At 44.8% G+C, this 144,179-nt stretch overlaps 1 protein-coding gene across 1 annotated transcript; it reads right to left on the reverse strand.

The window, feature by feature from the left end:
* Positions 1-27,825: 27,825 nt before the first annotated feature.
* Positions 27,826-108,648, reverse strand: LOC134966180 (3-beta-hydroxysteroid sulfotransferase-like). Its single transcript, XM_063942737.1, has 7 exons — positions 108,541-108,648; positions 78,160-78,312; positions 55,546-55,754; positions 53,670-53,796; positions 38,995-39,089; positions 31,823-32,003; positions 27,826-28,193 (listed from the first exon to the last, which is right to left on the reverse strand). Exons 2-7 carry the CDS (start codon positions 78,299-78,301, stop codon positions 28,090-28,092), a joined length of 858 nt encoding a protein of 285 aa, XP_063798807.1. The 5' UTR covers positions 78,302-78,312; positions 108,541-108,648; the 3' UTR covers positions 27,826-28,089.
* Between the last annotated feature and the right edge of the window lie 35,531 nt (positions 108,649-144,179).

Genomic DNA, 144,179 nt, shown 5'->3' on the forward strand with positions numbered 1-144,179 from the left:
TGGTCAGTGTGTTCACCCTCTCCCCCACACCTGTACAGGAACAGGCAGAGGCTGGGCAGTAACAGCAGCCTCTCTGCCTCACTGCAGCACAGCACACTGCAGCATGTGCTGTGCTGCCAACATGAGAGCTTATGCTGCCACCCCCTAAGGAGGGAGTGCAGTGCAGGCCCAGGTAATTAGTACCCCGCTACCCCCCCCCCCCCCCTCAGCATCACTGACGACATCCTACGGAGCCGCTGCTGCTAGAGTAACGGAGCCTGCGAGAAACCGGAGGCGGAGAAGGGAGAGGAGGAGCAGCGCCCGAGACGGGACCTTCTGCAGGTACTGGGGCCGCACTGTGGAGGGAATGAGGGCTGTACCTGGCGTAGGGGGTTATTCAGAGATGATAGCAGATTGCTGCATATGCAGCCAGATCTGCAGTCATCCCTGCACATGCTGAGGGCCGCCCAGCACAGGGCAAAGCCGCCGAGCATGTGTAAGGCTGCCTCCCGATGCATCCGCAATTAGATTGCGAACACATCTGATCTAAGGTTGTGTTGGCTGGCTGCGCTGTCAGGCGGTCAGCAGACATTATTTTTTTCAGAACGTCTGTGTGTGACATCATGCAACCGCCCCAAAAATGGTCCCGGCCTGCCCCCGTTTTTCCGGCACCACCCTGCCTTAACCCCGCTACATTGTCACCTGTAAATCACATTGTGGTCGCATCCATCGGAGAAGCGACCACAATGTGTATGGCCTCACGCCCACTTTGCATGCGCAGTTTGCTGCCACCGGCAAACTGCGCTGCAGGCCTCTATTGCGGCGGGGTCTGAATGACCCCCATAATGTGTATAATGGGCTGTACCCGGCATAATGTGTATAATGGGCTCTACCTGTATAACGTGTAGAAGGGGCTCTACCTGGCATAACATGTATAGGGTGCTCTACTGTGGCGTAACGTGTATAAGAGGCTTTTACTCTGGCATAACTTGTATAAGCGGCTCTCCTGTGTGGCGTAACGTGTATAAGGGTGCTACTGTGTGGTGTAATGTGACTAACGGACACTACTATACAGGGTAATGTGAATTGGTACTATTCTTTGGCCCTTTATTTTTTTCGCGCGCCTTCGGCGCGCACTGTCCCTGTTTTCTGCATGGCGGGTACCAAAGAAAACTTTCAGCCTGAGCTCCTCAAGGTCTAGAACTGGCCCTGTCATCAATTTTAAACTATCTTTTTCTGTTCAAATGCAAGATGCCACCAATTCAATACAGAGGAGGTGGCGCTGAAAAACATACCTTTGCTCAGGGCACCATAGCACCTAGCTACACCTCTGATAAGGGGCACTACTGTGGGCATTGTGTATAAGGAATAGTACTGTGTGCTGTAACGTGTATAAGGGGCACTACTGTGTGACGTAATGTGAATAAGGGGCACTATTTTGTGGCGTAATTTAAATCAGGGGCCCTACGTTTGGGGTAATGCGAATAAGATTGTAATACTGTGTGGCATAATTTGAATTGTGGGTACCATTGTGGTCACTCCCCTTCCTTGTGTGAGCAGTGCACACCACTTTTTGGAGTGCGGGCTGTTCCTTTTTATGGATGGGAAGGCGCAAATTTATAATTTGCAGGGGGACGCCAAACACTCTAGCACCGACCCTGCCTGTGGGCGGCATATCCTTTAAAAACAGCCTGCTACCACAGGGTGCTGTGTCCTCCTATCTTCGTTCATTGTGTCCTAACGTGGCTATGGTCCCGGGATGTCCCAGCCTGGCCACACCTCCTCCCAGTAATGCGTCTGTGAAGGAGAGACAGACGGCAGCGGCTAGGACACAATGAAGATAGGAGGACACAGCACCTTGCGGTAGCAGGCTGTTTTTAAAATGAGATGCCGCCCGCGTGGATCTGCAGGTAAGTGCTCATCCGCCCCATGGGGGCGCCAAAATATTTTTTTTCTACGCCCCCCCCCAACCTAAAAACATTCCAGCGCCCCTGAGTACAGGTGAGGGGGCGCCAAAACATACCCTTGCTCCGGGCACCACGGCACCTAGCTACACCTCTGCTTGTCCACAATACATTACATCCTCCTGCTTTGTTGGCTCACTTGTGCCTTATTTATTATGTTCCATATTCACATGTTTATAAAATGTGCAGCTCCTGAACTCTTTGTACCCACAATGCCTATATCACATCAAATGTTATCTGTTTAAAACTCCCAAAACTGCAGAGTTTTTGGCGTGAAATGTGGGATGTAGTATCATGTCTTGATATGGTCTTTGCTGGCCGAGGACTCTGTAGTAGAGATGAGCGGGTTCGGTTTCTCTGAATCCGAACCCGCCAGAACTTCATGTTTTTTTTCACGGGTCCGAGCGACTCGGATCTTCCCGCCTTGCTCGGTTAACCCGAGCGCGCCCGAACGTCATCATGACGCTGTCGGATTCTCGCGAGGCTCGGATTCTATCGCGAGACTCGGATTCTATATAAGGAGCCGCGCGTCGCCGCCATTTTCACACGTGCATTGAGATTGATAGGGAGAGGACGTGGCTGGCGTCCTCTCCATTTAGATTATAAGAGACTGAGAGAGATTTACTGGAGCTGACTAGGAGGAGTACTGTTACTGTAGAAGTGTAGAGACTGAGTGGAGAGAGTTTACTAGTGAGGACAGTGCAGTTTACTTTATAATCCGTTCTCTGCCTGAAAAAAGCGATACACAGCACACAGTGACTCAGTCACATACCATATCTGTGTGCACTGCTCAGGCTCAGGCCAGTGTGCTGCATCATCTATTATCTATATATAATATTATATATATCTGTCTGACTGCTCAGCTCACACAGCTTATAATTGTGGGGGAGACTGGGGAGCACTACTGCAGTGCCAGTTATAGGTTATAGCAGGAGCCAGGAGTACATAATATATTATATAGTGAGTGACCACCAGACACACAGTGCAGTTTATTTAATATATCCGTTCTCTGCCTGAAAAAAGCGATACACACAGTGACTCAGTCAGTCACATACCATATCTGTGTGCACTGCTCAGGCTCAGGCCAGTGTGCTGCATCATCTATATATATTATATATCTGTCTGACTGCTCAGCTCACACAGCTTATAATTGTGGGGGAGACTGGGGAGCACTACTGCAGTGCCAGTTATAGGTTATAGCAGGAGCAAGGAGTACATAATATTATATTAAAATTAAACAGTGCACACTTTTGCTGCAGGAGTGCCACTGCCAGTGTGACTAGTGACCAGTGACCTGACCACCAGTATATATAATATTAGTAGTATACTATCTCTTTATCAACCAGTCTATATTAGCAGCAGACACAGTACAGTGCGGTAGTTCACGGCTGTGGCTACCTCTGTGTCGGCACTCGGCAGCCCGTCCATAATTGTATATACCACCTAACCGTGGTTTTTTTTTCTTTCTTTATACATACATACTAGTTACGAGTATACTATCTCTTTATCAACCAGTCTATATTAGCAGCAGACACAGTACAGTGCGGTAGTTCACGGCTGTGGCTACCTCTGTGTCGGCACTCGGCAGCCCGTCCATAATTGTATATACCACCTAACCGTGGTTTTTTTTTCTTTCTTTATACATACATACTAGTTACGAGTATACTATCTCTTTATCAACCAGTCTATATATTAGCAGCAGACACAGTACAGTGCGGTAGTTCACGGCTGTGGCTACCTCTGTGTCGGCACTCGGCAGCCCGTCCATAATTGTATATACCACCTAACCGTGGTTTTTTTTTCTTTCTTTATACATACATACTAGTTACGAGTATACTATCTCTTTATCAACCAGTCTATATTAGCAGCAGACACAGTACAGTGCGGTAGTTCACGGCTGTGGCTACCTCTGTGTCGGCACTCGGCAGCCCGTCCATAATTGTATATACCACCTAACCGTGGTTTTTTTTTCTTTCTTTATACATACATACTAGTTACGAGTATACTATCTCTTTATCAACCAGTCTATATATTAGCAGCAGACACAGTACAGTGCGGTAGTTCACGGCTGTGGCTACCTCTGTGTCGGCACTCGGCAGCCCGTCCATAATTGTATATACCACCTAACCGTGGTTTTTTTTTCTTTCTTTATACATACATACTAGTTACGAGTATACTATCTCTTTATCAACCAGTCTATATATTAGCAGCAGACACAGTACAGTGCGGTAGTTCACGGCTGTGGCTACCTCTGTGTCGGCACTCGGCAGCCCGTCCATAATTGTATATACCACCTAACCGTGGTTTTTTTTTCTTTCTTTATACATACATACTAGTTACGAGTATACTATCTCTTTATCAACCAGTCTATATATTAGCAGCAGACACAGTACAGTGCGGTAGTTCACGGCTGTGGCTACCTCTGTGTCGGCACTCGGCAGCCCGTCCATAATTGTATATACCACCTAACCGTGGTTTTTTTTTCTTTCTTTATACATACATACTAGTTACGAGTATACTATCTCTTTATCAACCAGTCTATATATTAGCAGCAGACACAGTACAGTGCGGTAGTTCACGGCTGTGGCTACCTCTGTGTCGGCACTCGGCAGCCCGTCCATAATTGTATATACCACCTAACCGTGGTTTTTTTTTCTTTCTTTATACATACATACTAGTTACGAGTATACTATCTCTTTATCAACCAGTCTATATATTAGCAGCAGACACAGTACAGTGCGGTAGTTCACGGCTGTGGCTACCTCTGTGTCGGCACTCGGCAGCCCGTCCATAATTGTATACTAGTATCCAATCCATCCATCTCCATTGTTTACCTGAGGTGCCTTTTAGTTGTGCCTATTAAAATATGGAGAACAAAAATGTTGAGGTTCCAAAATTAGGGAAAGATCAAGATCCACTTCCACCTCGTGCTGAAGCTGCTGCCACTAGTCATGGCCGAGACGATGAAATGCCAGCAACGTCGTCTGCCAAGGCCGATGCCCAATGTCATAGTACAGAGCATGTCAAATCCAAAACACCAAATATCAGTAAAAAAAGGACTCCAAAACCTAAAATAAAATTGTCGGAGGAGAAGCGTGAACTTGCCAATATGCCATTTACCACACGGAGTGGCAAGGAACGGCTGAGGCCCTAGCCTATGTTCATGGCTAGTGGTTCAGCTTCACATGAGGATGGAAGCACTCAGCCTCTCGCTAGAAAAATGAAAAGACTCAAGCTGGCAAAAGCAGCACAGCAAAGAACTGTGCATTCTTCGAAATCCCAAATCCACAAGGAGAGTCCAATTGTGTCGGTTGCGATGCCTGACCTTCCCAACACTGGACGTGAAGAGCATGCGCCTTCCACCATTTGCACGCCCCCTGCAAGTGCTGGAAGGAGCACCCGCAGTCCAGTTCCTGATAGTCAGATTGAAGATGTCAGTGTTGAAGTACACCAGGATGAGGAGGATATGGGTGTTGCTGGCGCTGGGGAGGAAATTGACCAGGAGGATTCTGATGGTGAGGTGGTTTGTTTAAGTCAGGCACCCGGGGAGACACCTGTTGTCCGTGGGAGGAATATGGCCGTTGACATGCCAGGTGAAAATACCAAAAAAATCAGCTCTTCGGTGTGGAGGTATTTCACCAGAAATGCGGACAACAGGTGTCAAGCCGTGTGTTCCCTTTGTAAAGCTGTAATAAGTAGGGGTAAGGACGTTAACCACCTCGGAACATCCTCCCTTATACGTCACCTGCAGCGCATTCATAATAAGTCAGTGACAAGTTCAAAAACTTTGGGTGACAGCGGAAGCAGTCCACTGACCAGTAAATCCCTTCCTCTTGTAACCAAGCTCACGCAAACCACCCCACCAACTCCCTCAGTGTCAATTTCCTCCTTCCCCAGGAATGCCAATAGTCCTGCAGGCCATGTCACTGGCAATTCTGACGAGTCCTCTCCTGCCTGGGATTCCTCCGATGCATCCTTGCGTGTAACGCCTACTGCTGCTGGCGCTGCTGTTGTTGCCGCTGGGAGTCGATGGTCATCCCAGAGGGGAAGTCGTAAGCCCACTTGTACTACTTCCAGTAAGCAATTGACTGTTCAACAGTCCTTTGCGAGGAAGATGAAATATCACAGCAGTCATCCTACTGCAAAGCGGATAACTGAGTCCTTGACAACTATGTTGGTGTTAGACGTGCGTCCGGTATCCGCCGTTAGTTCACAGGGAACTAGACAATTTATTGAGGCAGTGTGCCCCCGTTACCAAATACCATCTAGGTTCCACTTCTCTAGGCAGGCGATACCGAGAATGTACACGGACGTCAGAAAAAGACTCACCAGTGTCCTAAAAAATGCAGTTGTACCCAATGTCCACTTAACCACGGACATGTGGACAAGTGGAGCAGGGCAGGGTCAGGACTATATGACTGTGACAGCCCACTGGGTAGATGTATGGACTTCCGCCGCAAGAACAGCAGCGGCGGCACCAGTAGCAGCATCTCGCAAACGCCAACTCTTTCCTAGGCAGGCTACGCTTTGTATCACCGCTTTCCAGAATACGCACACAGCTGAAAACCTCTTACGGCAACTGAGGAAGATCATCGCGGAATGGCTTACCCCAATTGGACTCTCCTGTGGATTTGTGGCATCGGACAACGCCAGCAATATTGTGTGTGCATTAAATATGGGCAAATTCCAGCACGTCCCATGTTTTGCACATACCTTGAATTTGGTGGTGCAGAATTTTTTAAAAAACGACAGGGGCGTGCAAGAGATGCTGTCGGTGGCCAGAAAAATTGCGGGACACTTTCGGCGTACAGGCACCACGTACAGAAGACTGGAGCACCACCAAAAACTACTGAACCTGCCCTGCCATCATCTGAAGCAAGAAGTGGTAACGAGGTGGAATTCAACCCTCTATATGCTTCAGAGGTTGGAGGAGCAGCAAAAGGCCATTCAAGCCTATACAATTGAGCACGATATAGGAGGTGGAATGCACCTGTCTCAAGTGCAGTGGAGAATGATTTCAACGTTGTGCAAGGTTCTGATGCCCTTTGAACTTGCCACACGTGAAGTCAGTTCAGACACTGCCAGCCTGAGTCAGGTCATTCCCCTCATCAGGCTTTTGCAGAAGAAGCTGGAGGCATTGAAGAAGGAGCTAAAAGGGAGCGATTCCGCTAGGCATGTGGGACTTGTGGATGCAGCCCTTAATTCGCTTAACAAGGATTCACGGGTGGTCAATCTGTTGAAATCAGAGCACTACATTTTGGCCACCGTGCTCGATCCTAGATTTAAAGCCTACCTTGGATCTCTCTTTCCGGCAGACACAGGTCTGCTGGGGTTGAAAGACCTGCTGGTGACAAAATTGTCAAGTCAAGCGGAACGCGACCTGTCAACATCTCCTCCTTCACATTCTCCCGCAACTGGGGGTGCGAGGAAAAGGCTCAGAATTCCGAGCCCACCCGCTGGCGGTGATGCAGGGCAGTCTGGAGCGACTGCTGATGCTGACATCTGGTCCGGACTGAAGGACCTGACAACGATTACGGACATGTCGTCTACTGTCACTGCATATGATTCTCTCAACATTGATAGAATGGTGGAGGATTATATGAGTGACCGCATCCAAGTAGGCACGTCACACAGTCCGTACTTATACTGGCAGGAAAAAGAGGCAATTTGGAGGCCCTTGCACAAACTGGCTTTATTCTACCTAAGTTGCCCTCCCACAAGTGTGTACTCCGAAAGAGTGTTTAGTGCCGCCGCTCACCTTGTCAGCAATCGGCGTACGAGGTTACATCCAGAAAATGTGGAGAAGATGATGTTCATTAAAATGAATTATAATCAATTCCTCCGCGGAGACATTGACCAGCAGCAATTGCCTCCACAAAGTACACAGGGAGCTGAGATGGTGGATTCCAGTGGGGACGAATTGATAATCTGTGAGGAGGGGGATGTACACGGTGATATATCGGAGGGTGAAGATGAGGTGGACATCTTGCCTCTGTAGAGCCAGTTTGTGCAAGGAGAGATTAATTGCTTCTTTTTTGGGGGGGGTCCAAACCAACCCGTCATATCAGTCACAGTCGTGTGGCAGACCCTGTCACTGAAATGATGGGTTGGTTAAAGTGTGCATGTCCTGTTTTGTTTATACAACATAAGGGTGGGTGGGAGGGCCCAAGGACAATTCCATCTTGCACCTCTTTTTTCTTTTCTTTTTCTTTGCATCATGTGCTGATTGGGGAGGGTTTTTTGGAAGGGACATCCTGCGTGACACTGCAGTGCCACTCCTAGATGGGCCCGGTGTTTGTGTCGGCCACTAGGGTCGCTAATCTTACTCACACAGCTACCTCATTGCGCCTCTTTTTTTCTTTGCGTCATGTGCTGTTTGGGGAGGGTTTTTTGGAAGGGACATCCTGCGTGACACTGCAGTGCCACTCCTAGATGGGCCCGGTGTTTGTGTCGGCCACTAGGGTCGCTAATCTTACTCACACAGCTACCTCATTGCGCCTCTTTTTTTCTTTGCGTCATGTGCTGTTTGGGGAGGGTTTTTTGGAAGGGACATCCTGCGTGACACTGCAGTGCCACTCCTAGATGGGCCCGGTGTTTGTGTCGGCCACTAGGGTCGCTAATCTTACTCACACAGCTACCTCATTGCGCCTCTTTTTTTCTTTGCGTCATGTGCTGTTTGGGGAGGGTTTTTTGGAAGGGACATCCTGCGTGACACTGCAGTGCCACTCCTAGATGGGCCCGGTGTTTGTGTCGGCCACTAGGGTCGCTTATCTTACTCACACAGCGACCTCGGTGCAAATTTTAGGACTAAAAATAATATTGTGAGGTGTGAGGTATTCAGAATAGACTGAAAATGAGTGTAAATTATGGTTTTTGAGGTTAATAATACTTTGGGATCAAAATGACCCCCAAATTCTATGATTTAAGCTGTTTTTTAGTGTTTTTTGAAAAAAACACCCGAATCCAAAACACACCCGAATCCGACAAAAAAAATTCGGTGAGGTTTTGCCAAAACGCGTTCGAACCCAAAACACGGCCGCGGAACCGAACCCAAAACCAAAACACAAAACCCGAAAAATTTCAGGCGCTCATCTCTACTCTGTAGTTGTAATAGTGTACTCCAACCAGAGATGCTACATAATATTGGATTTGCTGGCTCAGCAATGCTGCAATTAACAAACTACGGTGGTCATTCCGAGTTGTCGCTCGCTAGCAGTTTTTAGCAGCTGTGCAAACGCTATGCCGCCTCCCACTAGGAGTGTATTTTAGTTTAGCAGAAGTGCGAACGAAAGGATCGCAGAGCGGCGGCAAAAGTTTTTTATGTGCAGTTTTAGAGTAGCTCAATACCTACTCAGCGCTTGCGATCACTTCAGACTGTTCAGTTCCTGTTTTGATGTCACAAACACGCCCTGCGTTCGCCCAGCCACGCCTGCATTTTTCCTGGCACGTCTGCCTTTTTTCGAACACTCCCTGAAAATGGTCAGTTGAGACCCAGAAACGCCCACTTCATGTCAATCACTCTGCGGCCAGCAGTGCGACTGAAAAGCTTCGCTAGACCTTGTGTGAAACTACATCGTTCATTGTAATAGTACATTGCGCGTGCGCATTGCGCCGCATACGCATGCGCAGAAGTGCCGTTTTTTTGCCTCATCACTGCACAGCGAATGAATGCAGCTAGCGATCAACTCGGATTGACCACCTACATCTGTTGTTTTATCTTTCTAACTTTCATTGTGATTTCAGATTATTCTGTCACAGTACCTGTGATTTGGTCTTGATCCTAATCGTATTCTTTCAATTCTGAGATACTGGAATCTTGATCCTGCAATCTTCATATACTGGCATTCTTCTTCCAGTGTTTTATCCTGTGTTCCTTGCACCCTCCTACAGCATGATATCCTGAGTTTCTGGAACTCTACTATTTGTGTGCTCCTGGCATGTGGCTATGTAAGTGCAATCTAATGCATCCTACACACTGGGTGATGTTGCAGGGCGATATGAACGTTCTCGTTCATTAATGAATGAGAAATCGTTCATATCGCTCAGTGTGTATGCACCAACGATGAACGATGCGCGTTCCCACGGTTGTTCATTGTTGGTTTTCCGTTGTTTTGCAATGCAAGCCAATTTGGACGATATCGATATCGATCATCATACAAATTGCTGTCGTCAAGCAGTGTGTAGGGCGCATAAGTTGTTGGGGACCTACTCTTCTTTTTGTAGCCTGAGTCCTGACACTTGGCTACTTCTAGAAACATAGAATTTGATGGCAGATAAGAACCACTTGGCCCATCTAGTCTGCCCCTTTTTGTTACCATATTTTTACCTCAAATCTTATTAGATCCTTATTTCTTTGTAAGAATATCTCATGTTTATTCCATGCATGCTTAAATTGCTCCATTGTCTTAGCCTCTACCACCTCTGATTGGAGGTTATTCCACTTGTCCACTACCCTTGCTGTGAACTAAATTTTCCTCAAATTTCCCCCGAACCTACCTCTCTCCAGTTTCAGTGCATGTCCTTGTGTTCTAATACATCTCTTCATCTGAAGAATGTTTCCCTCCTGGACTTTGTTAAAACCCTTGATATATTTGAAAGTTTCTATCATGTCCACCCTTTCCCTTTTCTGCTCCAAACTATACATACTGAGATTTAGATTTAGTCTTTCTGGGTATGTTTTGTGATGTAGACCATGCACCATTTAAGTTGCCCTTTTTGTGCAGTCTCTAATGTATTCATATCCTTTCTGAAGATATGGCCTCCAGAATTTAACACAGTATTCTAGATGAGGCTGTACCAATGACGGCCTTTATTCCTGATAACCTGCCAGCAGTGTGTTATCCCCAGTATCTGACATCCTGCTACTAGTGTACTATTGTGAGTTCCTGTCACCCTGCTACCCATGTGCTATCCTGTATTTATGGCACTCTGCTACCCTTGTGCAATCCTACATTTCTGATATACAGTACTGTATGTCTTCATCCTAAAACCTGGATTACTGTCAATTCATGTATATTTTACAGTGTAACAAATAATTCTTGGACAGATTTCTGACATAATTCCTGACATCTTTGAAAAAGAGAATTGATTGCTGCTAGCCTGTGCTTTTAAATTTCCCAGGAGACCATGAACACGGTGGCCCTGGCCAGAATAGGCTGGTGTCTCTATGTTGGTGGCACAAAAAAGCCTTATATCACTCTATTCTTATCTTTTTGGTATCACTCCAGTCAGAAGAGGCTGGGTTTTCTTTTTATAAAATTTGGTTATAATTATAAACCATAACTTTATGAAACTATATTTTTTCCCTTATTTTTTATTTATTTATCTTAGGAAGTCCAAATGGAAACAAAAGAAAAAGAAAAACCAATAAACTGCAACACTAGAACTATGGTGGTCATTCCGAGTTGTTCGCTCGCAAGCTGCTTTTAGCAGCTTTGCACACGCTAAGCCGCCGCCTACTGGGAGTGAATCTTAGCTTATCAAAATTGCGAACGAAAGATTAGCAAAATTGCGAAAAGACACTTCTTAGCAGTTTCTGAGTAGCTTCAAACTTACTCGGCATCTGCGATCAGTTCAGTGCTTGTCGTTCCTGGTTTGACGTCATAAACACACCCAGCGTTCGCCCAGACACTCCTCCGTTTCTCCAGCCACTCCCGCGTTTTTCCCAGAAACGGCTGCGTTTTTTCACACACACCCATAAAACGGCCTGTTTCCGCCCAGAAACACCCACTTCCTGTCAATCACACTACGATCACCAGAACGAAGAAAAAACCTTGTAATGCCGTGAGTAAAATACCTAACTGCATAGCAAATTTACTTGGTGTAGTCGCAGTGCGAACATTGCGCATGCGCAGTTAGCGGAAAATCGCTGCGATGCGAAGAAAAATACAGAGCGAACAACTCGGAATGACCCCCTATGCACTATGCAATGCAACATGTTAAATAGGGGCTATACCCACAATTGTCTTTATATATATATGTTTGAAAATGTTAATGCAATGCATATTATACTTGTTCCACATTGAGTGTCAATTGTGCCATTCAATGACTCCCAATGTTGCAATTTAACTCAGCCTAGAAGGCTGTGAAGTGCTCCATCACCTAATTTTTTTACATATGCCACGCCCATGGAGGGAATACAGCTTTGCTAAGCAACATAGGTGTGGATCTAAATATGGTAAGAGACTCCAATGGGGGCATTCCTATCTTGTGGGGACAGGTGACAGTAAGCACAGGCATTTCCAGCCATTCAGGGCTCCTATTGCTGATGCATGACAGAGCATTGCATATCCCTGAGGAAGTCTAATTAACAAAACGCATTGGCTGAACCTTCTTGATTTGGATATTGGTCTGAAAGATCTTGAGGTGCAAACCTTATGCTGAAGCTCCCATCATTTGGATGAAACAGAAGAGGTAGACTATTCTGTCCACCTAAGACTTTACCAGATAAGATCACTAATTCGTTTTTTTAACAGATCATATTATTTTAAATGTATTCCTGGAATTGTAATAATATAATTTTCCAAAATGTCTTATTTATTTTCTTAAAGCAGTGTTTCCCAAACTGTCTGCTGAACACTTAAAGGGGTGCTGGCAAGCAGTGGCGTAAGTTTGTCCCAGTTGCCCGGAGGCAAGAAAAATATTGGTGCCCCCCCCCATATATATCATCCGTAAGCCAATAAGATGCCATTTTGAGATCCGAGTAAAACCGAACCCGCTCATCTCTAATTCTAACTATATGTAGCTACTACAGAACCCGTTGCAACTAGGCAGATCTATGTAGTGTTCCAACCACACACTACGTAGATCTGCTCAGTCACTCACAATGCTGATTATTTCTCTGACAATTAATTTGCAAGTGCCATATCCAGGATTAGAACCCACAAGCTTTTACACTGGAAGCATGCACCTTACTGGTGGAGATATCTGCTCTTGTATAGGAAGTAGGAGAATTCTAACTATATGAAGTTACTTGTAATTGTCAGAGAAATAATTTCATATAGTTAGAATTCTCATATTTCCTTTATAGGAGCAAATAGCTTCATCAGTAAGGTGTCTGCTTCCAGGGTATCTATAATAAAGAGGGTGTGATTTATAAGGTGCAGTGACTAGTGGGGAAGTCGGCTACGGAAGAGGTACCGGCTGCTGTCAACTTAATTGATTAATGTCGCTGAACACACGGAAAAGGAGGAGAGGTGCCCCCCTTCAAAGCAGGAGCCCGGCGGCAGGTGACTCCGTTGCCTCCCAGAGTTCTGCCTCTGCTGGCAAGTTATTAGGCTGGCCACGTGCTGCTTTAGCCACAGCTACAGCGAGTGGCCATTTACACAGAGCAGGCACTTACTTTTCTGGATCTGCCCCCTCCATTCTCCTCCTCCTCAGCATGCTGCTTCCTCCAATCCTTCATAGACAGACAGTCTCACTGGCAGGAGGTGCTGGTTGTCTATACATATTGTTGTGCTGATCCTACATAGGAAGGTCAATCCCGGGCTATTTTTTCAATCCCGGGATTGAAAAATGCTCAATCCCGGGATTCCCAGGATCTCAGGATTGCAGAAGGGAAAGGTGTACTGAGCAAGGAGAGTGGATATGGAGGGCAGTAAGGAAGGGTGTAGGGAACAGCAAGGGAGAGTGGGTGTAGGGAGGAGTGAGCAAGGGATGGTGGGTGTACGGAGCAGAGAGAAAGGGTGGGTGTAGGGAGCAGGTAGAATGTGTGGAGCAGCGAGGGAGAGTAGGGAGCAGGGAACAGGGGGAATGGTGCATGTAAGGAGCAAGGAGGAATGGTGCAGGGAACAGTGAGGGAGGGCGGGAGTAGAGAGCAATGATGGTGGGTGAATGTAGAGACTCAGGAGTGTGCTGCATACTTAATATTAGGTGGGCAGCCATGGACACACTGACAGCATCAGCGGCATTTGAAATGTAGCGCTGGCCCCTTCCCTGATTGGCTGCCAGTCCGCCAACTCTGATTGGCCTACATTTGAAATGGCGCCAGCGCTGTCAGTGTGTCAGTGGCCGTCTAAACTTTAAATACCCCGCTGCCACCCTGGCCACACGCTGCCCAGCAAAACTGCGTATGCGCAACCTAATCCCATGAAGGTGACAGGACCTGCAGGTTGCTCGGTGGTCCGCTGCCTCAGTAATTGCTCTGTAAGTCTGTTCTGGGACCCCAGGACCATACGCAGACAACTGGTAGGCGGTAAGAAGCCAGTAAAGTGGGTTCTGCTGCAACAGGATCACACTATCTTATCTGCACACTTACAATTGTTTGCTATGAAGGATCCCACACCATTACATTAATCAGAGTCAATCCATTATCAGTGTGGCATCCATTTTTCACTGTGCCCTGCCAGAAGTTGGGCCAGAGTTCACTAGACTCTTATTCTTCATTGTGAGTATCTCAGGGCTTTACTTGTTTCATCTCCTGGAGGACAATTCAGTCTCAAATTGTATGGAGTACTCCAGCTGAACCTTTACCATTCACATGTCTTTATTACCATTTAACTCAGCAAGTACACGGTGACTTCAAGTATTCACTATATTAGAGATCCCACACATGCAGAGTGTTCCTTTCACTCAAACATTGTTTTTGCTTTTTTTAACAAGTCATATGTGCTGCATTCACAACCTAACTCATTTTGCTGGTGTTACTATACATTACTGATTAGTGTGATATGTTACAACCAGCAGCGTAGGGGACCTGTGTGAAGTCTCCGTGTGTGGGCGCCCTCCGCTCCGTCCCGTAGCCAGCAGTGATGTAAGCGCTCTGAGTGCTAGAGACTCTGGCACAGTGCCAGAGTCTACAGCGCATGCACAGGTCTCCGGAAAAAAATGGTGTAGCGGCCATTTTTTTGGAGACATGCGCATGCGCTGTACTGTGCCAGAGTCTCTAGCGCTCAGAGCATTAACAGCGATGCCAGCTACAGGACGGAGAGGAGGGGCCCACACACGGACACCGATGGACACCAGAAAGGTAAGTATAGAAGAAATGGGTGCAGTGTGTGGTGTGGGCCACTGCAACCATTATAGATATGCCACTGGTTACAATGGCACCTCAGTGCTAAGAGAATTTACACCTTGTCGTAGTGGTGCCGCAAAAAAATTCTGAGACTATAAGGGTGCCATGAACCGAGAAAGTTTAGGAACCACTAACTTAAAGATAACTTTTAAAAATATAAAACCAACTAAATAAAGTTTGTCATTAAAACAATGACAATTTTCATATGTCATCTGTTCTGCATTTCAGCGACTATTCAACATTCCACCCATAAGGTTGCAGGGAAATATAAAGTGTTGCTCCCTCCTTGCCATTCCTCCAGCCTTTTACTGTCAAGGTACTGTAGCTTCTTCAGTTAATCACTTTGGAGGAGATTTATCAAAGCTTGCAGAGAGGTAAAGTACTAAGAAATCAGCTTATAACTACTGGCTTACAGGCTGAGTTTGAAAAATGACAGGAGATGATTGGTTAGTGCTTTATCTCTCCCTATTTTATCACCCTCCAAGTTTTGATAAATCTTTCCCTTTGTGGGAAAAATGCCAAATAATTTACTTTGAATGCAAAAGTGGGTTTTTATTTGTCAGTGCTCCCCTGAATTCTTCTGAGAAATGTTGTCCTCAATTTGAAACCCTCAATTTCAAACTGGCTTAATATACCCCATAGCCACCATTTTGGGTTAAAACTGCCTAATTAAGAGTAACCTCTAGCTAAATGATTCATGTGGTTTTATACATTGGCAAGTCATCAACATGTATGACATATATTATGCATTTTTTAACCTAGTTTAACAACCTTACCACTTTCAAAATGTATACATAAAAATGAGGGAAAAGACAACTTGTATAAGCGCTACTGATAATAAAATAATACGAAATTATACATTCCTCATATGTCCTTGAAATCTTATTTCTTATAACCTTTTCTTCACTCGAGAAGGGTTCTCATTGGTAAGTAGTTAGATTCGATGAACATGTGGGAGAAAATAAATAAATAAATCAGGCAATGTGTAGTATCTTCAACAATTCAAAGACAGACTTCATCCAGCCCATGGGATCCCCCAGTGGTAGTATAGAAATATATCTAGATGATCAACCGCGTACCCCAACTCAAACGAAAAACTCATAGATTATGTACATAAAGGTTTCTTTTAAAATCCCATATACAGTAGATATCACCAAAATGTATGAGATGAGTACCCCACTCACTTATAGCAAGGAGGTGTGAAAGCTCATAAAGGTATCTTTATCTGTGAATTGTATAGTTGATAAGCATACTACACTCACGCAGGAAATGGTGATGATAATCCTATCTGGGTTTCTTTTGTTCCACCGTTTTCAGACACACCCTTTCAGATAATCCAAACAGGAAAAATATCCAAAATACAACAGGTGGTACAGTATATGCCAGTTGGGGTGAATCAACATCCAAGTGTCAAAGTCAGAAAAATATCACGATGCACACTGCCATATTTGCACCTCACACAGGTCTGCGCTGCGCATGCGTGCGCTCTCCCGTGCGTGCGCATACTCGCTGTTGCGGGCACCCGCGGGCGCGCGGTATGTGCATTTACGGTAGAGTTCATGTGTTCGTAGCGTGCGACTCAATCGTTACATATTTCCACTATATAATGTATTTTGTAGATCATGGTCCCTTTGATAGAATCTGAAAGTTTGGTTAATGTAGAATGTTCATGAGCAGAGAAGTCCCCCTTTGTTTGATACGAAGGGTCAGACAGGAGTAATACAGTGGTGTTTAGTATCCATCGGAAGAGTATTTAATTAGCAATATTCCGGTGTTGGTTTGAAGCGGATTAATCGCTCGTGCGAATAGTTATGGACATAAGAAGTTTATGTCCATTTACTATTATTTGCACTTACTTATCCATGCGGCGGGAAACCTAGTTTCCCACCCACCTGAGCAGTTGGAAATCGTCACAGCCCACCTGTATGAATCAACCTATGACCTTTTGTTATAATGTGAGGAGGAATTCCTGTGTCCAATGAACAATGAGATTGTAGGGACTATTGAATTGTATTGTGTGTGGGGCATAAATAGACAAGCCGAACACATCCAACTCACTCTTCAACGGTTATCATTGCTGAAAATCGGGAGCTGGATGTCCAGAGGTGCATGCGATCGTTTCCTTTGTGCGTAAGTTTTCTCCGCAATCATATTGTCTTTCTTGTTATTATGGGCCATATATTTCTCTCTCTCTCTTCTCTTTCTCTCATTTTCTCTTAAACGTAATAGTATTGTGTTGTATTTCATGTGTAGTTACCTGGTTAGTTAGTCTATGTTATATTGTAGTGTATGACTTGTATTGTATTAATTCTTTTGCAAGTATAACATTCATAATATATATATTAGGCGTTGGACCCTAAGCACGGTATCTGTGTATTTCTTATAGTGTTAAGTATTCTCAGAGCGTCGGTGACGCTCGAACAGCTTTTAAGTTAATAAGGTTACACTGTGTTGCATCTACACCCTATCTCTACACTAAGGTTTTACAGCATATTACATTGTTTATGGTTTAGATATAAAGGTTTAACATTGTGAGCGTCAGCGCCGCTGGTGATCTCCTCGTGGTCCCGAGCGTCCGCTACGCTATAGCGAATCATTACGTTAGTCGGCAGCCAATAGCGTGCCTGCCTGTGATCTCTCGGCCGTGAGCGAACGTGACGCTTGAGCGTCTCGACCACGGCTAAGCGATCGTTAAGCAACGAGCGTACCCTTACGGTACTCCATTCGTAAATAGCGTACAGTGTTCTTAGACCTCATAAAGGGTTTTATATAAGATAAATATTTAGCTTTATCAATTGGCGGCTCGTCCTGTACTTCACATATCTCTGCTAGGTAATTTCAGCAGACATTATCCAGCAGCAAAGGGCGGGAGGTCATATTCCTCGTAGTGCTGTTTGGATAAGCGTCTGCTTCGCTTAGTAAAGGGTGCTGAAGGAATCCGGAACCGGAGGTAAGAACAACACGCTAGTGTCTTTTAAAACTGTTTATTTCTGTCTTGCGTATACACGCACATATCTGCATTTCTTTTTCATTCGTGTATTTTCATATATCACTCTCCTGTTTGCCATTTTATAATTGATAAAACGTGCTAAGAGAGATTTGTCGCTATTTCATAGTTAAAGTGTAAAACCCACACGCAACTCTACCTAAGGTATAAGGAGAGATTGGTGTGTTGCACGGTAGACGATCGAGGATCATCTACATTGATAAAACGTGTTAGTTGTGTTACGGTGGACATTGCTTTGTGTACACGTGTCTCTAACAAAGGGCTGAGACTCGCGTACGCAAAGGCCGACGCACGCAGCGTAAATTACGCAACGGAGCGTCCGGGTACGCCCACATAACTCAAATCACACGATAGTGTTATTGCAACAGGCGGAAAGGTGGCAACGTGGTAAGTAGCGCAAGTCTATTTTAGTGTCCGAAATTTAGAAAAACAGATCCTTCTCCAAATTCACAACACATCTGGTCTAAAGAAAATTTTTGCGCAGAAATAAGAAATAGAAACAAAAGTATACATGTGGTGAGTGAGTGTTTTGTTTATATAAGTTTATACAATTTTCCAGGTTGAACCACAAGAAGTCGAGTTCTCGCAGAGGTACATACATGTAAGTGACGTGCATGGTGGCTAGGGAGGCATCTCTGGTTAAACATAAAATTTGAGCAGTAGAGTATAGTAGACCAGGAGGTCATACTACAGACCGGGAGGTCCAGGTACAGCAGACTAAGAAGTCTGCCATAAATAAGAGAAAAGGGCACAACCCAGGGGGTTGGTGCAAAACCCATATAGGCCAATAAAGCTCTGGCTGAAGGAATTCGCAGCCGAAATTTTCGATTCCACTGGTCGCTCAGCACATAAGATTAGTTGCTTATGTGCTGAACGATTGTACCGCACGTAATTGTGTACATTAGTTAATCTGACCAGTACCATTTGTGTACGATCCCGGTCATAAAACTATTTGTACACTCTGATGTGATTTGTGTAATTTTTTATTTTCTGAAGGGAAGTTCGCTGGTCACTCAGGAATTGTCCAACAACCAATAGTTACTGGAAAGAGTAAGTGTTCTGCGGATATCCCTCGCATGTTCCAGTAAATAGAGGTTCATAGGGGCCCTGGGTCGAGTACGCCAGCACTAAGGCAGTGTGTGGGTCGTATTGGTCGGCGTGGGCGAGTGAGTGGGGTACTCGGTAAACCGCCACCGTCAGCCTATCGTGAACATTTTGGTTTTTGTAAGGGTTCGCTGAAGACCCTGATTGAAGGTCAGAGGTGGTGAAAGCAACGCCTGCAAGTTATGGGGGCCAATTGTTCAGGAAGGGGGCGATCAACCTCGGTTCGGGTTGATTCAGTAAACCGACCAGTCGGGTCGGCAAGGTACGTAATGTGTGAAAAATATGGTTCACATACAGAGGTTTTATGTGATGAATGGGAGAGAATGACAGTGCATGACGGGGAGAAATTCCCAAGAGTAGGTAGCTTTAGCCCAGAAGTGTTGCAAAATTTAAGGAGGAGGATATGTCTCATTAAATCAACAAAGAGACGAATCCAACATTATGATTATTTGCAGTTATGGCAACAGGAGGGTGAAATACAGAGAGGATTGGCTCTGGCGGCGGGATCTAATCCTATCAAGAAATTGATAGCGACGGCCCCGCCGCCACCATACATATCAGGAGAGAAATTGGTTGCGGAGAATGACGCATTAGGGTGTAACAAACAAACACTTAGCAACTGTGTAAATGTTAATAAGTTAACCAATGCAAGTATTAACCCGTGCAAGTTGTACCCTGTTTTGAACTTTCCCCAGGAGTGTGATCAAGAGGACGAATCGGCAACAATATCGGCGCTCTCTCTAGCAGCCACCATAGCAGAGACAACAGTAGGCACGGCTCCACCCACGAGATTAGTAACAAAAGCCCCTAGCGGAGGGATAGGTGAGGTCGTATCTACAGGTTGCCTTATTGACAGATGGGAAGGACCATACCAAGTCTTATTGACTAGCACTACAGCATTGAAAGTTGCCGAGAGAGAGACTTGGGTTCATTCGTCCCATTGTAAGAAGGTTGCTGATCCAGAGAGGTCCCGTGATAAGGAACAGACGGTAGAGGAAGTTGTATCACTGGAGTGTCTGTTCCAGGAGGACTGAGGCGGCACCTGAGCATCGAGAATCACAAGATCAAAAGCAGTTGTCGATTCCCTGTCCCCTTTTATTGTTTTTCTCCACTTCCCATTCCCCCTCCCTCAAATTATTTTTCCCCCTTCTCATTCTTCTTCGTTTCCTCCTGTAAGATGGACTTGCCCCGAGAGACTGTGATCCGGATTTTCCTGTTGACCATGATGTTGACCAGAGCAGTCTGTTCCGGCGAGAGTACCATGGAGGTCGAGAGAGGTTCTGGAATGGGTTCTGATGACAGAGATGGAGGCGTAGTTTTCCGAGAACAACATAATCAACAAGCAAAGGCGAGTATCAGAAAACGATCCGATAGCATTGACCATAGAAGGAATTGTGAAGGATTGTTAGCTGAAGAAAACTGTATCTGTAGGCTCTGTGACAACGTAGTCGAGGATGGGTGCATTAAGAAATGCCAATCCAGTTTTAATATCCACATGGACCGGCATCCATTGAGTGACTATCACTCCTTAGTGGGTAGTGTGTTAAATCAAACAGATTGTTGGGTATGCTCTCAAGTACCTCAAGGTCATAGCAAATCAGGACTAGTACCATTTCCTTTAACGATAGGGGAGGTACTTGAGCTAAGTGGTGGGAGGCCGGTGGACAGGAGGTTTAATATCTCCAGTCCTCCTAGTTTGAAGCTCCACCAATATCATGTGGATAGATCCCTCATATGTTTTAACATTTCCAATCCCCGAAAGCCGGGAAATTGGGAAGTGTCATGGAGTAACCAAACCATGACCTTTTCATATAGAGCAGATAGAATGCCGACAGATACAGAGATTATACGCCACATAGCCAGTAGAGGAAAATCTTTCCGATATAGGTATACCCTAGGAAATAGGATTACCAGAGTTGGAGAGGTATCACCAGGATACTGTGCACATATCGTACAAGCTGATACGTGTACTAGACAGATGGGAGAATTAGGATTAGGAGATTTCACATGGAAGATGTGTAATATGGTCATGTCCTACTCCGTCCCATATGTTCTCCCCGATGATGCATATTTCATATGCGGGAGGAAGGCGTATAAGTGGCTTGCCCCAAACTCGGAAGGATTGTGTTATATTGGAAAAGTATTGCCTGAAGTAATGACTGTATCACATGCCAAAATGAAAGATATACACCGTGTTGCCCAAGCTCCTTATACTCACACCCATTACGAGCACGTAGTTAAACGGCACCTGATAGAAAGAACAGAGCATCCGGCCTCTGACATGATTCATGAATCCACCGGGATTCAGTTTCTAATCGCGTTAGACATCACTCGCACTGCCAGAGGAGTGCTGAATTATAAATACATATCTGCGCTCGCAAATTTGTTAGACAATATCACAGAAATGTATGATGACACGTTTAGGTATACTGGAAGAGAACTTCAAGCTTATAAAACAGAACTAGTTCAGCATAGAATGATTCTCAATTATCTCACGGCAGTGACAGGTGGATATTGTGTCACACTGGCAACGCAGTACGGCGTGAAATGTTGCACATATATTACAAATAGTACCGAGGACCCGGTCGAGGTCATAGACCAAAAGATGGACGATATTCTCCAATTGAAGTGGGAATTTCGCAGGAGACACAATCTCACCCTTGCTGCTGTGAGTAATGAGCTGACTGGTTGGGTGTCATGGTTGAACCCGCGTAATTGGTTCTCCGGTTTAGGAGAATGGGCTCAAGGAGTCATAATGGATGTAGGGAAGTTTCTCCTATGTATCTTAGGTGTTATCATAGCGATTGGCTTGATATTTAGATGCGGTCAGGCTTTAACGAAGTGCAAACGAAGTACTAGGGTGATGAGTTTAAGGAGTGAGGAAATTGTAATCCCAATGGATTTGATTTATGACCCAAATGTAGAAACAATGATGTGATGAAAATGCGATTTCTACGGTCCGTTTCTTTCACCTGTTTTTCCGTTTTCTCCAAGGTAAAAAGACCCACTTGGACGAGGAATTTGATGATCCTGTATACAGACAACTGATGGATTAAAGAAGAAGTTTTGACAACCTTATACATAGATATTTGATGAACTATGCCATAGATCCCCAGTTTCCCTAGAAATTTTAAAATTACGCTAGCCCAACACTTTTGTAAATCTATGGACATTGACAAAGCTTTTGCTCGCACCTTATGGGCAAAAGCACAAAGAAGACTGCAACCAACAGACACCGAACAAGACTTCAACCGACAAATGTTCATTTACCTGACATAGAATACCACTGCATTTACCGTAATTATGTCTTTTCTTCATCTCTACAACCTTCAGGTAATTACACACATAGTATAGGGAATACAGGCACAGATATCAGCAATCACATATTCCCCCATTCATGTATCATCAACTAAAATGTGCTCCCCATTTTGTTACAACCACAGCCGAAAAGAGCTCGGTAAAGTTTGACAGCCCATCCACAGACCCGTACCACGGGATAAGAAGGAATTCAAATGTATACTTCGCAATACCTCGAAGCTTGATTTAAAACACGTACGGCACGATGATACATGACCCCCAAGCACGGATTCATACACACATGCTTCTGCTATCTCACTAGGTCATACCCTTTTCCTACCTTCTCCTCTCCTCCCCTACCCAACCATGTAAATGTATTAACCCCGGACATATATTTTTCTCTTTTTGAAATGTTTTAGGAAGTGGCAGTTATTGTGGACTGCCAAAGGGTGGACTGTCAAAGTCAGAAAAATATCACGATGCACACTGCCATATTTGCACCTCACACAGGTCTGCGCTGCGCATGCGTGCGCTCTCCCGTGCGTGCGCATACTCGCTGTTGCGGGCACCCGCGGGCGCGCGGTATGTGCATTTACGGTAGAGTTCATGTGTTCGTAGCGTGCGACTCAATCGTTACATATTTCCACTATATAATGTATTTTGTAGATCATTGTCCCTTTGATAGAATCTGAAAGTTTGGTTAATGTAGAATGTTCATGAGCAGAGAAGTCCCCCTTTGTTTGATACGAAGGGTCAGACAGGAGTAATACAGTGGTGTTTAGTATCCATCGGAAGAGTATTTAATTAGCAATATTCCGGTGTTGGTTTGAAGCGGATTAATCGCTCGTGCGAATAGTTATGGACATAAGAAGTTTATGTCCATTTATTATTATTTGCACTTACTTATCCAATGCGGCGGGAAACCTAGTTTCCCACCCACCTGAGCAGTTGGAAATCGTCACAGCCCACCTGTATGAATCAACCTATGACCTTTTGTTATAATGCGAGGAGGAATTCCTGTGTCCAATGAACAATGAGATTGTAGGGACTATTGAATTGTATTGTGTGTGGGGCATAAATAGACAAGCCGAACACATCCAACTCACTCTTCAACGGTTATCATTGCTGAAAATCGGGAGCTGGATGTCCAGAGGCGCATGCGATCGTTTCCTTTGTGCGTAAGTTTTCTCCGCAATCATATTGTCTTTCTTGTTATTATGGGCCATATCTTTCTCTCTCTCTCTTCTCTTTCTCTCATTTTCTCTTAAACGTAATAGTATTGTGTTGTATTTCATGTGTAGTTACCTGGTTAGTTAGTCTATGTTATATTGTAGTGTATGACTTGTATTGTATTAATTCTTTTGCAAGTATAACATTCATAATATATATATTAGGCGTTGGACCCTAAGCACGGTATCTGTGTATTTCTTATAGTGTTAAGTATTCTCAGAGCGTCGGTGACGCTCGAACAGCTTTTAAGTTAATAAGGTTACACTGTGTTGCATCTACACCCTATCTCTACACTAAGGTTTTACAGCATATTACATTGTTTATGGTTTAGATATAAAGGTTTAACATTGTGAGCGTCAGCGCCGCTGGTGATCTCCTCGTGGTCCCGAGCGTCCGCTACGCTATAGCGAATCATTACGTTAGTCGGCAGCCAATAGCGTGCCTGCCTGTGATCTCTCGGCCGTGAGCGAACGTGACGCTTGAGCGTCTCGACCACGGCTAAGCGATCGTTACGCAACGAGCGTACCCTTACGGTATTCGTAAATAGCGTACAGTGTTCTTAGACCTCATAAAGGGTTTTATATAAGATAAATATTTAGCTTTATCACAAGAAAAAATACATACAAGATAAAAAAAATTCAATAAAAAACACCAGGAAAAACAAGGCAAAGAGCAGAAAATTCACTATGTGTGGAGGAGTCCGGACCCCCAAAACAGGCAAAATTCTGGGGTTTTACCTTAAGTTCCTGGTGATAGAGTAAAAAAATGGTGTCACAGTGTCCAGTTCTGTCAACGCGTTTCAGCTCAAGTTTGGAGCTTTTGTCAAGACATCTTACAGCCTTACTGCTTTACCAAGTTCTTCTATCCATCACAGCCAGATAAAAATGATGGGTGCTTCTTGAATTTATGGTCACATGACAATAAAAGTGTACAGCTGCCTAAATACAGGGGGTGGGTCAACTTACCTAATGGCTCATTTTACCCCACTATTCCCTATATAAACTATATAACTTGTGTGTTTTGATAAGTAGGGAGATCCCTAATGCAGAATATGCCAAAGGATACAAGCCACGCTATCTTGAAGACTTGATCATGTCTCCCTTACACTCCTGCCACCCCCCACCCCCTCCCTGCCCACACACCTCACGGTTCCCTTGGGAATTAATACAATATAATATAATCATATTTCAGATCTATTTGTGTTAAAAACATAGTAATATCTTTAGTGAGATTACTTCCATATCTCCTCTATGTTTCAGAAGAAAGTTATGATGCATCTTTAGGAGCCATTATTGTGCTGTTTTTGAACATATTGGAAATAAAATAGTTGAAAACCACACTACCATACAGACTTCTTTCAGTGATGTCACCAAAGAAAGAAGTTTGAGTGAGGAATAAAGCTTAAAAAGTAATTAAATGATTGAAAGAGAATGTTGCGTTTTTTTGAGGCCTCCTAGGGGAATGACTACTTACAGAAGTGTCATTTTTCTATTTCTGTGTTTTCTATTTTTCTTTTTTTTTCTTTTACTGATTTAGCTTAAAATTTCTGTATGTCAATTTGTTATTGTCAGACTGTGGTTTTTTTATGATAGTAAATAAAAATATAGTTTTGTCTTTGTGTTCTTAACAAATTAAATTTCAGGGATGGTTTTTATAAAACAACATTTATGCAAGGAATTGTTTAGCTTACAGTATCTCTGATTAAATTATGTTGTGATTGCAGGTTTGGGTCAGTCTGGAAGAAACCAAATGCATCTTAACACTGTCAGCTCTTGAACTATAACTTTGTGGTGACAATACTTGGTGTTTAATAGTGCATATGAGGTACATTTTTAGAAGGTGTTTTTTTTTTGTTTCTATTAAGCCTTTTAAATCCACATGCATGCCCAGACAGCCAGTGTTGCTAGCTATCTGTCTGTTATCTGTTTCGGTGGTCTTCTGTTTGCCGGCGGCTGGGCTCCCAACGACCAGCATACCGGCGCCGGAATCCCGACCGCCGGCATACCGACATCTTTTTCCCCTCTTGGGGGTCCACGACCCCCCTGGAGGGAGGATAGATAGCGTGGTGCGCGTAGCACGCCACCGTGCCCGTTGCGTGGCGAGTGCAGCGAGCCTGCAAGGGGCTCATCTGCGCTCGCCCAGCTGTCGGTATGCCGGCAGTCAGGATTCCGGCGCCAGTATGCTGGTCGCCGGGAGCCCGGCCGCCGGCATACACTACTACACCCATCTGTCTCTGGATGCCTAGAATGTTCCCATTTGATAAATATATCTGTTTTCACAAAATCATTAAAATCCTATGAAAGACTTTGCCTGGCTAGTTCCTATGAGCTACTGTAGGTGTCTACATCTTAAGGAACCCCTATGGTTGTTTTTGTTACAATTATTCTAGATTCATCAGACCTACTAATAAAGTATCTCATTAAGCAGCTTGTATTCTGTGTACTACTTTCCTAAGTATTGCAAGCTGCGAATGAGTAATGATCCTCTTTGTTTGCTTTTGTTACACTAATTTACTAAACTTTTTAAGCATGCCATTATTTTCTAGTTGCAACTTTACTCCAGATGATATAATAATATTGCATCAAAGATGTTACGTTTCATGGATTTTCAAGGATTTTCTACTTTTCTTAGCATATACTATTCTTGCATATTATATCTAACTTTACTTATAACAAAAAGGTATTTGGGTTAATTATGGAAGTCATATTAAGAGATCAATTGCAAACAAATAATTAACAGACTCTTGTATCCTAGTAATGTACAGTATGGACTGCATGATTAATTCTCTCCCCTGAAGAAGCCTAGAGAGGGAAATACAGGTGGCAGCTGATAAGGTCAGGGTCAGGTTATTTTTATCAGTAGGACGGCATTATGCTACCTTCTCATAGCATAATGCCGTGAATCTTGGCACTATGGAGAGGGGGTGGGACCAAAATGACACAATTACCATAAAATCATTTCATCCTGCTCCTGCCCCCTCCCCATGAACCCTCAATTTACAGTATTATTCTCCCTATCCTGCCCTCTTACTAGGATATGATGCGGGAGGACCACCCACTCTTCCCCAAGCCTCCCCAGTGGTGCCTAAACCTAACCCCCCCTTCACTGCAGCGTATCCCTAACCCTCCCTTACCCACAGACTAAGCCTAACCCACCCCCCACAGCCTAAACCTAACCTTCCCCTCACAGCCTAACCCTAACCTAACACCCTCCGTGGGTAAAATCTAGGAGACCCCAGCATACTTACATCCGGAATGTTGGCGGTCGGGATTCCAGCGTCGGCATTTCAAGTGATGTTGGAGTTCCGGCACCAGTATTTTGGCCACGTGTCAGGATTCCGGCATCGGGATTTTGAGCGCCAGCATCCTGACCGCATCCACTGTAAATATACAGTACATGTAGAAATAGTTTTGGAAATGGTGTAATAATTATACTATGGGGTCTATTCATCATCACTAAAATGTCACAATTTCTACACTCCGCAGGAGATGTAGAAATTGTGACATTCATTAAACTCTGCAAATTTTTTTTTTATCGGATTTTGATCAGGAAACTGATACTCAAGTGGGCCTTCGAGTAGTTCCTTTCCCTTTCCCTTTTCCTTTTCCTTTTCTTTCCTTTCCTTCCTCATCCTGCAATCCTTTATTTAATAATGTATGAACATTGGATTGGTAGAACCTTCCACATGTATGTTCTTTTTCCCATAGAGATTAAGGGAACTATGTTCTAGTGCTGATCTATAGCTTGTTTTAGTGTATCATATCTTGAACATTCCATGTCTTCCTTTTGTAGTGATTTTTTAGTCATTGTTCTGTACCAGGTCTATAGAACTAGGTTGCTGTTACGTTGCACCTCTGTGAAGTTATCTTGTACATTGTCTTTTATCCTTTGAGTCCAATTTTCATTAAAAAAATGACTATCACCTTTTTTTCTCATGAGGGGGCAGAATATAAGACCAGGGGTGGCAGTTAAAAAGTTTACAAAACCTTAAAAAATATATGGGTCTATTTACTAAGCAGTGGATAGAGATCAAGCACCAGCCAATCAGCTCCTAAATGCCATGTTATAGGCTGTGTTTGAAAAATGACAGGAGCTTAATAGCTGGTACTTTATCTCTCTCCACTTTATCTCTCGCCAAGGTTTAGTAAATATACCCCGTGAAACCATAGTCACTTCTATCTTTTTTGTTTAATAAACAATTTTACTATCACTGTATACAGAAGAATACCAAAAACTATTTTTTACTTTATTTTCATAATGATGGGGTATAAAAATGTAAGATGGAATATACTGTACAAGATAATTGTAATATTACTTCTCAGTATGCAAGATGTAAACAGAAACAAAAAAATCATAACAATATGCCATTCTATTGTAAAATACACTTTACATAATAGATTGTAAACAAGCAGTTGTAATACAGTAGTTTCCCCAATCGTTTTGTAATTTTATAATGTTCCAACATGGAGAAGCTTCTTATGAATTGCAGATTTTCTTCAGATTTGTAGAAAGGGAAGGTTGATGTCTTTCATACCTGAAAGCTCTTCAAACTCTTTCTCCTGAGCAGGAGTAAAATATTGCTTGTGATCTCCAGAGATGCCTACAGGTAGAAAAGGTCTTTGAGTGAATGTGTAAGCATTTGCAAAGTTCATATTGTATAATAGATATAGATGATGTTATATTCTTTACAGTTCTACATGTACTGCAGATGACTACCATTATTTCCAATGAAGAAAATACTTGAACTAGGAACAATTTGTGTTGTGGTTTGTTTTCTAGAAATGAATTCTAAAGTGTATGCAAATAAGCTTTGTAGTTATACAAGAATAAGGTTGTATCTAAGGTTCTACTTAGAATAATGTACAGTGTATAAAGTGTCAGACTGGTGCATGAAGAGTCCACCGGGGGAATGCAGCAGTAGGGGCCCATGCTTAAGGGGTGTCACTAGCCACCACAGAGGCGTGGCCAGCTATTAGATAAAAAAGGGGCAGACTAGATGGGCCAAGTGGTTCTTATCTGCCGTCAAATTCTATGTTTCTATGTTTAGATAGGACATAGCCTGCAGATATCATGAATGCTACAATGCCTGGGCCCATATATATATATATATATATATATATATATATATATATATATATGTTAACCCAACCTCTAGATTTGATTGGCAGGAGGGAGGATCTTGGTTGTTGTTTCTATAGAAACAAACCAAACACCCATGTTCATCCATGTTCCTGCTCTACCAGGGAATAGGGTAACATTGTATTATACAAGTGCACAGTCTGGAACCTGATATTAGAGGAGGGGTTGAGGCCCACAGGTAGGTTTTTACTCTGTACCCCTATAGGCCAGTCTGACCCTGAGTGTATACTTTACAGGTGTGAACATTTCCCTGTCCAGTTTGCATTGCATACTTTATGTTACAGATTCATTATCTAACATTAGTGGAAGTCCCCATAAGTTGATGTAAAATTAATCATTTATTGGAAATCCAGTCAAAGGTGGGAATTCAATTGTGGGCGAAGGGGATGAATTGCTGTTGCTGCAGCCTTTAAACACCGGCAATGGCAGCATGATTTGCACCCTTTCGCCCAGCCCAACTTGCACCCTTGTGCTTAAAAGTGCTTACTACATTACGAGATAGAGAACAAATTTGAGTGAGATCTCACCACCGTAAAGTACGGCGGGTGTTGTGGGAATTTAGCCTGGTGAACAAGTTGCCAGCAATTGAATTCCCTCATAACTTCTATAGCTGCAGGGGATGCAGCAGTGATAAATCCAGACCCCCATAAGGTACTGTAACTCCTGCCATCTATCACCACTATTGGTTATAGAATAGATGCAATATCTTAATGCCTGAGCTTGTAGTCTTTGAAACCAACATTCATACTGTATGGTGAATTATGCCTTTTCCATTACATGATGTCACATGCTAAGAAGAGTCAAGTCATAGTCCTTCTATTTCTATACATTTTGAATACTCCACAGTGGAAGGAAACCACTTTAATCTTCTAAAAAGCCTTCTGATTGATAGATTTCCGCTCTTAATGTACATACTGTATGATGCCAATAGCAAAGTATATAGAACTACTATTATTTATAGTTGTTAACTAGTCATAAAGCATTACTTCAGCAGGTACATTATAATCAACTCAACTTAATACAGAATACAGGTTGAACACGATGGGCATTTTGCCTCTATTCAACCTCAATTACTATGTTACAGTACTTGCAGCACCCCAATGAGTAATAATGTGTTAGCTAGAAAGACACAACACTATATATATATATCTATCTATCTATCTATCTATCTATCTATCTATCTATCTATCTATCTATCTATCTATCGGTGAGACTAGACAGCAATGGGGGCACATGTATAGAGAACAACTCACTTAATGGACATTAGTAACATACAAATTGAATTGAATCAAAAATAGGATGAACAATCATCACATATACTATATAAAACTTCTTTATGAATAAAAACAACAATTGAAGTCATAAATATCAAACAATAACATTCATATACGATGTCTTAGTATTTAAATTAATTCCTCTCTTAAGTAATGCACACTCCAACAAGCCTGTTAAAAAGAGTAATCACTGGATAACTTTATATAGCTGAAAGTCAGTAACTTGGAGCTGTCAGTTGTGTAATACAGGTTGAGTATCACATATCCATATATTCCGAAATACGGAATATTCCGAAATACGGAATTTTTTGAGTGAGAGTGAGATAGTGAAACTTTGTTTTCTGACGGCTCAATGTACACAAACTTTGTTTAATACACAGAGTTATTAAAAATATAGTATTAAATGACCTTCAGGCTGTGTGTGTAAGGTGTATATGAAACATAAATAAATTGTGTGAATGTACACACACTTTGTTTAATGCACAAAGTTATAAAAAATATTGGCTAAAATGACCTTCAGGCTGTGTGTATAAGGTGTATATGTAACATAAATGCATTCTGTGCTTAGATTTACGTCCCATCACCATGATATCTCAGTATGGTATGCAATTATTCCAAAATACGGAAAAATCCGATATCCAAAATACCTCTGGTCCCAAGCATTTTGGATAAGGGAGACTCAACCTGTATCAAGGTTTTTTTCACCACTTCCTTAAGAGGCACTCTTTGGTTGGCAAACTGTAACTGATTATAATTAGTGCGGATGCATGTCAGTCTTTTGAGTAAGCAAAGTACATGCAGGGGGGAGCACAGATCAACTTCCAATGTAGCAATACTGCACTGTGCTCAACCCTGCTATTTACCTTCACTCTCAATGTGCACACGCTGAATAGGTGCCGGAGGACAGAGGGTGAATACTCCCCATATCTGGCAATTTGAGCTACCGCTATGATCAACCTCACTGCTCCCACTAGTCTCTTATCAAGGCAAGCAGCATATGGGGAAGATTCATATATTTGTTTACCTCAGCTGTGATCCAGAATTAGATGAGCATGGCAGCCTCTTGAATCCCTATGAGGCAGACACATCTGGCCTGTCCATTTGAAGCTGAAATCAGCAAACACAGCAAGGTGGACTATTGCTGCAGTGGAGTCCCAGCTGTTTTCAGGGACATGCCTACACCCTAACCCCGTTACTTCCCAGGAACACCCACTAACATTCACACACCGTACATCCGATTCAGTGCTGTGTCTTTGCGCCATTCGCCCAGAGTTCTGTGCAAAATATTACCCCTCATTATTTTTATTCATTTGCTAAATACAAACTATGTGAGCTTCTCCTGCATTCTGAAGTGGGTGAAAACCCTATCCTAATCCTAACCCTAACCCACTCCTCCAGCAGCCTAACCCTAACCTCCCTCTCCCACAACCTAACCATCTCCTCCTACAGCCTAACCCTGAACACCCTACCAACCCCCCGAACCTAACCTCCCCCTCCCCCTCGCTACAGTCGAACCCTAACCCTCCCCTTAGTGCCTACCACTGATACTAACCCCTGTACTTACCTTCGGGATCTATCAGGATCCCACTGTCAGTATTGCGACGGTTGAGATCCCGAATGCCAGCATCCTATGCATTATTAGTTAGCTGCCATGAAAATATACATCCCACCTTACCAATAATACCAATGCCAAGAAGAAGGTTCTGTTTTCATGATAAGGTTTTATAATTTTCCTTCAGCCACATCTAATACCAAAATTGCTAAACATTTTTGGAGCATTTGTCATGCACATAATGATCATGATCCTGTACTCTACCTTTTCTGTGAAAGGAACCAAAACTCTTGTTGAAGATAAAGTCAGGGACCATAGAGTAGTTGGACTTGTCATTTGACTTCATAACTTGAAAAGAGGAATTTTCTACGACAGAATTTATGGCAGCATCATCCAAGTCTTTTCCAAGGAACTTACAGAGTTTTATGATGTTACTTTTTGGATCCTAGTGGAACAAGCAAATGTATTTTAGTTGACCATTTTTTTAAGACAATGCAAATATTCTTTGAATTGGACCTAAGTATAAAGTTATACATCTAGCATCTATGATGTTAACAAAGGAAGGAAGCATAACTGTCCACAATAAAAGTGACAATGTGAAGAAATATAATAATCAATCAGTTATACAGATGTGTCCTTCAATGATATTACTACTGTATATAATATGTGACTAGTGTATTTTATTTTACCTTGCTAGTAATCACTGTTTATATAAGAAATCAGGATTTTTAGAATTTGCTAATATAGTTTTACCTAAAGTTTATCTAAACAATATGTATCAAATATTTATAATGTTGTGCAGTAAAGAGATACTTTATAAAGTGCTAAATTTGTTTTATGTTCCTCTTCCTTTTTGTCTGGACAGCAGTCAACACAAAATATATATTAAATACAATGTATAATTTCTCTGACGTCCTAGTGGATGCTGGGAACTCCGTAAGGACCATGGGGAATAGACGGGCTCCGCAGGAGACTGGGCACTCTAAAAGAAAGATTAGGTACTATCTGGTGTGCACTGGCTCCTCCCTCTATGCCCCTCCTCCAGACCTCAGTTAGAATCTGTGCCCGGCCAGAGCTGGGTGCTCCTAGTGGGCTCTCCTGAGCTTGCTAGAAAGAAAGTATTTGTTAGGTTTTTTATTTTCAGTGAGATCTGCTGGCAACAGACTCACTGCTACGTGGGACTGAGGGGAGAGAAGCAAACCTACCTGCGTGCAGCTAGCTTGTGCTTCTTAGGCTACTGGACACCATTAGCTCCAGAGGGTTCGAACACAGGGCCTGACCTCGATCGTCCGTTCCCGGAGCCGCGCCGCCGTCCCCCTTGCAGAGCCAGAAGACAGAAGAAGGAGATGAAATCGGCGGCAGAAGACTCCGGTCTTCATTAAGGTAGCGCACAGCACTGCAGCTGTGCGCCATTGCTCCCACTGCACACCACACACTCCGGTCACTGTAGGGTGCAGGGCGCTGGGGGGGGGGGGGGGGGGCGCCCTGGGCAGCAATAAGAATACCTTTTGGCACATTATGCACATAATACAGTCTGGAAAACTGTATATGTGCAAAACCCCCCACCATTAAGATATACAAAACGCGGGAGAAGCCCGCCGCTGAGGGGGCGGGGCCTTCTTCCTCAGCACACCAGCGCCATTTTCTCTTCACAGCTCCGCTGGAAGGACGCTCCCCAGGCTCTCCCCTGCAGTATCCTGTACAAGAAGGGTAAAAAAGAGAGGGGGGGGCACATAAATTTAGGCGCAAATAAGATAATACGCAGCTATTGGGAAAAATCACTCATTATAGTGTAAATCCCTGTGTTATATAGCGCTGTGGTGTGTGCTGGCATACTCTCTCTCTGTCTCCCCAAAGGACTTTGTGGGGTCCTGTCCTCAGTCAGAGCATTCCCTGTGTGTGTGTGGTGTGTCGGTACGGCTGTGTCGACATGTTTGATAAGGAGGGTTACGTGGAGGCGGAGCAAGGGCAGATAAGTGTGGTGTCGCCCCCGACGGGGCCGACACCGGATTGGATGGATATGTGGAAGGTCTTAACCGACAGTGTCAACTCCTTACATAAAAGGTTCGATGACGCAGCAGCCTTGGGACAGCAGGGATCTCAGCCCGCACCTGCCCAGGCGTCTCAGAGGCCATCAGGGGCTCATAAACGCCCGCTAGCTCAGATGGTAGACACAGATGTCGACACTGAGTCTGACTCCAGTGTAGATGAGGATGAGACAAATGCACAGTCTACAAAAGCCATCCGATGCATGATTACTGCAATGAAAAATGTATTGCACATTTCTGATATTAACCCGGTTACTACCAAGAAGGGTATTATGTTTGGGGAGAAAAAGCAGCCAGTGACTTTTCCCCCATCTGATGAATTAAATGAAATGTGTGAGGAAGCGTGGAGTTCCCCCGATAAGAAACTAGTGATTTCTAAGAGGTTACTTATGGCGTACCCTTTCCCGCCAACGGACAGGTTACGTTGGGAAACATCCCCTAGGGTGGACAAGGCGCTCACATGCTTATCAAAAAAGGTGGCACTGCCGTCTCAGGATACGGCCGCCTTAAAGGAGCCTGCGGATAGAAAGCAGGAAGCTATCCTGAAGTCTGTGTATACACACTCAGGTACTATACTGAGACCTGCTATTGCTTCAGCATGGATGTGTAGTGCTGCAGCCGCATGGTCTGATACCCTGTCAGACAACATTGATTCCCTCGACAGGGATGCTATTTTGCTAACCATAAAACATATAAAAGACGTCGTCTTATATATGCGGGATGCACAGAGGGACATTTGCCTGCTGGCATCTAGAATTAATGCAATGTCCATTTCTGCCAGGAGAGTATTATGGACTCGGCAGTGGACAGGTGATGCTGATTCTAAAAGACACATGGAGGTTTTACCTTATAAGGGTGAGGAATTGTTTGGGGACGGTCTCTCGGACCTCGTATCCACGGCAACAGCCGGGAAGTCAACTTTTTTACCTCAGGTTCCCTCACAGCCTAAGAAAGCACCGTATTATCATGTACAGTCCTTTCGGCCTCAGAAAGGCAAGCGGGTCAGAGGCGCATCCTTTCTGCCCAGAGGCAGGGGTAGAGGAAAGAAGCTGCACCAGGCAGCCAGTTCCCAGGAACAAAATTCCTCCCCCGCTTCCTCTAAGTCCACCGCATGATGCTGGGGCTCCACAGGCGGAACCGGGTGCGGTGGGGGCGCGTCTCCGAAACTTCAGCAACCAGTGGGTTCGCTCACAAGTGGATTTCTGGGCTGTACAAATTGTATCTCAGGGATACAAGCTGGAGTTCGAGGCGACTCCCCCTCGCCGTTACCTCAAATCAGCCTTGCCAGCTGCTCCCAGGGAAAGGGAGGTAGTACTGGCGGCAATTCACAAGCTGTACCTCCAGCAGGTGATAATCAAGATTCCCCTCCTTCAACAGGGACGGGGTTACTATTCCACAATGTTTGTGGTACCGAAACCAGACGGTTCGGTGAGACCCATTCTGAATTTAAAATCCTTGAACACTTATATAAGGAAGTTCAAGTTCAAAATGGAATCGCTCAGGGCGGTTATTGCAAGCCTGGAAGAGGGGGATTTTATGGTGTCGCTGGACATCAAGGATTCTTACTTGCATGTCCCCGTTTACCCACCTCACCAGGAGTACCTCAGGTTTGTGGTACAGGATTGTCATTACCAATTCCAGACGTTGCCGTTTGGTCTGTCCACGGCACGGAGAGTATTTACCAAGGTAATGGCCGAAATGATGATACTCCTTCGGAAGAAGGGAGTTATAATTATCCCGTACTTGGACGATCTCCTTATAAAGGCGAGGTCCAGAGAGCAGTTGTTAGTCAGCGTAGCACTCTCTCTGGAAGTGTTGCAACAGCACGGCTGGATTCTGAATATCCCAAAGTCGCAGCTGATTCCTGCGACGCGTCTGCTCTTCCTGGGCATGATTCTGGACACAGAACAGAAGAAGGTATTTCTCCCGGTGGAGAAGGCCCAGGAATTGTCATCTCTGGTCAGGGACCTCCTGAAACCAAAGCAGGTGTCGGTGCATCACTGCACGCGAGTCCTGGGAAAGATGGTGGCTTCTTACGAAGCAATTCCCTTCGGCAGGTTCTATGCAAGGATCTTTCAGTGGGATCTGTTAGACAAATGGTCCGGATCGCATCTTCAGATGCATCGGTTGATCACCCTCTCCCCAAGGGCCAGGGTGTCTCTGCTGTGGTGCTGCAGAGTGCTCATCTTCTCAAGGGCCGCAGATTCGGCATACAGGACTGGGTCCTGGTGACCACAGATGCAAGCCTCCGAGGATGGGGGGCAGTCACTCAGGGAAGGAACTTCCAAGGACAGTGGTCAAGTCAGGAGACTTCACTACACATAAATATACTGGAACTAAGGGCCATTTACAACGCCCTGAGGCAAGCAGAGCCCCTGCTTCAAAACCAACCAGTGCTGATTCAATCAGACAACATCACGGCGGTCGCCCATGTAAACCGCCAGGGCGGCACAAGAAGCAGGATGGCGATGGCAGAAGCCACAAGGATTCTTCGATGGGCGGAGAATCACGTGCTAGCACTGTCAGCAGTGTTCATTCCGGGAGTGGACAACTGGGAAGCATATTTCCTCAGCAGGCATGACCTCCACCCGGGAGAGTGGGGACTTCATCCAGAAGTCTTCACGCAGATTGTAAACCGTTGGGAACGGCCACAGGTGGACATGATGGCGTCCCGCCTCAACAAAAAGCTAAAAAAAATATTGCGCCAGGTCAAGGGACCCTCAGGCGATAGCTGTGGACGCACTAGTGACACCGTAGGAGTACCAGTCGGTTTATGTGTTCCCTCCTCTTCCTCTCATACCCAAGGTACTGAGGATAGTAAGAAAGAGAGGAGTAAGAACTATACTCATCGTTCCGGATTGGCCAAGAAGAACTTGGTACCCAGAACTACAAGAAATGATCTCAGAGGACCCATGGCCTCTGCCTCTCAGACAGGACCTATTACAGCAGGGGCCCTGTCTCTTCCAAGACTTACCACGGCTGCGTTTGATGGCATGGCAGTTGAACGCCGGATCCTAGCGGAAAAGGGCATTCCGGATGAAGTTATTCCTACGCTGATAAAGGCTAGGAAAGACGTGACAGCAAAACATTATCACCGTATATGGCGAAAATATGTTGCTTGGTGTGAGGCCAGGAAGGCCCCTACAGAGGAATTCCAGCTGGGTCGATTCCTGCACTTCCTACAGTCAGGAGTGACTATGGGCCTAAAATTAGGATCCATAAAGGTCCAGATTTCGGCCCTATCTATTTTCTTTCAAAAAGAACTGGCTTCACTGCCTGAAGTTCAGACATTTGTTAAGGGAGTGCTGCATATTCAGCCCCCTTTTGTGCCTCCAGTGGCACCTTGGGATCTTAACGTTGTGTTGGATTTCCTGAAATCCCACTGGTTTGAACCATTTAAGACCGTGGAACTAAAGTATCTCACGTGGAAAGTGGTCATGCTGTTGGCCTTGGCTTCAGCTAGGCGTGTGTCAGAATTGGCGGCTTTGTCATGTAAAAGCCCGTATCTGATCTTCCATATGGACAGGGCAGAATTGAGGACTCGTCCCCAATTTCTCCCAAAGGTGGTATCAGCGTTTCATGTGAACCAACCTATTGTGGTGCCTGTGGCTACTCGGGACTTGGAGGCTTCCAAGTTGCTGGACGTAGTCAGGGCTTTGAAAATCTATGTAGCCAGGACGGCTGGAGTCAGGAAAACTGACTCGCTGTTTATCCTGCATGCACCCAACAAATCTGGGTGCTCCGGCTTCAAAGCAAACTATTGCGCGCTGGATCTGTAACACGATTCAGCAAGCTCATTCTGCGGCAGGGTTGCCGCATCCAAAATCGGTAAAAGCCCATTCCACAAGGAAGGTGGGCTCTTCTTGGGCGGCTGCCCGAAGGGTCTCGGCTTTACAGCTTTGCCGAGCTGCTACTTGGTCGGGTTCAAACACATTTGCTAAGTTCTACAAGTTTGATACCCTGGCTGAGGAGGACCTTGCCTTTGCTCATTCGGTGCTGCAGAGTCATCCGCACTCTCCCACCAGTTTGGGAGCTTTGGTATAATCCCCATGGTCCTTACGGAGTTCCCAGCATCCACTAGGACGTCAGAGAAAATAAGAATTTACTCACCGGTAATTCTATTTCTGGTAGTCCGTAGTGGATGCTGGGCGCCCGTCCCAAGTGCGGACTCTCTGCAATACATGTATATAGTTATTGCTTAACTAAAGGGTTATTGTTATGAGCCATCTGTTACTGAGGCTCAGTTGTTGTTCATACTGTTAACTGGGTATGGTTATCACAAGTTGTACAGTGTGATTGGTGTGGCTGGTATGAGTCTTACCCTGGATTCCAAATCCTTTCCTTGTTGTGTCAGCTCTTCCGGGCACAGTTTCCTTAACTGAGGTCTGGAGGAGGGGCATAGAGGGAGGAGCCAGTGCACACCAGATAGTACCTAATCTTTCTTTTAGAGTGCCCAGTCTCCTGCGGAGCCCGTCTATTCCCCATGGTCCTTACGGAGTTCCCAGCATCCACTACGGACTACGAGAAATAGAATTACCGGTGAGTAAATTCTTATTTAAACCTATTTATAATGATTGAAAACTTCTGATAGAAATTAATGAAAAAACATTAATAGAAGTATTGGGAAGTGATTGCAAGTCAGCAATAAAGCTTTGAAAGGGTTATGGTGGGTCCTCTAATGTGATCCTTAAGATAGACCCACTAAAGGGGATCTAGTCAAGATGCTGGCTGTCAGAATACCTATGCCAAAATGCCAACACTATTCAGAATGCCAACACCGACACCCTAAATAGGCTCTTCCTCCCGGCACCGGAATCCCGATAGCCAAGATGCCGAGCGACAAGCCAGCGGGACTCAGGTCAGGTAAGCCGTGGGGTTGGGGGGTGGGGTTTAGGCTGAAGAGGAGAGTTAGGTTTAGGATGTAGCCTTGGTGGGTTAGGTTTAGGGTGCAGGGAGGTGGATTTAGTGTTAAACACCCCCAGGGAGAGTTAGGCTGCAGAAGGGGGCGGAGGGTTAGGTATAGACTGTGGAGAGGGGTGTTAGGTTTAGGCACCACTTATTGATGGTTAGGGTTAAGCAGCAGCGGGGGGGGGGGGGAGGCTATGGGAAGGGGACGGGTTAGGGGGCCAGTGGGGAAGGTAAGTATATTTACCTTCCCCTGTTGGGATTACAATCTTCAGGATGCCGCAGTCTGTATTCTGACCACCGGCTCCTAACCGTCTGCAAATCAAGCCCAACCCATCTAAAGTTTTGAAGGCTATATAACCACGATTTAATACATATTGGCTACGGGGGAATAAAAATAACTAACAACTTTACACATTAGTTAAAAAAAATAGCAGATCAATATAAATTATACAACACTAAACTCATATGTAAACTGCGTACCTTTAACATTTCATCATATGAAAAGAGAAGAAAGTTTGGATTGTCCTTCATAGTTAGCCAGCCTTTAACATGTTCAGACCATCGACCAAAAATGACTAATAAAAACATAAATATATATCAAATTAAACAAAACCATATGCCCTTAGTCAGTTGGTTCCTAAAGTGTTTGTCTTTAAATTTGGGCTTTTGTGTGGAAGAGCAGCAGTCTGTGCTGTATCCTATGCTGCATAAACTCAAGACACTAGGACCCAGAGTCTGCAGGGTAGTGTGACCTCTGATCTGATGTGCTACTGCACATGCGCAGACTGCAGCCAGCATCTTTACTGTGTAAGGGTGTCACAGTACATATGTACAGTACTTAGCTCCTGAGGTGATACCTGCTTACCCTGTGTTTGATACCACTTCTGTTAACCCCCTCCATTACCACTGTGTTCCTGCATTACCCTGTACCTGCTGTTTACCGATTAAACCAACATCCTGGTTAAAGACTCTCTGGTTTGCCTAACAGTCACTGTCACATCTGCTGTTCCCCTCCCACCATCCCAATAGGCTATATATCAATATTTTGCATGCCAGTGTCAGTTTAGCTCACTGGGTAACAAGGAAAATCCCCTTACCCTACTCCTCTGTTCTCTTTTGAACCTAGACACACGTGCATGAGTCACAAAATGGATGGGGAGGAACATGGTGATTGGAAAGAAAAGATACTGAAATATATAGGGGGTCATTCCAAGTTGATCGTAGCTGTGCTCAATTTAGCACAGTTACGATCATCTTCCCTGACATGCGGGGGAGGCCCAGCACAGGGCTTGTCCGCCCCGCATGTCAGTGCCACCCCCCCCCCACAAATACAAAAACAGCGCACAGCCGCGATGCTTTTGTATTTGTGGAGTAACTCCCGGCCAGCGCAGCTCCTGCGGCTGGCCGGGAGTTGATAGTCGCTGCCACTGGCCGCAGCAGCTGCGTGAGACATCACGCAGCAGCCGCCGCCCACCCCCCCAACGGTCCGGCCACGCCTGCATTGGCCGGACTGTGCCCCTAAACGGCAGCTTAACGCCGTCCAGCCCCCTCCCGTCCTGCGACCGCCTCTGCCTGTCAATCAGGCAGAGGCGATCGCTACTGAACAATGGACTTCGGCCGTCCGGCATGCGCCGGCACATTGCGGCGCATGCGCAATTCCAACCTGATCGCTGCGATAAACTGCAGCGAGTGATCAGGTCGGAATGACCCCCATAGAGAGCACTCTAAGGGGTAAATTTACAAAGTGGTGGATTGCAACAGCCACTGCTCTATGGTGTGTTTAAACAGCAATATATTCATAGCAAATCACGCTACTACTTAGTAAATTTACTCTTTAGCATGCTTGGGGAGATTTTTGTTTAATGTACCGTATGCAGTGTCAAATGCAGGATTTTTAGAGGGGGGGGGGGGGGGGGGGGTTCAAAATTCAGTCCACAATCTCCCAGTCTGCAGAACATTGGAGCAAGTGCAAGAGTCAGGGGGAGCGGTAGAAGAACCTAGTAATGACCATATACATTAATGTGACCATTGGTCTTTTTATTCACTGGACACTGTAAAGAATACACTATTATTATTTAACATTACAGATGGTCTATTTTATAGGCTGTATCAAACATATTTAAATAATATAAATATGATAAGTGGTTAGGAAAAGGTTAAACATACAATAATAAATAAATAAATAAATACATAAATAAATAAATACACATAACAGAACCAGTACTGCACTTTCTTAACACACATTCTCCCACCTCATGGTAAGGCTCCATTCTCTTCTTCCTGGTAGCTTCTCTCTGGTTCAGGGCACTGATTTAGGACTCAGATACACACACACACACACACACACACACACACACACACACACACACACACACACACACACACACACACACACCAAACTTGGTAGAAGAAGCTGCTATCAATGGGCATTTGCAGCATCTCAGCTCTGACCCTTAAACAGCATGATGTGGTGGCAGTTCTAGTAATCGTATTATATATCATTGCTATTATTGTCATAATTTGAGCCACTTGCCAAGGAGAGGGGGGTTTCCAGGCAATCTCCCCACGTTAGCTTTTGGTATGATGGAACATTGACAGGAAATAGAAAAGCAATACTGTACATGGACTTTTCATGACCATTCTTCCAAGTCGGTACAAGTCTGTCTTTCCCGGCTCTAAATTTGACCTGGAAATCACATGATATGTCTTAATAGTTATCCTATAAGCAGTTAGAGATTCCTATTCCTGTAGTAAGTACAGTCTTGTTTCCTTATTGAATGTTGACCTTAAATTATTATTTATCCTAGTTAATAAACCAAAGTTATCACTTCTCTTGTACATCCAGAACAGGTAAGTTTCATACCCAATAGACAGGCTTCTGATAATACCAAATGAGCAATTGATCTTATACATCTGTCAAATATATGCAAGTTTCCAGCTCTAATGATGGCTTTAGATCAGGAAAAAGCTTTTCACAGATTTGGTTTGTCTTACTTGGGGCAAATGAAATGGGGGTCCATTACTGGGCGGTGTTGGTGCTCTGTATTTAAAGTCGACAGATGTAATTCTTGCCAATGTTTTCCTTATTTGCAATTTATAAAGGTACAAGACAAGGTTGGCCTCTGAATCCGCTCATTATGTGGATGATATGATTTTTGTCCACAGGAAGTACGACTTTGTCTAAGAATTTCTAACTATGTGGTACATTTACTAAGCAGTGATAAGAGCGGAGAAGTGAGCCAGTAGAGATATTTCCCCATCAACCAATCAGCAGCTCTGTATCATTTTATAGTATGCAAATTATCGATGTTACGTCAGTTCTGATTGGTTGCCATGGGCAACTTCTCCACTGGCTCAGTTCTCCACTCTTATCACTGCTTAGTAAATGTACCCCTATGAACTGAAAGTCACTACCTGAAATACTGGATCTTTACCTCCCTGACAACATTTTAAACAAAATGTAAAATTTTGTTGCAACTTTTCTTGACAACCCCAAAAATTTAAATATTTGCGAATCTGACTAATACAACCAATCACACACCACTAATTTCCCACCCTTTCCAAAAAAAATGTGACCGGCTAGAAAGCCTTGCATACAATATTTTATAAAGACTTTACCACAATAGCAGATTAGTTGCCTCTAACTTCCTCAAATATTACAGCGCTGCCAATTTAACTAAACGTGTTTTATTACACGCTTCACCTTTATTACACAGTTCACCTTTGAACATTTAGTAGCGACCTTCACATACCTATACCTTATACAGGTTGAGTATCCCTTATCCAAAATGCTTGGGACCAGAGGTATTTTGGATATCAGATTTTTCCGTATTTTGGAATAATTGCATACCATAATGAGATATCATGGTGATGGGACCTAAATCTAAGCACAGAATGCATTTATGTTTCATATACACTTTATTCACATGGCCTGAAGGTCATTTTAGCCAATATTTTTTATAACTTTGTGCATTAAACAAAGTGTGTCTACATTCACACAATTCATTTATGTTTCATATACACCTTATACACACAGCCTGAAGGTCATTTAATACAATATTTTTAATAACTTTGTGTATTAAACAAAGTTTGTGTACATTGGGGCAGATGTATTAACCTGGAGAAGGCATCAGGAAGTGATAAACCAGTGATATGTGCAAGGTGATAAAGGCACCAGCCAATCAGCTCCAATATGTAAATTAACAGTTAGGATCTGATTGGCTGCTGCCTTTATCACCTTGCACATATCACTGGTTTATCACTTCCTTATGCCTTCTCCAGGTTAATACATGTGCCCCATTGAGCCATCAAAAAACAAAGGTTTCACTATCTCACTCTCACTCAAAAAAGTCCGTATTTCGGAATATTTGGATATGGGATACTCAACCTGTATTACTTCACTATCACTATCCTAGAGTGTGATGCCCTGGGGGTGTCCTTTGCTGGATCATGTTTTGGGGTTCCCTGCGTCCCGGATGTTGGCCCCATAGTGTTAGGGACCTGCTCGACAAGAGGTGACCTGGACGATTGGTGGGCAGGGCGATATCATTGGCCAATGATATACTAACAACCTCTTATGATAGATTATATTTTATTATATTGAAATGTAATGATCGCATAGTGCATCTACACCCCCTTTGTCTGTGTATACTACTTTATTCTCAGCAGCACAGTACCTTTCATTACTGGAGGGTGTGCAATTAAGAGCCATTTCCCCTACTATGTGTATGTGTAGAAATACACACCTGAGGTTTGAGAATGCCTCTATCTAGATTGGCACCCCTCCCCCCACCACCCTCTATGTTTTTAAGCAGGGAACCAGCATAGACTGCACTGTGACACAGGCATAATTCTAAGTAAGTCCTATTTATTTATATATAGTGTCAGAGAATTTGGGGTTGGCATTTGGCCGTGGGGCCCCCCAGGCTGTTCAGGCTGGGCTGTCTCAGGGCATCACCATTTAAATACACAGTCAATTTTATAACACTTAGTAGCAAACTTCACACACCTGTACCTTATATTACTTCACTATCACTATCCTTTAGTGTGATGCCATGGTGGGGGGGTCCTTTGCTGGATCATGTTTTGGGGTTCCCTGCATTCTGGATGTTGGCCCCATAGTGTTAGGGACCTGCTCGACAAGAGGTGACCTGGACGATTGGTGGGCCGGCCGATATCATTGGCCAACGATATACTAACACTAGAGATGAGCGGGTTCGGTTCCTCGGAATCCGAACCCGCCCGAACTTCATGTTTTTTTTCACGGGTCCGAGCGACTCGGATCTTCCCGCCTTGCTCGGTTAACCCGAGCGCGCCCGAACGTCATCATGACGCTGTCGGATTCTCGCGAGGCTCGGATTCTATCGCGAGACTCGGATTCTATATAAGGAGCCGCGCGTCGCCGCCATTTTCACTCGTGCATTGAGATTGATAGGGAGAGGACGTGTCTGGCGTCCTCTCCATTAGAATAGAGATAGATTAGATAGAGAGAGAGAGATTGTGCAGAGTCGCAGACAGAGTTAGTTTACCACAGTCAGTGACCAGTGCAGTTGCTAGTTAACTTTTATTTAATATAATATATCCGTTCACTTCTCTCTGCTATATCCGTTCTCTGCCTGAAAAAAAAAACGATACACAGCACAGTCAGTCACACAGTGTGACTCAGTCTGTGTGCACTCAGCTCAGCCCAGTGTGCTGCACAGTCATCAATGTATAAATTAAAAGCTTATAATTAATTGTGGGGGAGACTGGGGAGCACTGCAGGTTGTTAGCAGGAGCCAGGAGTACAATTATATTAATTAACAGTGCACACTTTTGCTGCAGGAGTGGTGACCAGTGCCTGACCACCAGTATAGTATTGTTGTATACTACTAATATCTCTTTAAATATCAACCAGTCTATATTAGCAGCAGACACAGTACAGTGCGGTAGTTCACGGCTGTGGCTACCTCTGTGTCGGCACACGGCAGGCAGTCCGTCCGACCAGAATTGTATTATTTATTATTATATACCTACCACCTAACCGTGGTTTTTTTTTCATTCTTTATACCGTCATAGTGTCATCCTAATTGTTACGAGTATACTACTATCTCTTTATCAACCAGTGTACAGTGCGGTAGTTCACGGCTGTGGCTACCTCTGTGTCGGCACACGGCAGGCAGTCCGTCCGACCAGAATTGTATTATTTATTATTATATACCTACCACCTAACCGTGGTTTTTTTTTTCATTCTTTATACCGTCATAGTGTCATCCTAATTGTTACGAGTATACTACTATCTCTTTATCAACCAGTGTACAGTGCGGTAGTTCACGGCTGTGGCTACCTCTGTGTCGGCACACGGCAGGCAGTCCGTCCGACCAGAATTGTATTATTTATTATTATATACCTACCACCTAACCGTGGTTTTTTTTTTCATTCTTTATACCGTCATAGTGTCATCCTAATTGTTACGAGTATACTACTATCTCTTTATCAACCAGTGTACAGTGCGGTAGTTCACGGCTGTGGCTACCTCTGTGTCGGCACACGGCAGGCAGTCCGTCCGACCAGAATTGTATTATTTATTATTATATACCTACCACCTAACCGTGGTTTTTTTTTCATTCTTTATACCGTCATAGTGTCATCCTAATTGTTACGAGTATACTACTATCTCTTTATCAACCAGTGTACAGTGCGGTAGTTCACGGCTGTGGCTACCTCTGTGTCGGCACACGGCAGGCAGTCCGTCCGACCAGAATTGTATTATTTATTATTATATACCTACCACCTAACCGTGGTTTTTTTTTCATTCTTTATACCGTCATAGTGTCATCCTAATTGTTACGAGTATACTACTATCTCTTTATCAACCAGTGTACAGTGCGGTAGTTCACGGCTGTGGCTACCTCTGTGTCGGCACACGGCAGGCAGTCCGTCCGACCAGAATTGTATTATTTATTATTATATACCTACCACCTAACCGTGGTTTTTTTTTCATTCTTTATACCGTCATAGTGTCATCCTAATTGTTACGAGTATACTACTATCTCTTTATCAACCAGTGTACAGTGCGGTAGTTCACGGCTGTGGCTACCTCTGTGTCGGCACACGGCAGGCAGTCCGTCCGACCAGAATTGTATTATTTATTATTATATACCTACCACCTAACCGTGGTTTTTTTTTTCATTCTTTATACCGTCATAGTGTCATCCTAATTGTTACGAGTATACTACTATCTCTTTATCAACCAGTGTACAGTGCGGTAGTTCACGGCTGTGGCTACCTCTGTGTCGGCACACGGCAGGCAGTCCGTCCGACCAGAATTGTATTATTTATTATTATATACCTACCACCTAACCGTGGTTTTTTTTTCCATTCTTTATACCGTCATAGTGTCATCCTAATTGTTACGAGTATACTACTATCTCTTTATCAACCAGTGTACAGTGCGGTAGTTCACGGCTGTGGCTACCTCTGTGTCGGCACACGGCAGGCAGTCCGTCCGACCAGAATTGTATTATTTATTATTATATACCTACCACCTAACCGTGGTTTTTTTTTTCATTCTTTATACCGTCATAGTGTCATCCTAATTGTTACGAGTATACTACTATCTCTTTATCAACCAGTGTACAGTGCGGTAGTTCACGGCTGTGGCTACCTCTGTGTCGGCAGTCGGCAGGCAGTCCGTCCATCCATAATTGTATTATTATTATAATATATACCACCTAACCGTGGTTTTTTTTTCATTCTTTATACCGTCGTCATAGTGTCATACTAGTTGTTACGAGTATACTACTATCTCTTTATCAACCAGTGTACAGTGCGGTAGTTCACGGCTGTGGCTACCTCTGTGTCGGCAGTCGGCAGGCAGTCCGTCCATCCATAATTGTATTATTATTATAATATATACCACCTAACCGTGGTTTTTTTTTCATTCTTTATACCGTCGTCATAGTGTCATACTAGTTGTTACGAGTATACTACTATCTCTTTATCAACCAGTGTACAGTGCGGTAGTTCACGGCTGTGGCTACCTCTGTGTCGGCAGTCGGCAGGCAGTCCGTCCATCCATAATTGTATTATTATTATAATATATACCACCTAACCGTGGTTTTTTTTCCATTCTTTATACCGTCGTCATAGTGTCATACTAGTTGTTACGAGTATACTACTATCTCTTTATCAACCAGTGTACAGTGCGGTAGTTCACGGCTGTGGCTACCTCTGTGTCGGCAGTCGGCAGGCAGTCCGTCCATCCATAATTGTATTATTATTATAATATATACCACCTAACCGTGGTTTTTTTATACCACCTAACCGTGGCAGTCCGTCCATAATTGTATACTAGTATCCAATCCATCCATCTCCATTGTTTACCTGAGGTGCCTTTTAGTTCTGCCTATAAAATATGGAGAACAAAAAAGTTGAGGTTCCAAAATTAGGGAAAGATCAAGATCCACTTCCACCTCGTGCTGAAGCTGCTGCCACTAGTCATGGCCGAGACGATGAAATGCCAGCAACGTCGTCTGCCAAGGCCGATGCCCAATGTCATAGTACAGAGCATGTCAAATCCAAAACACCAAATATCAGAAAAAAAAGGACTCCAAAACCTAAAATAAAATTGTCGGAGGAGAAGCGTAAACTTGCCAATATGCCATTTACCACACGGAGTGGCAAGGAACGGCTGAGGCCCTGGCCTATGTTCATGGCTAGTGGTTCAGCTTCACATGAGGATGGAAGCACTCAGCCTCTCGCTAGAAAACTGAAAAGACTCAAGCTGGCAAAAGCACCGCAAAGAACTGTGCGTTCTTTGAAATCCCAAATCCACAAGGAGAGTCCAATTGTGTCGTTTGCGATGCCTGACCTTCCCAACACTGGACGTGAAGAGCATGCGCCTTCCACTATTTGCATGCCCCCTGCAAGTGCTGGAAGGAGCACCCGCAGTCCAGTTCCTGATAGTCAGATTGAAGATGTCAGTGTTGAAGTACACCAGGATGAGGAGGATATGGGTGTTGCTGGCGCTGGGGAGGAAATTGACCAGGAGGATTCTGATGGTGAGGTGGTTTGTTTAAGTCAGGCACCCGGGGAGACACCTGTTGTCCGTGGGAGGAATATGGCCGTTGACATGCCAGGTGAAAATACCAAAAAAATCAGCTCTTCGGTGTGGAGGTATTTCACCAGAAATGCGGACAACAGGTGTCAAGCCGTGTGTTCCCTTTGTCAAGCTGTAATAAGTAGGGGTAAGGACGTTAACCACCTCGGAACATCCTCCCTTATACGTCACCTGCAGCGCATTCATAATAAGTCAGTGACAAGTTCAAAAACTTTGGGTGACAGCGGAAGCAGTCCACTGACCAGTAAATCCCTTCCTCTTGTAACCAAGCTCACGCAAACCACCCCACCAACTCCCTCAGTGTCAATTTCCTCCTTCCCCAGGAATGCCAATAGTCCTGCAGGCCATGTCACTGGCAAGTCTGACGAGTCCTTTCCTGCCTGGGATTCCTCCGATGCATCCTTGCGTGTAACGCCTACTGCTGCTGGCGCTGCTGTTGTTGCCGCTGGGAGTCGATGGTCATCCCAGAGGGGAAGTCGTAAGCCCACTTGTACTACTTCCAGTAAGCAATTGACTGTTCAACAGTCCTTTGCGAGGAAGATGAAATATCACAGCAGTCATCCTACTGCAAAGCGGATAACTGAGTCCTTGACAACTATGTTGGTGTTAGACGTGCGTCCGGTATCCGCCGTTAGTTCACAGGGAACTAGACAATTTATTGAGGCAGTGTGCCCCCGTTACCAAATACCATCTAGGTTCCACTTCTCTAGGCAGGCGATACCGAGAATGTACACGGACGTCAGAAAAAGACTCACCAGTCTCCTAAAAAATGCAGTTGTACCCAATGTCCACTTAACCACGGACATGTGGACAAGTGGAGCAGGGCAGGGTCAGGACTATATGACTGTGACAGCCCACTGGGTAGATGTATGGACTCCCGCCGCAAGAACAGCAGCGGCGGCACCAGTAGCAGCATCTCGCAAACGCCAACTCTTTCCTAGGCAGGCTACGCTTTGTATCACCGCTTTCCAGAATACGCACACAGCTGAAAACCTCTTACGGCAACTGAGGAAGATCATCGCGGAATGGCTTACCCCAATTGGACTCTCCTGTGGATTTGTGGCATCGGACAACGCCAGCAATATTGTGTGTGCATTAAATATGGGCAAATTCCAGCACGTCCCATGTTTTGCACATACCTTGAATTTGGTGGTGCAGAATTTTTTAAAAAACGACAGGGGCGTGCAAGAGATGCTGTCGGTGGCCAGAAAAATTGCGGGACACTTTCGGCGTACAGGCACCACGTACAGAAGACTGGAGCACCACCAAAAACTACTGAACCTGCCCTGCCATCATCTGAAGCAAGAAGTGGTAACGAGGTGGAATTCAACCCTCTATATGCTTCAGAGGTTGGAGGAGCAGCAAAAGGCCATTCAAGCCTATACAATTGAGCACGATATAGGAGATGGAATGCACCTGTCTCAAGTGCAGTGGAGAATGATTTCAACGTTGTGCAAGGTTCTGATGCCCTTTGAACTTGCCACACGTGAAGTCAGTTCAGACACTGCCAGCCTGAGTCAGGTCATTCCCCTCATCAGGCTTTTGCAGAAGAAGCTGGAGGCATTGAAGAAGGAGCTAACACGGAGCGATTCCGCTAGGCATGTGGGACTTGTGGATGCAGCCCTTAATTCGCTTAACAAGGATTCACGGGTGGTCAATCTGTTGAAATCAGAGCACTACATTTTGGCCACCGTGCTCGATCCTAGATTTAAAGCCTACCTTGGATCTCTCTTTCCGGCAGACACAGGTCTGCTGGGGTTGAAAGACCTGCTGGTGACAAAATTGTCAAGTCAAGCGGAACGCGACCTGTCAACATCTCCTCCTTCACATTCTCCCGCAACTGGGGGTGCGAGGAAAAGGCTCAGAATTCCGAGCCCACCCGCTGGCGGTGATGCAGGGCAGTCTGGAGCGACTGCTGATGCTGACATCTGGTCCGGACTGAAGGACCTGACAACGATTACGGACATGTCGTCTACTGTCACTGCATATGATTCTCTCAACATTGATAGAATGGTGGAGGATTATATGAGTGACCGCATCCAAGTAGGCACGTCACACAGTCCGTACTTATACTGGCAGGAAAAAGAGGCAATTTGGAGGCCCTTGCACAAACTGGCTTTATTCTACCTAAGTTGCCCTCCCACAAGTGTGTACTCCGAAAGAGTGTTTAGTGCCGCCGCTCACCTTGTCAGCAATCGGCGTACGAGGTTACATCCAGAAAATGTGGAGAAGATGATGTTCATTAAAATGAATTATAATCAATTCCTCCGCGGAGACATTGACCAGCAGCAATTGCCTCCACAAAGTACACAGGGAGCTGAGATGGTGGATTCCAGTGGGGACGAATTGATAATCTGTGAGGAGGGGGATGTACACGGTGATATATCGGAGGGTGAAGATGAGGTGGACATCTTGCCTCTGTAGAGCCAGTTTGTGCAAGGAGAGATTAATTGCTTCTTTTTTGGGGGGGGTCCAAACCAACCCGTCATATCAGTCACAGTCGTGTGGCAGACCCTGTCACTGAAATGATGGGTTGGTTAAAGTGTGCATGTCCTGTTTTGTTTATACAACATAAGGGTGGGTGGGAGGGCCCAAGGATAATTCCATCTTGCACCTCTTTTTTCTTTTCTTTTTCTTTGCATCATGTGCTGATTGGGGAGGGTTTTTTGGAAGGGACATCCTGCGTGACACTGCAGTGCCACTCCTAGATGGGCCCGGTGTTTGTGTCGGCCACTAGGGTCGCTAATCTTACTCACACAGTCAGCTACCTCATTGCGCCTCTTTTTTTCTTTGCGTCATGTGCTGTTTGGGGAGGGTTTTTTGGAAGGGACATCCTGCGTGACACTGCAGTGCCACTCCTAGATGGGCCCGGTGTTTGTGTCGGCCACTAGGGTCGCTAATCTTACTCACACAGTCAGCTACCTCATTGCGCCTCTTTTTTTCTTTGCGTCATGTGCTGTTTGGGGAGGGTTTTTTGGAAGGGACATCCTGCGTGACACTGCAGTGCCACTCCTAGATGTGCCCGGTGTTTGTGTCGGCCACTAGGGTCGCTAATCTTACTCACACAGTCAGCTACCTCATTGCGCCTCTTTTTTTCTTTGCGTCATGTGCTGTTTGGGGAGGGTTTTTTGGAAGGGCCATCCTGCGTGACACTGCAGTGCCACTCCTAGATGGGCCCGGTGTTTGTGTCGGCCACTAGGGTCGCTTATCTTACTCACACAGCGACCTCGGTGCAAATTTTAGGACTAAAAATAATATTGTGAGGTGTGATGTGTTCAGAATAGGCTGAAAATGAGTGTAAATTATGTTTTTTGAGGTTAATAATACTTTGGGATCAAAATTACCCCCAAATTCTATGATTTAAGCTGTTTTTTAGGGTTTTTTGAAAAAAACACCCGAATCCAAAACACACCCGAATCCGACAAAAAAAATTCGGTGAGGTTTTGCCAAAACGCGGTCGAACCCAAAACACGGCCGCGGAACCGAACCCAAAACCAAAACACAAAACCCGAAAAATTTCCGGCGCTCATCTCTACTAACAACCTCTTATGATAGATTATATTTTATTATATTGAAATGTAATGATCGCATAGTGCATCTACACCCCCTTTGTCTGTGTACACTTCACCTCAGACAAGAATCTGGGAAGATATACAGAAAAGACCAATGCACTACCCTATACTCATCCTTAACTTTCTTTTGGTCAAAATCTCAGCACATAATCAGCTTAAATAATTTGCTTCCACACTTGCCAATACTTTATATTAGAGATGAGTGGATTGGTTTTGACTCGGTTCTTTTTTCTTACTTATTGCAAGTTCGGATCTGAAAATGTCATTTTATTGGCTATCCAAAACAAGTGAGAGACGGAAAGCCAATGAGATGATGTTTTCAGATCTGAATATAACTGAGTCAAAACCGAACCACTCATCTCTACTTTATATGACTAATGCTTGCAACTTTCTCAGACTTGGAATCTACTAAAGAGCTCTCAGTCTTCCAAGATTAAACAGAACAGAAGTATATGGTCAACACCAAGCCTGGAAAAGTAATCTCCACATCAGTGATATACTTCAAACAATAAACCCTTAAATAATAACTGTACATATATATATATATATATATATATATATATATCTTTATTTGAGGAAATAGTTTACCCAACTCTCCCTAAGAATTCCTGAGGAGCAGCTGCTCCAGGGGTGTTTCTACAGAGGAGAGGGCCCGTGTGCACCTCCGTGTACGCCCCCTCCTCTGAACGGCGCAGTAGATTCTGGCAATGTGCTGGAGTCTACTGCGCATGCGCAGGTCTCCGAAAACATGGCGCCCGCCTTGTTCCGGAGACCAATTTGGTTACAGCGCATGCGCGGTGGTCATTTTGGTGGCAATTTCCACCGCGGACGCTGCACCCGCCGCTAGACTCTGGTTAGGTAAGTATTTAAATGGGTGCAATGTGTGCGGTGTGGGCCCCCCCTGGACCCAGGGGCCCGTGAGCACCGCACACATTGAACCCATTATAGAAATGCCAATGAGCTTCTCCCGTATTGTACAGGGATCGCAAACCTCATTCTCAATACTAGTCCCAACCCAAAGACTTTATTTTATACTACTACTACTACTACTATCACAGTATATGACTAAAGAAAACATCTAACAACCCAGTTGCACACCTTCAGCTGCAAGTGACCTGCAACCCGGAGGGGATCCGGTCTCTAAGTCGACAGTAACTAGGTTGACACTATCTAGGTCGATCACTATTGGTCGACAGGGTTTCTAGGTGGACAGGGTTTCTAGGTCGACAGGTCAAAAGGTCAACATGAGTTTTTCACGATTTTTTATATTTTTTTAACCTTTTCATACTTAACGATCCACGTGGACTACGACTGAAACGGTAATCTGTCCCGAGCGAAGCGAGGCACCTTGCCCAAAGCATGGCGAGCAAAGCGAGCCATGCGAGGGGACACGGTGCACTAATTGGGGTTCCCGGTCACTTTACGAAGAAAACGACACAAAAAAACATTAAAAACTCATGTCGACCTTTTGACCCGTCGACCTATACCCTGTCAACCTAAAGACCATGTCGAACCTAGAGACCCTGTCGACTTAGTTACTGCCAACCAATAGTGGTCGACCTAGACACTGTCGATCTAGTTACTATCTACCTTCCATACCACACACACACCCGGACAGGTCCATGAACTAAGTGGAGAAAAGGGGGAAAAAAGCTAAAGGCAGAGAAAATCTCTGAACATACCGCTTTTCAGTATGTAATAGCAGGCTACAGTATCGGTGCTGCACCTGGGTCACTAGCACTGCTATAGGTACCTATGGCAGTGCTACGTGTCCAAGGTTTTACTAGTGGAGAGGTCATTTACTATAGGTTGTCTTCTCCAGTGCTGGTTTCACCACCTGTGCTTCTATTCACTGTAGAAGCAGGAAGTAAATAAAGGAAAATATTTCCACACTATTGTACCATATGGTATCTTGAGTGGAGTGTAAATGGGTAGGACTGCCCCTGTAAGCTGTCCTACTTAGTGCATACAAAATTGAAAACAAAATGGCATAATTTATGTATTTTTTGAATAGTATATTAAATTGCCAATCAAATGAGGGCTTATAACCAATCAATGGAAATAATAAAATTAAGAAGGGGCAACTATTACTGTTGTGCGTAGGGGCGCCATGACTCCTAAATCCGTCCCTGCCAAGGGGGTGATTTAATGTTCTCTTTCCTCAGTAGGTCTGTTATTAATAACAATTGTGGTAGTAACCTCCTGCTTTGCAGCAGTTTTACTCTACGGTAAATGCCTGGATAGTACATGAACCCATGAATCGCCGCTCGGCTCTAGAAAAACGTACCAAAACTTACAGTATTTGCAGTCAACACTGCATCAGCCCCACAGTGCTTTGCTTTTGGAGCAAAACAATCCATACAGTAGAAGTGCTGAACGTGGCTTGCAGTTACACAGTTATGATATATGTGTTTCTAAGAATTGGTGTATAACTTTTGCCTATAAATCATGTACACGTACATGTCTTGACCTGCAATACTCACTGTCTTTACTATGAAACAAAGACACAAACTCCTGGAAGTCTTCTCTGCAATCCATGAACTGAGCGACCAAGGAGAAGTGATAGAGAGACACACAAATATCTTTAGGATTTCGCACTGTGTAAATCACCTGAAGGAACAAGATGAGAAAATAATCTTAATTTATTAAATTAGTATAAAAGCAAGAAAAGCCACTTTTGAATTGCATACATGTACTGTACCCACCACCTACATACTTAAAGGTATGCCTATTAAATGTGACATTGTCATTGGTTGTACATGGAATATTTTCTTTAATTCAGGAATACTGTAAATACTACATCTAAACCTGGCAATGTTATAGTATATTTTGCTTGTTCAGCGATAGAGATATCCTTCTATGAGGCAAAGTGAGAGTTTAAGCACATATTGCACAGTTATAGAGGTAGCAGAGACTAGGTAGTCAACGTCTATTCTGGCCACACGTCTGCTCCATCTATTCCCATCCTACTGTACATAACTCTCTGGAAGTAACTATGCTGAAGCTGTATGCAGGAGGGTTCACAATGTGACACCAAACACTAGAAGTACTGAGTGCAGACACAATATTAGCAACAAATTGACAGACAGAATTGCCTGGTATATCAGTCACCACACTAATACAATACATGCAAAAGAAACAGGTACTTTGTGTGACATTATAGTATCTACGTTAAGCTGGTTGCCTACCATCTACTCATTTTCCGGTGGCCAATAATTTCATTGAGGACTGACCTGACAATTCCTGGTGACATGCCACTTCAAGGGGGCTGTGCGTATTTCAATTTGTGACACAGGTTAGCCCTTGACTGATCTACCTATAACTCCATCCTGCTTCCTGCCACTGCTGGAGTATAGTTATCATCAGGACCCTTGTTTGGTCCTTCATAGATATAGGAATTGTATTACTGTGATACTCTATTTCTGTATACACAGTGCACCTGTAAACACATTATTGCAAACAATTTATATTGCGGGATCACCAGTATCATTACCAGAAGCTATTTGCACTTGGACCAAACCTCTCATATACTGTACTCAATTGCAATCTGACTAAACAAAACAGATTTGGGAGTCTCACTATTTAAACATATTAATGAAGCTTTCCTCTACCAAAGGAAAGTAATTTTATCTCTCTATCAAAATAATTCAGTCATTTGTCATAGTGAGTCATAGTCATTTTCAGCACAATTCCTTATCTAATATATTGTATTTTCTCAGACATTGCTGATACACACTATTTATTTAGTCATCTATTGTATGTTAAACTATCTATGCTTGTCTATGCCATATATACCATTGTGTTACTCTACACTGGTATTCAAGCTTTTGTTCACTGGGATGCTCTCTGAATTGTATGACTGTTACTGTAAGGCTCTTTATATTATATAGTGGTTAGAATGATATGTGGGTGTAATGGATATGACCTCTGTAATGTACTACAGACAATAAGATGTTATCTCTATTATAAGGCTGTCACTAGGATGTTGTCTGGATTGTTTGGTTGCCTCTTGATTGATCTTTGTATTGTGTAGTGGTCACTAGGATGCTTTCTGTATTGTATGGTTTTCACTATAATTTAGGCTATAATTTACATTTGAATGCTCACTGTATTTTATATTGGTTACTGTGATGCACTCTGCATTGTATATAATTCTTTAGAATGCTCTCTGTATTGTATAATCTACTAGAATGTTTTGTGTTGCACGTATGTTAAGTATGGTCATGAAAAATTAATTGCTATATGAAATAATCATGTTTGGATGGTGAAATTTTATTGCATTTGCCTAAAACTCCTTTTCCTGTATAGTAGATGATATTACCATTGAATGTTATTCTTTTCCACTTGATTATTACAAACCTTAGCTTTTGTTTTGTAGAATGACTGTGGAAACAATTGTATAGGGAGGTGAGTTGTAATAAGTCGAGGAGATTGTAGGTTTTCAACTTGAGCTTTGGATTTACGCTGCTCGAGCCAGGGTACACGATCCCAGCTATACTGTGTTTTGATTGGTGTAGGGTCTCCATTGCTATAAATGAGGCTTAAGATGTCTTGTAACCATGTAGTGCCTGCAATTACAATAGACATTTTAAAAAACACTCATAACTGCACGTTAAACAGAAGAAGAAATGTATTTTTAAAAAACAGGGATAAATATAGATTTTAATTGATTTGCTGTTTTTATTTTGTTTTCATTCTCTGTTTGTTACCCAAATGTCCACGTTTTTCTATTGTATCCTACTTGATGTACTCTAAATTTACTTTTTCAGACAAGACAGTGTACAATTACATTAAATAATATTTATTTATATATTCACAGTGAACAAGTGCAAAGTTTTGAAATGATGCTGGTGCCTTGTATAAAATAAAATGTTTTAGAGCTTATCTGAATCTCATTGAAGAAGTTTTCACTCTTTGGTCAGTACGGGGTGTCTTCTCATGAAAGTATGCCCAATGTCCCACTGCAATTCTTTCCCTCTCACAATCAGATGCTACACCTCCCTATAAAACTTCAAATAGGCTCTCAATAGTGTTTTGTCTTGCTTTGTTCATGCTGTTTCTGCTTAAATAATAATAATAATAATAATAATAATAATAATAATAATAATAAAATAGCAAATACTGCTTAAAAACAACTATTCTTTTTATTAAATTAAAAACATGTAAATACACTTTTCTGAACAAATACTGGTACAAATGTTCTTCAATATTAATCCGGTTATTCCGCCTGTAATTCAAGAGAAACATGAATAAGGCAAACCCTGACCATGTAGCATTTGCAGCTTGCAATTAGGGAACCTTAACCATTTTTGAGTATGATTCCCCTTTTTAGTAATAAAAAGAATATACTTTTTAAGCAGCATTATGCTATTTTAAGTAGTGATGAGCGGGTTCGGTTTCTCGGAATCCGAACCCGCCGAACTTCAGCTTTTTTTACACGGGGCCGAGCAGGCTCGGATCCTCCCGCCTTGCTCGGTTAACCCGAGCGCGCCCGAACGTCATCATCCCGCTGTCGGATTCTCGCGAGGCTCGGATTCTATCGCGAGACTCGGATTCTATATAAGGAGCCGCGCGTCGCCGCCATTTTCACACGTGCATTGAGATTGATAGGGAGAGGACGTGGCTGGCGTCCTCTCCGTTTATAGAGAAGAGAGTAGAGAGTTAGAGACACTATTTACTAATTTTGGGGAGCATATTAGGACTGGAGTACTACTACTTGCTGATAGTGTGACCAGTGACCATTGACCACCAGTTTAATTAATCCGTTCTCTGCCTGAAAAAAAACGATACACAGTGTGACACAGTCACATACCATATCTGTGCTCAGCCTCAGTGTGCTGCATCATCATATGTAATACTGTATATCTGACTGTGCTGAGTGCTCACTGCTCACACAGCTTAATTGTGGGGGAGACTGGGGAGCAGTTATAGCAGGAGTACATAAATAATATATTTTAAGTACAGTGCACACTTTTGCTGCCAGAGTGCCACACTGCCAGTGTGACTGACCAGTGACCACACTGACCACCAGTATATTGTGATTGTCTGCTTAGGACGGAGTACTACTTGCTGATAGTGTGACCAGTGACCAGTGACCACCACCAGTTTAATTAATCCGTTCTCTGCCTGAAAAAAAACGATACACAGTGTGACACAGTCACATACCATATCTGTGCTCAGCCCAGTGTGCTGCATCATATGTAATACTGTATATCATTATCTGACTGTGCTGAGTGCTCACTGCTCACACAGCTTAATTGTGGGGGAGACTGGGGAGCAGTTATAGCAGGAGTACATATTTTAAGTACAGTGCACACTTTTGCTGCCAGAGTGCCACTGCCAGTGTGACTGACCAGTGACCACTGACCACCAGTATATTGTGATTGTCTGCTGACCACCAGTATATTGTGATTGTCTGCCTGAAAAAGTTAAACACTCGTCGTGTGGTGTTTTTATAAACGCATTCTGCAGACAGTGTCCAGCAGGTCCGTCATTACATAATATATACCTGTCCGGCTGCAGTACTAGTGTGATATATATATATTTTAATTTTATCTCATTATCATCCAGTCTATATTAGCAGCAGACACAGTACGGTAGTCCATGGCTGTAGCTACCTCTGTGTCGGCAGTCGCTCGTCCATCCATAATTGTATACCACCTACCCGTGGTTTTTTTTTTTTCTATCTTCTTGATACTAGTAGCTTACTTTAGGAGTCTGCAGTGCTGACAGACAGTGTCCAGCAGGTCTGTCATTACATAATATATACCTGTCCGGCTGCAGTACTAGTGTGATATATATATATATTTTAATTTTATCTCATTATCATCCAGTCTATATTAGCAGCAGACACAGTACGGTAGTCCACGGCTGTAGCTACCTCTGTGTCAGCAGTCGCTCGTCCATCCATAATTGTATACCACCTACCCGTGGTTTTTTTTTTTCTATCTTCTTGATACTAGTAGCTTACTTTAGGAGTCTGCAGTGCTGACAGACAGTGTCCAGCAGGTCCGTCATTACATAATATATACCTGTCCGGCTGCAGTACTAGTGTGATATATATATATATTTTAATTTTATCTCATTATCATCCAGTCTATATTAGCAGCAGACACAGTACGGTAGTCCACGGCTGTAGCTACCTCTGTGTCGGCAGTCGCTCGTCCATCCATAATTGTATACCACCTACCCGTGGTTTTTTTTTTTTCTATCTTCTTGATACTAGTAGCTTACTTTAGGAGTCTGCAGTGCTGACAGACAGTGTCCAGCAGGTCCGTCATTACATAATATATACCTGTCCGGCTGCAGTACTAGTGTGATATATATATATATTTTAATTTTATCTCATTATCATCCAGTCTATATTAGCAGCAGACACAGTACGGTAGTCCACGGCTGTAGCTACCTCTGTGTCGGCAGTCGCTCGTCCATCCATAATTGTATACCACCTACCCGTGTTTTTTTTTTTCTATCTTCTTGATACTAGTAGCTTACTTTAGGAGTCTGCAGTGCTGACAGACAGTGTCCAGCAGGTCCGTCATTACATAATATATACCTGTCAGGCTGCAGTACTAGTGTGATATATATATATTTTAATTTTATCTCATTATCATCCAGTCTATATTAGCAGCAGACACAGTACGGTAGTCCACGGCTGTAGCTACCTCTGTGTCGGCAGTCGCTCGTCATCCATAAGTATACTAGTATCCATCCATCTCCATTGTTTACCTGAGGTGCCTTTTAGTTGTGCCTATTAAAATATGGAGAACAAAAATGTTGAGGTTCCAAAAATAGGGAAAGATCAAGATCCACTTCTACCTCGTGCTGAAGCTGCTGCCACTAGTCATGGCCGAGACGATGAAATTCCATCAACGTCGTCTGCCAAGGCCGATGCCCAATGTCATAGTACAGAGCATGTAAAATCCAAAACACCAAATATCAGTAAAAAAAGGACTCAAAAATCTAAAATAAAATGGTCGGAGGAGAAGCGTAAACTTGCCAATATGCCATTTACCACACGGAGTGGCAAGGAACGGCTGAGGCCCTGGCCTATGTTCATGGCTAGTGGTTCAGCTTCACATGAGGATGGAAGCACTCAGCCTCTCGCTAGAAAAATGAAAAGACTCAAGCTGGCAAAAGCACAGCAAAGAACTGTGCGTTCTTCGAAATCCCAAATCCACAAGAAGAGTCCAATTGTGTCGCTTGCGATGCCTGACCTTCCCAACACTGGACGTGAAGAGCATGCGCCTTCCACCATTTGCACGCCCCCTGCAAGTGCTGGAAGGAGCACCCGCAGTCCAGTTCCTGATAGTCAGATTGAAGATGTCAGTGTTGAAGTACACCAGGATGAGGAGGATATGGGTGTTGCTGGCGCTGGGGAGGAAATTGACAAGGAGGATTCTGATGGTGAGGTGGTTTGTTTAAGTCAGGCACCCGGGGAGACACCTGTTGTCCGTGGGAGGAATATGGCCATTGACATGCCTGGTGAAAATACCAAAAAAATCAGCTCTTCGGTGTGGAAGTATTTCAACAGAAATGCGGACAACATTTGTCAAGCCGTGTGTGTTGCCTTTGTCAAGCTGTAATAAGTAGGGGTAAGGACGTTAACCACCTCGGAACATCCTCCCTTATACGTCACCTGCAGCGCATTCATAATAAGTCAGTGACAAGTTCAAAAACTTTGGGCGACAGCGGAAGCAGTCCACTGACCAGTAAATCCCTTCCTCTTGTAACCAGGCTCACGCAAACCACCCCACCAACTCCCTCAGTGTCAATTTCCTCCTTCCCCAGGAATGCCAATAGTCCTGCAGGCCATGTCACTGGCAATTCTGACGAGTCCTCTCCTGCCTGGGATTCCTCCGATGCATCCTTGCGTGTAACGCCTACTGCTGCTTGCGCTGCTGTTGTTGCTGCTGGGAGTCGATGGTCATCCCAGAGGGGAAGTTGTAAGACCACTTTTACTACTTCCACCAAGCAATTGACTGTCCAACAGTCCTTTGCGAGGAAGATGAAATATCACAGCAGTCATCCTGCTGCAAAGCGGATAACTGAGGCCTTGGCATCCTGGGTGGTGAGAAACGTGGTTCCGGTATCCATCATTACTGCAGAGCCAACTAGAGACTTGTTGGAGGTACTGTGTCCCCGGTACCAAATACCATCTAGGTTCCATTTCTCTAGGCAGGCGATGCCGAAAATGTACACAGACCTCAGAAAAAGAGTCACCAGTGTCCTAAAAAATGCAGCTGTACCCAATGTCCACTTAACCACGGACATGTGGACAAGTGGAGCAGGGCAGGGTCAGGACTATATGACTGTGACAGCCCACTGGGTAGATGTATGGACTCCCGCTGCAAGAACAGCAGCGGCGGCACCAGTAGCAGCATCTCGCAAACGCCAACTCTTTCCTAGGCAGGCTACGCTTTGTATCACCGGTTTCCAGAATACGCACACAGCTGAAAACCTCTTACGGCAACTGAGGAAGATCATCGCGGAATGGCTTACCCCAATTGGACTCTCCTGTGGATTTGTGGCATCGGACAACGCCAGCAATATTGTGTGTGCATTAAATCTGGGCAAATTCCAGTACGTCCCATGTTTTGCACATACATTGAATTTGGTGGCGTACAGGCACCACGTACAGAAGACTGGAGCAACACCAAAAACGCCTGAACCTGCCCTGCCATCATCTGAAGCAAGAAGTGGTAACGAGGTGGAATTCAACCCTCTATATGCTTCAGAGGTTGGAGGAGCAGCAAAAGGCCATTCAAGCCTATACAACTGAGCACGATATAGGAGGTGGAATGCACCTGTCTCAAGCGCAGTGGAGAATGATTTCAACGTTGTGCAAGGTTCTGCAACCTTTTGAACTTGCCACACGTGAAGTCAGTTCAGACACTGCCAGCCTGAGTCAGGTCATTCCCCTCATCAGGCTTTTGCAGAAGAAGCTGGAGACATTGAAGGAGGAGCTAACACAGAGCGATTCCGCTAGGCATGTGGGACTTGTGGATGGAGCCCTTAATTCGCTTAACAAGGATTCACGGGTGGTCAATCTGTTGAAATCAGAGCACTACATTTTGGCCCGCTGGCGGTGATGCAGGGCAGTCTGGAGCGACTGCTGATGTTGACATCTGGTCCGGACTGAAGGACCTGCCAACGATTACGGACATGTCGTCTACTGGCACTGCATATGATTCTCTCCCCATTGAAAGAATGGTGGAGGATTATATGAGTGACCGCATCCAAGTAGGCACGTCAGACAGTCCGTACTTATACTGGCAGGAAAAAGAGGCAATTTGGAGGCCCTTGCACAAACTGGCTTTATTCTACCTAAGTTGCCCTCCCACAAGTGTGTACTCCGAAAGAGTGTTTAGTGCCGCCGCTCACCTTGTCAGCAATCGGCGTACGAGGTTACTTCCAGAAAATGTGGAGAAGATGATGTTCATTAAAATGAATTATAATCAATTCCTCCGTGGAGACATTGACCAGCAGCAATTGCCTCCACAAAGTACACAGGGAGCTGAGATGGTGGATTCCAGTGGGGACGAATTGATAATCTGTGAGGAGGGGGATGTACACGGTGATATATCGGAGGATGATGATGAGGTGGACATCTTGCCTCTGTAGAGCCAGTTTGTGCAAGGAGAGATTAATTGCTTCTTTTTTGGTGGGGGTCCAACTGTCCAAACCAACCCGTCATTTCAGTCACAGTCGTGTGGCAGACCCTGTCACTGAAATGATGGATTGGTTAAAGTGTGCATGTCCTGTTTATACAACATAAGGGTGGGTGGGAGGGCCCAAGGACAATTCCATCTTGCACCTCTTTTTTCTTTAATTTTTCTTTGCGTCATGTGCTGTTTGGGGAGTATTTTTTTGAAGGGCCATCCTGCGTGACACTGCAGTGCCACTCCTAGATGGGCCAGGTGTTTGTGTCGGCCACTAGGGTCGCTTATCTTACTCACACAGCTACCTCATTGCGCCTCTTTTTTTTCTTCTTTGCATCATGTGCTGTTTGGGGAGTGTTTTTTGAAGGGCCATCCTGCGTGACACTGCAGTGCCACTCCTAGATGGGCCAGGTGTTTGTGTCGGCCACTAGGGTCGCTTAGCTTACTCACACAGCTACCTCATTGCACCTCTTTTTTTCTTTGCGTCATGTGCTGTTTGGGGAGTAGTTTTTTGAAGGGCCAGCCTGCGTGACACTGCAGTGCCACTCCTAGATGGGCCAGGTGTTTGTGTCGGCCACTAGGGTCGCTTATCTTACTCACACAGCTACCTCATTGCGCCTCTTTTTTTCTTTGCGTCATGTGCTGTTTGGGGGGTGTTTTTTGGAAGGGCCATCCTGCGTGACACTGGTGTTTGTGTCGGCCACTTGGGTCGTTGAGCTTAGTCACACAGCTACCTCATTGCGCCTCTTTTTTTCTTTGCATCATGTGCTGTTTGGGGAGTGTTTTTTGGAAGGGCCATCCTGCGTGACACTGCAGTGCCACTCCTAGATGGGCCAGGTGTTTGTGTCGGCCACTTGGGTCGCTGAGCTTAGTCACACAGCTACCTCATTGCGCCTCTTTTTTTCTTTGCGTCATGTGCTGTTTGGGGAGTGTTTTTTGAAAGGGCCATCCTGCGTGACACTGCAGTGCCACTCCTAGATGGGCCAGGTGTTTGTGTCGGCCACTTGGGTCGTTGAGCTTAGTCACACAGCTACCTCATTGCGCCTCTTTTTTTCTTTGCGTCATGTGCTGTTTGGGGAGTGTTTTTTGGAAGGGCCATCCTGCGTGACACTGCAGTGCCACTCCTAGATGGGCCAGGTGTTTGTGTCGGCCACTTGGGTCGTTGAGCTTAGTCACACAGCTACCTCATTGCGCCTCTTTTTTTCTTTGCGTCATGTGCTGTTTGGGGAGTGTTTTTTGGAAGGGCCATCCTGCGTCACACTGCAGTGCCACTCCTAGATGGGCCAGGTGTTTGTGTCGGCCACTTGGGTCGTTGAGCTTAGTCACACAGCTACCTCATTGCGCCTCTTTTTTTCTTTGCGTCATGTGCTGTTTGGGTAGTGTTTTTTGGAAGGGCCATCCTGCGTGACACTGCAGTGCCACTCCTAGATGGGCCAGGTGTTTGTGTCGGCCACTTGGGTCGCTTAGCTTAGTCATCCAGCGACCTCGGTGCAAATTTTAGGACTAAAAATAATATTGTGAGGTATGAGGTGTTCAGAATAGACTGAAAATGAGTGGAAATTATGGTTTTTGAGGTTAATAATACTTTGGGATCAAAATGACCCCCAAATTCTATGATTTAAGCTGTTTTTTAGGGTTTTTTGAAAAAAACACCCGAATCCGAAACACACCCGAATCCGACAAAAAAAATTCGGTGAGGTTTTGCCAAAACGCGTTCGAACCCAAAACACGGCCGCGGAACCGAACCCAAAACCAAAACACAAAACCCGAAAAATTTCATGTGCACATCCCTAATTTTAAGTTGTATATCATGTTTGGAGATCACCTGAAGACACTTTAAAGATACCAGAAAGTGAAAAAAATAATTATATTATATATATATATATATATATATATATATATATATTACTCTTCTATAGCATAGGCTCTGTAATGCTAGTATAAAGATGTCAGTGTCACACGTACTGTGTCACCGACTAACTAAAATGAATAGCGGCACCTTTCTCCTAATTCTGCCACATAATACTATCTAATTTATCTAATTTAACTTGTAACAGCCTCCCTGCACCACCACAGACCAGACAGCACACAGCAGTGTGTGCCAGCTGGAGCACAATACCGCTGCTGGCAGGAAAGGGAAGGGGGGAAGCAGGGATTGGCAGCGGACCCAGGTATTTAGTACCCACTCCACCCCCTCTCGGTGGCTGTGTGTGTGGCATACCCTCCCCCTCCTCTCAGGCGGTGTGGGGACCGATTCTGATTCTTCTGCTGGTGGCGGAGGCTGGAAAAGGGGAGACGACAGCTTCACAGCTGGGTCAGAGTTGGTCCGGCCGGATGGCCCCCTAAAACTGGGGGCCTGGGGGTACTTACCCCCTGGGGCACCCCCTTAATCTGGTTCTGATTCCATTAAATAATGTATTTTATGGATGGCCAGCAGGATATTGGTATATAAAAGACTTCGAGGCATCACATAGGCCAGCCCTCTGATGAAATTCTCTGATGAAATATGTAGGGGAGTGGCATGGGGACGCAACTGGTTTCCACCGGACTGTGCCCCACAAGCTGCTGACGTTGACTTGGGGCTTTGTTTTGGTGGTTTCCTTCCAGCACGTGCTGATGTCCAGATCATTCAGCAGACGGTAAAGCCGTATTTTCCAATGGCTATTACATTGTATCAAGTGGTATTCTAGCCCACTTGGAGGAAACTTTGGGTACGAGTATTACCTGTATAACTCGATAGGAGTAAAAAGTATTAATCTGGTGATGAATAAATTTATCTACACTATAAACGCCCTATCTGCCTTTTCTTTATATAGAAAGAGAGAGAGAGAGAGAGAGAGAGACAGAGAGAGCCAGAGGGCACTGAGGCTTCAGATACAGTTGTCCACATAGAAGTCCATCAGGACTTGATTTTAGCAATTTGCTGGACGGTACTTCACATCAAAGTATATACTGTTCACCTTTTAATTAAGGACACGATTTTCCAGTTGCAAGCTCTCAGAGTGGGTCCTACAATCTTATGTGTTTTGTCTCCAAGAGACTTCTTCAGGGGTTATGATAATAGATACATATTACAGATGTATCCACTAACATTATGGCTGTGATACGTTCACATTGCAACACACAAGTTGCAGCATATCGTGGCATACGCTATGCATACGCTCCCACAATGCATTCACTTCAGTGGTAGCCAGCATGCCCCACTGAAGTCTATATGCAGCAAAGCTGTAGCAGAACACATCTGTACATGTCTCAAAAGTTACAAGGATTATTTTACAGAAATATAAACATACACAAATATTAATATATAATAGTATAAAGGCATCTGAACAGTGTAAATCACAATTTCATATCTCTAGACTAGTACATATTTATGCACTTGTTACCTATCAAATGTCATGCACAAGATGGTTTCAGAATGGATCGAACCATTAGTACTCTTAATATGTTCAAGGAGAGGCCATAGAAATAGCTTATCTAGACTTTAGTAAAGTTTTAGACATTGTCCCATATCGCAGGCTGTTAAATAAACTTGAAAGTATGGGATTGAATACTAGATGGTTGAATGGATAAGATCTTGATGGCAGGATAGAAAACAGAGTTGTAGTAAATGTAGTAAATGCATTCACAGATGGGAAATGTAACCATTGGAGTACCCCATGGATCTGTACTTGGACCATTTTGATGAACATCATCTTTTCCACAATTTGGTGAAGTAACTGCCTATGCTGATCGCTGACAAGGTTCCCGAATGCACTAAAATCTCTTTCTAGGTACACACTGGAGGGTGAGCAACTTAAGTAAAGCACAGCCAGTTTGTGCAAGGGCCTCCAAACTGCCTTTTTTTCCTGCCAGTAGTAAAATGGATTGTCTGACATGCCTATTTGGATGCTATCACTAAAATAATCATCATCCAATCCAGAACAGATGTCAAAAGTTTTTGCTGACTGATCTACATCACCACCAGTGAGTCTCTTAGGAAAATTGCGTTTTTTCTTGCAGCCAAAGTTGCCAGGAAAAGAAGGAGGAGATGATGCCATGTCATGTCCGCTTGAGCTGACAATTTGTTCACCAACAGCTCTTTGCATCTCTTCAGATTTGTGTCCATTGGAAAGAATGACACAACGTACGACATAAACCTAGGATCAAGTATGGTCACCAAAATATAGTGATCTGATTTCAATAGATTGACCACCCTTGGGTCCTGGCGAAGCAAATGATGGTCTTGATATACAAGTCCAACATGCTTAGCGGAATAACTTTGTTTAAGCTCATCTTTCAATTTCTCTAGCTGCCTGTCCAAGAGTCTAATAAGGAGAATTACCTGACTCCAGATGACAGTGCCTGAACTAATTTCACATGTGGCAACTTTAAAGTGTTTGAGATCCTTGCACAACATGGAAAGTTTTATCCACTGCACTTGAGTAAGGTGCATTACCCCTCCTTTTCCTATGTCATAAGTAGTTGTGTTGCCTTGGATGGCCTTTTATTGCTCCTCCATCTTCTGAAGCATAAAAAGGTTAAATTTCACCTAGTTACTGTTACGCACACCAGTGCTAACAGGAGTATACCGGTGTATCAACAGAGAGGGAAGCGAAGCAAACGAACTCACAGACAGTATAACATAACATACACAGGAGGTGATGGAATAACTAATAAACACAAAGTGAACGGAGAAGCCCAAAGGCTCAGGAATTGGGTGTCTCCCTAGTGTCAGGAATGCTCAGATGGAATAGAGCGGACAATGAAGCGATGTGTAGTGATTTCACATGTGGAGCACCTGAAATGATGTTGCTAAGAGCAACAGAAAAAACCCCAAAGGGTTACCAACGGGTGTGGGAATAAACTCCTTGGTCAGAGATAGAAATATAGACACAAGGAGAGTATCCACAATCCTAACCCCCACTTGCAGGGCACAGGTTCAGCTTACTGCCACTAAACTGACACCTGGACGCCCTGCACAGTGAGGGAGGATTAAGCAAGCAGGTCTGAGAGTACAGCCGCAAACCTGCTGGGTTCACAGAATAGCAAAAGAACCCCAGCAGGTCAAAAACTGACTCCAGTCTTACTGCTAGGTCCGGATTGGCAGAATGAAGTACCGAATCCCAAGGCCTATTCGCAGTAAGCAACAAGTAAATACAAAGTCACACAGTACTAGCTAACTCTCTGGAACTGACTAACAAACAAAGATTCAGCAGCATTTGCCTAGCCTGAGAGGATGGTTTATATAGCAGGTGCTGTCCATGCCCCACTCAGACCTCACAGACTGTGAGCACAAAACCAGCGCCGGATTCCCTGACGTGCACAGAGCCTGTAACCACTACACAGTAAAAACCCGGACCGGAGTATCAGCTGCGCTCAGGTTACTTCGCTAACACTTGCCTCCCGGTTGCCATGGCGACGTGGCAGCACACAGCAGGAGATCCTAACAGTACCCCCCCTCTGACGAGGGGTCAAAGAACCCCTACCACCGGGTTTATCGGGGAACTGCGAGAAGAAAGAGTGCATCAGTCTGGGGGTATGAAGATCACAACTGCGCACCCACGACCGCTCCTCCGGGCCATACCCCTTCCTGTGCACCAAAAATGACAGCCGACCCCGAACCATCTTGGAGTCAAGAACCCTTTCAACCACAAACTCCCTCTGACCCCGTATCAGAAGAGGAGAAGGTCTTCCACTGGAAGAAGGATTACTAACCGCCAGTTTTAAAAGGGAACAATGAAATGTTTTATTGATACCCAATGAACGGGGCAGATCTAACTGAAATGCCACCGGATTGATAACCCTGGTGATCTTATAAGGGCCGATGAACCGGGGGCCTAACTTATGAGATGGCTGTCTCAACTTCAAATTCTTGGTGGACAACCAGACGAAGTCTCCTAATTTGAAGCTGCAGGGTCTTCTCCGCTTATCAAAAACCCTTTTGGTCACTAATGACACAGACACAAGGGCTTTCTTCACTTTCCTCCAAATACCCCTAAGGACCGAAACAACAGAGGAACCACCAGGCGTGGAATCCAGGGGGTCAAAAGAATTGGCCTTAGGATGATGCCCATACACACAAAGGAAGGGAGAGATCCCTGCAGCAGAGTGAGCCGCGTTGTTATAGGCAAACTTCGCCATGGACAGATGAGCGACCCAGTCAGTATGACACTTGGAGACATAACACCTAAAGAACTGCTCCAAGGACTGGTTCACCCTCTCAGTCTGCCCATTAGACTGTGGATGGTAGCCTGACGACAAGCTCACAGAAATCTGGAGATCAGAACAAAATGCCCTCCAGAATTTGGCCACAAACTGGGATCCACGGTCAGAGACCACATCAAGTGGCAACCCGTGGAGGCGCACAACATGCTGCATAAATAACTCAGACAGGCGTCTGGCCGATGGAAACCCAACCAGTGGAACGAAATGCGCCATCTTCGAAAACCTGTCAACGACAACCCAAATGGCTGTCATCCCCGAGGATTTGGGCATGTCCACCACAAAATCCATGGAAATGTAGGTCCATGGCTTAGACGGAATAGAGAGTGGATGTAATGGGCCGACAGGAACCCCTCTAGGAGTTTTATTTCGGGCACAAACGTCACATGCCCGAACCCACTGATCCACATCCCTAGCCACCGAGGGCCACCACACTGCCCTAGACAGCAACTCCCGAGTTCTGGCAATACCCGGATGCCCTGCCGACCTCTTGGCATGGAATTCCAGGAACACTTGCTGTCTTAACCTAGGAGGCACAAACAAGAGACCTACCGGAAGGTCTGGAGGAGCCTGCTCCTGTGCTCTAAGGACTAATGACAAGAGGTCCTGGGTAATGCCCACTTTAATACATGATGGGGACACAATGGGCAATGGCTCCTCGGTGGTCGCTTGAACTGGAGCAAAACTCTGCGAGAGCGCATCAGCCTTGATGTTTTTTGACCCAGGGCGATATGTTATCAAAAAATTAAAGCGAGCAAAAAACAAAGCCCATCGTGCCTGCCTGGCATTGAGCCGCTTCGCTGACTCTAAATATGCCAGATTCTTATGGTCGGTGAGAATTGAGACCACAAACTTAGCCCCCTCAAGCCAGTGTCTCCACTCCCCGAGTGCATCCTTTATAGCCAACAATTCCCGGTTACCCACATCATAATTCATCTCGGCAGACAAAAATTTATGGGAAAAGTAAGCACAGGGATGAAGGCGATTATCAGACACCCCCATCTGAGAGAGCACTGCCCCAATACCTATCTCAGAGGCATCCACTTCTACCACAAAAGGACGCTCTGGATCTGGGTGTCGCAGCACCTTGGCCGAGACAAATGCCCTTTTGAGACGGGCAAAGGCCGCTTTGGCCTCACAAGACCAGTGAGCAACATCCGCCCCTTTCTTAGTGAGTGCCACCAAGGGGGCCACTATAGACGAAAATCCAGCGATAAACCGTCTATAAAAATTTGCAAAGCCCAGAAAACGCTGAAGCGCCTTCAAACTAGTGGGCTGCACCCAATCCAGGACTGCCTGTACCTTAGAACCCTCCATTTGGAAACCTTCTGAGGAAATAATATACCCTAGAAATGCGATTTGCTGGACTTCAAACTCGCACTTCTCCAGCTTCGCCCCAAGCTGGTGGTCTCTGAGTTTCTGGAGGACTAAGCGTACATGCTTCCGATGTTCCTCCAGGGAATGAGAGAAGATTAGGATGTCATCTAGATAAACAACTAAGAATCTATCCAAATATTCCCTGAGCACATCGTTCATGAATTCCTGGAAGACTGCCGGGGCATTAGAGAGCCCAAAAGGCATCACCAAATATTCATAATGCCCTGAGTGGGTATTAAAGGCAGTCTTCCATTCATCTACCTCTCTTATTCGGATTAGATTGTAAGCACCGCGTAGGTCAATCTTAGAAAAAATGGTGGCAGTACGAAGCTGGTCAAACAAAACCGAAATGAGAGGCAGTGGGTACGAGTTTTTAATCGTGATACGGTTCAATTCCCTGAAGTCGATGCAGGGTCGCAACGAACCGTCCTTTTTACCCACGAAAAAGAACCCCGACCCAACTGGGGACTGTGAGGGTCTGATAAATCCCTTAGCCAAGTTCTCCTGAATGTACTCTGCCATAGCCTGAGTCTCAGGACGTGACAGGGAGTACAACCTGCTCTTGGGAAGCTTAGCATCCGGCAACAAATCAATGGCAAAGTCATTGGGGCGATGGGGAGGCAGTACCTCCGCAACTTTTTTGGAGAACACATCCGCAAAATCTGCATAACATCCTGGCAATCCTGGCAAACTTAGCTGCGAGAGCCTGACTGGAAGGCTCAAGCAACTCCTGAAACAATCAGTACCCCAACTAAGAATCTCCCCAGAGACCCAGTTAAATTGAGGGTTATGGGCCCTTAACCAGGGAAACCTCAAAACCAATGGGGCAAAAGAACAGACAGTCACATAAAAAGACAATTTTTCAGAGTGTGTGGCTCCAATAAACAAAGGAATTTGGCTGGTGCAGGAGGTAATTTTACCCTGGGACAATGGTTCCCCGTTTAACCCACAGATCTCAATCTCTGATGCCAAAGATACTGAGGGAACAGAGTGTTCCAGGGCGAATTGACGGTCCATGAAAACCCCATCGGCCCCACTGTCAACAAATGCCTCAGTCTTGACAGTTTGACCGAGGATCTCCAAAGTCACCGGAATGAGAGAAGTCTTTTTGGGAAATTCTGACTTCTGGCCTTACAGGATATTTCCCATCACCCTCAGGCCCTGAAGTTTTCCGGTTTTTCTGGGCATGATACTACAACATGACCTTTATTCCCACAGTACAAACACAAACCCTGCTGTCTCCTCTGCGTCTTCTCACGCGAGGAGAGGCGGGTAGCCCCAAACTGCATAGGCTCCTCGGAATATTCCTCAGAGTCTGAGGTTCCCTTGGGAAAAAAGGAAACTGCGGTCTCCCTTTCAAGCCTACGCTCTCTCAGCCGTCTATCCACCCGGATGGATAACTGCATGAGCTGATCTAAGCTATCAGGCGAGGGATATTGTACCAGTTGGTCCTTTATCTGGTCAGAAAGGCCCCTTCGGTACTGGTTTCTCAGGGCTGGGTCATTCCACTGGGTATCATGAGCCAACCTCCGAAACTCCGTACTATAAACCTCAGCTGGCCGTCGCCCTTGCTTAAGAACCGTAATCTGAGCCTCGGCTGAAGCCATCTTGTCAGGGTCATCATACAAAATGCCCAGTGCCGTAAAAAAAGCATCAACACTTTTAAGCGATGGACAGTCAGGCTGTAACCCATATGCCCAGACCTGTGGGTCTCCTTGTAGCAAGGAAATCACCATGCCCACCCGCTGAATCTCTGACCCAGAAGACTGGGGCCTTAGCCTGAAATATAGCTTAAAGCTCTCCTTGAAACAAAAGAACTGCGAGCGATCTCCAGAAAAACGATCCGGGAGATTTATTTTCGGCTCCTTAACCCCTGAACTTGCCGCTGCTGCTGCGGGAGCTCCGCTAGCGGCCTGCGGGGTGTTCATTTTAATGGACATCTCATTAAATTGTCGAGTCAGGACCTGCACCTGATCGACCACCTGTTGCAAAGTATTTTGAGGGGTATGCTCCATATTCCCACAAAATTTCAACAGGAGTAGGGCTGCTGAATATGTTACGCACACCAGTGCTAACAGGAGTATACCGGTGTATAAACAGAGAGGGAAGCGAAACAAACGAACTCACAGACAGTATAACATAACATACACAGGAGGTGATGGAATAACTAATAAACACAAAGTGAACGGAGAAGCCCAAAGGCTCAGGAATTGGGTGTCTCCCTAGTGTCAGGAATGCTCAGATGGAATAGAGCGGACAATGAAGCGATGTGTCGTGATTTCACATGTGGAGCACCTGAAATGATGTTGCTAAGAGCAACAGAAAAAACCCCAAAGGGTTACCAACGGGTGTGGGAATAAACTCCTTGGTCAGAGATAGAAATATAGACACAAGGAGAGTATCCACAATCCTAACCCCCACTTGCAGGGCACAGGTTCAGCTTACTGCTACTAAACTGACACCTGGACGCCCTGCACAGTGAGGGAGGATTAAGCAAGCAGGTCTGAGAGTACAGCCGCAAACCTGCTGGGTTCACAGAATAGCAAAAGAACCCCAGCAGGTCAAACAACTGACTCCAGTCTTACTGCTAGGTCCGGATTGGCAGAATGAAGTACCGAATCCCAAGGCCTATTCGCAGTAAGCAACAAGTAAATACAAAGTCACACAGTACTAGCTAACTCTCTGGAACTGACTAACAAACAAAGATTCAGCAGCATTTGCCTAGCCTGAGAGGATGGTTTATAAAGCAGGTGCTGTCCACGCCCCACTCAGACCTCACAGACTGTGAGCACAAAACCAGCGCCGGATTCCCTGACGTGCACAGAGCCTGTAACCACTACACAGTAAAAACCCGGACCGGAGTATCAGCTGCGCTCAGGTTACTTCGCTAACACTTGCCTCCCGGTTGCCATGGCGACGTGGCAGCACAGAGCAGGAGATCCTAACAGTTAATACCTCTTGCTTTAGCTGATGGCAGGTCAAATTAAACAGTACTTGCAGGTGCTGCAAACTTTGACATGCACTTGCTGAATGACAAAATGTCCTGAAATTTTTCAAGCTGGAAATAGGGTAGAAATAATTCCACAAATAGGAAGTGGCGTATTTGTCTTTTTCCCCGACATGACAATGGGCTTCTTCATATCATTGACAACAACTGTTTTCACTGTTGCCTGATTTACACAAACATCCTCAGCATCAACATCCTCATCATCATCATTATCATTATCATCATCATCATCATCATCAAATCCTCATCATCCTTATTAGCGCCAGCTACACAAATATACTCCTCATCCTGGTGCAATGCCACAGTAGCATCCTCAATTTTTATATCAGCATGTTGGCTTGTGCTACTCATCCCCACATTTGCAGAGGGCACACAAATGGTGGAAGGAGGATCTTCTTCGAGTACAGTATTGGAAAGGTTAGGCTCACATATGGCACCTGTAGGCATGTCTGGATTCTCTTCAGGGATTTGTGATGTTTCTGAGCAGACAGTTGGTCCTGTGTCCTAACAAGTTTATTTATTTTTTGACACCTCCTCCACAGGGAGAAAAGCTACTGAGCAGGAGGAATATGAGTAAAACTGATGGTCAGTGAGGCATGTGTAGCAGGATAGGTCAAAAAAACTAATTTGCGTGATCAAAATCCCAAAAGTGCACAAAAGTTGATGGGTCCATAACAGTAACTTGTGTGCAAAATTTCAGCTTGGTCAGATAATTTTTACTGTCCCCAGTGGGCGCTTGAAGTTTTTCAAATTTGACAAAAATTAGGATATTTTGTAATGAAAAATAAATAAATATATATATATATATATATATATATATATATATATATATATATTAAAAGCGCTGTCACTCACCACGGAGAATTTATCAGTATATATAAATGCAGATTAAAATAACAATTTTAAAACATTTATTACATGCACTAATACATATATGAGTACACACAGCCATTGTTAACACTTTTTACACAAAATATATAAAAAAATTAATAAACATAAAAATAAAATAGAAATATATTAAAAACAATTGTCTTGTGTGTTTAATCTTTCACAGCTTCTAAAGATATTACCAATAAAACTGATTAGAATTCTAATCTATTTTATAGCTATTTCTAAACCACCTCTAGCAGCAAGAACATTGCTTGTATCAAAATAGTTACTGATATGGATTCTATCCAAATAGCAGCAGAAGTTATTAAGTATAGTCTCCGTTTTTAAACAAATTGTTACCTCATGAGAAAACAGCAACAAAAGCTTCTTCACTTGTGAATTACAAGCAGTTTGTATCAAGTTGTTATTCATAGCCTGTTTTGGTGTATATATAATTAGTTGATCTTTATCCACTGTTTAATCGCTTTCAGTGTATACATTTTTTTTCTATATCAGATAATGTTGCAGGCATCCATCCTGTCAAGACTTAATTCCAGTTTATGCAGAATTATTAGATATAAAGTAGTATTATAGACACATAGTAATTTATACTAATCAGTCCCATTAATTGGCAAAATAACACAGTCACATATAGTGGGATAGCTCCCAAAAGTGGCATTCCATCCACTGATATAAATAATATGTGCTCACAAACATATGAGTTTGGTCCAGGTAAATCTCATCATACTTTCCATAGTTGTTTTTAATAGTGATTAACCTTTCCCAATCGAGTTTTTCTCCTTCAGAGAGCTTCCCCGATTCTCCCCCGATCTGTGCAGTAGGCTTAACGCATTTCTCCACCTGGTTATATCAGCAGCTTCCTCAGAATAATTTTGTAATCAGGTGAAGGCATGGTTTTGGGGCACATATTTTGACAATAAAGTTGTTGTAAGGTGAAAATGCTTCAGTTGAACTTAGGTAGATACAAACCCTCAGAGGATAAGTTTAAGAGGGTGTCCATCTTTCCCCCCTTAAAAAGGTCAAAATATTGCAATTTTCCATGAAATGCCATCTTTGCCGTGTGTGCTCCTGAGATCCACTGGCACTATTTTCAGGTATTCTACAGTAGCTCATGAAAATTTAATTTTTAAAGGAAAAGACCTAGTTTGATACTTTCTGAACCCTTTTTTACTGCCACATAACATTACGTTGCCAGATACAGTATCTTCTGTATCTAAGGGTTGGGGATAGAATCCAGGTGGCCGGGATCTCAGAGGTCTGAATACTGACACTGGGATCCCAGCCGACACAATGCTGGCTGCGGAGTGAGTGCTAGATAGCCCCTTTCGTGCATGCTGCGCTCACCACGGCTCGGTTGCTTTCTGCGCTCGTCACAGGTTCTATTCCCACTCTATGGGTGACGTGGACACCCATGAGTTGGACTAGGCCTGGCGCAGCTGTCGGCATTCTCATCAGTTGGAATCCGGCATTGGTATTCTGACTGCCGGATCCAGACAGCTGGCATATTAACTACATCCCGTATCTAAGTATCTATCTTGTTGCATAGTTAAACTGTCAAATGTGTGCAACTCACTTCCCTCTATCCAGATAAGCAACTCAGAACTAAGTGATTCAGACACCGGCGAAGATGATTTTAAGCCATCAAAGCTTAAAAAGATACTTATCACAAATGCGCATTAGTCTTCCAAACACTGCTCTCGTTAGTGAACGATATGGTACAGCATGTCAAGTAGGGAAACTGCTGCCACATCTACTGCAGTTTCACCAGATTTAGGTCTCATCGCTCCCAATGACACTTCATCAGTAATTTATCACTCCAAAGTGAAGAGAGAGAGGTCAAAACTGACTGACACAACCAAGGATGTGGGGAATCTGGAGGGAATGTATTTTGACGGCCACGAGGCCTACAACTTTTCTGCACTATTGGAATTTCAAACTAGCAATCACATTTTTTTCGACCCACCCTAATGTGTAGAAAAAGCGGGTGAGCAGGGGGTATCTCAGAACAAAGCTAGTGGGCATCTCAGTATCTATCAAGTGTGCAATATTTGTGTGAGCTGTGCAGAGTGATCATTTATATGAGGGGAAGGTGTTGGTGTAATGTGTGGGAAGTCAAAGGAATGATTACAAAAATGTTTTTTTGTTTTTTTGTTTTTTTGTTTTTTTTTTGCATTTTTCGACAATTTAACATTTGGAAACCTCAGTTTTATAAATCCAGCATAAGCTCGAGGGCAATGTTGGAGCCTACAAAGTCTTCTTTATCATACATCATTGTATTTGTAGTGCAGCCTTGGTAGCCTTCCTTGAGAAGTTAAGAAGGTAAGAGAGGCAGGGAAAAGGACATTATTGGGAGTGCCAGGCTGCATATTTTCTTAGTGTGCAATAAAACCTTGCACCAGGATTCAGAGAACATATTTAGAATTTTTCCAAATGAGGGCATGTCTATTAAGATTTATTCAGCGGGGTACAACTCTGTAGTGTTTGCTATTGTAGCACTACAAGCACTACAAGTGCCATTTTGCACTTACACAACTGTGCACAACAGCAAATAGTATTTTAACATTCTTACCCTAGTACAGTACCTACCATAAAGGGGTACCAGGAGAGGACCATTCCTATTCAATATTGGGCCGAGCTTCTCTATATATAGGTCGTAATCATTTCTTTGGCTTCCCTATAAGATGTGGCTCCCGATGCTAAATAGCACTGGTCTGGTACTGATGTGGAAGTCTAGGCATCCCTGCCTCCACCATAATACATATTATGTCCTGTCCTTTTGTTCAACTCCACCAAAACGTACTCTTCATCTTCCCTCACTGGACAATGAACAAAATGCTAAAAGTGTCAAGGCACGTCATCACTTTTTAAAGAGATATATATCATTATAGTACCCCAAGTTCACAAAATATGCCACACTGTAGCACCCTCAGTTCACAATATTTACCACAATGTAGTACCCCCAGTCAATATGATATGCCACACTGTGGTGCCCTCAGTTCACCTTCTATATTACTCTGTAGGGCCACCATATGCTACCAGTATTTCCCCATTGACATTATGCCATACTGTAGTACCCTCAGTTCACATTATATGCAACACTGTGCAGCCACTGACATTGTATGCCACACTGTAGTGCCCCCAGTTTACAATGTACACCACAATGTGCCCCCAGTTGATATTATATTCACCCCAGTTCCCATATATCTCACACTGTGTCCCCTGAGAAACCTAGCAGCAATTTAATAAGTCTTTTTAAAGCGGACAACCCTATAAAGTAAAGATAAGTTACTGTGAGGTTTCAGATGTTGTAAAACTAGAAGCTCTAGCACTGAAAGCCCCCAATAGCTCTAAAGCCACATTTTAAGAGGACTCATGACTTTTCAGATGGTGCTCCTATATTATTAGCCTAGTTACTATACCGACAGATGCAACACCATTGTATATTTATGATATATACTGTATGATATGTAAATGAGGTCACCCCCACACACAAATATACACACACATATTAGACACAGATACATAGAATAAGCAGCATTTTATTAGCTTTAATTGCATTCAACCATAAAATATTTTTTCCCTGTATAACCTTGTAAGCTCAGCAACAGTTGGGTCCCTGGGAGAAAGAAAGCATTGTAAAGATTCCACTCAACCATACTTGCCTACCTTTTATGTCTCCTCTCCGGGAGAAGCACAGAGAGGAGACGCAGCAAGATACTTTGGTGGTGGGGGCGGACTGTAATGTCATTAGGCCCCACCCCTAAAATGAGGAAATGTCTGCAATTCGCAGGTCTCTGGGTAGGGGACGGGGCTAAATGGTGCAATTTGCATCTTTAGCCCATCCTCTTCACACTGCTGCCACAATTTGAGGGATTTTATCCCATCCTGCCTACTTCACTAGCAAGCGGGCAAGATGCAGGAGAGTCATCTACCCTTCCGGGGCTGGCGGGACTACCCCAAAAATCATAAGGTTCCCGCAGCTTCTGGTTAGGGTAGGCAAGTATGCTCTCAACCCAACCAGACAGAGGCTTGACATGCATTTCCAGCAGAGCAGCCATCTTTAAAGCATCATATCTACAATACAGATTTACTTGGTTCTTAATTTATCACAAGTTCAGATTTATCTAGATTTATCTCATAGGCTATCCAAAACAGGTGAGAGCCGATAGCCAATAAGATGCTCTTTTGAGATCTGAGTAAATCTGAACCTGCACATTTCTAATGGCAATTTCAAACTTCAGATTGTAAAACATGTAAATCATGTATGATTATGATTATAGTTTATCTGACATTTTCAAAACTGCATATAAAATAGAGAACTTGAACATCGACAAAACTGCACTTTAGTACATATTGGACCCTATTCAGGTTGGATCGCAACTCGCGATCCAACTGGAAAAAAATATACGATGATGATGTGGGCGCATGCATTTTACTGCATTTACTGCGCCGCACAGTAAATGCAAACGCCTCTGCCTCCTGCCGGTGCGGAAGTGGGGCGGCAACGCTCCATTTCCTAGGCGGAGATGGAACATTGCGGGGGCAGCGTCAGGGAAACGGGGGTGGCGGCAATTCAATGGGGGGGTGTGGTGTGAGTGTTACTGGGGCGGCTGCGTGACATTGCACGCAGCCGCTCTGATAAAAAAGATGGCGACGGGCCTCCTGCTGTCTGCGATCATGCTGAAATTGTGGTGCGATCGCAATTTCAGCGTGGCCGCATGGGGGGGGGGGGGTGTTAGCAGGCTGGAATTTATAATCCTTACTGAATAGGGTCTTTTGGCCAAAACTGTAATACCAAGTTTTCTTGCAATATGTAAAGTAGTAAAATAGTACCTGATTTGGGATATGTTACATTAAAAACATCATCATCAAGTGTCTGAAATTCCTTCCATGCATAGTATAAGCTTTCTCTGGAATGCACAAAAAAAGGTGCTTTTATTCCTTCTAATTCACAGTACTCTTGAGTCATTTCCATTATGAAAAGACCTTGTGGGAGAGAAAGAAGTATTACCAAAGGCAGAAACAGTTTAGTATAAAAAGAATGACCATAGCCTTAGTATTAATTTGTTTTTTTATGACATAAAACACTAATTTTTAAAGTAGAACAGGAAAAGAAATATGCCCGCGCTCATCTCTACACATATTGTACATGGTGCCAGCTGTGTGGGAGTATTAATATGTAAACAAAACAGACTTTTGCTATCAGTGCTAACAATAAAATGCTGCAAATCTACTTGTACACAGCAAATACAAGCATGGGGATTTTGTTCATATTTTGAGCAAAACATTTACGCTTGCATCCCATTGTCAAAAGACCCTTATTCTCTGCAAGTTCTTACACTAGCATATACGGTATGCCCTGCGCACAATTACGTTGCGGTAGAGATATTTGAAACCATGCAGTTTATATTAATAAAAGTAACAAGAATTAGAGATGTGCAGGGTCGACTTTTGGAAAACTGAACATTCCTGAACTTGGCAACTTCTGAACCAACCGAACTCGGATTTGAAAATGAGGAAAAATGTAATCTTCCTGGTGTAGGATCTTGCTTGTTTTGGATCCGATAAAAGTTCCACCCTCGTGGTTCAGGCGTCATTTCACACAGGACACCGGAGAGTTAGGGTGTGGGCTACAGTAACTGTCATCATAGCCCCACCCTCTGCAAAGCCTGTAAACTGTGCATTGTGTAGCAGGGGGCAGGGGACGGGGCCTTGATGATGCCTTCATACCCCCTGCCCAGATATGCTGAAGCCACCCCTCTGTTGTACCGACCTAGCTGCCGCTTCCTGGATGCACAAAGTCGGCAAGTATGTGTTAGGGAAATCATCATAAAAAAAGACATAAAATGTGTTTGTTCAGGAAAGGTTCAGGCACTGTTAAAAAATAACGTTCAATAAGTGCCACCATTACTATAAGCGCAGTGAGTTGCAGCAGTGTGTAAAAAGAAAAAACTTGTGCCACCTTTACTATAAGTGCAGTGGATCGCAGCAGTGTGTAATATAATAAATACATAAATATAGATCAGTCAATAGAAGAGCAGGAGCAGCAACCCAGTACTAGTGCTGCGGCTTCCTCCAGTCATAATAGTACTTCAACATCTACTGTCCTAAAGGTGTCCAAGGGACACAAAGTGTAAAAAAACAGTACCTGAAATATAAATATTTCACATTGTTAAAGAAAACATCACCTCTAATAGTAAAGGAAATGTTTAATACCAAAAATCATAAAATTGGAAACATGCCATACGCCATATCCAGTGACAAGGAAAGGCTCAGGCTACGGGCTTTCTTTGTGGGTGGTGGTACTGCACTAGAAGAAGCCTATTGCAGAATCCAGGGCCAAATACAGTAAGGAATATTTTTCTGTAACCTCATATGATGATGATGATGATGATGATGCAACTCCTTCTTGCTCTGAGTCTAGTAGATGTGTCACCTTTAAAACAGACAAACCAGTGTTCAAAAAGAAGAACACTAAGGCTGAATGAGAAACTGTGCTCACAAATCCCTGGAAGAGTCCAGGGGTGTTCATGTTAGCTACAGTGTGTGTGAGTCTGACATTTATGACACTGTACTCATAGAGATGCCTCCTTCCACCATTTCTGCACCCTCTAAACTTGTAGGGGTGAGCAGTACAAGTACAGATAGTGACATAACAATTGAGAATGCTACTGTAGAAGTGTAACAAGATGAGGTGGATATTTGTGTATTTGGCGCTAATGAAGATGTTGATGATCATAAGTTAGCCACCAGTGGCACTACTACCCATGATAAAGACATAAATTAGCCACCAGTGGCATTATTACCCATGATAAAAAGAAAACCATTGTCATGTCTGGGTAGAAAACCTAAAAAAAACCTTTTGTGTTTGGAATTTTGACTCATATTCTGACATTTGTCAAGCCAACTACCATTTGTGAGGTAAAGATATTAACAATCTGTGAATCTCCTCACCGTTATATCATCTGGAGCGAGTTCATGCAAAGTATTTGGGAAAATCTGAAAAATCTGGTAAAATAATACTAAGCTGTCCTGTATCAGCTAGCTCCCAGCTAGATCCCAGCACATGCAATCCCCACCGACATCACCTTCATCATCAATGTCCTCATTAATGATCGGAGCTAATCCTCCTGCCAACAATTTGCAAAGGTTAATTGTCTGTTCCCTTATCCAGGATTCCCCTGAAGAATCCTTGCATGCAAGGGTCTAGGGCTGCTGCTTCTGGAGGTGACTCTTCATCCCAGAAGGGGTCCAAGAAGACTAGTAGTCTAAAATAACAATTGACTGTGAAACAATCTTTGCAAGAAGAAGCAAGTATTAAAGCTGCCATCCAGTTGCACAACAGATCACTGAAGCCATGACAGCTATGCATCTAGTTTTAGACAGTTAATTGAGATCCTGTGTCCCTACTACCAAATTCCATTCGGTTCCATTTTACCAGGACAGGAATTCCTTGCCTGTACCAAGAGGTTAAAAAAACTAATTCTTGGCTTAGAAAATGCCGCTATCCACTTAACCACAAATATACGGACAAGTGGTAGTGCTCAAACTAAAGGTTACATGCCTGTTCCCAGCCGACTGGGTGGGTGTATCACCTTCAGCAGTAGCAGCACCAGCAGGAGTGTGTACTGTAACACAAAAAAAATCTCAATCATAGGCAGGCTGCTCTCTGTATCACTGTTTTCACTGTTTTCGAGAGGCATACCAGTGTCAACCAACTAGAAAAACTCAGGGATGTCATAGCAAAGTGGCTTTCCCCACTAATACTCTCCTCATAATTTGTTATTTCTGATAACACATTGTGAGAGCATTACAACTGGGCAAATTTGAAAACATCCCATGTTTTGCACACACAAACAACTTGGTGGTACAGATTTTTTTTAATTGACTGGGACATGCAGGAGATGCTGTCTGTGGCATGAAAAACTGCTGTACATTTTCAACATTCAGTAATCGCATGTAGAAGATTGTAGCGGCTGCAAGAACAGTTCAATTTGCAATGCCACAAACTGAAGAAAGAGGTAGTAAGCAGGTGGAATTCAATCCTTTATATGTTTTAGTGAATGGAGGAACAGCAACAAGCCATCCAAACCTACCCAGCAAGCCATGACATAGGGAGAGGAGGAGGAATGTACCTGATTCCACCACAGTGGAGAATGCTTTCCATTTCATGCAAGCTACTGAAACCAATTAAAGTAGCAACCAACGAAGAGACGTCAACCACCTAATTAAACTAATGGAAAAGCAGATAGAAAAACTGAAGAAAGAGATGAAACAAGGCTATTCCACTAACTATGTTGGACTTAGATCAAGTTCTTTATTTGCTTTGCCAGGACCAAAGGGTTGTCAACATCTTGCAATCGGAACACAACATTTTGGCAACCATGTGATCCTAGGTTTAAGGTGTACCTAATGTTTTTCTTTCCAAATGACACAGATCTTAAGAGATGCAAAGAGCTCCTTGTGAGCAAGGTTTCAGCTCAAGTGGCACATGACATGGCAATATCTCCTGCTTCAATTTCTCCTGCGAGTGCTGCTGCCAGGAAAAAAACTAACCTTTTCCCAGAGACCCACTGGTTATGAGAATGAGTTAACTCAGTGTACCAGCGTGAAACAATATTATGACATCTGTTTTGGCCTATAAGAATTATCCAAAATTATTACCACCTCTACTGTGACTCACTCTTATGCATTACGCATCAATAGAATATTTGAGGATTATTTTAACAACAATTTACAAGTTAGCATATCAGACAGTCCATTTGACTACTGGAAGAAAAAAAAAGTAAATTTGGAGCCCTTTGTACAAAGTAGCTTTGCTTTACTTAAGCTGGCAACCCTCCAGTGTGTACTCAGAAAGAGGTAGGAGGCTACTTCCTAAAAGTGGGAAAAAAAGATGTTCATAACAATGAACTACAAATTCCATGAGTATGACCTTTCCTCTGCCAATTACATCAAAGTACAGAGACTTCTGTAATGGTGGATTCCAGTGTTGTGTGATAACAATAATAACAGTGATGAGGGTGAAGAATCACATAAGGAGAATGACATCGTCCAGCTGTCGAGAGGATTAACAATACTGCTAGCAGCCTTAAGCCCATTTGTAGCTTTATTTTCTGGGATACAAACAAACCAAGCACTTCAGCCAAGGGGCAGTCTCTGTTGCTGAAGTGTTTGGTTTGGTTTGTTAAGTGTTTAGGTCCTTTTTAATATCCTAAATAAGGGTGGCAGGGGGCACAAGGACAATTCCATCTTGAATCATTTTCTGCTGTGTTGCAATATTTCATATACAGTATGTTCTATAAACTGCCGTCTGTTTGTGCCGCTGCTCTGTTGATTAGTAACCAGCCAGCTCACTGCAGCCTTTGGCCAATATTGGTGAAAACAATATTATGACCTGTGAATTGGTCAAAATTGAGTGGAAATGACTTTAAATCAATGATATTGAGGTGCATAATACTCTAGGAATGAAATAAGGCCCACATTACAAGATTTTAGCTTCTGATTTGCTCCTGGACACCCGGAAGAGTGGGCAAGTCCTGATTATAGTTGGCAGTCCGAGTGGCTGATGATTTGTGCTGAATTGCGTCTTTGTGGCCACATCCCCACATGCTTCCATAGTACCATCCTGGCAGCCCCTTCCCAGAGAGGTCAGCCCAATGGTCAGCAAATATGGTGCATCATCACCAAACACCCATAATACAGCAAACTGGCAAACAAAGTGGCTTTATGTACTGTATATACTTCGCCAAACAGAGGGTGTTCTACATGCTTAGGGACTTATGGGGTTATCCAGTAAGTATTGCAGATTCTGCTTTTTAGCAGAATCTGCAATCCTTTCTATCGCATGTTGGGGGCCGCCCATTACAGGGCAAGGCTGCCCAGCATGCTAAATGGCCTGCCCAGTGGTTGCGACCACAATTTACCTGCAGTCGCAGCAACTGTGGGTGACCCCCTGCTGCCTCAGCTAAGCTGCAAATGCAGGCGGTCCTCCGCCATTTTCTTGATCGGAGCAGCTGCGTGTGACACATATAATATAGGCATGCTACATATCATTTTAATCAGCAGGAGCTGCTTATGCATCCTATTAGCATTGTTTTGCGTTTGCTGATAGGACACACAAGCAGCTCTTGCTGTATATAATTATATGCAGCATGCATATATTCTGTGTGTAATAGCAACTGTATCTGCATACAAAATGTTATGCTAAAGTTTTTCCAGCCAAACGCTGTAACATAATTTGGTATGCTGATAGAGTTGCAATTACACACAGAATATAGCCACATGGCATATCATTTAAATCAGGGCAAGCTGCATGTGCATCCTGGATGACGCATTTTCCGGGGCAAAATGTGCAAAAATGAAAAAAAATTTAGGGTAATTTTAAAAATGTTTATTTGTTGTTAATGTGCTGTAATTGTGTTCTTGTAATTGATTTTCAACAAAGTCAAATTCAACTCACCCCCTAAAAAAAAGGTCTATCTATGTCCGACTTTGTAGAGCTGTTTTGTGTGAGATTTCCAAACTTGGACTCCATTACATCAGCCAAGTTGTATGTTTAACATGGGCAAAATACCTGGATCTGACTTTTCCCCGGCCGCCCTACTTAAGAGCAGAAAGCGGGCGAGTTTTCATGTACTTGGCAAACTTTCCAAAATGTCAGATTTTTGCAGCCATGTCTGTAAAAGTCGCTATTTTCTGCATACTTGGCCGCCATTACATCCATGCCAGTGGGTTTAAATGCAGAGCCGACCTTAGGCATAGGCAAACTAGGCAATTGCCTAGGGCATTTGGTATGCTTAGGGGCACCAGCAGCTTCTGCTGATTAAAATGATATGCGGCATGCCTATATTCTGTGTGTCACTGCGGCTGTACGTTGCAGTGTAGTCCTGGAAATCACTGTAATGTAGCATTTCATATGCAGATATAGCCGCAGTCACGCACATAATATAGGCATGCTGCATATCATTTTAATCAGCAGAAGCTGTTTGTGCATCCTAGCGACAACGTAATGCAAACAATATGCATTTTTATGAACAAAAGGCGCCCGACATTAGCAGAGCTGCCTACTGACTCATGCCAGGCATCTCCTGCAGAACTAGCGGCGGTGCTAGGGGGCACCAGACAAAATCTTGCCAAGGGGATCCTATTGGTTAGGGCTGGCTCCGTTTAAATGTGTTATACTAGTATTAAATATGCTAGATAGCACACAACTGCTAGAGTCTGGGGGGGAGGGGTGGGGGGGATTATTTACAGTATCACAATCAGCATTTCTTACTTTTCCACAACTTTATAAGAAAAGCATAGGCGTGCGCACGGCGGGTGCCTGGTGCGCACAGGCACCCCCTAATGTCCGGCACCCCCCGCACTCCATGCCTGCGATCTCAGTCTGCTGCACTGACCAACTGTTCTGCTGCGCCTGCTGGCCGCCGCCGCCGCGTACATGCTGCTGTCACTAGTGGCAAGTGGCTGCCCAGCGGCTGCAGTGGGGGTGATTGAGGTAAAGTTCCGCCTCCCGCACGCGCCCACCAGTCTCCTCCCGCGGCTACGCGAGCGCTGGGGGGTTCTCATGAGGCTGGACTGGACGAGTCGGATGCAGCGTCTCCTCTCCTGTCTGCGAGTATGAGACACATGTCAGGGGTGCCGGCGCTAGTGGCATGTCCGGGGGGGGGAGAGAGAATCGGTAAGCGGGCAGCTTTAATTAAATATGCTGGCCAGACAGACTCTAGCTGACCCGGCAGGGGCTGGCAGCAATTATGGTGGCTGTGTAATTTTTTTGTGAAAGCTATGTGTGTGTGTGTACAGTATGTATAGTGTCTGCTGTGTATCTGTATGCTACACTGTGTCTACTGTATATGCATGTTGTGTACTGTGTATGTTAGTATATCGTGTATGTGTATGTATACTATTATATGAGTCTCCTATGTGTATGTATGCTGTATGTGTGTGTGTGTATGTATGTATGTATAGGTATATATATGTGTGTGTGTATGTAAATATATATATTATGTGTGTGTATATATACAGTATATATATATGTGTGTGTGTGTGTGTGTGTGTGTGTGTGTACTGAACCCCCCTCCCCATAAAAATCCTGCAACTGCCCCTGCGCCATCTCCTCGCTGTCCTGCAACTGCCGCCGCCAGCCACGCCAACATTACAGGTCCAGCCCAGGCAGCGTTCCTCTCAGGAGGAATCGGAGCCGCCGCCGGAGCGGAGGACACAGCTGAGCAACCCTGAGACAGTTCAGCACTCAGCAGAGAGGGTAAGACACGCTATCTGTCTGTGTCACTGCGACACCTCTGTTTCTCTGACGTCCTAGTGGATGCTGGGAACTCCGTAAGGACCATGGGGAATAGCGGGCTCCGAAGGAGGCTGGGCACTCTAGAAAGATTTATGACTACCTGGTGTGCACTGGCTCCTCCCACTATGACCCTCCTCCAAGCCTCAGTTAGATTTTGTGCCCGGCCGAGGTTGGATGCACACTAGGGGCTCTCCTGAGCCCTTAGAAAGAAAGTATAGTTTAGGTTTTTTATTTTCAGTGAGACCTGCTGGCAACAGGCTCACTGCAGCGAGGGACTAAGGGGAGAAGAAGCGAACTCGCCTGCTTGCAGCCGGATTGGGCTTCTTAGGCTACTGGACACCATTAGCTCCAGAGGGATCGACCGCAGGCCCAGTCCTTGGTGTTCGGTCCCGGAGCCGCGCCGCCGTCCCCCTTACAGAGCCAGAAGCATGAAGATGGTCCGGAAAATCGGCGGCAGAAGACATCAGTCTTCACCAAGGTAGCGCACAGCACTGCAGCTGTGCGCCATTGCTCCTCATACACACTTCACACTCCGGTCACTGAGGGTGCAGGGCGCTGGGGGGGGGGGCGCCCTGAGAAGCAATAATAACACCTTGGCTGGCAAAAACTCCACAATATATAGTCCCAGAGGCTATATATGTGGAAAATACCCCTGCCAGAATATGGAAAAAAGCGGGAGAATAGTCCGCGGAAAAGGGGCGGAGCTATCTCCTGCAGCACACTGGCGCCATTTCTCCTTCACAGATCCGCTGGAAGGAAGCTCCCTGGCTCTCCCCTGCAGTCTACACTACAGAACAGGGTAAAAACAGAGAGGGGGGGCACTAAATTTAGGCGCAGTATATATATATTATATAGAAAAAGCAGCTATAGGGGACATAACTCAGTTAGTCCCTGCATTATATAGCGCTCTGGTGTGTGCTGGCATACTCTCACTCTGTCCCCCCAAAGGGCTTTTGTGGGTCCTGTCCTCATTCGGAGCATTCCTTGTGTGTGTGCGGTGTGTCGGTACGGCTGTGTCGACATGTTTGATGAGGATAATGATGTGGAGGCGGAGCAGATGCCTTTAGAAGGGATGTCACCCCCTGCGGGGCAGACACCTGAGTGGTTGAGCTTATGGAAAGTAATGAGGGCACGTATAGACTCCTTATATAAGAAAATCGACGACATGCCAAATGTGGGACAGCCGACTTCTCAGCTCGTGCCTGCCCAGGTGTCGCATGGGTCGTCAGGGGCTCTAAAACGCCCGCTACCTCAAGCAGACCCAGATGTCGACACTTATACTGACACCAGTGTCGACGACGATGAGTCTAACCTGATGCCCACTAAGGCCATTCACTGCATGATTGAGGCAATGAAAGAGGTGTTACACATTTCTGATATAACTACAGGTACCACTAAAAAGGGTATTATGTTTGGAGAGAAAAAACTACCCGTAGTTTTTCCCCCATCAGATGAATTAAATGAAGTGTGTGAAGAAGCGTGGGCTTTCCCTGATAAAAAATTGGTAATTCCTAAGAAGGTACTAATGGCGTTCCCTTTCCCGCCAGAGGATAGGTCACGTTGGGAAACACCCCCTAGAGTGGATAAAGCGCTCACACGTTTGTCTAAAAAGGTGGCACTACCGTCTCCGGATACGGCCGCACTCAAGGAACCTGCTGATAGAAAGCAGGAGGCGATCCTGAAGTCTGTATACACACACACAGGCATTATACTTAGGCCAGCTATTGCGTCAGCTTGGATGTGCAGTGCTGCCGCTGCGTGGTCAGATAAACTGTCAGAAAATATTGACACATTAGACAGAGACACGATCCTGTTAACCATAGACCATATAAAAGACTCAGTCTTATATATGAGAGATGCACAAAGGGAAATCTGCCGACTGGCATCTAAAGTAAGTGCATTGTCCATTTCTGCTAGGAGAGGCTTATGGACTCGCCAGTGGACAGGAGATGCAGATTCAAAAAAGCACATGGAAGTGTTACCATATAAGGGTGAGGAATTATTTGGGGATGGTCTCTCGGACCTAGTTTCCACAGCAACGTCTGGGAAGTCAGCATTTTTACCCCATGTCCCCTCACAGCCTAAGAAGGCGCCGTTTTATCAGGTTCAGTCCTTTCGGACCCAGAAAAACAGGCGTGGAAAAGGCGGGTCCTTTCTGTCCAGAGGCAGAGGTAGGGGAAAAAAGGCTGCAACAAACAGCAGGTTCCCAGGAGCAAAAGTCCTCCCCCGCTTCTTCTTCCAAGTCCGCCGCATGACGGTGGGGCTCCACAGGCGGAGCCAGGTACGGTGGGGGGTCGCCTCAAAAATTTCAGCGATCAGTGGGTTCGCTCACAGGTGGATCCCTGGATCCTGCAAATAGTATCTCAGAGGTACAAGCTGGAATTCGAGGCGTCCCCACCCCACCGTTTCCTAAAATCTGCCTTGCCGATTGCTCCCTCAGACAGGGAGGCGGTGCTAGCGGCAATTCACAAGCTGTATTCCCAGCAGGTGATAATCAAGGTACCCCTACTTCAACAAGGCCGGGGTTATTATTCCACACTATTTGTGGTACCGAAACCGGACGGTTCGGTGAGCCCCATTCTAAATTTGAAATCCTTGAACACGTACATAAAGAAATTCAAGTTCAAGATGGAATCGCTCAGGGCGGTTATTGCAAGCCTGGACGAGGGGGATTAAATGGTATCCCTGGACATCAAGGATGCTTACTTGCATGTCCCCATTTACCATCCTCACCAGGAGTACCTCAGATTTGTGGTACAGGATTGCCATTACCAATTCCAGACGCTGCCGTTTGGACTGTCCACGGCACCGAGGGTATTTACCAAGGTTATGGCGGAAATGATGATACTCCTTCGAAGAAAGGGAGTTTTAATTATCCCGTACTTGGACGATCTCCTAATAAAAGCGAGGTCCAAGGAACAGTTGTTGGTGGGAGTAGCACTATCTCAGGAGGTGCTGCACCAGCACGGCTGGATTCTGAATATCCCAAAGTCACAGCTGGTTCCGACGACACGGCTACTGTTCCTGGGTATGATTCTGGATACAGTCCAGAAGAAAGTGTTTCTCCCGGAGGAGAAAGCCAGGGAGTTGTCATCTCTAGTCAGAGACCTCCTGAAACCAAAACAGGTATCAGTGCATCGCTGCACACGGGTCCTGGGAAAGATGGTGGCTTCTTACGAAGCAATTCCCTTCGGCAGGTTCCATGCCAGAATCTTTCAGTGGGACCTGTTGGACCAGTGGTCCGGATCGCATCTTCAGATGCATCGCTTAATAACCCTGTCTCCATGAACCAGGGTGTCTCTACTGTGGTGGCTGCAGAGTGCCCATCTTCTAGATGGTCGCAGGTTCGGAATACAGGACTGGGTCCTGGTGACCACGGATGCCAGCCTTCGAGGCTGGGGGGCAGTCATACAGGGAAGAAACTTCCAAGGACTATGGTCGAGTCAGGAGACTTCCCTTCACATAAATATTCTGGAACTAAGGGCCATCTACAATGCCCTAAGTCGAGCAAAAGCCCTGCTCCTACACCAGCCGGTGCTGATCCAGTCAGACAACATCACGGCAGTCGCCCATGTAAATCGACAGGGTGGCACAAGAAGCAGGATGGCGATGGCAGAAGCCACAAGAATTCTCCGATGGGCGGAGAATCATGTACTAGCACTGTCAGCAGTGTTCATTCCGGGAGTGGACAACTGGGAAGCAGACTTCCTCAGCAGACACGACCTCCACCCGGGAGAGTGGGGACTTCACCCAGAAGTCTTCCAGATGCTGGTAAACCGTTGGGAAAAACCACAGGTGGACATGATGGCGTCCCGTCTCAACAAAAAAAAGTTAAAAAGATATTGCGCCAGGTCAAGGGACCCTCAGGCGATAGCTGTGGACGCTCTAGTGACACCGTGGGTGTACCAGTCGGTTTATGTGTTCCCTCCTCTGCCTCTCATTCCAAAGGTGTTGAGAATAATAAGAAAGCGAGGAGTAAACACAATTCTCATGGTTCCGGATTGGCCAAGACGAGCGTGGTACCCGGAACTTCAAGAGATGACTTACCGCGGCTGCGTTTGACGGCATGGCGGTTGAACACCGGATCCTAAAGGAAAAGGGTATTCCGGAAGAAGTCATTCCTACGCTTATTAAGGCCAGGAAAGATGTTACGGCAACGCATTATCACCGCATATGGCGAAAATATGTTGCATGGTGCGAGGCCAATAAGGCCCCAACAGAGGAATTTCAACTAGGTCGATTTCTGCATTTCCTGCAAGCAGGAGTGGATATGGGCCTAAAACTAGGCTCCATTAAAGTACAGATCTCGGCTCTGTCGATTTTCTTTCAAAAAGAACTAGCTTCAGTACCTGAAGTTCAGACTTTTGTAAAAGGAGTGCTGCATATTCAGCCCCCGTTTGTGCCTCCTGTGGCACCTTGGGATCTCAACGTGATGTTGAGTTTCTTAAAATCACATTGGTTTGAGCCACTAAAAACCGTGGATCTGAAATATCTCACGTGGAAAGTGGTCATGTTATTAGCCTTGGCTTCAGCCAGGCGAGTGTCAGAATTGGCGGCTTTATCATGCAAAAGCCCTTATCTGATTTTCCATATGGATAGGGCAGAGTTGAGGACTCGTCCCCAATTTCTCCCTAAGGTGGTGTCAGCGTTTCACCTGAACCAGCCTATTGTGGTGCCGGCGGCTACTAGTGAATTGGAGGACTCCAAGTTGCTAGACGTTGTCAGGGCCCTGAAAATATATGTTTCCAGGACGGCTGGAGTCAGAAAATCTGACTCGCTGTTTATCCTGTATGCACCCAACAAGCTGGGTGCTCCTGCTTCTAAGCAGTCTATTGCTCGCTGGATTTGTAGTACAATTCAGCTTGCACATTCTGTGGCAGGCATACCACAGCCAAAATCTGTAAATGCCCATTCCACACGGAAGGTGGGCTCATCTTGGGTGGCTGCCCGAGGGGTCTCGGCTGTACAACTTTGCCGAGCAGCTACTTGGTCAGGGGCAAACACGTTTGCAAAATTCTACAAATTTGATACCCTGGCTGAGGAGGACCTGGAGTTCTCTCATTCGGTGCTACAGAGTCATCCGCACTCTCCCGCCCGTTTGGGAGCTTTGGTATAATCCCCATGGTCCTTACGGAGTTCCCAGCATCCACTAGGACGTCAGAGAAAATAAGAATTTACTCACCGGTAATTCTATTTCTCGTAGTCCGTAGTGGATGCTGGGCGCCCATCCCAAGTGCGGATTGTCTGCAATACTTGTACATAGTTATTGTTAACTAAAGGGTTATTGTTGAGCCATCGGTTGAGAGGCTCAGTTGTTTTCATACTGTCAAACTGGATATAGTATCACGAGTTGTACGGTGTGATTGGTGTGGCTGGTAAGAGTCTTACCCGAGATTCTAAATCCTTCCTTATTATGTCTGCTCGTCCGGGCACAGTGTCCTAACTGAGGCTTGGAGGAGGGTCATAGTGGGAGGAGCCAGTGCACTGTTTTTCTAAACGTTATTAGTGTAAACCACTAGTGGGTTTCTCACTAAAAGAAGGCTTAGTGTGTGGCGCACTCTTTTGAAATATAAATACAGTGTTAAAACATAACTTTTATTTAATCTTTTAAGATAAATCTCTGTAGCCAGGCAAAACAAGTCATCTGATAGCCTGAGAGTGCGAAGTAATAAGGTATTATATTAACCCCAAATTTTAAAATACTATAATAATAGTAATTCTACAATGAGATTAAAGTAAATGAAATATTGAAATACATATATTATTAATAAATTAAAAGTACAGATTTTATACCCAAGCTGTGTGAATATTTATTCAGAAATTATAAATGCTACTAGGCTATTAATTAGGAGAGTTATTAACCCATGCGGCTCATTAAATTAATAGTCCTTTATTATTTCTAGGACCCAGACTGCTGCAAGGCAAAATTTGTACCTAAAAGGAAAATGTGAAAGTATTGTAACATAACGCCATCTTTTACACCAGTCTACTGTTCAAGACTGTGTAAATAGTGCAGATGTAAATTGATACAAAGTTATGTCCACCAACTTGCAACAATTATATGGCTGACCTGCGGTCGATCCCTCTGGAGCTAATGGTGTCCAGTAGCCTAAGAAGCCCAATCCGGCTGCAAGCAGGCGAGTTCGCTTCTTCTCCCCTTAGTCCCTCGCTGCAGTGAGCCTGTTGCCAGCAGGTCTCACTGAAAATAAAAAACCTAAACTATACTTTCTTTCTAAGGGCTCAGGAGAGCCCCTAGTGTGCATCCAACCTCGGCCGGGCACAAAATCTAACTGAGGCTTGGAGGAGGGTCATAGTGGGAGGAGCCAGTGCACACCAGGTAGTCATAAATCTTTCTAGAGTGCCCAGCCTCCTTCGGAGCCCGCTATTCCCCATGGTCCTTACGGAGTTCCCAGCATCCACTACGGACTACGAGAAATAGAATTACCGGTGAGTAAATTCTTATTTTAATATATGTTAAATTTGTTTTTTTTTATTACTATGAATTATTTATATCTCTCAAAATATTTATTATTAATAATGTGTTATACTTTTATGATAACAGTGAGCACTACTGGGATATTATGTGTATCTGGCACTGCTGGGGGCATACTGTGTGCCATAATGTGAATTCTGGGTCATACTGTGTGACATAACATGAGTTTTGGATCATACTGTGTGGTGTAACGTTAATTTCAGCTCATACTGTATGTCATAAAGTTAATTTCGGCTCATACTGTGTGGCGTAATGTGAATTTCGACTCATACCGTGTGGCGTAATGTGAATTTTGTCTCATACTGTGTGGCATAATGTGAGTTTCGTCTCATACTGTGTGGCTTTATGTGAATTTTGGCTCATACCGTGTGGCGTTATGTGAATTTCGGCTCATACCATGTGGAGTAATGTGAATTTTGTCTCACACTGTGTGGCGTAATCTGAATTTTGGCTCATACTGTGTGGCGTAATGTGAATTTTGTCTCACACTGTGTGGCGTAATATGAATTTTGGCTCATACTATGTGGCGTAATGTGAATCTTTACTCATGCTGTGTGGCGTAATGTGAATATGGGGCACTACTGTCAGTGGCTGGTGAGCATAGGGACATTTGTGACAAATGCTGGTGTCCTGCAGTGGGGTCTGATGGCAAAAAAAGAGGCAAACGTGGCTCTGATGGCACAAGTGTGCATTATAAACTAGAGATGAGCGCCTGAAATTTTTTGGGTTTTGTGTTTTGGTTTTGGGTTCGGTTCCGCGGCCGTGTTTTGGGTTCGAACGCGTTTTGGCAAAACCTCACCGAATTTTTTTTGTCGGATTCGGGTGTGTTTTGGATTCGGGTGTTTTTTTCAAAAAACACTAAAAAACAGCTTAAATCATAGAATTTGGGGGTCATTTTGATCCCAAAGTATTATTAACCTCAAAAACCATAATTTACACTCATTTTCAGTCTATTCTGAATACCTCACACCTCACAATATTATTTTTAGTCCTAAAATTTGCACCGAGGTCGCTGTGTGAGTAAGATAAGCGACCCTAGTGGCCGACACAAACACCGGGCCCATCTAGGAGTGGCACTGCAGTGTCACGCAGGATGTCCCTTCCAAAAAACCCTCCCCAAACAGCACATGACGCAAAGAAAAAAAGAGGCGCAATGAGGTAGCTGTGTGAGTAAGATTAGCGACCCTAGTGGCCGACACAAACACCGGGCCCATCTAGGAGTGGCACTGCAGTGTCACGCAGGATGGCCCTTCCAAAAAACCCTCCCCAAACAGCACATGACGCAAAGAAAAAAAGAGGCGCAATGAGGTAGCTGTGTGAGTAAGATTAGCGACCCTAGTGGCCGACACAAACACCGGGCCCATCTAGGAGTGGCACTGCAGTGTCACGCAGGATGTCCCTTCCAAAAAACCCTCCCCAAACAGCACATGACGCAAAGAAAAAAAGAGGCGCAATGAGGTAGCTGTGTGAGTAAGATTAGCGACCCTAGTGGCCGACACAAACACCGGGCCCATCTAGGAGTGGCACTGCAGTGTCACGCAGGATGTCCCTTCCAAAAAACCCTCCCCAAACAGCACATGACGCAAAGAAAAAAAGAGGCGCAATGAGGTAGCTGACTGTGTGAGTAAGATTAGCGACCCTAGTGGCCGACACAAACACCGGGCCCATCTAGGAGTGGCACTGCAGTGTTACGCAGGATGTCCCTTCCAAAAAACCCTCCCCAATCAGCACATGATGCAAAGAAAAAGAAAAGAAAAAAGAGGTGCAAGATGGAATTGTCCTTGGGCCCTCCCACCCACCCTTATGTTGTATAAACAAAACAGGACATGCACACTTTAACCAACCCATCATTTCAGTGACAGGGTCTGCCACACGACTGTGACTGATATGACGGGTTGGTTTGGACCCCCCCCAAAAAAGAAGCAATTAATCTCTCCTTGCACAAACTGGCTCTACAGAGGCAAGATGTCCACCTCATCTTCACCCTCCGATATATCACCGTGTACATCCCCCTCCTCACAGATTATCAATTCGTCCCCACTGGAATCCACCATCTCAGCTCCCTGTGTACTTTGTGGAGGCAATTGCTGCTGGTCAATGTCTCCGCGGAGGAATTGATTATAATTCATTTTAATGAACATCATCTTCTCCACATTTTCTGGATGTAACCTCGTACGCCGATTGCTGACAAGGTGAGCGGCGGCACTAAACACTCTTTCGGAGTACACACTTGTGGGAGGGCAACTTAGGTAGAATAAAGCCAGTTTGTGCAAGGGCCTCCAAATTGCCTCTTTTTCCTGCCAGTATAAGTACGGACTGTGTGACGTGCCTACTTGGATGCGGTCACTCATATAATCCTCCACCATTCTATCAATGTTGAGAGAATCATATGCAGTGACAGTAGACGACTTGTCCGTAATCGTTGTCAGGTCCTTCAGTCCGGACCAGATGTCAGCATCAGCAGTCGCTCCAGACTGCCCTGCATCACCGCCAGCGGGTGGGCTCGGAATTCTGAGCCTTTTCCTCGCACCCCCAGTTGCGGGAGAATGTGAAGGAGGAGATGTTGACAGGTCGCGTTCCGCTTGACTTGACAATTTTGTCACCAGCAGGTCTTTCAACCCCAGCAGACCTGTGTCTGCCGGAAAGAGAGATCCAAGGTAGGCTTTAAATCTAGGATCGAGCACGGTGGCCAAAATGTAGTGCTCTGATTTCAACAGATTGACCACCCGTGAATCCTTGTTAAGCGAATTAAGGGCTGCATCCACAAGTCCCACATGCCTAGCGGAATCGCTCCCTTTTAGCTCCTTCTTCAATGCCTCCAGCTTCTTCTGCAAAAGCCTGATGAGGGGAATGACCTGACTCAGGCTGGCAGTGTCTGAACTGACTTCACGTGTGGCAAGTTCAAAGGGCATCAGAACCTTGCACAACGTTGAAATCATTCTCCACTGCACTTGAGACAGGTGCATTCCACCTACTATATCGTGCTCAATTGTATAGGCTTGAATGGCCTTTTGCTGCTCCTCCAACCTCTGAAGCATATAGAGGGTTGAATTCCACCTCGTTACCACTTCTTGCTTCAGATGATGGCAGGGCAGGTTCAGTAGTTTTTGGTGGTGCTCCAGTCTTCTGTACGTGGTGCCTGTACGCCGAAAGTGTCCCGCAATTTTTCTGGCCACCGACAGCATCTCTTGCACGCCCCTGTCGTTTTTTAAAAAATTCTGCACCACCAAATTCAAGGTATGTACAAAACATGGGACGTGCTGGAATTTGCCCATATTTAATGCACACACAATATTGCTGGCGTTGTCCGATGCCACAAATCCACAGGAGAGTCCAATTGGGGTAAGCCATTCCGCGATGATCTTCCTCAGTTGCCGTAAGAGGTTTTCAGCTGTGTGCGTATTCTGGAAAGCGGTGATACAAAGCGTAGCCTGCCTAGGAAAGAGTTGGCGTTTGCGAGATGCTGCTACTGGTGCCGCCGCTGCTGTTCTTGCGGCGGGAGTCCATACATCTACCCAGTGGGCTGTCACAGTCATATAGTCCTGACCCTGCCCTGCTCCACTTGTCCACATGTCCGTGGTTAAGTGGACATTGGGTACAACTGCATTTTTTAGGACACTGGTGAGTCTTTTTCTGACGTCCGTGTACATTCTCGGTATCGCCTGCCTAGAGAAGTGGAACCTAGATGGTATTTGGTAACGGGGGCACACTGCCTCAATAAATTGTCTAGTTCCCTGTGAACTAACGGCGGATACCGGACGCACGTCTAACACCAACATAGTTGTCAAGGACTCAGTTATCCGCTTTGCAGTAGGATGACTGCTGTGATATTTCATCTTCCTCGCAAAGGACTGTTGAACAGTCAATTGCTTACTGGAAGTAGTACAAGTGGGCTTACGACTTCCCCTCTGGGATGACCATCGACTCCCAGCGGCAACAACAGCAGCGCCAGCAGCAGTAGGCGTTACACGCAAGGATGCATCGGAGGAATCCCAGGCAGGAGAGGACTCGTCAGAATTGCCAGTGACATGGCCTGCAGGACTATTGGCATTCCTGGGGAAGGAGGAAATTGACACTGAGGGAGTTGGTGGGGTGGTTTGCGTGAGCTTGGTTACAAGAGGAAGGGATTTACTGGTCAGTGGACTGCTTCCGCTGTCACCCAAAGTTTTTGAACTTGTCACTGACTTATTATGAATGCGCTGCAGGTGACGTATAAGGGAGGATGGTCCGAGGTGGTTAACGTCCTTACCCCTACTTATTACAGCTTGACAAAGGGAACACACGGCTTGACACCTGTTGTCCGCATTTCTGGTGAAATACCTCCACACCGAAGAGCTGATTTTTTTGGTATTTTCACCTGGCATGTCAACGCCCATATTCCTCCCACGGACAACAGGTGTCTCCCCGGGTGCCTGACTTAAACAAACCACCTCACCATCAGAATCCTCCTGGTCAATTTCCTCCCCAGCGCCAGCAACACCCATATCCTCCTCATCCTGGTGTACTTCAACACTGACATCTTCAATCTGACTATCAGGAACTGGACTGCGGGTGCTCCTTCCAGCACTTGCAGGGGGCGTGCAAATGGTGGAAGGCGCATGCTCTTCACGTCCAGTGTTGGGAAGGTCAGGCATCGCAACCGACACAATTGGACTCTCCTTGTGGATTTGGGATTTCGAAGAATGCACAGTTCTTTGCTGTGCTGCTTTTGCCAGCTTGAGTCTTTTCATTTTTCTAGCGAGAGGCTGAGTGCTTCCATCCTCATGTGAAGCTGAACCACTAGCCATGAACATAGGCCAGGGCCTCAGCCGTTCCTTGCCACTCCGTGTGGTAAATGGCATATTGGCAAGTTTACGCTTCTCCTCCGACAATTTTATTTTAGGTTTTGGAGTCCTTTTTTTACTGATATTTGGTGTTTTGGATTTGACATGCTCTGTACTATGACATTGGGCATCGGCCTTGGCAGACGACGTTGCTGGCATTTCATCGTCTCGGCCATGACTAGTGGCAGCAGCTTCAGCACGAGGTGGAAGTGGATCTTGATCTTTCCCTAATTTTGGAACCTCAACATTTTTGTTCTCCATATTTTAATAGGCACAACTAAAAGGCACCTCAGGTAAACAATGGAGATGGATGGATTGGATACTAGTATACAATTATGGACGGGCTGCCGAGTGCCGACACAGAGGTAGCCACAGCCGTGAACTACCGCACTGTACTGTGTCTGCTGCTAATATATAGACTGGTTGATAAAGAGATAGTATACTCGTAACTAGTATGTATGTATAAAGAAAGAAAAAAAACCACGGTTAGGTGGTATATACAATTATGGACGGGCTGCCGAGTGCCGACACAGAGGTAGCCACAGCCGTGAACTACCGCACTGTACTGTGTCTGCTGCTAATATATAGACTGGTTGATAAAGAGATAGTATACTCGTAACTAGTATGTATGTATAAAGAAAGAAAAAAAAACCACGGTTAGGTGGTATATACAATTATGGACGGGCTGCCGAGTGCCGACACAGAGGTAGCCACAGCCGTGAACTACCGCACTGTACTGTGTCTGCTGCTAATATATAGACTGGTTGATAAAGAGATAGTATACTCGTAACTAGTATGTATGTATAAAGAAAGAAAAAAAAACCACGGTTAGGTGGTATATACAATTATGGACGGGCTGCCGAGTGCCGACACAGAGGTAGCCACAGCCGTGAACTACCGCACTGTACTGTGTCTGCTGCTAATATAGACTGGTTGATAAAGAGATAGTATACTCGTAACTAGTATGTATGTATAAAGAAAGAAAAAAAAACCACGGTTAGGTGGTATATACAATTATGGACGGGCTGCCGAGTGCCGACACAGAGGTAGCCACAGCCGTGAACTACCGCACTGTACTGTGTCTGCTGCTAATATATAGACTGGTTGATAAAGAGATAGTATACTCGTAACTAGTATGTATGTATAAAGAAAGAAAAAAAAACCACGGTTAGGTGGTATATACAATTATGGACGGGCTGCCGAGTGCCGACACAGAGGTAGCCACAGCCGTGAACTACCGCACTGTACTGTGTCTGCTGCTAATATATAGACTGGTTGATAAAGAGATAGTATACTCGTAACTAGTATGTATGTATAAAGAAAGAAAAAAAAACCACGGTTAGGTGGTATATACAATTATGGACGGGCTGCCGAGTGCCGACACAGAGGTAGCCACAGCCGTGAACTACCGCACTGTACTGTGTCTGCTGCTAATATATAGACTGGTTGATAAAGAGATAGTATACTCGTAACTAGTATGTATGTATAAAGAAAGAAAAAAAAACCACGGTTAGGTGGTATATACAATTATGGACGGGCTGCCGAGTGCCGACACAGAGGTAGCCACAGCCGTGAACTACCGCACTGTACTGTGTCTGCTGCTAATATATAGACTGGTTGATAAAGAGATAGTATACTCGTAACTAGTATGTATGTATAAAGAAAGAAAAAAAAAACACGGTTAGGTGGTATATACAATTATGGACGGGCTGCCGAGTGCCGACACAGAGGTAGCCACAGCCGTGAACTACCGCACTGTACTGTGTCTGCTGCTAATATAGACTGGTTGATAAAGAGATAGTATACTCGTAACTAGTATGTATGTATAAAGAAAGAAAAAAAAACCACGGTTAGGTGGTATATACAATTATGGACGGGCTGCCGAGTGCCGACACAGAGGTAGCCACAGCCGTGAACTACCGCACTGTACTGTGTCTGCTGCTAATATATAGACTGGTTGATAAAGAGATAGTATACTCGTAACTAGTATGTATGTATAAAGAAAGAAAAAAAAACCACGGTTAGGTGGTATATACAATTATGGACGGGCTGCCGAGTGCCGACACAGAGGTAGCCACAGCCGTGAACTACCGCACTGTACTGTGTCTGCTGCTAATATATAGACTGGTTGATAAAGAGATAGTATACTCGTAACTAGTATGTATGTATAAAGAAAGAAAAAAAAACCACGGTTAGGTGGTATATACAATTATGGACGGGCTGCCGAGTGCCGACACAGAGGTAGCCACAGCCGTGAACTACCGCACTGTACTGTGTCTGCTGCTAATATAGACTGGTTGATAAAGAGATAGTATACTCGTAACTAGTATGTATGTATAAAGAAAGAAAAAAAAACCACGGTTAGGTGGTATATACAATTATGGACGGGCTGCCGAGTGCCGACACAGAGGTAGCCACAGCCGTGAACTACCGCACTGTACTGTGTCTGCTGTTAATATATAGACTGGTTGATAAAGAGATAGTATACTCGTAACTAGTATGTATGTATAAAGAAAGAAAAAAAAACCACGGTTAGGTGGTATATACAATTATGGACGGGCTGCCGAGTGCCGACACAGAGGTAGCCACAGCCGTGAACTACCGCACTGTACTGTGTCTGCTGCTAATATATAGACTGGTTGATAAAGAGATAGTATACTCGTAACTAGTATGTATGTATAAAGAAAGAAAAAAAAAACACGGTTAGGTGGTATATACAATTATGGACGGGCTGCCGAGTGCCGACACAGAGGTAGCCACAGCCGTGAACTACCGCACTGTACTGTGTCTGCTGCTAATATAGACTGGTTGATAAAGAGATAGTATACTACTAATATTATATATACTGGTGGTCAGGTCACTGGTCACTAGTCACACTGGCAGTGGCACTCCTGCAGCAAAAGTGTGCACTGTTTAATTTTAATATAATATTATGTACTCCTGGCTCCTGCTATAACCTATAACTGGCACTGCAGTAGTGCTCCCCAGTCTCCCCCACAATTATAAGCTGTGTGAGCTGAGCAGTCAGACAGATATATAATATATATAGATGATGCAGCACACTGGCCTGAGCCTGAGCAGTGCACACAGATATGGTATGTGACTGACTGAGTCACTGTGTGTATCGCTTTTTTCAGGCAGAGAACGGATATATTAAATAAACTGCACTGTGTGTCTGGTGGTCACTCACTATATAATATATTATGTACTCCTGGCTCCTGCTATAACCTATAACTGGCACTGCAGTAGTGCTCCCCAGTCTCCCCCACAATTATAAGCTGTGTGAGCTGAGCAGTCAGACAGATATATATAATATTATATATAGATAATAGATGATGCAGCACACTGGCCTGAGCCTGAGCAGTGCACACAGATATGGTATGTGACTGAGTCACTGTGTGCTGTGTATCGCTTTTTTCAGGCAGAGAACGGATTATAAATAAAACTGGTGGTCACTGGTCACTATCAGCAAAACTCTGCACTGTACTGAGTACTCCTAATGCTCCCCAAAATTAGTAAATCAAGTGTCTCTCTAATCTATTCTAAACGGAGAGGACGCCAGCCACGTCCTCTCCCTATCAATCTCAATGCACGTGTGAAAATGGCGGCGACGCGCGGCTCCTTATATAGAATCCGAGTCTCGCGATAGAATCCGAGCCTCGCGAGAATCCGACAGCGTCATGATGATGTTCGGGCGCGCTCGGGTTAACCGAGCAAGGCGGGAAGATCCGAGTCGCTCGGACCCGTGAAAAAAAACATGAAGTTCTGGCGGGTTCGGATTCAGAGAAACCGAACCCGCTCATCTCTATTATAAACTTGTTTGTGTTATATTAAAATGGAAATGTTCATCCTGGAATACATACCTCTTACAGGCGGCCGGGATCCTGGCTGTCATGATCCCGACAGCGGGATACCGGCCACCAGTATGCCGGCAGCGGAGCGAGCGCTAGAAAGCCCCTTGCAGGCTCACCGGGATCGCCACGCTAGAAGACCCCTTGCGGGCTCACTGCACCGACCACGCTGTGGGCACGGAGGCTCGCTGCACTCGCCGCAGGATCTATTCTCTCTCTGTGAGTGTCGTGGACACCCACAGAGGGAGAAAAGCCTGTGGCGCCGTTATTCCAACAGGCGGTCTCATGATTGCCTCCTGTTTGGCTCAATAAATCTCCTGTACTTTTCAGAGTGGCCCACTCAAAATTAGGGTGTAGTGCTGGGGGGTGCAAGGGGTGTGTGTGGGGTGGGGGGTGGAGAGGGGAATGCATATGCACCTAGGCACACCACTCTAGTTCCGGCACTCGGTCAGGGATATATTGGAGAAGTGTAAGCAGTGATAGGGTACAGCGGCAGCTAGCATTCAGGGTTATGTCGTAGTGGACCGTCAGTACTACCTGGGGGTGTATTATATCTACTTTATTATTAGGGAGAAATTAGATTAAACCATGTGATTTTACTGAGAGAATGTAAAATTGTTTTAGACATGTCCCTGGGTGATGCTAGACAGTAGACAAGCCCAAAAGGTGGTGCTAGATACGCCCAAAAGGCGGTGCTAGACATGCCCCTCTGGGGGTGCACCCCCTAATAAAATTAGCTGCGCACGCCTATGAAGAAAAGGTGTAATGGAGTACACACAATGGGCCTGATGCAGGGCCCATTGGAAACAGCATGCAACACCACTGCAGTTTGCGTGGGTGTGTTGCAGATATCGGCTGCATCCAAAGATGCCCAGAGGCGATTGCTCAGGCACAGGATTGGTGAAAGTTTTGATGGTGCGACTGATGGTAATATTGAGGGGAAAGTATGCCTTTTTGCAGATGACACAAAGATATGCAACAGGGTACAGTGTCGGACTGGGGCATGAAGGGTCCACCGGGGGAATGCAGTGATCGGGGCCCATACTTAGGGGTGTGGTCAGCCTACAAAGGGGATGTGACCAACCCCCACAGAGGCTTGAAATACACAATAGACTTGTGCATTGTAATGCAACATATCTACCATGTATAATACAAGTGCACAGTCTGGAACCTGATCCCTAGAGGAAGGAATGGGGCCCCAGGCAGTAGGGCCCACCGGTAGTTTCCCCTGTACCCTTGTGGGCCAGTCCGACCCTGATAGGGTAGACACCCCAGGAGGAGAAAATCAACACCAGGAGGGGTAAAACAAATAAGTGAGAATCTAGGTAACATAGAACCATAGAATTTGACATCAGATAGAACCACTTGGCCCATCTAGTCTGCCCTAAACACATGTACATGCACACATTTGGTTTAGTTTTTTGGGGGAGTCAATTACTTTACCAGTATATCTTTGGATTGTGAGAGGAAACAGGAGTACCTGGAGGAAGCCAATATAAGCACGGGGAGACTGTACAAACTCCACACAGGGCCATGTTGGGAATCAAAACCATGACCTCAGTGTTCTGAAGCAATAATGATAACCAGTACACCATCGTACTGCCCAAAGAGTATAGTAAAGTATTCTAGTTAGACTAAAGGAATGGGCAAGAATGTGGCAACTACAGTTTAATGTAAAAAAAAAAGTAAAATCATGCACATGGATCTCAATACCCAAAGGCTAAAATTAGTATCAAGAGTTCTATAATAGAAACTACTGAGCACGAAAGGCATTTAGGAATCACTATTTCAGGTAACTTGAAGGCAGGGAGGCAATGTAAGAAAGCAATGAGGAAGACTAGTTAGATGCTTGGTTGCATAGGGAGAGGAATCAGTAGCAGGAAGCAAGAAGTAATAATGCCTCTGTAAAGGTCATTGGTACAACCTTATCTAGAACACTGTGTTCTGGAGTCCATATCTTCAGAAGCATATAAATACATTAGAGATTGTACAGTACAAAAATGGCAACTAAAATGGTGTATGGCCTACATCTCAAACTTATCCAGAAAGACTGAAAGATCTTATAGTCTGGAGCAGAGAAGGGAAAGCGAGAACATGATAGAAACTCTCAAATACAGTATATTCTTCTTCTTCTTATTATTATTATTAGTATTATCCTTTATTTATATGATGCCACAAGGGTTCCGCAGCGCCTAGCAAAGTACATAAACAAATGAGCAAAACAAGAAAAACAGCAACTTAGAGTACAAGACAATGTAGGACAAGCACATTCAAGAGTTTTAAGAAGGTACAGGAGGAAAACATTCTTAAAATGAAGAGAAGTACTAATACACGGGGACATTCCATGAGACTGGAAAATGGTAGGTTTAGGGGAAATATGAGAAAACAATACTTCACAGTAAGGGTAGTGAACAAATGGAATAGCCTCCCATCAGGGGTGGTAGAGGCTAAGACAGTACAGCATTTTAAACAGGCTTTGGATAGGCATAAGTGAAAAGGGCTGCGTACACAGACCCACAGCCACAGGCATAGGAGGCCATTGTCAAATGGGGAAACTGTGTCTATCATATGGCTGGTGCAAGTTTCCATGGTTTGATCATTCAATGAAAGTGGGCATCTCAGTCCTCGCACATTTGGTGGCACGTAAATACACTGGGAGAGGAGCTTGTAGTGGCATCAGCATAAAGTCACAAATGGCCAGTCACCAATATACACTGCTGTATGCACATCTGTGTACGACTCAGAATCAGGCGCATATTATCACTTGCTTCTAGCGGACACAGCTAATTTACTGCAACTCCTGATGTGGAATGGCTGTCAAAGATTATATCAGTGGTTCCTGTTCTTATTTCCATTTAGTTAATTAGGATTTTAGGTTATTTTTCCATATATTACCATAGCAACAAAAGACAGCTGACCTACTTTACACAGAAAACATAAATAATGCATCTTCCAAAGGACAGAAATAGTGTGATAGCAGCATAATGCAAAGTCATGACTGACAGTTATACCTCTATGTAGACCCAAGGACGAGTAAGTGACCTTTGTCTGCTGCTGAACTATAACATTTTAGTGGTTTAATGTTTAACTACTACTTTATAATGTTCTTATATAGTTTGCAATCTGTTAAATGAATTATATTAGCTGAGTGCTGTATAGGCATGAAGCTCTACAAGAGTCCTGATTTGTTTGTGATTGGGTAGTTGTTAGTAACCGGTTGCTAGGCAGATTTGTGTTAGTTATTTTAATAATTGGTTAGGCATTAGCCTATTAGGAGGTTTTGGGGCGTATACCTACTGTAAATTTTAATCTGGTTAAACCTCTTTTTAGTTTGGAAGTCCCACCCACCCACACCCACACACCCAAAGCATTTGCTATTATTTGTTTGTTTATCTTACTAATTGTTTTTTAATAAAATGAGGCACAGATAAGAAGGCGGGAAGACGCTATTAGCCACTGGCCACATGTGGTATAAGTGTCATTTTGGGGCACTTATCATTTTGAAGGACGGAGGGTGTGTCCTACCAATGCAGAGGGAAAATGGGTGCTTCTTTGTGGGAGTGTCTGTACTGTGCCATAGTAAAGGGTGGTGAGTCTATTACAGTGCAGGTTATGCCGATATAGTGGGGGAACGTTTTAGTCACCTCCATTTTAAGGCGGATAATTGTCTGGAGCTGGTTTTTGGTAGCGTCTACTTTGCCACCCTCTATGAATTAAAATTTGGCCATCCAATTAATAAAAAATTTGACTTTTAATCCAATGCAATGGTGTCAGTGTCATTATTTTAAGTTATTAAGTTAGCTTAAGGGGGTAGATGTATTAACCTGTAGAAGGCATAAGGAAGTGATAAACCAGTGATAAAGCAGTGTTAAGTGCACGGTGATAATGCACCAGCCAATCAGCTCCTAACTGTTAAGTTACATATGGGTGCTGATTGGCTGGTGTGCTTATCACCTTGCATTTATCACTGGTTTATCATTTCCTTATGCCTTCTCCAGGTTAAAACATCTGCCCCAAGGTGTGTTATCACGTTTAATGACAATAAATTAATGGATGCCATATTGCATTTCACTGTCTCACCTAATAGAATCAAACATACACAAATATAAGTAAGGATGGAAAATTTCATTTATTGTCCGTTAGTGAACTCTTCTCACTGTTCTCATAATCCAGTCCATTGATATACTGTATAACACAGAGTAAAACTAGCAATTGAGGACTTTACATAGACCACTCAGTGTGTCCTTACCATGTTTGCAGCCACAGCCCACACACACTTACACACATACAGTGACTACAGTACATACATACTGTATGCATGCATTTTATACTTCATTTGTAATTTTCACTGTATTTTTTTAAAGTACTGGGACAATCCCAGTGTGGAGGTTCCAAGCAACTTTCATACTTGCAAAAGATGCTTGAATGCTACGCGCATACAGTATGTTGATCAGCATCATTGATGCAAGACTGCCGCTAATCGGGAAGCCGGCCGGGGGAGCAGGGATAAGTGAGGGCTGGCCAGGAGACCAGAGAACATGAATCTGGCCAGAGCAGAGAAGAAAAGGAGGAAGAGACCGCCTTTTCGCTGCTTTTCTGCATCTCTACAGGTAAGAAGACGCAACACCATCTAAAGATGGTGTTATGTTTATTATCTATACAAATACTCTTCCTGGCTGCAGTATAAGGAGTGCATGTACTAAGCAGTGATAAAAGCGGAGAAGTGAGCCAGTGGAGAAATTTACCATGGCAACCAATCAGCTGCTCCGTACAATTGTATAGTATGCAAATTAGAAATGTTACGTCAATGCTGATTGGTTGCCATGGGCAACTTCTCCACTGGCTCACTTCTCCACTTTTATCACTGCTTAGTATATGTCCCCCTATGAGAGGAGAAATTAAAAGGCAGATAAATCAGTGATTTCTATACACTTCGGAGGCAACTAAATAGAGGGAAAACAAAGTATGGCTTTCTCCAGGTAAAATGTTGGAGGAGAGCCATATATTTGTTTATTGAATAGACCATTTACTCTGTAACACATTTGTATATAAATCCGTCACTGTAGCACAATTCTACATGCAACAAAATAAACTCCGGACCCATAAAGTGTGATTTCTAGAAGTGAAGGTGGTCTGGTTACATTAGTCTTAACTGATGATTGGTACACTGTAGAGACTCTGTGGTCCATTTGTCAAACAATATTTGGGGCTATTTCCCTGAAAACACCTGTTTTCGGGGGTTAGCTGCAAATAGTAATAGCCTACAAATGTATGTAGGAGAGACTGCAGCAGATATATCCAATATCTGCAGCGATCTCTCCATTCCCGCCGGCAGCTGCAACCCCCATAGGTTTCTATGGGGGATGTGATCCTGCCAGATTTACCAATATGCAGAATGCAAAGCATTTCCCTCCGCAGCTATGGACTGCTCATTGCTGGCAGAGGGTTCCCCCGGAAGTGGCTGCTGAGCATGTGCAGTCAGCGGGATCACGCGTGTGCAGCAACCCCGGCAACACACTCAGCACATCACAGGGACAGATCCTTTCAGAAGCCCCTGCCCCTACAGCTGCAAATTGTTACATGGTGCCAATGTGATCGCATTCTGCAATGTGATCTTGGGTGCTAATATAGTGCCCAGATCATACTGCAAATGCCATCAATGATAAATGGACCACTGTGTCATAAAATGTTGACTACTAAATCTATATTTGATTCTGAAACATCTGCTCAACTAACTGGTGTGTTTATTTGGTAATATTGCTTGAGTGACCAGGTTGGATATTATCCACAACACACAGTATATTTTTATATAGTACATTTATTAACTTGGGTAATTTGTAACTATTATTTAACTATACATATCAAAGTTTAAAACAATGCCATTATTACTGTCCGACTTCACTGGTGAAATATTGTGCTTTTAGCATATAGGGTAATACAGAATTATACAGAATATCACTATTATATACTACTGTAGTATATTGGTCCCTCCCCGCCATCTCCTCGCAGTGGGAGCCATTAGCCGGAAGGCGTGGGGGAGGGAATGGGGGGCACAAGACTGAGTCAGTCCAATCCTGATATGAAACTTCTGCGCATGACAACACTTATATAATTACTCTATACCAATGGATTCTTAAATTGTATGCAGGGGCACCCTGGGGTGCCTCGGCACACTTATAGGGGTGCCCAGGGTTGGTGGTCCAGGACCAATTCAAATTATTTATGGTCAATGTATTAGGCAAAACTACTGCTGGTGGCTGCCAATCATAAAATATGTGGACAAACAGAAGCAAATCATCACAAACGTGAAACTATGGAGGACATATAAACACAGTTTACTTAATATTTATTTCTACATTTCTCAAGAAGAAACGTCTGGCCTAGAGGTGCCATAAAAAAATATATGATACTCTAGGGAGCCATTTTTCAAAAAAGTTTGCTAACCACTGCTCTATACAATAAATATAATTTCCAACTTCTTGCCAGTCCATTATACAGTATATTGTAAAGTTTGTCTAAATTATTGTATGTTTCTTTAAGAATTTGCAAAAACAAATTAAAATTCCATACATGTACTGCATTCGTTCATTTACACACTTCTATAGAACAGTAACTAATTAAGCCTTGATGAATCATTCTTTCTACACCACCTAATATCATCAGAATCTATCTATCTATCTATCTATCTATCTATCTATCTATCTATCTATCTATCTATCTATCTAATATAACTTGATAAATATTTTAAATATGTATACAACATAAATGTACCATTCAAGTTATAGGACAATACAGTAAAAAAACAGGATGCGGTCAATTTACCTACAATCAAACTCCTGGCGGACAAAATCCCGACAAGCATTGACCGACGGTCAAAATCCCGACAAGGTCAAAATCCCGACATGGTCAAAATGCCAACATTTAAAATACCGGCAAGGTCTAACTACCAACATTATAAATGTCGACAGGTCAAAAAATCGACATGGGTTTTTCATGATTTTTTTATTGAAACCGACTTGTTCATACTTTACCATCCCTGTGGACCTGGAGGGGAATATAATAGTGTGCCGAGCGCAGCGAGCCATGCGAGGGGACGTGGTACACTTATACGTGTCCATATTCAACCTATGTCGACATATACAGTAAAAAAAAAAAAAAAAAAAACCGTGTGTCGACTTTTTGACCTGTCGACATTTTAAACGTCGGTATTTTGACCTTGTTGATATTTTAAATGTCGGTATTTTGACCTTGTCAGGATTTTGACCGTCGAGATTTTGATTGTAGGTACATTATTTCATACTGATCCCTAAAAAAACAGACTAAAAATAAAGGAGGTGTGTGAATGACAATTGATATAATGTACACTAACAGTATTACAAATTTTTCTGGAAAGATTTAGAATATTACAGCAGTTTTATTCTTCTTATTTTAGTTATATAGCGCTCTTTCTCCAATAAGACTTAAGGTGCTTAACAGTTAGAATGTACATGATACATTACAGAAACAATGAAGTACAGAACAGCTTTCATAAAATACAGAGAGCACAGAGTTACTAAAGGGACATTGTGGAAATGCTAAACAGGAAAGTCTAGATTCTGTTTCTGAAGGATTCCAGAGTTGGGGGCCTCTCGCACTGTGCAGGGAAGCCAGTTTCAGTAATGTTCTGTTTGCAGAACTACATTCAACAAGTTTGCAGATGTGACACATTAAGAATATATGTTTTAGAATTATTTTGCTTCTTACCTTCAAAGTTGTTTTCTGGCAGCTAAATAAAAAACGAAGCAACACTAGAGCAAAAGCAAAGCTGGTCTATTGTAGACATGGGACTACATACAGGGAAGACTTTATATTGCCGTATCATTACCATATGAATGTGTCTAAGGTCACTGTGTTCTCATTGGTAGTTCTATATCTGAGGCATGAACTCCCTCTGACGTTACAAAGTGTACATGCCATCTTTATCAATAATACTAGGCTCCTGTTATTACACTATCTTGTAGAGCAACATTACTCCAGCCCTAAAATGTGCCTCTGTGTTTAGACTGAGTTCAGTCACATATATGAAAGAATTTCCTTTTGATCTTTATACAGCTTTATTTCTGTATACTGTACAAGTTATAGTTTATCAGCTATAAAGGTCAAATGTCCAAGGTCAAGGTGTAAAATAGATAAATGTATCTAATAAAATGACAATATCTCTCTTCTTCTCCCTATCCCCCTCCGATTCTCTCCCTCTCAGTGCCTCTAGATGTTTCTCTGTTTCTGCCTCTCTTTACAAGGGAAAATGCTGGATTTCTGGAAGATGGTTTCCAAATGTTTGATTTGGAACCAGTTGTCACCAGCCCATAAAGGATGCATAATTAGCATGTAACAAGCTATACAGTAGTCTGCACCAAACAAAGTGCCGTTTATGTAATACAGTACTTCTGACATATGCAGGTCCAATGACCACAGTAATACAATCAGCGGCTGAATGGGTTAAACTCTCCCGCACAGCTGTGCTGTCTTTCCCCATTGTGACCCCCTTTCAGCTTCCTATGAGAACCGTACACACTATGCAGACACAGCACAGTGTGTATGGGCTTCTATGGTATCGCATAACAGAACCTTTACAAAGAAAACATGTACAGAAGATTCATCCACCGATTTATGTGTGTACCCCCCTTCAGGCCACTTACCAGATTCTCTGGTGTGATGATTGAGCACTCAGATCCACAGACACACACAAACACACACACACACACACACACACACACACACACACACACACACACACACACACACACGACTTGTACTAAGCAGTGATAAAAGTGAAGAAGTGAGCCAGTGGAGAAGTTGCACAAGGCAACCAATCAGCTGCTCTGTAAACTTTTATAGTATGCAAATTATAAATGTTACGTCAATGGTTATTGGTTGCCATGGGCAACTTCTCCATTGGCTCACTTCTCCACTTTTATCACTGCTTAGTACATCTCCCCCTGAGTAGGAAAATCTGCTGCCACTTGGCATGTGCAGCAGCTTCATTCTGCCCTTTATACTGCATGTGGTGGCCACTAGCCAGGTTGTGGGAAAGTGGGATTTATGGGCAACTGACACCCCCCACCCCCACAGCAAATTAAGTTGCTGTTGTTAAGTGCCATTGATGCTGACTTATAGCAACCTTATGGATAGCTTTCCTGAACAAATGTAATTCTTAAGTCAAGCAGCTCAGTGTTGATTGTGTGGTATCCATAGTTGTTGTGATGGTATCAAGCCATCTCCCTGCTGGTCTTCTCCTTTTTCGTTGGCCTTCAACTTTACTAAGCATAACGTCTTTCTCTAGGGATCCCTTTTTTCGCATGATGTGTCCAAAGTTGGAAAGGTGTGCCTCTAGGGAGAGCATAAGTTATATCTTATCTAATACTGATTGATTTGTTCTTCCGACAGTCCATGGTACACATAATATTCATCTCCAGCACCATACATATCTTTACACTTGAATATTTTATCAAGATTATTCATGGCTGTTTTACCAAGTGCTATTTTTCTTCGAATTTCCGGTCTTTTTGCTGATTTAGTGTAGGTTAAAACTATCTACAATTTTAGTTTCTCCGCTCTCTGGTAATCACAGCTTGTCCTGGCAGTTCCAGAGGGAGAAAACACCTCCCAATAGAACTGCCTATCATGCGTGGTGTCTGGCCAGTAGCACTTCCAATAGCCAGCCCATAGGTAAAATCTGCCAATGGTAACACTGCTTGTTGTATAAAGCCTGTTACATTTAATTTATTAGATTTTAGGTACTGGTGTACTGCAATACATCCCACTCCTATTTACTTGTTTATTGGAAATTTTAACTCTGGTAGTATGTGCATGCATACGTACCCATTAGGATAGGTTTTCTAATACATATCTGTCCCGCAAAGGAAATTAGTTGGTCACCGATCATGGGTGAACTGCTGATTTGATTCACTGAGCCTTACTCTGAATCCAAGAACAGTATGTCTAGAATACAAAGAGGACTGCAACAAGATAGACTGAATGTCTCCTGTCTGTCAACGTAATCCTCTTCTGGCTTGTCTGTAACCATAGACCCACTGCCTGTCTTTCTTACTTCCAGGAGAACCAAGATGACAAGGATAGGCTGGGTCCTGGGCCTACCAAGGAAATGCAACTGCATCCCCAATATGGTCCCCTTCAGTAATGCACGTCTGTGCCCATGGTAACAGGCCACTAGTTGAGACCACAAATCTCAGCCCACCAGCATCCTATTACCATGGTAGTGACTGTTGATCTGATCCAATAGCAGAAGTGAGACACAGCTTTCTCGGCCGAAACATGGAGATCCAATGCTAGGATCTCTGTGTTTTACCTTGTTTTCAGATCCGAGCCCAGCAGAAAAATCTGAGCCAGGACTTGGAATCGCTTGAAATCAGTGGTGGCTTCAGAGGTGGGGCTACAGCGCAGTCCAAAATTGAAATAGCCACACCAACTGCCACCCCTAACACTGCCAACCATCGTCTGGAACTCACTGGCAGTTGGTGTTGATCCCCTATTTGAAATTTGGGCTGTGCTGCAGACCCACCACTGGAGCCACCACTGCTCAGGACCCTCAAGTTCGGGTGGGTACGGTTCCTCTCATCTCTAACATACAGTATATGAAGTCAAGTCATTTACAGTATTTGTAGTTTGTCTTTGACTGTTCTGCATCCCACAATGGAACTCTTGAATGATGTGATACAAGCTGAAAGTTCCTTTTATTAACTGGGTAAGGCATACAGACAAAATCACATGAGTGCATTATGCAGAGCTTTCCTTTAATGTAACGCAATAGCTGAAGTACAATACGCAGCAGTCGCTAGAGTTCCACTATTCCAGAAATAACATTATCTATAATATTATATAAATTATATTATATTGGGCAGTATGAATGGAGTAATGCTGGTAGTATGTGCATGCATACATACCCATTAGGACAGGTTTTCTAATACATATTTGTCCCGCAAAGGAAATTAGTTGGTCACCAATCATGGGTGAACAGCTGATTTGATTCACTGAGCCTTACTCTGAATCCAAGAACAGAATGTCTAGAATTCAAAGAGTACTGCAGCAAGATAGACTGAATGTCTCCTGTCTGTCAACTTAATCCTCTGCTGGCTTGTCTGTAACCATAGACCCACTGCCTGTCTTTCTTACTTCCAGGAGAACCAAGATGACAAGGATAGGCTGGGTCCTGGGCCTGCCAAGGAAATGCAACTGCATCCCCAATATGGCCCCCTTCAGTAATGCACTTCTGTGCCCATGGTAACAGGCCACTAGTTGAGACCGCAATTCTAAGCCCACCAGCATCCTATTACCATGGTAGTGGCTGCTGATCTGATCCAACAGCAGAAGTGAGACACAGCTTTCTGGGCAGAAACATGGAGATCCGACGCTGGGATCTCTGTATTTTGCCTTGTTTTCAGATCCGAGCCCAGCAGGAAAATCCGAGCCAGGACTTGGATTCGCTTGAAACCAGTGGTGGCTTCAGAAGTGGGGCTACGGCGCAGTCCAAAATTGAAATAGCCACACAACTGCCACCCCTAACACTGCCAACCATCGTTGTCTGGAACTCACTGGCAGTTGGTGTTGATCCCCTATTTGAAATTTAGGCTGTGCTGCAGCCCCACCACTGGAGCCACCACTGCTCAGAACCCTTAAGTTCGGGTGGGTACGGTTCCGCTCATCTCTAACATACAGTATATGAAGTCAAGTCATTTACAGTATTTGTCGTTTGTCTTTGACTGTTCTGCATCCCACAATGGAACTCTTGAATGATGTGATTCAAGCGGAAAGTTCCTTTTATTAACTGGGAAAGGCATACAGACAAATCACATGAGTGCATTATGCAGAGCTTTCCTTTAATGTAACACAATAGCTGAAGTACAATACGCAGCAGTCGCTAAAGGTCCACTATTCCAGAAATAACATTATCTATAATATTATATAAATTATATTATATTGGGCAGCACACATGGTGTAATGGTTAGCATTACTGACTCACAGCACTGAGGTCATGGGTTCGATTCCCACCATGGCCCTAACTGTGCGGAGTTTGTGTATTCTCCCTGTATTTGCGTGGGTTTTCTCCAGGTACTCCATTTTCCTCCCACAATCCAAAAATATACTGGTAGGTTAATTGGCTCCCAAGAAAAATTAACCCATGTGTTTAAGCGTGTGAATGTGTTCTAGAGTTTAGACCAGAGGTTCTCAAACTCGGTCCTCGGGGGCACACACAGTGCATGTTTTGCAGGTCTCCTCACAGAATCGCAAGTGAAATAATTAGCTCCACCTGTGGACCTTTTAAAATGTGTCAGTGAGTAATTAATACACCTGTGCACCTGCTGGGTTACCTGCAAAACATGCACTGTGTGTGCCCCCGAGGACCGAGTTTGAGAACCTCTGGTTTAGACTGTAGGCTCAGCTGGAGCAGGGACTGATGTGAACGGACAAATATTTTCCGTAAAGCGCTATGGAATAGGGGCCTAATTCAGAGTTGATCGTAGCAGCAAATTTGTTAGCAGTTGGGCAAAACCATGTGCACTGCAGGGGGGGGCAGATATAACATATGCAGAGAGAGTTAGATTTGGGTGGGGTGTGTTCAAACTGAAATCTAAATTGCAGTGTAAAAATAAAGCAGCCAGTATTTACCCTGGACAGAAACAAAATAACCCACCCAAATCTAACTCTCTCTGCACATGTTATATCTGCCACACCTGCAGTGTACATAGGGGTCATTCCGAGTTGGTCGCTCGCTGCCGTTTTTTCACAGCGCAGCGATCAGGTGACTACTGCGCATGCATATGCACTGCTATGCACAGGCGCGTCGTACAGGTACAATGCGAATCGTTGCTGGGCGATGGATTTAATGAAGAATCCATTCGCAAAGCCGATCGCAAGGAGATTGACAGGAATAGGGAATTTGTGGGTGTTAACTGACCATTTTCTGGGAGAGTTTGGGAAAACACAGGCGTGTCCAGGCGTTTGCAGGGCGGGTGTCTGACGTCAATTCGGGACCAAAAAGACTGAAGTGGTCGCAAGGGCTGAGTAAGTCCAGAGCTACTCAGAAACAGCAAAAAAACGTTTTCGTCCCGCTGTGTTGCACACGCGTTTGCACACTTGCAAAACAAAAATACACTCCCCCGTGGGCAGCGACTATGCGTTTGCACGGCTGCTAAAAGTAGCTAGCGAGCGATCAACTCGGAATGACCCCTATGGTTTTGCCCAACTGCAAAAATATTTGCTGCTGCGATCAACTCTGAATTACCCCCTATGTGTGCGATATATAAATAACTGGTAATAAATAATAAATTAATATTACAGAGGATATGCTTTGCATGGCTACAATTATGGCCATGCATTTGTTTAAAGAAAACTTTCTCGCATCACATCAAGATCATTTTGCTTGTTCCAGGCTTACTTTTAGCTCTTCCACATAAAAGTAGTTTTTTCCCATGATGAAAGAACACTTCTTAGTATTCTGTTCTCATTAGTGAGATTTGTAGGTCCAACTATCAATGTAAATTACATTTACTGCAAAGTGTATAAAACTCTGCCACAGAAAATGACTGAATGTGTTTACATATGCCTATGTTAAATGCAGTAAACTGCTTTCATGTGGTAAACACAATCAATAGCCAGTAATGACACTGATTATTAGTAAAACTAATTTCTTAAGGTTCATGTGTTTTGTAAAACAGTTATTATTGTACAAATATAAACAGTACAAAAAACATACCATAAAGAGCGAAGAATGTGAAAAACATTGTACAAAAGATTTTTCACTTATAGAAACTAGAGATGTGCGCCGATCCATTTTTGCTGGCTTTGGCTTTGGTTCTAATTCATCATTGGATTTTGGTTTTGGATTCGGTTTTGCCAAAACCGCCTCATGTGGTTTTTTGCGGGGGATTTTTTTTTATGCTAGACAACTAAAATCATGTCTCTGTTTTTGTTCCTACAGTATTATTAACCTTAATAACATTCATTTCTAGTCAATTTTGACCACCCCACATCTCACCCAAAATTTTGTTTTCACCAACCTGTACTGCCTTGTTTATAACCCATCTCTGGCTGCCGTCTGCTTAAAGTGCAGTATACGCCATACAAACAACTCCAGTGGAAAGTTTGTCCTAGGCAAGATACTGTAATACAGAAAATGTGTTTTTTAAATAACTGAGCCACTTGGAAAATATAACATTAAAAAGTAACACCTTACCAACTAAAAGGTAAATGGGTTTTGTTGGGTAGCAGTGAACAACAGATTGTGGTTGCAGCCAATTTGGGTAGCATTACCTTGAGACTGATGGTGTGTACACATTGGCCGATATATCGGTCGTTATATTGAACAGCCGATATATCGAGGGTCCGTCGAGCGATATATCACCATCGTTCATAGACATATTGCGTCAGCCCTACAGCACAGCCAACGGCCAATATATCTAACGATACAGTATACTGGCGCATCGTGCTGTGTGTAAGGGCCAACAGCCGACTGCCCGTACACTTGCTGCAGACTCTGGCGGTGGCTGACAGATGAACAGGGCGGGCTGAACTGGCGAATCGAGCAGTGTGTATGTTCAACACACTGCCTGGTCTGTCTGTAGATATATCTGCAGATCAATTGATAGGGTGACCTCAGACAAGAGTTGTAGGCTGCCAAACACATGTGCACAAAGGCGGTGTCTCACCACTGACTGCTAAGCCCCAGTGCGGAGCAGGGTGGATGAAGTGCAGAGTGGTACATCTTCACCTGCAGAGCTGGATTAAGGGGGGGTCACAGGGGGTAAGTATCCCCAGGCCCCATCTGTCTTGGGCCCCCCCCCCATGGTCAGAATTTAGTTTGATGTGTTTAAGTTTCTACACAGCACATAGGAGTTGAGTACTGCTGTAGCTTTACCTGGCTGCCGGAGCCTCAATGATTAATGGGCACTGGCAGCTACAGTACATGCTGAGCATCGGGAGCCGGGGCACACTGACTGCACACCAGTGCAGTGCATTACTGGGAGCTGATTAAGTCCCAGGAGACTTAGCACTAAAGGTCAGAGAGGCATATGCTGAGCTCTGACTGGTAGAGCTCATCACTGGCCCGTAGAGGAGAGGTAGGTGCTAGGAGATCTGCAGCATCCTCATCATGGGAGGGGCTTATTAAAGGCAGTGAGTGTCTGCTTGCCAACTGACTGATCTTGTGTTCTTCTCCAGAGCAAGGTATTGATGAAGAAACACAGTGTTTTCATGAGGGTATGGAGTTTTTATATATATATATATATATATATATATGACGTAAGGTGCAAATAAAGGCACCTGAAACGTTGATCTAAACCGGATTGGTGAGCTGTATGATTTTTTTCTAAATCCATTGGCGTGCCGCCCATTACATTGTATTATATATATATATATATATATATATATATATATAATTATATATATATAATTTTCTTTTTTTGCAGAATATACCTTACATATAGCGTACATACTGCACAGTGGGTTAGATGTATGATATGGTATGGGGGGGAGTGGTATCAGCACTGGTTATGATACCGCTTTTTCACCATGTATTATATCTAAAAGATAGCACGCCGATGTGCAGGGAAATGTAAGAACGGTCAGTGGCACTGACTGTTCTGATATCTGCAGCTATCGATTTCGATAGCTGCAGGTGGCGATGCCCTAACTCCACAGCAGGGACAGAGCTCTCTCTAGCTGTGGCGAGTGCTGGTACTCAGCTGCATGTGAGGTCTTACGAGATCTTGCGCATGTCCAGTGAGCCGGCTGGAAGGGACAGACACAACGCATCACCACTAGGCTGGGTTTTGGGTACTCAGGACGTGCGGGGTGAGGGGGTACACATATAGCCAGCACAGCCATTCGGGCAGTGGTGACAAGAGGTGGTGGGCCCCCCTGTCTTATGTGACCCGGGCCCCCCAAATGCTTAATCCGGCCCTGTTCACCCAGCACCAAATGGACAACTTACCTGAAAGCACCAAATTCTATTCCTGCATCCTGTCCTGGTCCTGTAGATGGGAGGGACTTTGTGGGATGCTACAGCTGCACCACACAGTAGCAGATAAGCTACCACGATCACTTGCAGAAAAGGCTGTCAAATCCAATCAGCAGCCACTACCATTTTAACAGGTCACTGGTTGGTTCTGAGACAGCCATTCTCAGCCAACCAGCTGATTGAATCTGACAGAAGACAGCAAGTGAACCGAAACACAGAGATCTGATGCCGGGATCTCTGTATTTTCACTAGTTTTCTGATCCGAGACTGGCAGAAAGACCTGAGCCAATACTCAGATCCGCTCAGAACCCCTAAGTTCTAGGAAACCGAATCCACTCATCTCTAATAGAAATAAACATAGGAAAAAGTTAGGGGTCATGCCGGTATTCAGGAGCTACAAGAGTGCTAATGACAGAAGAAAAGGCAGTGTTATGTGACTCACATCAGACATCTAAATGTAATAGCCTTCGCATTCTGGAGGTGGCAGAATTTTGTGCAAGTCTGCCCATTATTTTAAAGCAGCAATCATTTACAGTCCTGATTGGACTAATGGACTAATTCCACATACGCCATCGCGTGTATGTCACCTGATGCATTTCTTGGCCAGTGAGGAGGCATTTCATTAGAGTCTGCCAAGTAACAGTAGCGAGAGATGGTTTTGAATAAAGCAAGAGTTCCAGGAGCAGAATTTCAGATCGCTGAAATATAGGAGACCCATTCTCGACATGTGTCAGTTAGGGGAATAACTAAAGAATGCTCACAGCTAGCGGCAGCTCCTACCTCTTTTTAGAGGAGTAAAGAGTCTGTGTTTCGGCACCTGTGCAATGGAGCTGACAGGCCCCCAGCTTCTGTGGACTGCATCGGCTGCCCACAAAAGTCAGGTTTGGGCTGATGCCAGCTGACTGCTAATCGCAGCCCGGTTTGGCAGTCCAAGAGGGAAGAAACACATCCCAATGGGTCTGTCCGGCGGGGGTGACTGCCTTGTAGGACTTCCTATAGGAAGTCACTGCCAGTCACAGTGAAGCCAGTGCAATCACACAGAAAGCAACAGGCTCAGCTGAGATCACTGAAATGGTGGATTTTACTGGGGAGGTCTGGGGGGGCTGCAGCCCTGCAGCCCATAGGTAAAGTCCGCCACTGCTCACAGCTCACTGTGAGCTAAGAAAGTAGTTATTAAAATTTCTGTTACTGATAGAAATGTTTCTTAGGCTCTGAAAACTGTCTTTGCTACCCATAGAGATGTAAAGAGAAGACAAACGTGCCTTAGTTAATAGTAGCTAGCAACTAAATATATATATATTTTTTTAATACACATTTATATTTGAAACATTATACCATAGCCCTTAGTAATCTACTAATGCTGAAAGACAACATCCAGAGTACTGAATTAAATACAAATATAGAGGGATTAGTATCCTTACAACTGCTAGAAATTCCACTTGTAACTAAACCTTGTTATTAAGTAATAGTCTTTATGCTGCTGTGAATCTCGTGTTCCCTTGTCTCAAAGAGCTGATGCCTTAAACTACAGAAATTTTATATATTAAACATTATTAATTGCAAAGATGATCTTAATAAGCTGTAACAAGGAATGAAGTGTCAGTAATGCCCACACAAAAAAAATCAAGTTAATTATGTATTTAAACGCGTGCTCTCATGGGCTTCCTATTTCAGCATATGCATGATCCCTGTGGGATTATTTCAGCACAACTCACAACATTATGGAAACTTAAATGTTTAATTTAATTAGAGGACTGAGACATTCCAGGAGCCCATAATTAAGATTGTTCCTTTAAAGAGAAGCAAGCACTTTTTAAGCAGGGTTTTCATTTTCTAATTAGGTAGGACTGCCTACATTTAAAAATAAAATACAGTATGTTCACTGTAAACTTTTAAAATAGACTATTATCCTCCCAAGAGGATAATCTGATGCCTTTTTTGTTAATAGCATTAGTGGGAATAAATGATCAAATACAATGTTTCATAACTTGTTTCTTTCAGATTTGTGGCCCCTTACGCCCGGATAGGCAGAAACCCCCCCACAGAAAATGTAATTTCTGGGTTTCACTGTACATAACTTGTAAAGTGACGCAATCAAACTGAAAAACTTTACTATTTCGAAGTACACAATTCCAAGACTTAACATGGTGAGACAAATCTGGGGCAATTAGCTCAGTAGAGGGGTTAGTGGTGCAGTTTTTGGGTGCTTTAAACTAGAGATAAGCTGTTTGGATCTCTAAGAATCTGAACCCACCCAAAATTTGCGGATCCAAACTGAACCAAAACCCAGTCTGGATCTCCTGGGGAGATATGATCTGAGCTGAGTTGCTGTATGAATCTTCCCACGGTTCGGAATTTGGATTGCAAAATGACATGATTTAGCTGTTTTTAACTATTTTTAAGACGTCTAAAACCCAAGATTGGAATTCTAAATCTGAATTCCAATTCAAAAGACTTGAGAATGGTTTTGCAAAACCAAAAACATAACAATGAAATTAGAACCAAAACACAAGACTCCGTACACATCTCTACTTTAACAGGGTCACACACAGCTTTTCAGGTAAATTAAACAAATAGACCTTTACTGGCAGCATAAATGACAGAGCAAATAATAAAAAACCTAGCCCTCACTCAGGGCACTAGCTCACTTCTCCCCTCACTATTCTGGGGAGCTAGTCTGAATCGTAAAATCTCTCCGCTTTATCTCTCTCCATGGCTTAGTAGTAGTACAGTAAATAGGCCACTCAGTCCTGTATCTCACAGGTAAGGCACATCCTTTCTCTTACATCCTAGAGGATGCTGGGGTCCACATTAGTACCATGGGGTATAGAGAGGTCCACTAGGTGCCATTGGCACTTTAAGAGTTTGAGAGTGTGGGCTGGCTCCTCCCTCTATGCCCCTCCTACTAGACTCAGTTTATAAATTGTGCCCGGAGCAGCCGGTCACAGCTAGAGGAGCTTTAGAGAGCTTCTCTAGTAAAGTTTTTTTTAGAGTTTATTATTTTACAGGGAGGCTGCTGGGTGGGACTAAGGGGGGGGGGGGGAGTAGTGTCCGCCCTGCAGGGTCTGAGCCACGATCTCCGCTGACAGGACACTGAGCTACTGAGGGGATAGATCGTTCTCCGCCACAGGGGATCTCTCACCCCAGCAGCATGCCGCCACCCCCTTACAGAGCTGAAGATCAGTGACGAGTGAGTCACCGACCCCCCTAGCAAGTGGGGGGCCAGTGTGAAGATGGCAGCAACAGGGTAGGAGTGCAGTACTAACTGCGCTCAGAGGCTCAGCGGTACTTAGTGCGGCGCTGTGAGGGGCGCCCTGAGCCAGCGCCTGAAACCTGGACTAGTCAGCAAGCCTGTCGGGGTCCGTGGATGTCATCTCAGCCAGCATTTTACCTCAGGCCAGGATAATCCTTGTGAAGAGGGGGAAGACAGTGCCATTTTGGGGGCAGAGCTTCTCCTCAGAGCGGACCCTGCAGCGTTCAGCGCCATTTTCCTGCCTGTAAAGCGCTGTCCAGGAAGAGCAAGTCCCTCCACAGCAACTTTAGCTATCTCTCATGGTACCAGGGGGTTGTAGAAGGGGGGGGGGGGGGGGGGCGGCTGCATTAATACTGTGTAACCTATTAAGGTGCACAGTCAGTGCTAGTAGGTGTCTCCCTTTACATTAAAGCGCTGTGTGTGGGTTGGCTCCAATCTCTGTGTCTCTCTTGCCATTCTTGAGGGTGAAACTCTGTCTGTCCTCCCCTGTGTGTGTGTGTGGAGTGTCTGTGGTCTCCATTAAGCAATGTCCAGGTACTCTGTGTCATATGCTGCAGAGGATATGTCCTCTCAGGATGAGCCCATTCCATGTAATCAGGATTGCACTGGTTTAGCACAGATACCAGCAAGGGAGCCTGAGTGGTTATCCTCTATCAAATCTATGATTTTTTCAGATTTCAAATAGGGATGCACAAAATGAATCTGCAACTCAGGTTTTACAGAACTCTATGGCAGTCTGCCCATTTCTGGTACCTCAGGGCTCCCCGCTGTATATTCACATAAACGTACTCTTGCGCAGATCATGCAGGATGATACGGATACCGAGTCTGACACTGCAGACAGTGACGGGGATGTGTTGCGGGGGGCAGCATCTCTTGCTAAAGGGGTGCAGTTGATGATAGAGGCTCTTAGAGATGTGTTGAATATTGCTGATACAACACCCGAGCAGGTTGAGGAGGCTTACTTCACTGAAAATAAGAAAGCTTCGCTAACCTTCCCTGCGTCAAATGAATTAAATGCTATTTTTGAAAAGGCTTGGGAAAACCCGGATAAAAAATTCCAGATACCTAAAAGGTTTCTGGTGGCATCTCCTTTCCCGGTAGGGGATAGGAAAAAAGGTGAAAACCCGCCTATTGTTCACGCATCAGTATCCAGACTCTCAGAAAAAGGTGGTTTTACCTGTTCCAGGATCTACCTGTTACAATTCACCTGCCTCTAATGTTTGGCAGGTGAATTACAAGGAGAGGATTACTACTGGAGGTGTAGGCACTGTGACATAGAAATGGTTAACCAGACTTGACTGTGGAATACTGTAATAACTTGAGCGAGTTGTAGCAGAATTAAAGTTTAGCAGACTCTCCCTTTAATACTGGAATGTGCAGCTACACACTTTACACTGATTATGGACAGCAGATGAGTAATAACACAGCTATGAGCCAGGACTTGAATACAGGACTAGAATGTATCACAATCACTGTTGCAGGTAAAGAATGTCCACGGAAGTGCAGGAATACTAAGTACTTTATTATAGCAGTGGTATACTAAGGTATTGCAGAGGAATCACAGTAACAATCCAGGGTACAATATGAGCAGAGAGTAAATGGTTTTTCAGACTGACACTTGCAGCAGAGTAATGAGATAGTTGAACAAGGAACCAGAGTAATATCATCCACGGAACTCAGATTGCAGGATTTGCACAATAAAGCTGAATAGCATGAAGGCATAAAGGAAGTCCATAGTAATATGTAACACAAGTAATGAATGCTAGAGAATCCACAGGGCACTGTAAAAGTCCATAATACTTAGCTAAATAGTCCTGGCATGAACATGAACTGGCAAGAATGGTTGTGGCAGCATAACATGAACTGGCAGACCAGGCTTCTCGGTATGAACAGGAGCTAGGACGAAGACACCAGGCAATGCAGATAGTTCAGGCAGGAAAGTAGTATAATATCACCGGCGTCGGAGAACTCAGCTAGCTGGTTTTTAACAGCCACACTAACCAATGAACAAAGTCAGGCTGGGAGTGTTAACTCTAATTACAAACCCTGTGCACCTGCTGAGCTGCATGTACACAGAGCCAAAGGAACAGAACACACAGATGGATCAGCTGACACCAGATACATACTGAACAGAATCCTAACAGTATCCCCCCCTTCAGGGTGGACTCCGGACACCCGAACAGGACTAAGGGAAAAAAGTCTTAGAGATAAATCATAAATTCATGATCTCCGACGATGCCTCTTCTTACGGGACCGTTTTGGTTTTACCACTGGAAGCATAAAGACATTGTCATAGCTTACAGGTGACTCCAGTAACAGAGTTTCTTCAGCTACTGAGTCATAATCCGAATTGGAGTCAACGTCACAAGGCAAAACCACAGCTTTATTAGCAGGAGATAAAAACTTGACAGACTGAGCAGATGATGGGTTCAAATGACAGGAATTTTCAGAAGACCAATTGTATGGGGAGGAGAATGACATACAGCCAGAAGTTATGTACTTGGTTTGTTGTTTTGGAGAAGATTTAGGAAGCCTGCAGTTTTTGTGAGATGAAGAGTCATTCGTGCGCTGGTTCCTCAAAGGTGATCCGACTTCAGTAATAGAAGGTTCTTTCGTGGACAAGGCAGGACTCCCAGAACATTCAGAAAAATCTATTTCAGGACCACTAAATCTTTTAGTAACAGCATTACTGAAGGCTTTCAAGTCTTGAAGAACAGGATCGTTGGAAGAGATGAGTGGTTTAAGCCATTCCAGAGCCTCCCCCTTGAAGGCCATGCACAAGAATAGAATTACCTCAGCATCAAAGGAAAGGCATGGACCCAATTCCCGAACTTGAAGTAACAGATCTCGATATTGCTCCAACCTCCCATTAAAGATAATAGGGTCTGGATCTTGGTCAGGATCAAAAGAATGAGAGTCTTTAGCAGGACCAACAGACTGGACTTTTTTTTCAGGCTTGACAGAAGGAAGAACTTTCTCAGGACCAACAGGACATGAAGCCCCTACTTGAGACTTACGAAACTTAAGGTTCTTCCCGGGTACCGGTAGGGCAGGAAATTTCTCTTTAGGATCAGCAAGACATGGAGACTCATTAGCAGAAGCAGTTAAATTAACTTTACTGACCGGAACAGGTAGACTTTGACTGGAAATAGATACGACAGAATTTGAATCTATAGACAACTTTGAACAGTCTGATTTTGGGGTGAATCTTTGTTGTACCGCTTTAATGAAGGCAGGAAGATCAGTGAGCAATGGATTTTTGGACTTGATGAAGGGTTTGGCCCAGTCCAAAGCTTCCCCTCTGAAGGATCTGAGGAAATAATTAACTGCATTGGCAGGAGTGATGCTGATTGACGAGTCTGATTCGATGTATATGAGATACTGACGAGCCAGGGCACGGAATTGGGCAAGATCTCCTTCAAAGACAATATTCCCTGGAGTATTACAATGGAGATCTTTCTTGGAACTAAAGCTAACAGATGCGACATGATAGTGTTTGGAGGCATTTTGGATACAGTCTGAGAAAGCTGTGTTCACACTGGAAATCAACTCTGAGGCACAATGTTTAACACTAGAACTTGAATTAGATGCCCTTTGTAGGGCTGCAGGATCAGATGCCCCACCCGGGGCTTCAGAACTGGACACGAAAACTGGAACCCATCCTGGGACTTCAGGGTTTGATGACCCTTTTGGTGAGAGGCCATCAACTACCCTTTCTGGAATCTGGACAGGCAGAGCCCCCTCCTGGGGCTGGACAGGCCTTGGCATGACCTCTGGCAAGGCGGGCACCTCTCGGACCTCTGGCAAGGCGGACACCTCTCGGTCCTCTGGCAAGGCGGACACCTCTCGGACCTCTGGCAAGGCGGACACCTCTCGGACCTCTGGCAAGGCGGACACCTCTCGGACCTCTGGCAAGGCAGACTTGAATGACTGAGTGACCCTGAAAGACAAGACAACATTTGGACTGACCGTTGACACGGCAGTCCTCACTTGCCCGATGGAAGGGAAAACAGCGTCCTCATGCCGTGAGGCAAGGGCAGATGGGTCCTCATGCCGTGAGGCAAGGGCCGACGGGTCCTCATGCCATGAGGCAAGGGCAGACGGGTCCTCATGCCGTGAGGCAAGGGCAGACGGGTCCTCATGCCTTGAGGCAAGGGCAGACGGGTCCTCATGCCGTGAGGCAAGGGCAGACGGGTCCTCATGCCGTGAGGCAAGGGCAGACGGGTCCTCATGCCGTGAGGCAAGGGCAGATGGGGTCCTCATGCCGTGAGGCAAGGGCATACGGGTCCTCATGCCGTGAGGCAAGGGCAGACGGGTCCTCATGCCGTGAGGCAAGGGCAGATGGGTCCTCATGCTGTGAGGCAAGGGCAGACGGGTCCTCATGCCGTGAGGCAAGGGCAGACGGGTCCTCATGCCATGAGGCATGGGCAGTGGGGACCCCTCCTGGGGCTTTGGCACACGAGTCCCCTCCTGGGGCTTTGGCACACGAGTCCCCTCCTGGGGTTTTGGCACATGAGTCCCCTCCTGGGGCTTTGGCACACGAGTCCCCTCCTGGGGCACAGCCACTTGAGACCACTCCTGGGGCACAGCCACTCGAGACCCCACCTGGGGCACAGCCACTCGAGACCCCACCTGGGGCACAGCCACTCGAAACCCCTCCTGGGGCACAGCCACTCGAGACCCCTCCTGGGGCACAGCCACTCGAGACCCCTCCTGGGGCACAGGTGGTGCTCACCTCACTGCTGATAAGAGACTTAATTGTCTCCTGCTGGTTCCCAAATTTAAGTTCTGAGCCCATCGTCACAGGACTCCAATTGTAAATAAGAGTTTTCTTTTGGGCAACCTTTTTGGGAGTAATAGGGTCTGGAAGAACATTGAGTGATTTATCAGCTTGAACCCTGGAAGGCTGAAGTTTATCACTATTTCTGAACTTGCATAATGAACAGTCTTTAATCAGGTGTTCAGCACTCCCACAATAGAGACAGAGACCATTCTCCATACACTGCTGGCATTCAGCTTCAGAAATCCTGGGTCGCAGGTAACTCCGAAATCTCCCTTCACTCCAACCTGATGAGGAATTTTCAGTAGTGGTGGAGCAAGAGTCTGTAGTCACATTGGTCTCAGAAACCTGAGAGTAAGCTTTGAAAATGTCCAGAATACTCTCAAAAATTTCTGGTATCAATTGAGTTATACCAGTAAAAAACGTTTGTAACTGCTCAATTTTCACGAACAAAATACTCAGTCGCTCAGGATTCACTCCACCGTGGGACTGAGAGGACCTGGAACAGTTGCAAGAAAATGTACCAACAAAGGCCCTCATTCCGAGTTGTTCGCTCGCAAGCTGCTTTTAGCAGCTTTGCACACGCTAAGCCGCCGCCTACTGGGAGTGAATCTTAGCTTATCAAAATTGCGAACGAAAGATTAGCAGAATTGCGAATAGACACTTCTTAGCAGTTTCTGAGTAGCTCCACACTTACTCGGCATCTGCGATCAGTTCAGTCAGTTTCGTTCCTGGTTTGACGTCACAAACACACCCAGCGTTCGCCCAGACACTCCCCCGTTTCTCCAGCCACTCACGCGTTTTTCCCAGAAACGCCAGCGTTTTTTCGCACACACCCATAAAACGGCCTGTTTCCGCCCAGAAACACCCACTTCCTGTCAATCACATAACGATCACCAGAACGAAGAAAAAGCCTCGTAATGCCGTGAGTAAAATACCTAACTGCATAGCAAATTTACTTGGCGCAGTCGCACTGCGGACATTGCGCATGCGCATTAGCGACTATTCGCTCCGTTGCGACAAAAAAATAACGAGCGAACAACTCAGAATGACCCCCAAAATTGTCCTCACCAGGCTGATTATGGCAAGGATTAACTGCATCCAGGACACTTTGAGAGGTTGGAATACTCTGCTGCTGCAGCAGATTCACACGAGAAGACATTCCTAAAAAGGCCTGTAACAGCAGTGTCTGTATACTCTCAAAGTTCTGCAGCTTGCTCAGAAGACCCGGAACTGGATCTGAGACATGAGTCTGACCGGCTGAGATCTGGACTGGACTTGACACGACAGGGTCCATTCTGAGCATACTACTCCAGTAGTGTGTGTTTTGGGGCCGGTGATAATGTTACAATTCACCTGCCTCTAATGTTTGGCAGGTGAATTACAAGGAGAGGATTACTACTGGAGGTGTAGGCAGAGTGACATAGAAATGGTTAACCAGACTTGACTGTGGAATACTGTAATAACTTGAGCGAGTTGTAGCAGAATTAAAGTTTAGCAGACTATGGACTCTCCCTTTAATACTGGAATGTGCAGCTACACACTTTACACTGATTATGGACAGCAGATGAGTAATAACACAGCTATGAGCCAGGACTTGAATACAGGACTAGAATGTATCACAATCACTGTTGCAGGTAAAGAATGTCCACGGAAGTGCAGGAATACTAAGTACTTTATTATAGCAGTGGTATACTAAGGTATTGCAGAGGAATCACAGTAACAATCCAGGGTACAATATGAGCAGAGAGTAAATGGTTTTTCAGACTGACACTTGCAGCAGAGTAATGAGATAGTTGTTTAAGGAACCAGAGTAATATAATCCACGGAACTCAGATTGCAGGATTTGCACAATAAAGCTGAATAGCATGAAGGCATAAAGGCAGGGCCGTCTTTTAGTATGGGCTCAATGGGCTCTTGCCCAAGGGCCCCAGGAGTATAAGGGCCCTAGCCTGATAGCTAAGGGGCCCCTCTTTCCAGGGGTACCAGATTTTTGAAAATCGGACCTGGGGAACAGGAAATATCCGACTTGAAAGCAGTGGTCCCCATCCAAGCCTGTTAATTGCTATTCCCAGCCAGATATCTCAGGTTCTGTCTGACTTAGAGTTTTTCTGAGGGTATAATCCTAAAGCTGTGACTCTCCCCTTTCGGTGGACACTAACAGCTTGTCTCTACTGTGACCAGAACCAGAGATATCAGCCTTCCATCAGCTGGTCTCTGCATCAGCTCCACACGCCTAATATGCAGTTTTAGATTTTCGTTGGTGAATTGCTCTGGCTCCTGAACTCTGATCCCCAAATCCCCAGTACCTCCTGACAGGTCAGACTCTAGATTTTTATCCCATTCAGAAATATATTTTCAGGAACTTGAGATATCTGCAGTCAAGCAAGCTGCCCTCCCACCGGAAAATGATAAATATTAAGCCCACTCCACTATCCACCCCTCCCCTACGTATTAAACACCCCCTACCACCCTGGAAGTCATGTACCGGGGCTTCTTCATTCAGCCTAATGCCCCTTCTACAGTTTAGCCCCATCTGTGCAGTAAAGGAGTAATTAGCAGAAATGACTGCTCCAGGTCCTACATGCTGAGTGGCAGATAGAACACCCCCTACCGCCCGCGGGACATCAAATCTGCCGCTGATAGCACCCCCCACCCCTACTGCTGGAGGATGCGTAGGGGGCCCAGTGCATTGCTGTGCCCAGGGGCCTACACTGCTGTTAAGATGGCCCTGCATAAAGGAAGTCCATAGTAATATGTAACACAAGTAATGAATGCTAGAGAATCCACAGGGCACAGTAAAAGTCCATAATACTTAGCTAAATAGTCCTGGCATGAACATGAACTGGCAAGAACGGTTGTTGCAGGATAACATGAACTGGCAGACCAGGCTTCTCGGCATGAACAGGAGCTAGGACGAAGACACCAGTCAATGCTGATAGTTCAGGCAGGAAAGTAGTATAATATCACCGGTATCGGAGAACTCAGCTAGCTGGTTTTTAACAGCCACACTAACCAATGAACAAGGTCAGGCTGGGAGTGTTAACTCTAATTACAAACCCTGTGCACCTGCTGAGCTGCATGTACACAGAGCCAAAGGAACAGAACACACAGATGAATCAGCTGACACCAGATACATACTGAACAGAATCCTAACACTACCGCCTTGAAAGAGCCGGCTGATCGTAAAATTGATAATAAGCTCAAATCCATGTACACGGCTTCCGGCGCAATACTACGTCCCACTATTGCCAGTGCTTGGATTGCCAAAGCTATAGTAAAGTGGTCAGGCACATTACTTGAAGACTTGGATACTATGGAGAAATGAAATGTTGAATTGTTTTTACGTAACATTCATGATTCGGCAGGATTTCTGGTAGAATCCATGAAAGACATGGGTTCCATGGCTGCGGGAATTTCTTCCATGTCTGTATCAGCTCGTCGAAGACTGTGGTGGTGCCAGTGGTCTGCTGACGCGGAATCCAGGAGAACTGTGGAGACCCTACCCTACACAGGTTAGGCTCTCTTTGGGGAAGCATTAGATGCGTGGATCTCCACGACTATGGCTGGTAAGTCACCTTTTCTTCCCTCAGCTACACCTGCTCTGAAGAAACCCTTTTCTTCAGCTACATCACAGCCCTTTCGGTCTACCAAGCCCAGAAAGGCCAAGCCGTCCAACACCTTCTTTTGGGGAGGTTGGCCCATGTCCAAGAATCCTGTGACTGCAGGTTCTCAGGAACAGAATCCTGCTTCAGGTACAACAAAGTCCTCCGCATGACGGTGGACTGCACGCCCCAGAGGTGAGGCCGGTGGGAGTGAGACTCAGGCATTTCAGTCACATCTGGGTGTCATCCCGCCTGGACCCCTGGGTACAAGATATTGTGTCTCAGGAGTACAGGTTGGAATTTCAAAATCTCCCTCCTCACCGATTTTTCAAATCAGGCTTGTCAGCTCTACTGCCGTGCAGAAGTTGGTGGAGGCACATAACCTCATATGCAAAACAAAGGTTACTATTCAAACCTTTTCGTGGTATCGAAATCGGATGTTTCGGTCAGGCCCATTCTGAACCTAAAATCATGTAACCCCTTTCTAATGGAGTTCAAGTTCAAGATGGAGTCTCTCAGGGCGGTGATATCAGGTCTGGAAGAAGGGGAATTTCTGGTATCCCTGGATTATCATGGATGTGTACCTCCACATTCGGATTTGGCTGCCGCATCAAGCTTATATTCGATTTGCACTGTTGGACTGTCATTTGCAGTTTCAGGCCCTGCCATTCGGCCTCTGCACAGCACCGAAGGTATTCACCAAGGTGATGGCGGAAATGATGATTCTCCTCCGCAGACAGGGGCTGAACATAATTCCATATCTGGACGATCTGCTGATAAAAGCATTGTCCAAGGAGAAGCTGTTACGGTCCATAGCTCTCACGACCCAGCTTCTCAGGGAACATGGCTGGATCCTGAATCTTCCAAAATCACATTTGGAACCAACCAGGAGGTTGTTCTTTCTGGGAATGATCCTTGACACGGAAGTGCAGAGGGTGTTTCTTCCAGAGGAAAAAGTGTTGGTGATACAAACAATGGTCCGGGATGTCCTGAAGCCAACCCAGGTGTCAGTTCATCAGTACATTCGCCTTCTGGGATATTGGTGGCCTCTTACGAGGCCCTGCAGTACGGGAGGTTTCATGCTTGGTCCTTCCAACTGGATCTCCTGGACAAGTGGTCGGCATCCCATCTACACGTGCACCAGAGAATACATCTGTCGCCAAAGGACGATATTTCACTCCTCTGGTGGCTGCAACTGCCTCACCTTCTGGAGGGCCACAAGTTCGGGATTCAGGACTGGATCCTTCTAACCACGGATGCAAGTCTCCGGGGCTGGGGCGCAGTCAATTAAGGGGAAACCTTCCAATGAAGGTGGTCAAATCTGGAAGCAGGCCTGCCGATAAATATTCTGGAACTAAGAGCCGTTTACAACGATCTTCTTCAATTGGACCATCTTCTGAGAAATCGGGCCATTCAAGTGCAGTTGGACAATGTGACAACGGTGGCTTACATAAACCGAGAGGGCGGAACGAAGAGCAGAGCTGCAATGTCAGAGGTAACAAGAATCATCCTCTGGGCAGAAAATCACGCATTGGCGCTGTCATCAATCTTCATTCTCCATCCAGGGGAGTGGGGTCTCCATTCGGAGGTGTTCAAATAGATAACAGTTCTTTGTGGCGTACCCCAGATCGATATGATGGCCTCTCATCTCAACAAGAAGCTTCGGCGGTATTGTTCCAGGTCGAGGGACCCGCAAGAAGTGGCGGTGGACGCCCTAGTGACTCCGTGGGTGTTCCAATCAGTGTACGTGTTTCCTCCACTTCCACTCATCCCAAGAGTTCTAAAGCTCATAAGGAGAACAAGGGTTCAATCGATCCTCATTGCTCCAGACTGGCCAAGAAGGGCTTTGTACGCGGATCTTCTGGATCTACTGCAAAAAGAGCCGAGGCCTCTTCTTCTTCGGGAGGCCTATCAAGACTTACCGTGGCTAAATTTGACTGCATGGAGGTTGAACAGCTGATACTAGCTCAAAAGGGCATTCCAAACAAGGTTATTCCTACCCTGATACAGGCTAGGAAAGGAAAAACGTTCAAACATTACCATCGAATTTGAAAAAATCTGTATCTTGGTGTGAGTCCAAGATATTTCCTGCGGTGGAGTTTCAACTGGGTCAGTTTCTCCTCTTCCTACAAGCCGGTGTGGATATGGGCTTGAGGTTGGGATCTGTGCAGCTCCAGATTTCGTCCCTATCCATTTTCTACTAGTAACGGTAGGCTGCCCTCCCTGAGGTTCAGACCTTTTTGAAGGGAATTCTGCACATCCAACCTCCCTTTGTACCATCCACTGCGCCTTGGGACCTTAACGTGGTGTTGCAGTTCCTCCACTTGGACTGGTTCGAGCCTCTACAGGAGGTTGAGGTCAAAATTCTTACATGGAAGGATGTCACGTTGTTGGCCTTAGCTTCTGCTAGATGAGTGTCAGAGTTGGGGGCTTTGTCCTGTAAAAGCCCATACTTGACCTTCCACAAAGATAGAGCTGAGCTCCAGACAAGTCAGCAGTTCCTTCTGAAGGTTGTGTCGGCATTTCATATCAACCAACCTATTGTGGTGCCAGTGGCTATTGACTCCTCAATTTCATCAAAGTCCTTGGATTTTGTAAGGGCTCTGAAAATCTATGTGAAGAGGACTGCTCGTCACAGAAAATTGGACTTTCTGTTTGCCCTGTATGATCCCAAGAAAACTGGGTGTCCTGCTTCTAAGCAGATGATTTCTCGCTGGATCAGGTTCACTATCCAGCATGCGTATTCTAAAGCAGGATTGCCGTGTCCTACGACTTTCAAGGCCCACTCTACTCGTAAGGTGTGGTCTTCCTGGGTGGCTGCCCGGGGTGTCTCAGCTTTACAACTTTGCCGATCTACAACTTGGTCTGGGTCGAACACGTTTGCAAAGTTCTACAAGTTCGATACTTTGGCCTCTAATGATCTTAAGTTCAGTCAATCAGTTCTGCAGGAGCCTCTGCGCTCTCCCTCCCGTTCTGGGAGCTTTGGTACATCCCAATGGTACTAATGTGGACCCCAGCATCCTCTAGGACGTAAGAGAAAATAGGATTTTGGTTACCTACTGGTAAATCCTTTTCTCATAGTCCATAGAGGATGCTGGGCGCCCGCCCAGTGCTTTGTTTTCCTGCTATCGTTTTTGGTTCAGTACAACTTTGTTTTAGTTGAGTACTGTATTATTACTTGGTAAGTAATGTTTCAGTGGTTGCTGAGTTTTAAAGCTAGTTAGATTGATGTGCCTTGTATGTGTGAGCAGGTATGAATCTCGCCACTATCTGTGTTAAATCCTTCTCTCAAAGATGTCCATCTCCTCGGGCACAGTTTCTATACTGAGTCTGGTAGGAGGGGCATAGAGGGAGGAGACAGCCCCCACTCTCAAATTCTTAAACTGCCAATGGCTCCTAGTAGACCCATCTATACCCCATGGTACTAATGTGGACCCCAGCATCCTCTACAGACTAGGTAACCAAAATCCTATTTTCCTTCTCAAAGTCCTCCCTGCCTCTTGCAAGTTTATGCACAGACTCCTGGCCTTATCACACTAAAGGACCACTGGCTTGGCTTCTTCCCAGCAGAAAAAGACCAGTCACAGAGATTTTTGATCTTTCCGGCCTCCTGCAGACACTGGCCTCCTGGCCCCCACTGGCTTCCTGGCACACTGAGCTCTTTGACTGCCATTGCATCCTGACCGGCTTTCATAATCCCACCTAGGCTAGATACATACTTCTCTGCCCTCAGTCCCTCCTGGACTGTTTTCACTCGCCAGCCATTAGATGTGTTCACACATGACTCTTCTTCCCTGTGTGTGTGGACACTGTGGAGACCTCCAGCCCTACACAAAAAACCTTGACTCACTACTAGAGATGAGCGGGTTCAGTTCCCTGAGAACCGAACCCTAACAGACTTCACTACCCGAGCCCAGATCCGAGCCCGGCTCGGGTTTTTCCGTCGGACTCGGAAAGCAGAACGAGTAAAAACGTCATCACCCTGCTGTCGGATTCTCGTGGATTTTGGATTTCATATTAGAAGCCGCGCATCGCTGCCATTTTCACTCTGGAATTGGAAAGTGTAGCAAGAGGACATGCCTCCATCCTCAGTGTCTGTGCAGGAGGGAAAGTGGGGTGGTGATTCCAGTGCTGTCTTGTGCTGCTCAGTCCAGTGTAGTGTCTTATGCTGCATCAGTCCAGTCACAGTGGTGGTGTCCTCAGCTGCCATATGTCCAGTGCTGCTGTATAAGTGCAGTCCAGTGGTGCTGTGTTGTGCTGCATCAGTCCAGTGGGGTGTCTTGTGCTGCATCAGTCCAGTCACAATGGTGGTGTCCTCTTCTGCCATATGTCCAGTGCTGCTGTATAAGTCCTGTCCAGTGGTGCTGTGTTGTGCTGCATCAGTCCAGTGGTGGTGTCCCTGTGCTTCCGTCTAGTGGTACTGCCGTATAAGTATAGTGGTACTGCCGTATAAATCCAGCCCAGTGGTACTGCCATATATGTCCAGTGATACTGCCGTATATGTCCAGTAGTACTTCCGTACAAATCCAGTGATACTGCTGTATATGTCCAGTGGTACTGGTGTATAAATCCAGTCCAGTGATGCTGCCATATAAGTCCAGTGATACTGCATATAAATCCAGTGATACTGCCATATATGTCCAGTGGTACTGCCATATAAATCCAGTCCAGTGATACTGCCGTATATGTCCAGTGGTACTGCCATAAATTTCCAGTGCTACTACCAAGTGGTACTGCCAAATAAATCCAGTGGTACTGGCATATAAATCCAGTCCAGTGATACTGCCATATAAGTCCAGTGATACTGCCGTATAAGTCCACTGATACTGCCATATAAATCCAGTGACACTGCCGTATATGTCCAGTGGTACTGCCATATAATTCCAGTGGTACTGCCGTATAAATCCAGTGGTACTGGCGTATAAGTCCAGTCCAGTGATACTGCCGTATATGTTCAGTGGTACTGCCATATAATTCTAGTGATACTGCCGTATATATGTCCAGTGGTACGGTCGTATAAATCCAGTGGTACTTGCGTATAACTCCAGTCCAGTGATACTGCTGTATAAATCCAGTGATACTGCCGTATATGTCCAGTGGTACTGCCATATAAATCCAGTGATACTGACGTATATGTCCAGTGGTACTGCCATATAATTCCAGTGATACTGCCGTATATGTCCAGTGGTACTGCCGTATAAATCCAGTGGTACTGGCGTATAAATCCAGTCCAGTGATACTGCCGTATATGTCCAGTGGTACTGCCATATAATTCCAGTGATACTGCCGTATATGTCCAGTGGGACACCCATATAAATCCAGTGGTACTAGCGTATAAATCCAGTCCAGTGATACTGCCATATAAATCCAGTGATACTGCCGTATATGTCCAGTGGTACTGCCGTATAAATCCAGTCCACTGATACTGCTGTATATATCCAGTGATACTGCTGTATAAGTCCAGTGATACTGCTGTATATGTCCAGTGGTACTGCCGTATAAATCCAATAGTACTGGCGTATAAATCCAGTCCAGTGGTACTGCCGTATAAATCCAGTCCAGTGATGCTGCCATATAAGTTCAGAGGTGCTGTCCTGTGCTGCATATTATTTACTCCAAATAAAGGGGTTATTAATATTTAATCCAAATAATTTTTACAGGGTTTGCCCTGTTGGTGTAGAGGTACGCTCTCCTTTGATGCATTTTGTTATATAACTCCAAAAAAATAATGGAGAACAAAAATTTGAAGGATAAAATAGGGAAAGATCAAGAACCACTTCCTCCTACTACTGCTGCTGCCGATGCTGTTTTTGCTGCTGGTAGTTGATCGTCATCCCAGAGGGGAAGTCGTAAGACCACTTGTACTACTTCAACTAAGCAGATGACTGTCCAACAGTCCTTTGCAAGGAAGATGAAATATGACAGCAGTCATCCTGTTGCAAAGCGGATAACTGAGGCCCTGACAGCTAAGTTGGTGTTAGGTGTGCGTCAGATATCTGCCATTAGTGCAGTGGGACTGCAGTGCCAACCCTAGATGGGCCAGGTGTTTGTGCCGCACACTTAGCTTAGCCATACAGCCATACAACCATACCTCATTGCACCTCTTTTTCTCCTTTGTATGATGTGCTGTTTGGGGCCTATTTTTTAAATCTGCCATCCTGCCTGCCACTGCAGTGCCACTCCTAGATGGGCCAGGTGTTTGTGCCGCACACTTGTGTTGCTTAGCTTAGTCATACAGCCACCTCGGTGCAACCTTTTGGCCTAAAAACAATATTGTGAGGTGTTCAGAATAGACTGGAAATGAGTGTAAATGAATTTTATTGAGGTAAACAATACCGTAGAATCAAAATTACCCCCAAAATCTGTGATTGTAGCTGTTTTTATGTTTTTTCAAAAATCATCCTGATCCAAAACCAAAACCAAAACACGAAAGGGTGGTTTTGGCAAAACCGATCCAGATCCAAAACACGAGCATGGAGCCAGAACCAAAACCAAAACACAAAACACGAAAAGTGCCCGCCGCACATCTTTACTCACTACTACTATTTACTTTTAGTATTTATCATACTGCCACAATGGGTACAGGGAAGAAAAATGTAATGAACTTCCTATATAATGGTCAGGGCTGGATTAATATTTGTGACAGCCCCCAGGGCAGCTAACTTGTGGGGAGATCCTACCAATAAAACTGTCCAAATTTTATACTGGCCATGTTATTGTAAAGTATAATGCGTAAATACTTTCAGCACTTCAAATATGTTGCACACACTGTGGTGCCCTCAGTTTACATTTTGGCATACAGACACCCCAGTTAACATCACACCACAGTGCTCATACATTGGTGATGTATCTATATGTAGTTCCCCCACCCCGCCATGTGTGATGATCAAAGGGCAACTGCCCCGGCCTGGGCAACATTGATGATGGTTCTAATTAGTGATGAGCGGGTTCGGTTCCTCGGAAACCGAACCCCCCCAAACTTCACCCATTTTACACGGGTCCGAGGCATACTCGGATTCTCCCGTATGGCTCGGTTAACCCGAGCGCGCCCGAACGTCATCATCCCGCTGTCGGATTCTCGCGAGATTCGGATTCTATATAAACAGCCGCGCGTCGCCGCCATTTTCACTTGTGCATTGGAAATGTTAGGGAGAGGACGTGGCTGGCGTCCTCTCCGTTTATTAATAATATTTGTGCTTATTGCTTAATTGTGGGGACTGGGGAGCAGCTGTATTATATAGGAGGAGTACAGTGCAGAGTTTTGCTGACAGTGACCACCAGTATACGTTGTCTGCCTGAAAAACACTCCATATCTGTGCTCAGTGTGCTGCATATATCTGTGCTCACACTGCTTAATTGTGGGGACTGGGGAGCAGCTGTATTATATAGGAGGAGTACAGTGCAGAGTTTTGCTGACAGTGACCACCAGTATACGTTGTCTGCCTGAAAAACACTCCATATTTGTGCTCAGTGTACTGCATATATCTGTGCTCACACTGCTTTATTGTGGGCACTGGGGACCACCAGTATGTTATTTAGGAGGAGTACAGTGCAGAGTTTTGCTGACCAGTGACCACCAGTATACGTTGTCTGCCTGAAAAACACTCCATATCTGTGCTCAGTGTGCTGCATATATCTGTGCTCACACTGCTTAATTGTGGGGACTGGGGAGCAGCTGTATTATATAGGAGGAGTACAGTGCAGAGTTTTGCTGACAGTGACCACCTGTATATATAGCAGTACGGTACGGAAGGCCACTGCTCTACCTACCTCTGTGTCGTCAAGTATACTATCCATCCATACCTGTGGTGCATTTCAGTTGTGCGCAGTATATATAGTAGTAGGCCATTGCTATTGATACTGGCATATAATTCCACACATTAAAAAATGGAGAACAAAAATGTGGAGGTTAAAATAGGGAAAGATCAAGATCCACTTCCACCTCGTGCTGAAGCTGCTGCCACTAGTCATGGCCGAGACGATGAAATGCCATCAACGTCGTCTGCCAAGGCCGATGCCCAATGTCATAGTAGAGATCATGTAAAATCCAAAAAACTAAAGTTCAGTAAAATGACCCAAAAATCAAAATTGAAAGCGTCTGATGAGAAGCGTAAACTTGCCAATATGCCATTTACGACACGGAGTGGCAAGGAACGGCTGAGGCCCTGGCCTATGTTCATGGCTAGTGGTTCAGATTCACATGAGGATGGAAGCACTCATCCTCTCGCTAGAAAAATGAAAAGACTTAAGCTGGCAAAAGCACAGCAAAGAACTGTGCGTTCTTCTAAATCACAAATCCCCAAGGAGAGTCCAATTGTGTCGGTTGCGATGCCTGACCTTCCCAACACTGGACGGGAAGAGCTTGCGCCTGCCACCAATTGCACGCCCCCTGCAAGTGCTGGAAGGAGCAACCGCAGTCCAGTTCCTGATAGTCAAATTGAAGATGTCACTGTTGAAGTACACCAGGATGAGGATATGGGTGTTGCTGGCGCTGGGGAGGAAATCGACATGGAGGATTCTGATGGTGAGGTGGTTTGTTTAAGTCAGGCACCCGGGGAGACACCTGTTGTCCATGGGACGAATATGGCCATTGACATGCCTGGTCAAAATACAAAAAAAAATCACCTCTTCGGTGTGGAATTATTTCAACACAAATGCGGACAACAGGTGTCAAGCAGTGTGTTGCCTTTGTCAAGCTGTAATAAGTAGGGGTAAGGACGTTAACCACCTAGGAACATCCTCCCTTATACGTCACCTGCAGCTCATTCATCATAAGTCAGTGACAAGTTCACAAACTTTGGATGACAGCGGAAGCAGTCCACTGACCACTAAATCCCTTCCTCTTGTAACCAAGCTCCTGCAAACCACACCACCAACTCCCTCGGTGTCAATTTCCACCTTACACAGGAAAGCCAATAGTCCTGCAGGCCATGTCACTGGCAAGTCTGACGAGTCCTCTCCTGCCTGGGATTCCTCCGATGCATCCTTGAGTGTAACGCCTACTGCTGCTGGCGCTGCTGTTGTTGCTGCTGGGAGTCGATCGTCATCCCAGAGGGAAAGTCGGAAGACCACTTGTACTACTTCCAGTAAGCAATTGACTGTCCAACAGTCCTTTGCGAGGAAGATGAAATATCACAGCAGTCATCCTGCTGCAAAGCGGATAACTCAGGTCTTGTCAGCCTGGGTGGTGAGAAACGTGGTTTCGGTATCCACCGTTAATTCAGAGGCAACTAGAGACTTGATTGAGGTACTGTGTCCCCGGTACCAAATACCATCTAGGTTCCATTTCTCTAGGCAGGCGATACCGAAAATGTACACAGACGTCAGAAAAAGAGTCACCAGTGTCCTAAAAAATGCAGTTGTACCCAATGTCCACTTAACCACGGACATGTGGACAAGTGGAGCAGGGCAGACTCAGGACTATATGACTGTGACAGCACACTGGGTAGATGTATTGCCTCCAGCAGCAAGAACGGCAGCGGCGGCACCAGTAGCAGCATCTCGCAAACGCCAACTCGTTCCTAGGCAGGCTACGCTTTGTATCACCGCTTTCCATAAGAGGCACACAGCTGACAACCTCTTACGGAAACTGAGGAACATCATCGCAGAATGGCTTACCCCAATTGGACTCTCCTGGGGATTTGTGACATCGGACAACGCCACCAATATTGTGCGTGCATTACATCTGGGCAAATTCCAGCACGTCCCATGTTTTGCACAAACATTGAATTTGGTGGTGCAGAATTATTTAAAAAACGACAGGGGCGTGGAAGAGATGCTGTCGGTGGCCCGAAGAATTGCGGGCCACTTTCGGCATTCAGCCACCGCGTGCCGAAAACTGGAGCACCACTACACACTCCTGAACCTGCCCTGCCATCATCTGAAGCAAGAGGTGGTAACGAGGTGGAATTCAATCCTCTATATGCTTCAGAGGATGGAGGAGCAGCAAAAGGCCATTCAAGCCTATACATCTGCCCACGATATAGGCAAAGGAGGGGGAATGCACCTGACTCAAGCGCAGTGGAGAATGATTTCAACGTTGTGCAAGGTTCTGCAACCCTTTGAACTTGCCACACGTGAAGTCATTTCAGACACTGCCAGCCTGAGTCAGGTCATTCCCCTCATCAGGCTTTTGCAGAAGAAGCTGGAGACATTGAAGGAGGAGCTAAAACAGAGCGATTCCGCTAGGCATGTGGGACTTGTGGATGGAGCCCTTAATTCGCTTAACCAGGATTCACGGGTGGTCAATCTATTGAAATCAGAGCACTACATTTTGTTGTATCTCTCTTTCCGGAAGACACAAGTCTCGAGAGGTTCAAAGACCTGCTGGTGAGAAAATTGTCAAGTCAAGCGGAACGTGACCCGTCAACAGCTCCTCCTTCACATTCTCCCGCAACTGGGGGTGCGAGGAAAAGGCTAAGAATTCCGAGCCCACCCGCTGGCGGTGATGCAGGGCAGTCTGGAGCGAGTGCTGACATCTGGTCCGTACTGAAGGACCTGCCAACGATTACTGACATGTCGTCTACTGTCACTGCATATGATTCTCTCACCATTGAAAGAATGGTGGAGGATTATATGAGTGACCGCATCCAAGTAGGCACGTCAGACAGTATGTACGTATACTGGCAGGAAAAAGAGGCAATTTGGAGGCCCTTGCACAAACTGGCTGTATTTTACCTAAGTTGCCCACCCTCCAGTGTGTACTCCGAAAGAGTGTTTAGTGCAGCCGCTCACCTTGTCAGCAATCGGCGTACAAGGTTACTTCCAGAAAATGTGGAGAAGATGATGTTCATCAAAATGAATTATAATCACTTCCTCTGTGGAGACATTCACCAGCAATTGCCTCCAGAAAGTACACAGGGACCGAGATGGTGGATTCCAGTGGGGACGAATTAATAATCTGTGAGGAGGGGGATGTACACAGTGAAAGGGGTGAGGAATCTGAGGATGATGATGAGGTGGACATCTTGCCTCTGTAGAGCCAGTTTGTGCTTGCTTCTTTTTTGGTGGGGGCCCAAACCAACCAGACATTTCAGTCACAGTCGTGTGGCAGACCCTGTCACTGAAATGATGGGTTCGTTAAAGTGTGCATGTCCTGTTTATACAACATAAGGGTGGGTGGGAGGGCCCAAGGACAATTCCATCTTGCACCTCTTTTTTCTTTCATTTTTCTTTGCATCATGTGCTGTTTGGGGACAATTTTTTTGAAGTGCCATCCTGTCTGACACTGCAGTGCCACTCCTAGATGGGCCAGGTGTTTGTGTCGGCCACTTGTGTCGCTTAGCTTAGTCACACAGCGACCTTAGTGCGCCTCTTTTTTTCTTTGCATCATGTGCTGTTTGGGGACAATTTTTTTGAAGTGCCATCCTGCCTGACACTGCAGTGCCACTCCTAGATGGGCCAGGTGTTTGTGTCGGCCACTTGTGTCGCTTAGCTTAGTCACACAGCGACCTTGGTGCACCTCTTTTTTTCTTTGCATCATGTGCTGTTTGGGGACAATTTTTTTGAAGGGCCATCCTGCCTGACACTGCAGTGCCACTCCTAGATGGGCCAGGTGTTTGTGTCGGCCACTTGTGTCGCTTAGCTTAGTCACACAGCGACCTTGGTGCGCCTCTTTTTTTCTTTGCATCATGTGCTGTTTGGGGACTATTTTTTTGAAGTGCCATCCTGCCTGACACTGCAGTGCCACTCCTAGATGGGCCAGGTGTTTGTGTCGGCCACTTGTGTCGCTTAGTTTAGCCATCCAGCGACCTTGGTGCACCTCTTTTTTTCTTTGCATCATGTGCTGTTTGGGGACTATTTTTTTGAAGTGCCATCCTGCCTGACACTGCAGTGCCACTCCTAGATGGGCCAGGTGATTGTGTCGGCCACTTGTGTCGCTTAGCTTAGCCATCCAGCGACCTCTGTGCAAATTTTAGGACTAAAAATAATATTGTGAGGTGTTCAGAATAGACTGAAAATGAGTGGAAATTATGGTTATTGAGGTTAATAATACTATGGGATCAAAATGACCCCCAAATTCTATTATTTAAGCTGTTTTTGAGGGTTTTTTGTAAAAAAGCACCCGAATCCAAAACACACCCGAATCCGACAAAAAATTTTCGGGGAGGTTTTGCCAAAACGCGTCCGAATCCAAAACACGGCCGCGGAACCGAATCCAAAACCAAAACACAAAACCCGAAAAATTTCCGGTGCACATCACTAGTTCTAATGCATTTGTATACAATAATCCTATAAGATCTTTTCAGAAACAACTTTTATACTTCTATTTAAAGGCCACCTGCAGATCTCACGTGGTGTCTCAGGTGACAATAGTCATCTCAGGGCAACATGTACTCTTTTTAATTGGGGTTATTGACCCTATTTGGCCTAGCCTATAGACAATGCTAACAACTGTCAAGTTAAATTGTGGTAAATGATTACCTCCAACTGTGCTACTGATTTTATAATACTTGCAATAACTTAATGAACAACATGGTCTGGTTCATTGGAGTTCACACCGATACTGGCTAATTGGATTTGGCATAATGTTCAGTGTTATGAAATAATGTAAAGAGGGGGATTTAGAGACAATAGCTTAAAAGCTGATTGATGGCAACTTCTCCACTTTATCACTTTCCAAGACACGTCCTCCTAAAACAGTATATTCTATAGTTTAAGTCTATACTACATGCCTAACTGATGAATATTTCCTTATGGGCAGCTGTACTAAGCCTTGAAAAGTTATAAAGTGGAGAGTGATACACTACACTGTACCAACCAACCAGCTCCTGTCATTTTTCCCAACACATCCTGTAACATGGCAGTTAGGAGCTTAATGGACAAAACTTTATCTCTCTCTACTTTATCACTTTTCAAATTTAGTACATAATGTTTTTAATCCTTATGAAGCATTGTCTGAAGTTTTCTGGTGATTTAATTCCTTCAGCTGCTGTTTAATAGAAGCATTGCAGAGTTTTGGGTATGGGCAGGGCCGTCTTTTCGTATGGCCTCAATGGGCACTTGCCCAAGGGCCCCAGGAGTATAAGGGCCCTAGGCTAATAGCTGAGGGTCCCCTCTTTCCAGGGGTACCAGATTTTTGAAAACCAGAGATATGCGACTTCAAAGTAGTGATGTGTACCAGAAATTTTTTGGGTTTTGTGTTCTGCTTTTGGATTCGGTTCCGCGGCCGTGTTTTGGATTCGGACGCGTTTTGGCAAAACCTCCCTGAAAATTTTTTGTCGGATTCGGGTGTGTTTTGGATTTGGGTGTTTTTTTACAAAAACCCCTCAAAAACAGCTTAAATCATAGAATTTGGGGTTAATTTTGATCCCATAGTATTATTAACCTCAATAACCATAATTTCCACTAATTTCCAATCTATTCTGAACACCTCACACCTCACAATATTATTTTTAGTCCTAAAATTTGCTGGATGTCGCTGGATGGCTAAGCTAAGCGACCCAAGTGGCCGACACAAACACCTGGCCCATCTAGGAGTGGCACTGCAGTGTCAGACAGGATGGCAGATTTAAAAAATAGTCCCCAAACAGCACGATGCAAAGAAAAAAAGAGGTGCAATGAGGTAGCTGTGTGACTAAGCTAAGTGACCCAAGTGGCCGACACAAACACCTGGCCCATCTAGGAGTGGCACTGCAGTGTCAGACAGGATGGCAGATTTAAAACATAGTCCCCAAACAGCACATGATGCAAAGAAAAAAAGAGGTGCACCAAGGTCGCTGGATGGCTAAGCTAAGCGACCCAAGTGGCCGACACAAACACCAGGCCCATCTAGGAGTGGCACTGCAGTGTCAGACAGGATTGCAGATTTAAAACATAGTCCCCAAACAGCACATGATGCAAAGAAAAAAAGAGGTGCACCAAGGTCGCTGGATGGCTAAGCTAAGCGACCCAAGTGGCCGACACAAACACCAGGCCCATCTAGTAGTGGCACTGCAGTTTTCTAGCGAGAGGATGAGTGCTTCCATCCTCATGTGAATCTGAACCACTAGCCATGACCATAGGCCAGGGCCTCATCCGTTCCTTGCCACTCCGTGTTGTAAATGGCATATTGGTAAGTTTACGCTTCTCATCAGACGCTTTCAATTTAGATTTTTGGGTAATTTTACTGAACTTTTGTGGTATACTTGACGACACAGAGGTAGAGCAGTGGACTACTGTACCGTACTGCTATATATATATATATATATATACTGGTGGTCAGCAAAATTCTGCACTGTCCTCCTACTATATACTGTGCACAACTAAATTGCAGCACAGGTATGGATGCATAGTATACTTGATGACACAGAGGTTGAGCAGTGGACTACTGTACCGTACTGCTATATATATAAATATATATATATACTGGTGGTCAGCAAAATTCTGCACTGTCCTCCTACTATATATTGCGCACAACTAAAATGCAGCACAGGTATGGATGCATAGTATACTTGACGACACAGAGGTAGAGCAGTGGTCTACTGTACCGTACTGCTATATATATACTGGTGGTTAGCAAAATTCTGCACTGTCCTCCTACTATATACTGCGCACAACTAAAATGCAGCACAGGTATGGATGCATAGTATACTTGACGACACAGAGGTAGAGCAGTGGACTACTGTACCGTACTTCTATATATATATATATATATATATATACTGGTGGTCAGCAAAATTCTGCACTGTCCTCCTACTATATACTGCGCACAACTAAAATGCAGCACAGGCATGGATGCATAGTATACTTGACGACACAGAGGTAGAGCAGTGGACTACTGTACCGTACTGCTATATATATACTGGTAGTCAGCAAAATTCTGCACTGTCCTCCTACTATATACTGCGCACAACTAAAATGCAGCACCGATATGGATGCATAGTATACTTGACAACACAGATGTAGAGCAGTGGACTACTGTACCGTACTTCTATATATATATATATATATATATATAAATAAATCCACAAAAGCAGCCGCTTCTCACTTATCATTAAACAAAACGCTAGTGCACGGTTGATATAATCATGTAGAAAAAATAAGAATTTACTTACCGATAATTCTATTTCTCGGAGTCCGTAGTGGATGCTGGGGTTCCTGAAAGGACCATGGGGAATAGCGGCTCCGCAGGAGACAGGGCACAAAAGTAAAGCTTTTACAGGTCAGGTGGTGTGTACTGGCTCCTCCCCCTATGACCCTCCTCCAGACTCCAGTTAGGTACTGTGCCCGGACGAGCGTACACAATAAGGGAGGATTTTGAATCCCGGGTAAGACTCATACCAGCCACACCAATCACACCGTACAACTTGTGATCTAAACCCAGTTAACAGTATGATAACAGAGGAGCCTCTGAAAGATGGCTTCCTAAACAATAACCCGAATTAGTTAACAATAACTATGTACAAGTATTGCAGATAATCCGCACTTGGGATGGGCGCCCAGCATCCACTACGGACTCCGAGAAATAGAATTATCGGTAAGTAAATTCTTATTTTCTCTATCGTCCTAAGTGGATGCTGGGGTTCCTGAAAGGACCATGGGGATTATACCAAAGCTCCCAAACGGGCGGGAGAGTGCGGATGACTCTGCAGCACCGAATGAGAGAACTCCAGGTCCTCCTTTGCCAGGGTATCAAATTTGTAAAAATTTACAAACGTGTTCTCCCCTGACCACGTAGCTGCTCGGCAGAGTTGTAATGCCGAGACCCCTCGGGCAGCCGCCCAAGATGAGCCCACCTTCCTTGCGG

This window comes from Pseudophryne corroboree, chromosome 10 (genome assembly GCF_028390025.1).
Source record: "Pseudophryne corroboree isolate aPseCor3 chromosome 10, aPseCor3.hap2, whole genome shotgun sequence".
Lineage (NCBI taxonomy): Eukaryota > Metazoa > Chordata > Amphibia > Anura > Myobatrachidae > Pseudophryne > Pseudophryne corroboree.

Bases quoted from the DNA above. Each gene is read 5' to 3' on its own strand.
- LOC134966180 (XM_063942737.1), bottom strand. From the start codon at position 78,301: ATGGAAATGACTCAAGAGTACTGTGAATTAGAAGGAATAAAAGCACCT. The intron at 53,797-55,545 runs GTTTGTAATAAT...TTGTTCCTTCAG, and splicing joins TCTACAAAACAAAAGCTAAG to GTGATTTACACAGTGCGAAA. The intron at 28,194-31,822 runs GTAGAGTACAGG...TTCTACCTGTAG, and splicing joins TGGTTCCTTTCACAGAAAAG to GCATCTCTGGAGATCACAAG.